This window comes from Peromyscus leucopus, chromosome 1 (genome assembly GCF_004664715.2).
Source record: "Peromyscus leucopus breed LL Stock chromosome 1, UCI_PerLeu_2.1, whole genome shotgun sequence".
Lineage (NCBI taxonomy): Eukaryota > Metazoa > Chordata > Mammalia > Rodentia > Cricetidae > Peromyscus > Peromyscus leucopus.
The window spans coordinates 77,982,770-78,115,380 of record NC_051063.1 but is presented as its reverse complement, the minus strand read 5'-3'; the positions used below and the strand labels follow the sequence as shown (position 1 = coordinate 78,115,380).

The window sequence follows — 132,611 nt, the reverse complement described above, 5'->3', positions numbered from 1 at the left end:
TTTCTAGGATCTCACAAGAAAACCCATTTACAGGAAAAGACATATTCCAACCCCTTTGTGGGACCTTTCTGTTCCATGTTTCCATGTTTTATCTTATATAATTACAATTTTGTCCAAGGCACCTCCACAACCACCCTGTAATCCCACTCACTGAAAAGGAGAAAAAAATACAGCAGAGAGGAGACTTTTAGAAACCTCCTGAGCAATGAAACTCCAAAAGCCTCCCAATTCCTATCCTTAGCTATCACTGACACACTTGGGATTCCCCCTTGAAAAGTCTCCACACACCCTGAGTGTGTCTTACTCTTTCTCTACAAGTCCTTGTAGCTAAGTTAAAAGTTCTTCCTATTCAGGAAGAGCCCTGGCTGGCCTGGAACTTACCCTTTAGATCAGGCTAGTCTCAACTCACAGAGATCTGTCTGCCTCTACCTCCCTAGTGCTGGGATTAAAGGCATGTGCCACCACCGACTTTCAAAAATATTCTTTTCTTTTTCTTTTTCTTCTTTCTTGAGACAGAGTTTCTCTGTGTAGTTTTGGTGCCTGTCCTGGATTTTGCTCTGTAGACCAGGCTGGCTTCAAACTCACAGAGATCCACCTGGATCTGCCTCCTGAGTGCTGGGATTGAAGGTATGCACCACCGCCATCCAGCCAAAAATACTCTTTTTAAAAAAAATTATTTGTTTACTTTTATTTTATGTGCATTGGTGTTTTGCCTGCATGCTTGTCCATGTGAGGGTATGAGATGCCTTGGAACTGGAGTTACAGACAGTTGTGAGCTGCTATGTGGGTGGTGGGAATTGAATCCAGGTCCTCTGGAAAAGCAGTTAAGTGCTCTTAACCACTGAGCCATCTCTCCAGCCCAGGCTACTCTTATTATTATTATTATATTTATTCATTTTATTTTGTGAGTGCACCATGTGAGTATTTGGTGTTCACAAAGGTTAGAAAAGGGCATTATACCACCTAGAACTGGAGTAATGGATGGCTTCAAGCCACCCTGTAGGTGCTGGGAAATGAAACTATGTCCTCTGCAAGAGCAGTAAGTGCTCTTGACCACTGAGCCATCTTTCCAGTTCCTATGTGGTCATTTTCTGTTTTGTTTTGTTTTGTTTTTCAGGACAGGGTTTCTCTGTGTAACAGCCCTGGCTGTCTTGGAATTTACTTTGTAGACCAGGCTGGCCTCCAACTCACAGAGATCTGCCTGCCTCTGCCTCCCAAGCACTGGGATTAAAGGCATGTTCTACCACTCCTGGCTCCTACATGATAATAATAAAAATTATTAAAAAAAAAAAACAAAACCTTGCAGGCATGCCTGTAATCTCAGCACTTAGGAGGCCATAGCACTAAAATTGGCATGAGTTTGAGGCCAGGCTGGGCTATGTAGCAAGATCCTGTCTCAAAAATACCAATAAACAAAGCAAGTATTTTTTAACAACATTGTCAGGTGTCCATTTCTGTATTATTCTGAAAATTCATGACCCTTACTCACCCTGTCCCTGCTCCAGGCCCAGCAGCGAGACCCACTCATGTTCTCTCATCACTGAAGATGTGGTTGTCATGACTGTGCTGGTCAGCAGAAGGCAGAGCATACGGGGGACTGAGAAGCACACTGTGAGCAAAGGAGACTGTGGAAGCCTGGAGTCTCCCAGTACCCGGGGACCCATACATTCTCCACCAGGACTCTCATAACCATCCCCTCTCAGTCTGCTACTACTCTTCTGGCCAAATGAAGACATAAATGCATTTCAAGCTTTGACAGGAAATACCAGTAACAATGGGATGAATGAGAGGGACCAGGCCATCGGGAAGGGAGCTACGTCAAGCTCCCCCCTGCACCTTCACACACACACACACACACACACACACACACACACACACACACACACACACTGGTCCAGGGTCACACTTGCTCTGCAGGTCTTGTGGATAGACTGGTTCTGTACCCCCAGGACTGATTAGTTAGGACTTCAGGGCTTCATGCCATCCCTGCTGGTCTGATTCCTGAAAACCACTTGTTACTGGAGGAGGAGGGAGGAGCAGGCCCTACCAACTCCTACAGAAGCCACAATGCAATTCTAATACAGATTTTTTCTTCATTCAAAAGGGAAGATGTGGACACGAAGCACCCTAATATAGGCCATGTCGAACAAAGAGGACACAGACCTGGAGTTCAGTGAGAAGACGGAGCCACTCAGAGGAGGAGGCACCCTGACCTCTGAGCCTTTGACCTCAGATGGGAGGAAAGAGCCCGGATGGCCTAAACTGGGGTCCAGATCTGTGTCCAAATTCTAGCCATACACCTCTGAGCTGTTTCTCCTCTAGAACCCAAACTTGTAAAGATTTGAGCAAACACTAAGTTTCTAACAGCTCAAGGTACCTCCAGGATCACCCCATCTCGACTTAGAGTACCTGCCCCAGAAAACTGAAGGCAGCCACAAGAATTTACTGCTGCTGAGCATGGAGGTACCCACCTGTGATGCTAGTACCCAGGAGGCTGGGGCAGGAGGATGCCTAGTTGTAGGTTCACTTTGGTTACATGAAAGACTTTGACTCAAAAAGTCAAATGTGTGTGCATGTTATATAGGTACCTATGTTTTATCTGTCTATATGCCTGTCTGTCTTGTTGGAGTCAAGTACATTCATCAGGTACGTATATGTATATTCCTATAAACCTAGCATGAGGATTACACATTTTAGGGTATCCTGAGCTACATAAGAAGACCTTGTCTGAACATGAGGACAATATTGTTTGTTCCAGCTACAATCTGAAGACAGAGCCCTGTCTCCTTGCCGTGAAGGAACCTCACTTTATAACCACCACTTAACAAAACCCCAATGGGTTTCACATGAACCAACACTTCCTTTCCAGTTTTTGAATTGGAGCTCACTTTGTACCTCTTCCTAGTTGCCTAGCTCTCCTCTGCAGAAACCAGAGTTGGATTCAGTTCGTCCTGGCCTGCTTTCTGTCTTGCAATAGTTCCTTATTGATTCAGATCTGTTCCTATCAGGACTGAGATGTGACAAACCATTTCCCTGGAATCTCTGAGGCTCTGGGTTTAGGCCCCAGTACTGTGGAAACAAACAAAATCTACCCTACTAGTCTAACTAGTGCTTGTTGTCTGTCTGTCTGTCTGTCTGTCTGTCTGTCTATCTATCTATCTATCTATCTACCTATCTACCTATCTATCTACCTATCTGTCGATCTCTGGGGGGACACATGTGGCCATCGAAGGACAAGTTACAGGGGTCAGTTTCCTCCTTACATCACATAGGTTCTGGGGATCAAACTCAGATCACTGGGCAGGACAGCAAGCACCTTTGCCCACTGAGTCATCCTGTCAGCCCTATATTCTCCCTAGGCCAGCAGCTTTCACAACGAATGTTGTTAATTGTGTTAGAACGTTTGATTTTCAGCTGGTGGGGGGCTTCAACCAGACTCTGGAGTGAGGCCCCTTTCCTTTCTATGATCCCACAGTTTCCCAGTCTCTGTCCTGCCTCAGAATGAAGAAACAGCTGCAGGATCAGTCTCTAAGTTTATAAGAAGTCTGTAAGTAGCGCTGGACCACCGTGTAGTTTGAGAGGCTGTGGACTGGCCTACTGCTGGAGAGTCCTGGGCTGGGCAGGTCTCCACTTCATGGGAATCCCTTAAATTAAATGGCCAGCTGCTATGGCAGCTCATTTATGGCAGGACTCAGGAGCAGAGGTAGGAGGAAAGCAGTATCTGGTTTTATCTATAATTACCCTAGTGCTCAGCCCAAACTAGGTTCCCTTTTCATGCCCAACAATTGGCACACTCTATTCTGAGTTGTCTGTGGATGTGAATTGAGGTCCACAGACTTTAGAAATGGCCAGAGCAGTGGAGAGGGGCCAAACAGCTGCTGTGTCCTGTGCTGGCCAGAAAGCCTCTCAAAGTCATTGTTCTTGTGTCACAGGCCACTTATTTCAGACTCATTCTTGTCCAGATAGTGGCATGTGGCTCCCTCTCTCTTTCCCCACCCCATTTAAGCACCAGTTGGCGGCACCTCAGAAGCCAGGCTCTTTGCATCCTTCGACCAGGGGTTATCCCTGTGAGTGTGGTAAGGGCCTTTATGTGGCCTGCACGGTCCACTGCGCATCCACGGTGCTGTGCTTTGCAGACAGTGACAGGGGCAGACTAGACTTGAGTGACTTACTTCTAAGAAACAGAATAAGGCAAAGGGTGGCGCTTTAGGAAGGGAAGACTCTCTTGCAAGGGTGATTGCTACATAATAGCAAGCCTGGCGGGTATGGTGGAGAGCAAGGCAGGAGTGTGACTTAGGAGGTCATGGGTAGCCTGGGCTGCCTAGTGAGATCTCGTCCTTAAAGAAGGAGGAAGAGGGAGCCTACACCTCATCCCTTGATTCCTCTCTGACCATGTGAGGGCTCTGCTTGCCCCACGTGAGGCCAGCCTTCATGTTGGGACACAGCCAGCAGCCATCCACCAGACATTGATCCCAGACTGTTGGATATCCCAGCCATTAATAATCACCGGCTACATCATCCCCTTTGCTTTTACTTGAAAAACAAAAAGGTCTTTTTGTTTGTTTTATATTTTGTTTTGTTTTTGAGGCAGGGTTTCTCTGTGTAGCCCTGGCTGTCCTAGAACTCACTCACTATGTAGACCAGGCTGGCCTTAAACTCTGAGATCTGTCTGTCTCTGTCTCCCTATTGCTTATAATATCATGCTGATAGAAAAGTTAAACAGACGTCTCAGCGAGTGGGGAACAGTTGTTTAAGCAGAAATGCTGCTGTAGGGTTCCCCTGGGGAATTTTTTCTGGGGAGGATGCTTCGAAAGCTTGCAGGCTGAACCCACATTCGACAAGTCCTTCAACTGTGGCAAGCTGGGAGGATGGCCCTCATGGAGGTTCAGGAGGTCCCCGAGAGCGTAGGTCAGTGGCTAGCACTGACGGCCCGGTGGCAGCACCGGAAGTTCAGTGGTCACTGCGTCCTGGGCCACACACAGAGTCTGAGTCCTCGAGGAGATGGGCATCAACACAGAGGTTAGAGAACCGTATCTGGGGAGCACAGCTGTGCAGTCCTAGAGACCATTCCCCAAATTGCAATTTTTTATTCTTTCACTGGGCAGTAAGTAGTGCTGTACTACCTGGGCTCACAGCACAGCTTGGGGCTGGTTCACTAGCATATCATTGCCACCTTGGGGGTAGTTCATTAGCATATCACGGTCTGTCCTGCTCTAGGTTGGTATTTGAGCTGCCTGGTGGCCTGTCAGGGGCTGGTTTCTGAGGCCTAGCTCTTATCCAAGCTGCCTGGTGGCAAGCTTCTATCTCACATGCATTATATTATCCCAAGTCACATAAAATGATTTTTGAATCTCACAAAATGATTTTTAAGTTATATTTCTTACATTCCATCCCCTTGATACACCTTGTGCTATGTAGTCTTGGTCAAGGCAAATATCAGAGCATTTGGACATGTAGAACGTGGTGGTACATGCCTTTAATCCCAGTACTTGGGAGGCAGAGGCCGGTGGATCTCTGTGAGTTAGAGGTCTACAGAGGGAGTTCCAGGACAGCCAAGGCTACACAGATGAAACCCTGTCTCAAAAACAAACAAACAAATGAACCAAAAAAGAGCACTTGGTGTTAAGTTTCAAACCCGGGACAAACAATTGAGATGTCTATTTAACACATCAAAGCAGACCTGGCCTCCAAGTTCTCCCAGCATCCCTCAGTCCCCAGCTGTTACAGGGTATGGTTGGCATACCCTGTCCTCTACCCTGAACTCTCCAGCCCAGGAGCTGGGCTGCCCTCCCCCAGAAGCTCTTTCCTATATAATCCATTTTGGTTACCAGACCTTTTTGTAGCTATGGCCTCCGGCTGCTGCCACCTAGTTCCCCATTTCCCCCATTCCCTTCTGTAGCGGTAACACCCACATTACCGATACCCGTTCACCATGTCCGAGCGAAGGGCTGCGGATTAAAAAATAGAGACAAGAGACAGCGAGTCATTCGTCACGATTGGATGTCGAATGCCGTTTATTGAAAGAGGGAAGAAACCTTAAATACGTACAGGCTTACAGCACAAATGGAGGAACCCCCGGAGGGCAGAAGTTCGCTATCAATGGTCTACATTCCAGACCCAATGTTCTACATTCTTGCATCTAAGTAGTTAACGCCCAAAATGCAGGATACACAAACAAGGAACTTCCCTTAAGCATTCAGAAGGGTGGATACCGGCAGGGAATCTGAATAGGGAGGACATCTGATCAAGGTCAGCAAGCAAGGCCGCAGCCACTCACAGTCGGGGGCCAGGGCCCATGGTGCCCACACCCTTCCCTCCCCCCTCTCCTCACATGGCTCAGGGACATGTCCACTCTGGACTCTCCCAAATGTCTCTGCCTCTGGCTATGCTCTCCCTTTTATCTATAATAAACTTTCTCTTCACCATACCTAGGAGCAGTCATGTCCTTTCCTTTCCTTTCTATTTTTTAAATTTTATTTATTTGATGTATGAGTGTGCTGCATGCATACCTGCATGCCAGAAGAGGGCATCAGATCTTATTTCAGATAGTTGTAAGCCACCAACCAGGTGGTTGCTGGGAACTGAACTCAGGACCTCTAGAAGAGCAGCAGTGCTCTCAGCCCCGGAGCCATCTCTCCAGCCCCCTTTCCTTCCCTTGTTATTTCTTTCTTTTTTTTTCTCATCCATTTAATACACCTTACAATCTGAGGTACCCAATATTTTTCTGCGATGTCCCTGGTTCCCAGAATACCTTTTTCTTAATAGTTAGGGGTTTTGGAATAATATCTCTTAATACCATTGCATATAAATAAAAGCAAACAATAACAGCAAAATTCAGAACAGAAGTTTTACAACACCACCAGTCACTCTGTTCCAAAGCCAGGACCAGCCTTGGATGAGATGTTCAAAGGCTGAGTCTTCACAAGATGCAAGTCCAGAGAATGTTAGAAGCCATGTAGTTAAGTGTCAGGGTTCACTAATGCCTTTAACATCTTGTTGAGTCTATTACCCTTATATCGAGGACATGTACCATAGTAGTGAAGTCATGTGCTTGTTCTGTATAAGAATTTAGGCTATCATTATGTTTTTCAGCTGCTTTATAAATAGCTCTTTAGTCATCTTCTAGGTAATTTGAAATTTGTTATAGGACTTTTTTGAGTGGTTTGGGAATGTCCTATTCTCTTAAAGTTTCAGAAGCACTGTTAAGTATTAAATGAAAAGAAGACATTTGATAAAAACTATTAGCCAGGCGGTGGTGGCACATGCCTTTAATCCCAGCACTGGGAGGCAGAGCCAGGAGGATCTCTGTGAGTTCGAGGCCAGCCTTGGTTACAGAGTGAATTCTAGGAAAGGTGCAAAGCTACACAGAGAAACCCTGTCTCGAAACTACCCCCCCCCCAAAAAAAAAATCAAACCAAACCAAACCAAACCACCATTACCACCAAAAAACTATTAATACATACTCCCAAGGCTCAATTAAGTGGGTACATTCTTGGTTAAGATGTGATCGTGTTTGGTCTTTGTCTTTATGTGACATAGTTTTATTATAAGGACATCGGAGTTGTTAACAAGCCATTCATATGGACCTGTTTGCTGTGTGGGTGGACTAAGAAGGTTTGAACTAAATTTGTATCAGAGATATAGGTTCTAGGCCAGCCTGATCTACAGAGCGAGTTCTAGGACAGCCAGGGCTATACAGGGAAACCCTACCTCAAAAAACAAAGAAAACCAGAAAACAAACAAACAAGTCTGCCCTCTTTAGACCAAAGGTCTTTTCCATTGATTGCAAATTTTTTTCCATTTTTTTTTTTAGACAAGATTGCAATACTATTTGCTAAGGCCCAGGAGTCAGCACGTACTTATATAATCTTGTGTCCTTCCTCTAAGAATCGCTGTATAGAATTGCTGCTTGGCCTTCTGCATGCTGTACAGACTTGGATGTGCCATCCTCTGTGACGGTCTTACCATCGGAAGGGCTGAAAGTGGCTGACTTCCAGACAACCACATTACTTGTCACGGAGGCAGAACCATCTCTGAACCAAGCATTTTGTAGGTCTGATCTATAGGGGGACCCCCAAGACCCTATGGGGACGAGTGTTCCTCCTTAGCCCACCTCGGGTGGGGAGACCGCTATGGCTGAAAGTTCTTCAGCCAGGTTGTATATTTCTCCACCCTGTCGGCGTTCCTTTGCCTGGATGTAGTTGGGTTTGTTTTTGTTTTTTTAACTCCTTGCTCTTTGGTGGGCCTGCCATCCAGTTCACAAATAAATACTCAGAGACTTATTCTTACTTATGAATGCCTGACGTTAGATTGGCTTATTTCTAGCCAGCTTTTCTTAACTTAAATTATCCTGCCTACCTTTTGCCTCTGACCTTTTTCCTTTCTCTGTTCTTTTGTTTTGGTTTTTCGAGACAGGGTTTCTCTGTGTAGCTTTGCGCCTTTCCTGGAACTCACTTCGTAGACCAGGTTGGCCTCGAACTCACAGAGATCCACCTGGCTCTGCCTCCCGAGTGCTGGGATTAAAGGCGTGCGCCACCACTGCCCGGCTGGGTGGACTCTTAGTTTTAGATTCATTAATAGTCCATGTCCTAGATCTAATTTCTCTTTCCTTGACTTCTAAGGTTTGTTCATCATTACCATAAGTAATTATATCATCTGTGTAGGACTGTGTAGTAGGCAGAAGAGTTCACAGATAAACATTGTAGAAATCAGGAATGTTAATCACACAGGGTGGCTGTGGTGGTTTGAAAGAAAGTGGCCCCCAAAGGGACTGGCACTATTAGGAGGTGTGGCCTTATCAGAGGAAGTGTGTCTCTGTGGGGCAGGCTTTGAGGTCTCTTTTGCTCAAGCTTCCCTAAGTGTGACAGTCATTCGACTTCCTGTTGCCTGCAAGATATAGCACTCTCAGCTCCAGCACCACGTCTGCCAGCATGCCACCATGCTTTCCGCCATGATGATAATGAACCGAACCTCTGAAACTGTAAGTGAGCCACCCCAATTAAATGTTTTCTTTAAGCCGGGCGTTGGTGGCGCACGCCTTTAATCCCAGCACTCGGGAGGCAGAGCCAGGTGGATCTCCGTGAGTTCGAGGCCAGCCTGGGCTACCAAGTGAGCTCCAGGAAAGGCGCAAAGCTACACAGAGAAACCCTGTCTCAAAAAACCAAAAAAAAAAAAAAAAAAAAAATGTTTTCTTTATAGGAGTTGCTGTGGTCATGGTGTCTCTTCACAGCAATAAAAACCATAACTAAGGCAGTTGTCTTCTCAATGAAGAAAATAAATACCTGTTTTCCACCCAGAAAGCTGGGGGTGGATGTTGTAAATGACCTGGTGACCTTTGCTATCTGTAGAGCCAGACCTCACCCAAATTCCCCAGAACGTTATCCCAGACTCTCCCTCCCTAGACATTTATCATTAGCTTTGTTTCTCAGTCACTAGAAACCATCCTTAGGGGAGATATCACAGGTACTTTATAGCTTGCTGACTTCTTTTCTTTTCTTTCCTTTTCTTTTCTTTTTGACAGGGTTTCTCTGTGTAGCTTTGCGCCTTTCCTGGAACTCATTCTGTAGCCCAGGCTGGCCTCGAACTCAGAGATCTGCCTGCCTCTGCCTCCCGAGTACTGGGATCAAAGGTATGCACCCCCACTGCCTGGCTTTAGCTTGCTAATTTCTATGATATCTTGATCAGAGACCACACCAGATCCTTAACCCTTAAACTATAGAACTCATCTTCATGGTCACATGTAAAAGAGTTTCAGCTGCGGTGGTGGCAGCGCGGCGGCGGCGGCGGCGGCGGCGGCGGCGGCGGTGGCGCACGCCTTTAATCCCAGCACTTGGGAGGCAGAGGCAGGCGGATCTCTGTGAGTTCGAGGCCAGTCTGGGCTACAGAGTGAGTTCCAGGACAGCCAGGACTGTTACATAGAGAAACCCTGTCTTGAAAAACCAAAAAAAAAAAAAAAAAAAAAAAAGAGTTCCAATGTGATTCTGACTCCTTGTGCACCAGGGAATGTCTTTCACCGGGAAACTTCTTTCCAAATTGTACTGTGTTTGGATATGCTTACAATAAACTGCCTGGCATCAGACTCCAGATGTTTGACTCAGTACCAATGAAGTCGGGCTGAACTGAGTTCTCACTGGGAGACAAGTGACGCCAGCTATGATGCTTCCAGGGACACCACCCCACCCCACCCTGCCCCCGCAGGATAGAATTTCATTCTGCGTTTTAATTTCTGATAGTTGTTCTGATAATAGACTATAAGCAATGTCTGGGCTAGTTTTATGTCTTTGTGGAAGTCTCTGGAAGGCCTATTGTCTTCCTCCCCAAGTGAAGGTACACTGTTACTGTGATCTTTCTGAAATAGGTTAGTGGCCAGGGATGTTTTTCTGTTTCCTATTTCATATACCATGTATAAGATTGCAAGCATTTTCTAAATTGTAATGCTTTGCTTAAGCGTTTCTCATTTATTTTGACTGCCTTTTAGCATTGGCGTCTAGCTGAGAAAGCACCGTACATTAACTCAAGGAAAGAGGTCAGTTGCCTCAATTCCTTCGCCTTTCTCATGGCCACAGTTCTGAGCAAAAGAGTGTTCTACAGTTGCTACTCATTGCAATGCTTCATCTCTATTAACTATTATAGTTTGTCCTTCTTGCTAAATTTTAAGTAACCAGTCCCCTTCAGTCATTCCTTGCTGTGGGACAATCTTTGTACACTGTGAATATGTATGACTCTCATTGGCTAATAAAGAGCTGACTGACCTATAGCTGAGCAGAAAAAGATTGGGTGGGAGAGCCAGACTAGGAGAATGCTGGGAAGAAGAAGGGCAGAGTCTGAGGAGTCGCCAGGAGACACAGAGGAAGCAGGACATGAACATTTCATTCTAAGATAAGGTGGTGAGCCACATGATAGACCATAGATAAAATACGAGTTAGTTTGAAATGTAAGAGTTAGCTAGTAACAAGCCTGAACTATTGGCCGAGCATTTATGATTAATATTAAGCCTCTGTGATTATTTGGGAGCAGCTGCTGAAACACAGAGAAACTTCGCCTACAATTCCTTTCTGGGAAAAGTCTTGTTTTAGCTTTTGGAGTTCTGATCTAGAGTAACCCTAATGTTGGACAATTATTTCTGAGGGTTTGTGTCTTCTATATCCAGAGACACTTCTCCTCTCCGCCCTGAAGAGTGCTGGGGGTAGGAATAGCACACTTAAAGATGGTAGTGGGGCATTCCTGGTTTAAGTCCGTGGTGGATCTGAAATTACTCTCGTAGATAACCCTTTGCCCCTGCACAGGTCCCTACTCATTAGAATTGTCCAGAATGAGAAGGGAGGGGAAGAAAGAAGGCTCCAGGAGAGGTGTGGTCTGAACGTTCTCATACACGAGCGTTCATCAGACTATGAAGCCATTTCCTGTTTTGTTTTGCCCTCTAGGGCCCCTTCCCCTTCTTTAACACGCTCACTATCATCTCTTGTCCCTTTCCCACACCCACTGATCTCCTCCAGCTTCCCAAATAGTGTCCCTTTGTTTTCATGCTTTTTTTCTGTGTGTTGCTGACAGGAACATGGACGCCTTATGCCAGTGGCTACACCACTGAAGAACATGTCCTTCCCACATCAGCAGCTAACTAAGGGTCTCAGGAGCCCCTCCTCCCTTCTTGGTCTTTTAAACAATCTTATAGCCAAGGCTGACCTTGAACTCCTGATTCTCCTGCTTCAACCTCCCAAGTCCTGGGATGACAGGCATGTGCCACTTTACCTAGGTGGGTAATTGATAATGAACTTTTTTGGGGTGGGTATTGAAGATGGTTGTGAGCCACCATGTGGGTGCTGGGAATTGAACTCAGAACCTCTAGAAGAGCAGCCAGTGCTCTTAACCTCTGAGCCATCTCGCCAGGCTGGAACAGCTACCCACTACGGGGTGGGGGTGGGGTGGGGGGAGGGGTTGTTTGTTTGTTTGTTTGTTTGATTGAGACAGGGTTTCTCTGTGTAGCCTGTCTGTCCTGGAATTCACTCTGTATACCAGGCTGCCTCTGTCCTGGACTCTCTCTCTCTCTCTGTAGACCAGGCTGGCCTCAAACTCACAGAGATCCTCTGCCTCCTGAGTGCAGAGATTAAAGGTGTGCACCACCACCACCCGGCTCTAGCTGTGTATATAAGGCACATATGAAAGAAGTAAATGTGTTTAGTCTTGGGTCCCTTTCCCAGGATGTCTCCTTATGTAGCATTTTCTGTTCCGCTGATTCCTTGGCTCCTCTGGAAAGGCAGCTGCTGCTTGCCGAGCCCCATTCTCCAAGGGAAGAAACAAAGACCAGAAGGTGACGTTCAAGGGTTTCCCAGCAAGTGAGAAGCTGGTCTGACTCTTATCTCAGATTAGCAAAATCTGGTATTTCTTGCTGTTTCCTGTGGGTCAGGCCTTGTAATACCCACACCCGCCAAGCTTTTTTCTTTTAAGTTACTGGAGGTTGAACCTGGGGCTTCCTGCTTGCTAAGCAAGTGCTCTACCACTAAGCTATTTTCCTAGCTGTGTGTATAGGAAGTGCAGATACCTGAACAGCCCAGAAGAGGCTGTCAGATCTTCTGGATCTGAAATTACAGGTTCTTGTGGGTCACATGATATGGGAACTAAACTAGGATGATGTGGGATGTCTTTCTGTATGCTATGAATATGTGTTATTCCCGTTGGTTAATAAGTAAAGCTGCTTTGGCCTATGGCAAGGCAGGCTGGAGCCAGGCAGGAATTCCAAGCAGAGATACAGGAGAAGGGCAAAGTCAGGGGCAGACGCCATCCAGCCGCCCAAGGAGCAACATGCCAGCAGACTGGTAATGCCACAGCCATGTGGCAATACTTAGATTAATAAAAATGGGTTAATTTAAGTTGTAAGAGCTAGTTAGTAATAAGCCTGAGCCATCGGCCAAAGGGTTTATAATTAATATTGAGCCTCTGAGTGATTATTTTATAAGCTGCCGCTGGACCAAGCGGGTCAGAGAAGAGGCTCTAGCTACACTCGGATCCTGTTCAAGATCAGTACCCATTTTTAACTCCTGAGCCATCTCGCTCCAGGGCCGCCACCACCTCCCGGCCCAAGACAGCTCTTATAAGGAAAACATTTCACTGGGGCTGGTTTACAGGGTCAGGGGTTTAGTCCATTATTGTCATTGCGAGAAACATGGCATCAGACATGGTGCTAGAGAAGGAGTTGAGAGTTCTACATCTGGATTTGCAGGCAGCAGGAAGAGAGACACTGGGCCTGGCTTGAACATTTGAAACCCCAGAGTCCACCCCCCCAATGATACACTTCCTCCAACAAGGCCACACCTCTTAATGCCACTCCCTAAGCATTCAAATATGAGTCTATGGGGGCCAATCTTCCTCACACCACCACAGGTCTACAGGGGAATTCAAACCTCGCAGTGTAAGACAGCATGTAAACATTTTATTACACTCTTTGTGGATCTTTGTGTCAAGAACTAGGCCTGGGACGTCTTGGGCCTTCTCTGAAGATTCAGTTGTTGGCAGTGACTGCCCAGCGGGGACTCAACTCACTTGCAGTCTCTGTTCAGTCACAAGTCTGGTGGGTGACAATGGTTCAGGAACTTTCAGCTGGGACTTCAGCTAGACTGTGGCCTTCCCATGTTGTCTCTGGGTGTGCCATGTTGAACTTTTTTTTTTTGTATCATAACAGCTAAGTTTCAAGGACTCTGGAGTGTAAGGTAATGCATGGGTTTCCCTCTCTCTCTCTCTCTCTCTCTCTCTCTCTCTCTCTCTCTCTAAGGAATCTTAAAAGTTCTTATTAATAAAATCAAACCCGAGGCCAGTTATTGGGGTCCATGCTGGTAGACCAGAGAGACAGAACAAGACACAGCTATCTCACCTCGCCAATTCCTCAGCTGGTCCTGTTTCCTCAGACTGGAGGCCTCTGAGTCCTCATCCGGAATGAATCTCAGTTGAACTGAACCAGCCAAATGCTGCTAGTTTCTCGTCCTCACGCCTTATATATCTTTTTGCTTTCTACCACCACTCCCTGGGATTAAAGGCTGGCTTTCTGGGATTAAAGCCTGTCACCATGCTTGGCTATTTCCAATGTGGCCTTGAACTCACAGAGATCCAGAGGGATTTCTATCTCTGGAATGCTAGGATTAAAGGTGTGTGTGCCACCATTTTCTGGCCTTTGTATCTAGTGGCTGTCTGTTCTCTGCCCCAGATAAATTTATTAGAGTACACAATATTTTGGGGAACATAATACCACCACATTTCCTCTCTTTTTGTCTAAAATTAAAAAGCTTATAACTAATACAAGAAAAACTATCTTCAATAAGTATATGCAATATACAGTCAAGATTACATTTACAACGTCTAGTCCATTAACATTTGACAGATCCAGACAAAAAACTCCATTATATATATTAACAATGTCCAGTCCAGTAACATCTGATAAACTCAGACCAAAAAATTTTCATTACTTATCTTATTTAAAACTAGTTCCTTTTTAAAAGTAGATTCCATAATCTCCCTTTTTATCTTATCATATCCATATTTCCTCTTTTTTCTTTTCATAATAGATTCATTAGTCTACCTTTTGTCATTTTTATATCTTCCCCTTTTTCTTCAGTGTAGATTCAGTGATCTACCTATTTATCCTATTATTTCTTTATCTTTTTTCTCAGAGTAGATTCAATGATCTATCTCATATCTATATTCTCTTTTTCTTTTTGCTTTCTAGGGGTGAAGATATCTTTAGGGAATCTTGAAAAGAAAATTTTTGGGTTAATCATCAAATCCTGTATCATTTGTCCAGTCTCTGCATAATAGGAAAGTTCAGGGCTTGTTTCAAGTCCTTGTTCGAGTAGTCTGTCAGGGTTTCTCTGTGTAGCTTTGCTTTCCTTCTCTTATTTTCTTCTCTGCAGTGCTGGGAAGCAAACTTGGGGACTTCTACAGTGTGGCACAGCACAGTCCTCTGAACAGCCCAGCTGCCCTCTCCCTAAGGCCGCTGGGTCTGCTTGGCAAAGACCTCACGGCCAGGCTTTATCTTGACTACTGCAGTCCCCTCACAGCAGGAGGGTGGGAATGGTCACCAGCCCCTCCTCCCAGCCAGCTGTATGGAATTCTTTCCTAGTTGTACACATCCCTGGGGTCTTGGGGAGGAGCTGGAGTCTATAGGCTGGGAAAGACTAGAGGAAAGGGGCTCCATCTATGTGACTCTGGAGAAACCATCATCCATGGACCTTCCAGACCTTCAGACCATCGTCAGACCATCATCAGACCTTCCAGACGCTCCTGCCCATAGCCCTTCTCACAGCACTCTATATAAACCTAATAAACTCACTGATTCCCCAGAAGGAGCTTTGGTGGGTGGATTGAATGCTGGTTTGTTACTGGGACATTAGAAGGGGGGTTATATTCTCTCTCCCCACCCTCATGGAGAAAACTCTCCCAACACATACTGGAGGAATGACCACTGAGCTACATCCCAACCCTTGGAGTTTCGTTGTTGTCCTGTGTGTATATGTTTGTGTATGTGCAGGTACACATACATGTTTGTGTGTGTGTTTGCATGGAGGTCAGAGGTTGATGTCTGGTATCTTCCTCAATTGTTCTCCACTTTAATAACACTATTCCTGTGATTTTGGGATATGGTTAGCCCTGACTGATCTGTAACTCACAGAGACCCACCTATTTCTGCCTCCTCAATGTTGGAATCAAAGGCATGTGTCGTCTTATCCAACCTTTTCTACCTTAATTTTTCTTTTATCAAGTCAAAGTTGTCTGTTCTGGAACTCTGTAGACCAGACTGGCCTTGAACTCACAGAGGTCCACCTGTCTCTGTCTCCCGAGTGCTGGGATCAAAGGTGTGCGCCACCACCGCCCGACTTCTCTACTTTAAACAAGGTCTGTGTAGCTCAGGCTGCCCTTGAATTCCTGAATCTCCTGCTTCTACCTCCTGTGTGCTGGGACTACATCCTGGTAAGAACTAGCATAGGCGTGTAGGGATGGAGCTATCGCTTAACTTTATTTTGGCAGGGTGTTACTTTTATGAGATTCTGCATAAATAAGGCCTCGAGATGGAAGTCCATCTTCTCCAATTTCAACTGTCTGCCTGTGTGCAACTTACCCGGGTGCTGGCTGGAGGCTGACTGGTGGCTGCCTGCCTGTCAACCTTCACCCAGAGTGAGTAAAACCTGTCTTACTTGCCTACAGTTCCTAGAAATCTCTTCAATGTCCCCAACTCCTGTAACCCTCCTCCTTTCCTGGAGTCAGGACCTCACAGGAGGCCCATTAGGAAAAGCTGTTTCTTCTGCCTGTGTGCAAATCTACCATTCCAAGCTACCAGTTGGGCAGGTCAGGGAGTGGATCCACCTTAAGCCATCCGAATGAGGTGGGAGGAATAATTAGCCCTCTAATGATACAATGTAGTTTCCTTCCCAGAATTCCTACAAAGCTAAGCAACTTCAGGAGTCTGCTGTTTTTTTAAATTTTTCAGAAAAACGTAACTTTTCCTTTTCTTCCTTCTATCTCTTTTCAGTTAAGTTTTTTTTTTAATTGTGTATGTGTGTGTGGGTTTTTTGGCCAGAAGACGGTGTGAGAGCCACTGGAGCTGGCTCTCTGCAAGAACGGTAAGCACCCTTAGGCCCAGCCATCTCCTCAGTCTGTCTGTCTCTGCCCTAAGCATGCTTTCCTATAACTGTGGGCTTCACTCACGCAGCTGCTTGTCTACCATACCTCACCTCCATGCGTAACTCAGAGAATACGGTTCTCTCTCTCCCTCTTCTCCGTCTCCCTCCCTTAAGCAGTTGGCCGAGAGATTTACACGGTTTGCCCTGGGGTTTTTCTCTTAAACTCTAATAAAATTGACCTAGAACTTCCTTCTGAGTCTGTTCTTAAAGTCTTTTATTAATGAGACTAGGAACTCCAAGTGGGAAACCCCGATTTCCCTGGTAATAAGTGGCAACACTGGTGGGACTCCCCAAAATTTCCAGTAACAATGGGAGTTGAAGGCCAGTCTGGACTACCTGAGGTTCTGTCCCAAACAAAACAAAACAGAAACAAAAAAAAAAAAAAAAAAATGACGGTTTATAAGCCTGGCTTGGTGGCACAAACCTGTAATCCCAGCAGAAAAATGGAGAGTTAGGGGCTAACCTGGGCTACATAGTAATACCCTGGAGAGAGGGGATGGTGGAGAAGACATAGAGAGAGAAGAAAGGAAAAGGAAAGAAGGAAGGAAGGAAGTCTTCTTCCCCGAGTGCTGGGCTCAGAGCTCCTGAAGCTCTTGCGTCTTCTGCCAGGCGAGAGGAACACGGGCTAGCATTCTTTTCCCACCCTTTTCAGTCATTAGCGCCATTTGTGCTCCTGAGGTGACTTCTGGAGAATGGGCTGGCAGCCAAACCAGCCTCACACTAGAGGGTTTGGCTCTCACCTCCCCACAGCCCCTGAGAGGGGAAGGGACCAGAAGTTGAGCTGAGCCTCAAAGGCAAATAAGCTGATCTGTGAGGTAGAACTGACATTAAAAACCTAAAAGAAGATTTGGAGGGTACACAGTGGGGGGGGGGCAGGAAGGTGGCATGTGGGGGGAAGGAAGGAGACATGTGGGGGAGGGTCCAGCAAGGTGACATTCAGGAGTGTCTTTACCTCCTCATCAGCTCCCCTGTGTTCGGGCTGTTTCTGCGTGGTAACCTTTGTCTACACCACTCCACAGAGGCAGACGTGTCCCTGAGTTTTGTGGGCCCTTTTGGCGAATGACTGAACCCAAGGAGAAGATTCTGGGAAGCCTGAATTTTTATAGCTGCTGTTGCTGCCGGGTGGCCGGCTCTGATGCCGTGGGGACTAAAAGTGAGGGCATGCCGTGTATACACAAGTGACAAGTGACAGGGCTCCCTGGAGTCGAAGGGAACTGGTGTAGACTAAAGGGGAGAACAAGCTGCTATTAGTAAACACAGGAGCAGACTTCAGTTTTCTGGATGAAACTAAAGTTGCCGCCCACTGGTCAGGGGCAAGGTTTTGAAAGGAAAGGCGTTTTTCCTTCCTCTGCACAATTATTCTGACCTTGGGGCAGGCTAGTGGCAGTAGCTTAACCCCAGAACTGTTCATCTCCTTCTGTTGTTGATGTCATCTTTTATTATTATTAATAATTTTGAGACAGGGCTTCATGTATTCCAGGCTGGCCTTGAACTCACTATGTAGCTAGATGACCCTGAACTTGTGACTCTCTGGTCTCCACCTCTGGTTTATGAGATGCTGAGAACATAGCACAGGCCCTTGAGCATACCAGGTCAACACTCTATCAGCCGAGCCACATCTCAGCTCCCTTCCTTGATTTTCTGAATAGAGTTTCCCTGTGTAGTCCTGGCTTGCCTTAAACTTACGGCAGTCTTTCCGCCACTGTCTCCCGAGTGTTGGGATTACAGGCATGCACCACCATGGCCAACAGTGGTCTCATGCTACTCAGGCTGGCCTTGGACTGGCTTTGAGTTCTTGGTCCTCCGGTCTCTCCCTCCCCAGGGCTGAGATCACAGGCCACCACACCTGGCTTGATGTCATCCTCTTCCATAAATGGTTTGTTCTCAGGGTTTGGTTTGGGCCTAAGGGTAAGGCTGAGGGACTGTACATTCTTCAGCTGCAGAGCTGCTGAGAAAGCCCAAGAGTGGGGAAGAAGAAATGATTTATGGGAAATGGGCCAGGTTTGCCTATGTCATCGTTGGTCTTGGACTAAACGTTTCTCCCGTAAGCAACATGTCTATCTGTAGAGCAGATTAGAATTTAATTTGAAGTGTGAGGTAGCAAAAGGGACAGAAACATTACAAGGAGAGAATTACCACACTTTTTAATCTCATTTTTATGGTCCATCCATAGGTTCAAGAGATCCCGATGCTACAAGCAAAAGCAGCCTTCAAGTTTCTGCAAAGAGGCCCAAACTACCGTCATCATAGCCTTCAGGCCAAAGATGTCCAAGCTGACGGGAGTGGGTAATGTGTTGCCCAGTGTGTGGCCTCCAAAGTCAGTCATTTTAAGGTCAACTAAGAGGAAACAAGGACTGGGAATATAGCTCAGTGGTGTGAGCCATAGTGTGTGCCAAAGATCTGGGTTCAATTCCCGGCACCATACACACACACACTCACACGTGTACACACACATGTGCACACACATACACTCACACACACATGTGCACACGCATACACTCACACACACACACTCACACACATGCACACACACATGTACACACACACAAAGGTTTTGTAGATTTTGCTCTGACAAATCCTTCAAAATCTGAGTTGATTTTGGGGGTTTACCAAGGGCATTTTATGGGACAAAGTTTTTCCTCAATAACAATTCCCCTCCGTCTTTGTCGTTTGTATAACCATCTCTAACCCTAATTTTAGCTTCGACCTATCCCAAGGGGCTTCTCTACTCTGTAAGAATTCTTCCCTGACGGCCCAATCTAATGTCTTATGACAAGGCTCCTGGAGAGTGTAGGAGGAAGGCAGATCACACATCGTGCTTTCGTTGCTGGGGCTCTGAGCTGACTTGCCTTTGTGCCCTCTTGTGGTCATCCCTGACCTGTCTCCATGGGTCACAAGTGCAGAAGGCCAAGGCTTTAGCTTGGTTTCTATGGTGATGGCAGTCTTGGACTCCTATCCTGTGGAGTCTGCACTAAATTCATATGATGACAACATCAGATTAAGTCCCAGGACCCACTGTAGGTGTCCACAGAGAAGTACAGAATCAGCTGGTGTCATACTCCAGTCCAAGGCTATCCTCCCAGACACACAACCGGGCAATACATTACTGACAATATAAAGAAAACCTGAGTGGCAGCAGGGGCACCCAACACTTCACCTAATGGGTGCAGGTGCTCCACAGTTTATGCTGGCTTCATGCCTTGATGAGTCAGGCCACTGCAAGTTGGAAATATAAATAGGAAATGCAAATGTTTATGTTGGGCATGGAATCACTCACCTGCAACATTAGCACTTGGGAGCTTGAAGCAGGGGATCCCGGGTTCCTGGCCAGCCTGGGCAACACTGTCAAACCTTGTGCATTGGTTAGTTCTTTTGTCAACTTGGCACAAACTAGAGTCACTTGGGAAGAGTGGCCTCAACTGAGGAATTGCCTAGAACAGACTGGCCTGCGGACACATCTGCGGGTCATTTTCTTGACTGCTAATTGGTGCGGAAGGGCCAGCTCACCGTGAGTGCATCCCTCGGCAGCTGGGTCCGGGCTGAAGGACTGTGCCCGATGGTTGAGAGCACACACTACTATTGCAGGTGACTCCACATCCAGCACCCACAGCAGGCAGCTCATGACTTTAACTCCAGCCGCAGGGGCTCCAGCTCCACCACCTGAGCTCATGTGCACACACTGCCATGTCCACATACCCAAACTTAAAAAATAACTCTATACAAAGAAGAAAGCAAGCTGGCTGGGCACGAGCCAGAGGGAGAAAGAAGTAAACAGTGCTCCTGCATGCTTCCTGCTTGCTCCTGCTTGGGTTCCCGAGCTGACTGACTTCCCTCAGGGGTGGACTGTGACCGGAAAGAGAAGATGAAAGAAATCCTCCCTATGTTGCTCATGGTCATAGTGTTCCTGACAACAGCAGAAGAAAACTAGGACTTCCGTTCTAGAAATCTAAGTAATTAATTCATTAATACTTTTAAAAGGACTGGAGAGATGGCTCAGTGGTTAAGAACACTTGCTGTCTCGTAAGTGGACACTAGATATAAAGCAAAGAACAAGCAGATGCAACCCACAGACCCAGGGAGACTTCTCTAGCAGGGGGGATGCTAGGATGACTGTGGCTTATAATAAGTTTTGGTTTTACTCAATTACTGGGCAAGCCTCAATGAAACAATTCACTATTAGGATAGGAATTTATACTGTATCAAGCTGATAATAGAAAAATAAATAAATAAAAATGAAAAAAAAAAAAAGCAAAAAACGCTTGCTGCTCTTCCAGCACCCACACGGCAGCTCACAGCCATCTGTGACTGCAGTTCCAGGGCATCCAGTGCCTTCTGGCCTCAGTGGACACTGCATACATGTGTCCCAGACACACATGTTAGGCAGAACATCCATACACACAAAAATAAAAACAAATATTTAAAAATATATAATAAAATAAGTCCAGTGAACTAGCTCCAAGGGTAAAAACACTTGCTGCCAAGTCTGAGGAGCTGAACTGAGTCGACTTCTAACTCCCACAAGTTGCTCTCTGACTTGCACATGTATTTTGTAGTATGTATAACCTCTCCACATATTAAATAAGTAAATAAATAAATGTAATGTTAAAAATGGAGTGAAAGTCGGGCATGGCGGTACACACCTTTAATCCCAGCATTCAGGAGGCTAAGGCAGGTGGAGCTCTGTGAGTTCCAGGACAGCCAGGGCTGTTACACAGAGAAACCCTGTCTGGAAAAACCAGTAAATCAATAAAATAAAAAAATGGGGAGAGGCAGGACAGCAAAATGGCTCAGCAGGTAAAGGTGCCTGCCACCAAGCCTGACAACCTGAGTTCAATCCCCGGGACCCACATGGTGGAAGGAGAGAACTGACTTCTGCAAGATGTCCTCTGACTTCTACACTTGTTTTATATACCATGCTACACACACACACACACACACACACACACACACACACACAATGTAAATAATAAATAAATGATGGATAAATGAGTAGAAGTAATTTTTGAAAGTTAAAATGCTGAGTTAGGGGTGCGGCTCAATTGGTAGAGAGCTTGCACAGAATACATGAAGCCCTGGGCTTGATCTCATCACCTAATAAAATGGGGAGCAGTGGTGTGCCTTTTGGAGTGGAAGGGAGACAGGGTCTCTCTACATAGCCCTGGCTGTCCTAGAACTTACTATATAGATCAGGCCAGCCTTGAACTCACAGAGATCTGCCTATCCCTGCTTCCCAGGCGTGCGGCCCCCATGCTGGGCCAGTGGTGTTCATTGTAATGGCAGCATTCAAAAGGAGGAGGCGAGAAGATCAGAAGCCCAAGTTCGTTCGGCACAGCAAGATGGCTCAGTGGACAAAAGGCATTCGCCAAGCAATCTTGGCAACTCTAGTTGGTCCCCAGAACCCCTGGAAGGAGAAAGAGAGAGTGACTCCGCAAAGTTGTCCTCTGACCTCACACACGTTGTGGCACCCAGGCCTCCCCTGACACTAATAACAAAGCAGTTCAAGGTCATTCTCAACTACATATCAAGTTCACAGCCTGGGCTACGAGAAACTGTCTCAAAACAAAGTACACTTTCTGTTGAGTGTGTATGGCTTTTGTACCACTGTAAAGTGGGTGAGAAATAAATCGAGGCCAGGCATAACTTTTTTTTTTTAAGACAGGGCCTTGCTGTGTAGCCCTGGCTAACCTGGAACTCACTCTGTAGATCAGGCTGGCCTTGAACTCAACTCACACAGATCTGCCTGCTTCTTCTTCCTGAATGCTGGGATTAAAATCAGGAGCCACCATGCCCGGCTTAGATGAAGTTCTTAAAGAAGTTAATCGTACAGTTAAGCTTTATTTATGTGTTCGTTTTGTGTTTGGGGACTGCAATCCTCTTTCCTCAGCCTCCCAAGGGCTGGGTTTGTAAGACACCATTCTAGGCCAGACTTAATTTCTGCTCGTGATACTTAGCTACGGCTTCCTATTTAGAATGGTCACACAGTTTCCTTTTTAAACGCATTTGAGTAAAAAGGGTAAAGGGGTGATTTTCCAAGGCTAAGTAAATACAGCGTGTCATGAGCGCCCCAGGGGCGGAACTGGAAGGAACAGTGTGGGAGAGATGAGGTTGGGGAAGCCCTGAGCACCCAACATAGCGGTGGCTACAGCTATGACTATTACTAGCATTATCTTTAAGGAGTGCTAGTTGAAAATTTACTTTGAGTCATCCTGAAATTTAAATGTATGTGTATATATGAATGTATGCACGTGTATATGTACTATGAGCTGGCTTTTGAGAAAGGGTTGGTTTTATAGAAAAATTAGAAGGGAGAAATAGTGAGTTTCTCAATTCTCTGCAAGGGGCTGGGAATCCTTTCAGTTGTGGAAATCTCAGAGAAGTTTCTGGAAGGCCCTGAAGGGAAAGAGGTCAGTGATTTCTCTAGTTCTAGTGAGGAATCCCCGAAATTGTGGTAATAGACGTTATACGCACCCAGAAGAAGAAGGGGGTAAAAAGAGGGGTGAAGAAGAGGGACATTCTCTCAGGGTCCTTCCTGATCTGAGATAGCTGAGCTTTCAAGAATTACTGTAACAGTTCCTAGAACAGCCTGGAAAGGCCTCCCAGGCAGAGGCTGGGAGCCGAGAGTAAGGGGGGCAGGGTGTCTCCTAAGAAGCAGGTGCTGAAGGGCCCAGCAGCTAGGGCTGGCTACAAAAGCTGGGACAGGGCATCCCTGACCTTCATTTTCTCTTTGACAGAGGGACGTTGCTCTCACCTTTCGATGGGGGAGAAAACCTATCCTTAGATCTACAATCTAGGGTCTCCTGTTGCCAGGACTCTGTGTTTCTTAAGCATACCATAAAAAGGAAAAAGGTCAGGGGTTAGAAATCGGATAGACCTGAGCTCATAGTCGGCTGCCCCACGGGTTGAAGCTGCATGACTCTTAAGTGAACTGGGAAGTACAATATAACTTACTCTATATAACGTAGTATGTACTTACAAGGCAAAGTTTAACTTCTCTGAGCCTTGGATTTCTGTTTGGAAAAACGGGAGCATTAGTAATCTGTCCCATTGGGTTACTGTAAGGATTAAAAGGAGGAACTCCTGTAAAGTCCTGGCACTGGGCAGACTACCTTCTTAGCCTGGAGCCCTACGTTTGATGGCCAGAAGACAAGAAACCCTACAAACAAATGAACAGAACCTGTCCCAGGGCAGCAGCCTGAAACATGGGCGCTGTTGCTATGGTTTCTGAAGCCCATACCCAGATAGATGTGTGCTGCCGCCAGCACACTCACTGCCCAGAGGTGCTGCTACCAACTGTGCTCCGGGTTCTAGAGCTGACGGCAGCACCATGTGTCACTCTTTGCAAAGTCTGGGCTTCAGGCCTGCCCTGGCAAAATAACAGGCAACTAGCAAATGGTAAAACAATGAGCTAAGCATGGTGGTACACGCTTTTAATCCCAGCACTTGAGAAAAGCAAAGGGAGATAGATCTCTATGAATTCAAGGCTTGACTGGTCTACACAGCCAAGACTATTTAAAAAAAAAAAAAAGTGTGGCGGCGGCGGTGGTGCAAGCCTTTAATCCCAGCACTTCGGAGGCAGAGACAGGTGGATCTCTGAGTTCCAGGCCAGCTTGGTCTACAGAGCGAGATCCAGGACAGGCACCAAAACTACACAGAGCCGGGCGGTGGTGGCACACGCCTTTAATCCCAGCACTTGGGAGGCAGAGGCAGGTGGATCTCTGTGAGTTTGAGGCCAGCCTGGTCTACAGAGTGAGATCCAGGAAAGGCGAAGAGCTACACAGGGAAAACCTGTCTTGAAAAACCAAAAAAAAAAAAAAAAAAAAAAGAAAAAAGAAAAAAAGGAAAAGAAAAACAAACTACACAGAGAAACCCTGTCTTGAAAAAAGCCAGGTTGTCACTATGGAGCCCTGACTGGCCTGGAACTCACTCTGTAGATCAGGCTGGCCTCAAACTCACAAAGCTCTGTCTTCTGAGTGCTGGGACTAAAGATGTGTGCCAGCATGCCCAGCCAGGCCAGCAGGGTTTTTTTTTTTTTTTTTATGCTCCTATTTGCAGAGTCCAGGAGAGACTCTGTTGTTGGTCTGAACTCAGAGGTGGCTGAATATGGCCCCTGAGAATTCCAGCTGGTCACAGCCTGCTGCAATGCCATTGAGTCAGCTGGTACCCTAGCCCCTGGCCCTACCAAAGTGCAGTGGGCTCCAAGCTCTACAGGCAGGGTTTGTGTGGAGAAGGAACCAAAGGCTCAGCCCAGGGCTGGAGCGTGGCCCCTTCCTCCCTCGTTGGCTGGGCCTGAGTTTAAGTGAGGCTTCCTGTCCATTTCTGCCAGTGCTCTTCCTCTCCTCCCTCTAATAAAACTCCACCTTCACCTTCACCCAAGCTTGGGTTAGCACACGGCTGAGCAGCTCAGGGTGGCCTTCCCAGCCTCTCTTCAAGGTGGGTGCAGCATGTGACTAAACCGTGAGCAAGCATTGTATGCTCTACTTTCAAAGGGTGGCCTTAAACGTGAGGGGGTAAGGGGCTGGAGAGATGGCTCAGAGGTTAAGAGCACTGGCTGCTCATCCAGAGGACCTGGGTTCAATTCCCAGCACACACAAGGCAGCTCACAACTGCCTACAACCCTGGTTCCATGGGAGCTGACTCACATATATCTACATGTAGGCAAAACACCAGTGCACATCAAATAAAAAATAAATTATTAAAAAAAAATGAAGATGTAAAGTGGGAGTCGTGGCATGTGCCTGGAATCCCAGCATGCTGGAGGACCACTTGAGTCCAGGAGTTTGAGAACAGCCTGAGAAACAGAGATCCTCTGTCTCAGGCAGGGGAAAACATTATGTGTGGCTTCTTCTAATCTCTCTCCTGCCTGACAGCCTGAGATGCTGATGTGATGGCAGGTACTAAAGCAGCTATTTGGGGCTTCAGAGTAGAAATGTATGGGGTGTGCCTGATACAACAGAATTGCCGTCTGTAATTTAAGAATCTTTACTCTTGAAGTTCTTGTGAAAGAAAGAACTTTCTACCTTGTTTTGTCTGAGTGTCATTACTGCAGCCCAAACTCAGACCTCAGTCAACTATACACTTAGCTTCAACCATCTTCTCATTTGCTCCTGGAACTCTGCCCAGCTGACCCAGCATCCTGTCCTAGAAGCCAGCCTGTTACTCCACGCTTGGATTTGAGCCCTGGGTCACTTAAAACAAATCTCCCCCCCCCCCTTTTTTTTTGTCTTTTATTTTGTTTTGGTGACAGGGTTTGTCTGTGTAGCCCTGCCTGTCCTGGAACTCTCTCTGTAGACAAGGCTGGCCTCGAACTGAGAGATCCACCTGCCTCTACCTCCAAAGTGTCAGGATTAAAGCAGGATTAAAGGCATGTGCCACCACTGCCCAGCCAGTCTTCCCCATGTTTTAAATTTCTGATTGCTTATTTATTTATTTATTTATTTAGTTAGTTAGTTTTTCGAGACAGGGTTTCTCTGCAGTTTTGATGCCTGTCCTGGATCTTGCTCTGTAGCCCAGGCTGTCCTCAAACTCACAGAGATCTGCCTGGCTCTGCCTCCCAAGTGCTGGGATTAAAGGCATGCGCCACCACCGCCCAGCTGTTTATTTTTTTTTTTCATTTTGCAAATAGTATTAATAGTAACATTCTCTTCAAAAAGCAGTTTTATATAAACATGACCTCATCCTGTTCAAGAATGTGTAGGGCTGGCTGCAGGTTGTCTCCGGGGCAGCACTGCAGAGAAACAAAGCCATCTCCCCAGGAGAGGCCGCGGAAACAGCCCCCCAAAGTATCTGCATACATTACGAAAAGGCAGCAACACCAGGAACATGCTCACTGGCTCCAGTCCTACATAACAAGGAAACTGCCGTTCCAATACATGCTCCCAAGACAGACACACCACCGACACAGCCAGACGCAACGACACACAAAGACAGCACAAAACACACCCGAAAGCTGTTGCTGCCATACTGTTTATTGTCACTGCCCTCCAGAGGCATCTGGTTTCGTGCACATTTCTTTTTGGGGGGTGCTAGCTCCCCCATCCTTCTCCTGCTCTTTGCTCCGATCTTGCCCTTTTGCTGGGTCTGGAAGGGCTTTTTTGGTGCCTCTCTCCAGAACCTCACTTGGGTGGGAAGGAGTCAAGCAGGCCTCGGTCCTGCCTGTATCTCCTAATTTCTCCAAGGTCCTGTATCCATTGCTGGGTGTGGTTGTCCTGTATCCATGGCTGGGTGTGATGTCTGTGGTCTGGCCTCATCTGTGGGGAGGGAAAGCAGGTGGTGAAACCAGGGTGGACACCTGGTTTGAATTCTGGCTTTCCTTCTCATTTTTTTCTGTAACCTGAGAAGCTGACTCTGTCCAGGTTCAGTTTCCCTTTCTGTAAGCCAAATTTCCTCCCGAAGGGAAGGGCTCTATAGGAAACTTTCCCCACCTCTGGTCACCAGGGAACCCAGAGTCAAATATGGGTCTCATTTTATTCTTGCTGTAGATGACACACTACTTTTTTTCATTTATTGGTATGTGAATATGCATGCACATGTGTGCACATGTGTATTCTCATGTCCTTGGGCCACTGTGAGCATGGGGAGGTCAGAGGACATTGAGGGCATGGTCCTTGTCCTCACAGAGAAGCACTATGAGAATCACAAATGTCAATCATGCAGGGGTGTCTCCTCAACGGAGAAGATAAAATACCTGCATTCCATCCAGAAAGCTGAGAGTGGATTTTGTTAATGACCTGGTGGTCCTTTTGTTGTCTGTGGAGGCAGACCTCACCCTAATTCCCCAGAATGATCAGCTCAGACTCTTCCCTCCCTAGACCATTACCCATCCTTAGGGGAGATGTCACATGTGCTTCATGGCCTGCTGACCTCTGTGCTATTGGTCAGACACCACACTAGATTCCAGGTCTTTTAACTATGGAACCCACCCTCATGGTCACATGTACTGTGTAAAAGAGTTCCTATGTAGCCACACCTTGAGCTTTATTGTGCCCTGGAATTGGACTGACTGTTGCCTGGAAACCTTTTCCCAAAGTATACAATGTTTTAAATCTGCTGCCAGATTTAAAGATAGATGAAGTCTGTCTGCACAGGGTTCTCATTCTCGTCTCTTCTCAGGTGCACTTCCCTGTGTGACACCTGCAGGGGCTCCCTAAGAGGACAACTTGCAGTTGACTCTCTCCCCTTTCATCATGTGGGTCCCAGATATCAAGCACAGGTGGCCAGGCTTGGCAGCGGGTGCCTTTACCTGCTGGGCCGTCCCACCAGCCCGGCACCCACTTTTGATTCCCCACTTCCTACTCAGCAGCACACTTAGGCCTGTCGCTTTACGCAAAGCCACCTTGACTGGCTCTCTGGCTCTTGGCTCCTCACCTCCTCACCTGGGTCTCAGCGCCAGGCCTTTTTCCTTTCGGAGTTCTGGAACTTGGTCAGCAGCTTCCTCTCGTGTCCACCAGGGCTAGGGCGGTTGGTATTGGCGGCAGCTTCTCTCTTGGTACGACCTTTCCGACCTCCCCCGACTGGTGGAGCAGGAGGTAGGTGGGACACAGGCAGAGGAGAGGTGTGAGGTTGAGAGGACAGACAAATGGGACCAGGAGCACAGGGGTGGGAAGGGCAGACGGGCCAGGGGGCTGTGGTCACCATGTAAGTTTGGGACACTCTACCCGAGCTAACTGTTTACTCATGCATAGAATGAAAGATGCTCAGATGTGAGTTCTCAGGGCTGAGGAAGACAGAATTCAGTAGATAAGGCTAGAATGGGGTTACTTTGGGGGTAGGGAACAGATTAGTTAGAGAAGGCAATCTGGGAGAGAAAATCTAAATCCAAGCAGGAAAACCAGCAGTCAAAGAGCTGCCATTACCAAGGTAAGGATGGGCCAGGCTGTACTGGTCGTACTCATCCAGGATGCCGTCTTCATCCTCTGGGTTTAGGGGTTGCTGGGAGGAACTGGTTGGTGGCGGCAAGGTGGTGGTCATGCCTGGTCTGCTTTCTGGTCTTGCCTGTGTCGTATTTTCCAACTGTCTGCCCTCTCCCAGCTCCCTCACCTCTACTTATACAGCTGTCTCCTCCTCAGACTCAGGCTGGCTCCCGCCCTCCATGTCCTGTCTGATGCAATCTGGCCTTTTCCCAGAGCTGGGCCCATAGACACCAGCCCTGAGCAGAGAGACGCACCCTCCCCCTTCCTCCTCCCCCACAGGGCTCACCCAGGCCCAAGTTGTGTTTTTCCACGTGGAAGGTTCCCGCCTCTGGGGGAGGAGGGAGCAGATAGGATCTGGGCACAAACCGTCTTTGGGATGTCGGCCAGGGAGAGCCGAGGGCCTCAGATGGGCCACTCCTTCCTCTCATTTCAACCTCTGCCACAGGCCCGGGTTTGGGTCATGGCCACACATTGCGCCCACACACTCTAGTCTGGTCCAGACTCATGACTTGGTGGCAGCATACAAACTGAAAGGGGACAGGAGGGGTCACAGGCACACTACACGCCAGGTCAGCAGTTCCTATCCCATCACACCCAAGGCTTCTATTTGTATGGAAAGTCCCCTTACTGTACTGCAATAGAGTCCCTAGGGACTTCCCCCTCATCCGAGGAGCTGGAGGCTAGCTGGCTGGTAGAGACAGCAAATACCCTGGGTTCAACACTCTGACCCCTGACCCACCTTCCTCTGCCCTCCTTTCTGGCAGAGCTGGCCCTCGAACTTGCAATTCTCCTGCCTCAGCATCCCAAACGCTGGGATGACAAACTCAACAAGTCAGCTGAGATCCGGCGTCTGCTGTGTGACCTTGGACATGTCACTTTCCCTCTCTGATTGCTCCAGTTTCCCCTTTAACAGAGGATCACCCTAGCAACCTTGGTTGGTGAGAGGCTTCAGTGGCAGAATGCCTGGAAAGGCCCTGGCAACAGATGCCAACGACGTAAAGGGTTAGTCACGATTTCCCATGATGTCCCGTACGGTGCCCTCACGGTGGCACAAAGGAGAGTGGAGAAAGAGGAAGTTAGAATAAAATAATATATTGTGGGCTGGCAAGATGGCTCAGTGGGTAAGGCACTTACCGCCAAGACTGACGACCTGAGTCAGGAGAGAACTCCCAAATGGTCCTCTGACCTTCACATGCCCGGACACACATATACATACTATATAAATGTGACTTTTATTTTAAATAAAATAATACATAGGTGTGGAAGGCATAATGAAATAAACAGGTACGTGTGCCCCCTCCCTTTATTTCAGGCATTCTCACTTTGTAGCTGTGGCTGGCTTACAACTCGCTGTGTAGAGCAGGCTGGTGTCGAGCTTGGAGTCCTGAGAACAAAGGTCCACATCACCACACCCAGCCAGCAGGAATTCAAGCTTGAGTTAAATATTAAAATTTTTCAGTTCACACCAGCCTCCCAGTGTTAGGATGACAGACAGGCATGTGCCACCATGCCAAGCTCAGGACTTTTTTTTTTTAAGACTAGATCTCATTAGGCTGCTCAAGTGGAAGTTAATGTTCTGGGTTGGAATCACCCTCTTGCCTCGGCCTCCTGAGCCCAGTGGCTGCTAGTGTACATACATCGTCATGCCAGGTCTTAGGTGTGAACTTGATAGGAATTAGTGTGAATTTTAAGTTCAAATAAGAAATATGAGAAGCCAGGCAGTGGTGGAGCACACCTTTAATCCCAGCACTCAAGGATAAAAGAGGCAGGCAGATCTCTGAGTTCAAGACTAGCCTGGTCTACAGAGCGAGTTCCAGGACAGCGAGAGATACACAGAAAAAGCTTGTCTCGAAAAACCAGAAAAGAAAAAAGAAACATGTGAAATGGAGTTTTCTACTCTTTTTTTTAAATTGAAAAAAAAAAAAGTTTTGGGGCTGGAGAGATGACTCAGGGGTTAAGAGTACTGGCTGCTCTTCCAGAGGACCTGGGTTCAATCCCCAGCTCCTACATGGCAGCTCACAACTGTCTGTAACTCCAGTTCCAGCGGCTCTGACATCTTCATACAGACATAACATGCAGGAAAACATCAATGCATATAAAAGTTTTTTTAAAGGGTTTTTATACAATGTATTCTCATCAAGGTTTCTCTTCCCCAACTGCTCCCAGGTCCTCCTCACTCACCCAACTCCTCACTCTTTCTCTATTTAGGAAACACACGGGTAAATAATAATACTTGTTATGATAATAATAATAATAATAAGAAGAAATATGAATGAAAAAGATTTAAAAGGAGGACATGACAGCTCCTAGGTATGGTAGAGAAGATTTATTGCAGACATGAGGGAAACACAGCCAGAGGCATCTGGAAGGGTCCATAGTGAACGTGCTGGCAGACTCAACAGGGCCTTGTGGGGGAGGGGGAGACCCAGGGAGGAAGTGAGGAGAGACAGGAGAGGAGGGCTTGAAAACGTGGCCACGAGGCAGGGAGTCCTGGGAATCTGGAGATCAAGAGGAAAAAGGGCAAAGGGACTGGTGTGGCCAAAAGGCTGGTTGTATAGGAATCCGAGAAGCCGGGGGTGGGGGGAGTGGGGGTTGGGGTGTGGGAGGGAAGCCCAGATGGAGCTGGAGAGTTTAGGGTAGGGCAGGGCTATGCCAGCCAGGTACTGGCAAGCCGAGAGAGGCTGGAGACAGCATCTGCTTTGATATGTTACTAGGTACCTCAGCCATTTGTACGTGTGTGGTAGTGGTGGTGATGGGCGGAGGGGTGCTGAGACCTAACAAAATACACACAAAAAAAAAATCATAAAACACAAAATCAGAAACTATAATATGCAAGCAAAAGACCAGTGAGACAGAAAAATGTCTAAACGAAACAATATGAGACAAAAAGTCTACAAAAATACCCTTGTGTTGGCTGTCTACTGCTGCACACGTGGCCTGCTCTTAACTGTGGTTAATATAACCAGTGAGACAATATTGGAGAAAACGAATTTTTCCTCTGTAAGCAGATGTCAGTTTGGTTAGGGGTGGGAGCCCATGTCCACTTTCTTCTCCCAGCGCTGGGACCCCATCGGGTTTGAACCTGGGCAGGCCCTGGGCATGCTGCCAGTCTGTGGGTTCATGTGTGCATCCGTCCTCCTGTGTCTGGAAGACACTGTTTCCTTCATGTCCCCCATGCCCTCCGGCTCTTACAAATCTTTCGGCCTCCTCTTCCGCATAGTTCCCGGATCCCTGAGGGGAGGGGAGTTTTCTACTCTTGATGGAAGGATCTGAACCCTGTGAGTCATGTTAGCCCAGAAAGGGTGCCCACATCAACTCCGTGTTCCTTGTCTCTAGGCAGGGAGTTAGACAGACAAAACATTCCACGTCTCAGAACAAAACAAAACTGGATTCCAGTGAAACCAAACCTCTCAACCCAGCCAGATGTTGCTCCCCGGCCGGATTCCACAGGCTGAGAGCCTCCTAGTTGCACTTCCGTCTCAGTATCACCTGAATTCGATCCTCCGCCAAGCCTGCTACAGGACCATGGTTACTCTGGGTAGGAAGAAGCCATGCTAATATTTATGTACATTTAATAAAATCATGAAATAATGTAAAAATTTAAAAGAAGGAGAAGAAGAAGCCATACTGCTGCTCCCTCCCCTGAACAACCAAACCAAGGCTCTGCTTTCCAGATTCCAGTGACCAGGATACTGCTGGAAAGATGGCGTGAGGGTGAGAGCGCTTGATTACGGCACAAGAAGACCTGAGCTAGGATCCCAGCACCCGGTGAAAAAGCCAGGCTTGGCTGTGTGTACACCTGTGACCGCAGCACTGTGGAGTCACGACAGAGACACAGAGACTGCTGGGGCTTCCTGCCTGCCAGCTCCAAGCTCAGTGACAGACTCTGTGTCAAGAGAATAAGGCGTTCTCTGTATGCGCACGAGCGTGAGACACACACACACACACACACACACACACACACAAAGGGGGCACGCGTGTTTACATCACAGTCATACATAAACATATATAATCATACAGATGGATGGATAGATGGAGAGATAGAGGATAGATAGAGAAAAAGAAAATGTAAACCTAGAATGTAAAAGTAAGAACAGGCTGGGTGGTGGTGCACACCATTAATCCCAGCTGTGAGTTTGAGTCCAGCCTGGTCTACAAAGCAAGTTCCAGGACAGCCAGGTCTGTTACACAGGGAAACCCTGTCTCGAAAAACAAAAAAAGTAAGAAGGTTGCTTGAGCCAGAGCAGCACTGGTCTGGTTACAGACCTCATGATGACAGGAAAGAGAGAATACCGTTATGGAGTCTGGCCCTGGTGGCTGATGAGAGATTTCAGTTACTCGGGAGACTGAGGCAGGAAGATGGCAAATTCAAGGCCTGTCTGGGCTACAGAGTGAGTTCAAGTCTAGCCTGGGAAACTTGGTGAGACTCTCAAAATAAAAAGTTAAAAGAAGACTAGGAATTGAACTCAGAGTAGAGAGTTTGCTTAGTTAGCGTGTTTGAGGCTCCGGGTCTGACCCGCAGTGTGGACATGAACAAAAGAAACACAAGTGAAGGAAACAGCGAACAGAGCTGCTGGGTGTGGTGGTGCAGGCTGGGAATCCCAGCATTTGGATGCTGGTGCAACAGGATTTCAAAGCCAAGGCTCTGAGAAACTTTTTTTTTTCTAAGGCAGCTAGCCTGCCAGGGGCCAATATTCCATAGATTCCCCAACACTAAATGTTTGTGAAAATCTTTAATCTCCCCTAGCCGATGTAACTCTTTTGATGCAAAGGCCCCGCTGATCTCAGAACAGACACAGAGCCTTCCTCCATTCTTTCCTTTCCTTTAGGCTTGATCCTAAATTAGCCAATAGTGTCAGATTCTGAGGTCACGCTCCTACCGGCGGGATGAGACTAAGTCACCACTTGTGTTAGAATAAAACTTAAGTGAACTTTGTGTCCCACCGTACCTGCTAGCCTGGGTCGGCTCATGACACACTCTTTCTACAAAAAGAAAGTGCCGGAGAGATGGCTCAGAGGTTAAGAGCACTGGCTGCTTTTCCAGAGGTCCTGAGTTCAATTCCCAGCGACCACATGGTGGCTCACAACCATCTGTAGTGAGATCTGGTGCCCTCTTCTGGCCTGCATGCATTATGCAGACAGAACATTGTATACATAATAAATCTTTAAAAAAAAAAAAAAAAAGCCGGTGGTAGCGCACGCCTTTAATCCCAGCACTAGGGAGGCAGAGCCAGGTGGATCTCTGTGAGTTCGAGGCCAGCCTGGGCTACCAAGTGAGTCCCAGGAAAGGTGCAAAGCTACACAGAGAAACCCTGTCTTGAAAAACCAAAAAAAAAAAAAAAAAAAAAAAAGAAGAAAGTGTCCTACTAGTTGGTGTTTGCTTTGCTTGTGTATTTCTTTGTGTGACACTGAGATTATTCTTTTCCCACAAGGCCAGCCTGTGTTATACGGTGATACTGTCTCCCCCAAATCACCATTAAAACAAGGCCTACAATAAGCAAAGAAACAAAAACTGGAGCTAATGCGTCAAGACAAAGGCACAAAAAACGGCTCCCTGGACCTGCAGGGCTTTATCACCGGGACAGCAAAATAATCCCTCTACTGTGACACGGTTGGAGTCAGGTTGTGGGGAAAGGGGCTGTAAATAAGCTTTTGTCCTGATGTCCATCAAGACAGCAGTACAGTCAGGATGTGGGACGCACAGACACACAACTGTCCTACTTTTCTTTTCCTCTTACTGAACCCCGAGCTTTGCACAGAGTTCTGCCGCTGAGACACACCCCTAGCCCTTTACTTTTCTCTTGTGTCTGCTCCCCCTCCTTATGACAAGCCACACCATCCCCCTAGGAAGCCCCCTGAGGGGCAGTCCTAGCCCTGCTGAGAGGTAGATGCTACATTCCTTGACTTCTGCCACCAGCCTCCTTGGGGACTTGCCAGGGGTCCTTGGGCTCCTGGGCAGCAGGACAAGGGATGTGTGTACAGCTACGCTGAAGATCCATCTCCCTACGGCGCAGAGCTTTCCAAAGACGCACCAAACTCTTCCTGCCTCCTCACCACACACCATGATAGCCGTCAGCTTCCTAGTTTCAGTCTGCTCCTGTGCAAATCCAGGACAAAGAGAACACCTGCCTGTGTATGACAGGGCTTAGCCCGGGGCCAGCATGTGACATCCTGTTATTTCCTTATTCCTCAGAGAAGGAAAACAGAGACTCTAGGAGTGTCTGTTTCAAGGTCACAGCGCTATGACTGATAAAGGACCCGTGGTCTGCGCAGACCCTCGCGGGGCACACAGTGGCAAGGGTTGGCATGGTGATGCGTGGTCAGTGCCAGGTGCCTCCCCCTGCACTCTCGTCCTCCCCAGGCATTTGTGCCCTCCCTGGACCAGGCCTTGTACCGAGCATGTGGAGAGCCTCACATGCCTTTGGAAAGCTCTGGGCTGTGGGGAGATAGCTCTTGAGCACAGTGGTACACATGCCTGTCCTAAGCACCAGACATACGCCAGCCATGATGACAGGCCTGTAACCAGCCACACAGAGAATGAAGTGGGAGGATCTCAAGTTCAAGACCAGCCTGAGGCACATAGCGAGGCCTGTCAAAAATAAATAATAAAAACCAAGCACATCAACAGCTACCGTTCATGCTTTCGCCCTGCTCTAGTTTACTGTCTTCCCAGCGTCCACTTGACAGTAGCAAAAGAATCTTGCCGGGCTCGGCATGGTGGCTCAGGCCTTTGATCCCAGCACTGGGTAGGCAGATCTTTGAGTTCAAGGCTAGCCTGGTCTAAAAAGCCAGTTCCTGGAGAGCCAGGGCTACACAGAGAAAATCAAGGTAAAGTATCTTTTCCACTTGTTTACTTTTTCATCATCTGTCTCTACTAGAATCAAATTATTGATTATTTAATCAGTGGTTAAAGCAAAAGGCTCTGGAACCCAGCTGCCTGGATCCAACATTTAGGCCGGATAGTAGTGGCATTAAGTCTTTAATCCCAGCACTCAGAGGCAGAGGCAGGTGGATCTCTGTGAATTCAAGGCCAGCCCGGTTTATAAAGAGAGTTCCAGGACAGCCGGATCAGTTATACAGAGAAGTCCAGTCTCGAAAAACCAAAAAGAAAATTTAGTTCCACCCCTTGTCGACTGTGTGCCATCAAGACCAATTATTTAACCCATGTCTTTGTTTCCTCATGTCTAGACCCTAGTGGGGTCTTTGTGAGCATTAAAAGGACAATTCTTGGGGCTTATGAAATGGTAAAAGCATTTGCTGTCAGACCTGAGGGCCTGAATTCCTAAGACCCACATGGTGGGAGGAAAACCCAACTCCCATAGATTGTCCTCTGACCTATATATAAGTTCTGTGGAGTACTTGTGAACCTCTCTCTCCCTCCCTCCCTCTCTCTCTCTCTCTCTTTCCGTCTCTGTCTCTCTCACAATACACACACTACACCCTTTCTTTCTTTCTTTCTTTCTTTCTTTCTTTCTTTCTTTCTTTCTTTCTTTCTATCTATCTATCTATCTATCTATCTATCTATCTATCTATCTATCCTTTCCAAGGGGCCAGAATTCTTAGCCTGGTGCTGTGGTGCACTGTAATCCTTCAGGCTGAGGAGCTGGTGAGGTAAGAGGTGGTGGCTGGGGCTTGCTCTGCTTCTTTGATCTTTCAGCTTTCACCCCAATATCAGGCTCTGGGTTTGTTTTGTTTTGTTTTTTATTAAAAGACCATTTTAAGATTCATGTTACAGTGCATGCCTGAAATCCCAGCTGTTTGGGAAGCTGAGGAAGGTAGGTCACAAGTTTGAGGCCAGTCTAAAAGACAGCAAGATCTTGTCTCCTCCTTTCCAAATTATCCTTTCTCTCCCTTTTGTGTTGAGACAGGGTTTCATTTTGCAGCCCTGGCTGGCCTGGAATTCACTGTGTAGACCAAGCTGGTGTCAGACCTGAGGCAAAAAACATCTCCACGACTGTCTGATTAAAGCAAGCTTTATTCAGAGGTACACATGGGACTGGCCAGATGGTTGCCTCACCCTGTCGGGTTTCAGAGAGCAGTCCCTCACTGACTTTTGGGGTTCCTTTTATGGGGAAGGGTTAGGGTTGATAGAAAACCGATGAGATAATTGGCTGTTAGCACCTGGATAGAAGGGGGCGGGGACTCATGGCTGAAGGCTGCTTGTGGGGTAGACAAGTGTGATAGCAAGCCGCGGGATAACTGGCTGTTAGAAAGGCGGCGATACAGATAAGCGCAAGGCTTCCTCCTCACGTGGAAGGGGAGCCAGCAGGTATCTGGGAAGAAAGTCAACAGCAGGTATTTACAACCTTGAGCTTGCAGGGAGCAGGGAGGCACAGAGGGAACTTTCCACCTCACAACCTCCCCTTTCGGCCCTATAATCCCTCCCTCCAGCCTCCTGAACTTTCAGGGCTCTTTCTCCTTGGAGCAACTGCCATCCTTCTTGGTCCTGATGAAGGACAGTCTGCCTCTATGAGGTCCGTCTCCCCTTCCTTTTAATTTTCACATCACCTCATCAATCCTGATCTAACACTGAGTACCGGCATTAAAGGGGTTCACCACGATGCCTAACTTTGCTTTTATGGGGGTGGAGGGTAAGACAGGTTCTCTCCTCTCTACATAGCCCTGGAACTCACTACAAAAATCGGGCTGGCCTTGAGCTCACAGAGATCTGTCTCTGCCTCCATAATGCTGGGTGCTGGGATCGAAGGCATGCACCACCACACCCAACTTGCTTTTTTTTTTAAACACAGACTAACCTAGAACTCACGATTCTGCTGCTCCCCCAGGGCTAGGATTACAGGTGTGTGCCACTGCACCCAGCTAAGACTCCATCTTAGAAGGAAAACTAGGAAGGCCCTTATTAGCACAGTGCCTTGAAGATAGTATTGTTATTCTCTAGGGCAGGCATCTTGCCTGTCCTCCATTCTTTCAACACCAACCGGCTCAGCAAATGACAACCCAAATACACAAACTTTGACAAGTTCGGTCAATACCATTGTGTGTAGCTTCTGAATGCTCTGCTCTGAAGCATAAAATAAAAGCTGCTCCAGCCTGGCCTCACAGATGACCACAAAGATCCTCTGTGATGGAGTAAGGGTAAATGTACCTGGCTGAGATCTTTCAGGAATGAAAAGAAACTTAAACACTTTGGAGAAAGCTGAGAGAAGAAATAGGAACCCGAGAAAGGGACTTACAGAAAAATCTAAAATTCCACTCACAGCAGTAGGACCTCAAAAGTGACTCTTTGGAAAATCAAGAGGTAAGTTTTCACATCCTGTGGCCTCCAGGTATGTATATAGTGAACCACAAGGAATTCTTGTGGGGTTTTATTTTGTTTGGGGGAATTGTTCTTTATCATTTTATTATGCCTTTATAACTTTCCAGGAGGTGGCCAGGAATACCCAGTAATTACAGCTTGTGCTTGGTCCACAGGACCCTCAACCCTAGGCTGCGCTGGGAACTTCTCTAGGTTCTGTGATCTCATTTTGAGCACAAATTCTGGCTTTAACAAGTGCTTGGGGAATACTAATAAGATGCTGAAATGTGCATACCTCCCTGACACTCTGGGATGACTTGCAGAAATTTCTCCTACAGCAAGTAAAGAAGTTAATAAAGAGGTGGGGGCAGGGCTGGGGGTGGGGTTGACTTGGCAGAGTGCTTTCCCAGCATTCCTGGAACTTTGGGTTCTATTCCCCACCGCCACCGCACCCCACCCGGCACTTCACAAACTGGATGTGGTGGTGCCCACCTGTAACCCCAGATTAGAAGTTTAAACTTACCCCAGCTACTTTTGCTAAAATTTCTTCGTAGGAGATAGAAACACAAAGCCTACTTCTCCTAAGTTCCCAACAACAAATGAAGGCATGACTCTGCCGAGGTTCACCCCAGGGAATCAGTGAGTTTTGAGGGCTTCCTTCCGGAGCAGAGGGAAGGAGGGTTACCTGCCTGGGTAGGTGCTCCTTGCCCTACAACCCCCAGCAGGGCCAGGCCCTCCCTTTACCATCCCCCAGCCTGTACACTGTAGCCTCTTCCCAGGCCATGTGCAATTAAGGCATACAACAGGTGGCAGGGTGTATCACCTGGATGCACAGGTGAGGGTCTCATGACCTCCTCACCCCTCCATGAGGAGGGGGAAAGAGTCAAGAAGCCCGGCCAGGATAAGTCTTTTACAAGGGGTGAGTGGGACGCCCCAAGATGGAGCAGTTGCCTGGCTGGGAGGACAGTCACTCACAACATAGCAAGTTCCAGGCCAGCCTGGGCTACAGGACAAACAAACCTGTCTCAAACAAACAAACAAAACAAAACAAAACAGGTAATACCGTTTGCATGAAATTTGTTGTAATGATGGCTATGAGTTATATATGTTTTTAGCTTGATAAAGGTGTCATACATTTTTCCTGGTAACTAAAAAGATAATGGACAAATAAAACAACAGAATAGAAGAATGTAGAATAAACATTTCAACTCCTGGATTTAACTCCAGAGACTAGCAATAACAACCCCCTTTTAATCTTGTTTTTAAAAGATTTATTTGTTGTACTTTATGTGTATGAATATTTTGTTTGAATGTATGTCTGCATCATGTGCATCCTGAAATTGTGGGCAGTTGTGAGCCACCAAGTGGGTACTGGAATCAAACCTGGGTCCTCTGGAAGAATAAGAGTTCTTAACCAAGCCGGGCGGTGATGGCACTCGCCTTTAATCCCAGCACTCGGGAGGCAGAGGCAGGCGGATCTCTGAGTTCGAGGTAGCCTGGTCTACAAACCGAGTTCCAGGAAAGGCGCAAAGCCACAGAGAAACCTTGTCTCGAAAAACCAAAAAAAAAAAAAAAAAAAAAAAGAGTTCTTAAAGGCTGAGCCATCTCTCCAGCCCTCAAGACCTCATTAACAGATAAAGAAATCAAATCCCATATAAAAGAAGAAGAGAACCAGGGCCGAGGGTAGAGTTCAGGGCTAGAGCATGTCCTTAGCCTCTGAGAAGACCAGGGGTCAATGCCTAGACCTGCAAGACAAGATGACAGCAGAAGAAGACGAGAAGAGGCAAGCATTCTCTATTGCATGAATGTTCAGGCACGGGTGCCCTTGCTTGGTGCTGAGGATACAAAAACAAAACAACAACAACCCAGAATGGAGAACACTCAGTACCTTGTACTCAAGGAGCTCCTAGACTGGACAGTGGAAAACAGTGTCCAGTGAGGAAATTATCGCACAGCATAGTAAGTAATGGAGAATAGGCTGCTTGGTGCCACTGTTCCCGAGAGGGCCACGGGAAAAGGACAGTTGGAAGTCAGCTGGACCAGGACATCCCAGAAGTGCCCCAGGAAGTAAAGGAGGTGGATTAGTCAAGGAAAGGAGTCTTGGTATAGGGAATTCTAGTCCTGGATTTAGAGGCAATAACCCAACCCCAGTTCAGGAATGCTCTAAAAACTCAGCCTGTCAAGCAGGGCAGTGGTGGCACAAACCTTTAATCCCAGCACTCAGAGGCAGAGCCAGGTGGATCTCTGTGAGTTCGAGGCCCACCTGGGCTACAGAGTGAGTTCCAGGACAGGCTCCAAAGCTATACAGAGAAACCCTGTCTCGAAAAACCAAACAAGCAAACAAAAAGTCAATTAAATAAAACAAAAACAGAAAGAGGCTGAGCATGGTGACACACACCTTTAATCCTTTAACTCAGGAGGTAGGGTCAGGTGGATCTCTGTGAGTCTGAGGTCAGCCAGGGTTATTTTGAAAAAAAAAAAAAAAAAGTAAAAACAAATAAACAAAAAAACAGGCCAGCAAGTTGACCCCGGGGGTAAGTGCTGGCTACCAAGCCCATGTTAGGTAGAGGGAAAGGACCAGCTTCTGAAAATTGTCCTCTGTCCTCCACATATGTGTGCTGTGACATGAGGGTTCCCCCTCTCCACAGACTCCCACAAAATAAATAAACCAACCACCACTACAATACAAAAGTGCTGTCTCTCTCCACCTGCAGACAAGGTGTGTGATCAGCACATCCATCAATGCTGTGTGGTCTGTACTAACTCAGGAGTAGATATGAAGATTGTCAGACCCTCTAATTTCAAATGTGATATACATATACATATACATATATATATATATACATATACATATATATATATATATATATAATTAGAGAAGCAGTTCTATCATAGTATAGACTTTTACTCGAGCTAAAAATTTTTGCATTCATTAGGTTTGTTAGCTCTGGAAGGGAACGCCGTGGCATGGCAGTGGGAACACTGGTTAGGAGGTGGAGACAGTCAGCCACCCTATTGCAGTCAATAAAGAGGCTGCTGTTTACAGAGAACTTAACCTTGTTTGATTTTGAAATGGTATTTCTAGGTTGCCCAGGTTGGCCTTGAATCTCGTGACTCTCCTGGCTCAGCCTCCAAGTAACTGGTGTTGCAGCCTGAGTCACCTCACACCTGGCAAGAGCTTCCTAAGTCTGATGTGAATCGATCTGCATCCACCCTCACTTCTCAGCGGTGTCCCTGTGAAACATGCTCTCTACCAGGGTACACTGCCCCCACAGGCCTTACTGGACGATTGCATTTTGTACATATCTGCATAGTCATAAAAGCAGAGCCCCAGGACTAGAGCAACGGTTAGGTTAATAAGTAAGAGTGCCAGTCTTCCAAGGAAGAGTTCGGTTCCCAGCACTCACTTTAGGCAGCTAACAAGTACCAGTAACTCTAGTTCCGGGGGATCTTTTGCCCCCTCTAGCCTCCCAGGGTACCTGCACACACACTTACTCTGATTCTGGTTCAAGAATGCACCCACAGCTGGGCAGTGGTGGCGCCTGCCTTTAATCTCAGCCCTCGGGAGGCAGAGGCAGGCGGATCTTTGTGAGTTCGAGGCCAGCCAAGATCTAGGAAAGGCACAAAGCTACAAAGAGAAACCCTGTCTTGAAAAAAAAAAAAAAAATGCACCCACAAGCCACCCCCCCATGAATGCACACATACACATAAATAAAAACACCTGGACATGGTAGTAAATGTAAACGGCTTGATTATCAAAATTATCCACCAGGGCAGAAAACAAACAAAAAACAAACCAAACACACCCTGCCAGGGGGTGGTGGCGCACGCCTTTAATCTCAGGACTAGGGAAGCAGAGGTAGGTGGATGTCTGAGTGTGAGGCCAGCCTGGTCTACAAAGCCAGTTTCAGGACAGCCATGGTTACACAGAGAAACTTTTTTTCAAAAAAACCAACCAAACAAACAAATAGATAAATTTCAAACATTTATTATTTCAAAAACAAAACCAAAAACCAAAATCCTAACAGCAAGTGTGGTGGTGTCCCTATGCAATCCCAACATTCGTTAGGGGTGGAGGCAGGAGGATGGAGAGTTTGAAGCCAGTACTGCATAGTGAGATCTTGTCTCAAAAAGCAGTTGAAGAGATGGCCCAGAAGTTCAGAGTACATACTGCTCTTGCAGAGAACCCAAGTTTGGTTCTCAGAACCCATCCTGGGCAGTTCACAATAGCCTGTAACTCCAGCTTTGTGAAGTGTGACATGTTTTAGCTCTTCTAGCCTCTGCACTCATTTGGTCTCTCTCTCTCTCTCTCTCTCTCTTTGGTCTCTCTCTCTCTCTCTCTCTCTCTCTCTCTCTCTCTCTCTCTCTCTCTCTCTCTCTCACACACACACACACACACACACACACACACACACACACACCTTTTAAAAAGATTTCCTGGCCAATCTGAGTGGCCTGCACTGTGACCTGGGGCAATGGTGACATGCAGACCTGGCTGTTGCTGAGGACCATGTCTGGGTCCGTGGTCCTACTGGAATCTGTTGAAGTCCAAGGCCCATGCTGCCACCAAAGGTTACATGGAAATCCAGGGTTGGGGCTGTGGCCTTGCTGGTGTCTGGGGGTCATGCCCCTGACAGAGCCATCCTGATCTGAGCGGCCAGTGCTTCTCCCCAGAGCCAGGATATCTTTCTGGCCTGAGCTGCTGCCAAGGGCCAGACATGGCCCAGCTGCAGCTGGGTCTGTGGCCTGTGTCACCTCAGGTGCCTGGGAACCATAGATGATGAAATCCCAGGGCCATGCTGAGTCAGCCCCGCCCCTCACTGGCCCTGGGAGAGCTGGCCCCGCCCCTCACTGGCCCTGGGAGAGCTGGCCCCGCCTCCTGCTGGACACCGCAGCAAGAGAGCTGGCCCCAACCCTCATAGGACAGCTGTCTTCCTTCCCTATTTTCCTCCCTTACCCCTCGAGCACTTGGAGAGATGGCCCCATCCCTCATCACAGGCGAGGGAGAACTGCCCCTGACCCTGATGGCAGAAGCACAGGGGAGGTGACTCCACCCCCTCGCCCAAGGAGGGCAGCCTCAGTGCCCGGACTGACCAACTCAGCTACTACCCAGGCCCACAGCTGGGCCTTGGGTTGGCCCATCCTAACATCTATCCCATCTAGGACCTGCTGGAGCTCGTGAAGGGACTGATCCTGCCGAACAATACCCAATACCCGCAGGATCTCCAAGACTCAGGGCAGCCCTGTGGAAAGATACCCAGAGCAGTTTTGGTGAAGATCCAGTGATGGTGGTGTACCAGAAGCCAGAGGCCTTGCACCAGATCAATGACTCATTGCAATGAACATTTGCTAGTAAAGTTGATTGGACAAAAGGGCATACTGTGTGACACAGCACTCCCAATGCCACCAGGATGAGTGGAGAGGTGTTGGAGAGGCAGGAAAGATGGATAATCGAAGACTTGTTTTGTTTTGTTCTTGTTTGTTTGCTTGCTTGCTTTGTTTTGATATTTTTATTTTTATTTTGGGGGGCACTGCAGGGCTAAGGGGAGGATAGGGGTGACTGGGAGGTGAGCAGAATTAGGCTGTATCATGTGACATTCCCAAAGAATCAATAAAGAAATTATGTTTTAAAAAGAAGATTTTCTGTATGTGTGCATGTGTACCCTGTGTGTGCCTGCTGACTGAGAAGGTCAGAAGGAGGCATTGGATTCGCTGGAACTGGAGTTACAGTGGTCGTGAGTTCTCACGTCGGTCCTGGGAACCGAACCTGGGTCCTCTGCAAGAGCAGTAAGTGGCCCAACTGCTGAGCCATCTCTCCAGCTCCCTCCCCACCACTTTCGTGTGAGGCAGGTTTCACTGTGCAGCCCTGGCTGACCTGGACTTCACTATGTAGATCATGCTAGCTCACAGAGATTCCCCTGCCTCTGCAGGGATTAAAGGTATATGCCACAATGCTCAACACCCACCCAGAAAAAAAAAAAAAGAAAGAAAGAAAGAACAAATAATGTTTATTTTCCTAAAATGCTATCTGGTTCCAATTTCATATCTACTTCCAGTGTAGCCAATGGCATCTAACGTCTATTGTGTTTGCCTCTTTGTTCCCAGGTTAACCAAGCACATTCCTGCCATTCCCTCCTAAGGGCAGAATTAAGCCTTCAAAGTGAGAAATCACTCCAAGCACCACAGAGATTGATAAGGAGAGTTCCTTAATAAAAGCATGAGTCTGTGGTTTGACTAATGACTATGGGATTTGAGCCATGAACAGAAATCTCCCACGGTTTATATAGGTTTGAGCTCTAACATCGTAATCTCACATCTGCAGGTTCGTTTTTGGGTTCCTACCCCAAGTTACATTTTCTGAGCAATTAGGTGGGTTTTATAGAGTCAGAAGTCACAGTCTCAGGTTATGTTTAGATTTTAGATTACACTTTCTGGGCTGAGAAACACAGCTCTCATGTAGGTGGAGTTTTCATTAGGTCTACCAGGTCCCCAATAAACAACATGGAGACTTATTATTAATTACGAATGCTCAACCAATAGCTTAGGCTTATTACTAAGTAGCTCTTACAACTTAAATTAGCCCATATTTCTTATCTACATTCTACCACATGACTCAGTACCTTCTTTAACATGGCATGTTCATCTTGCTTCTCTTGGAGTCTCCTCTAGACTCTGTTCTTTTTCCTCCCAGCATTCTCTGTCTGGCTCTACTGCCTAACCTCTTCCTGCCTATCTATTGGCCAGTTAGCTCTTTATTAAACCAATGAGAGCAACACATCTTCACAGTGTACAAAAGGATTATTCCACGCCCCCTCTCTCTGTCTCTCTGTCTCTCTGTCTCTGAGAAAAGATCTCTCCATTATGTAGTCCTGACTGTCCTGAAACTCCCTATGTAGACCAGGCTGGCCTCAAACTCACAGAGCCCTACCTGCCTTTGTCTGCAAAGTGCTAGGTTTAAATGCATGTGCCACCATGGTATAAATGCCTGTGCCACCATGCCCAGACTGAAGCTACCTTCTGAACAGCTCTCCTCCCCCTTGGCCTCCTGCATGCTGAAATTACAGACCTGTGCCACCCTGCCCCATCTTGGAGGGAATTTAAATGCTTAGTGCCGGGACAGGACGTATGTGGGTAGCATGGTACTGTAATTTTTGGCGAAGGCTTCTTGGAGAGGATAACAATGCAGGTTTAATTACTAACTCCCACATTAGCAAGGTGAGCCAGCAACATTGCCAGGCTGCATGTCTGGAGGCTAGGGATGCCCCAGGGCAGCACTGGGGAACCTGTCCCAGACACTGCCCCCACACCCAGGAGTCCAGCCACACTGCCGTCAGAGGGTGATCCTGAGCCCAGCATCACCCAGCACACCCAGCAGGCTTCCACAGCCTATCTGTCTGTCGGTTTCTTACAGTCTTGATTTGTAGCCCAGTCTGCCTCAAACTCTGATCCTCACCTTCCAGTGTACTGGGATTGATTATAGACTTGTGCCACCACACCTGGCTTTGTAATGTTTTGGTAGGAAAATTTGTTTTATTTACTGAGCATGAAAAGGGGAGACAGCAAAACAAATACCAAACTCGGCATAGTGGACATAGCTTGGACTGGGGTCATGGAGAAGCTCATTTTCTCCGTTTTATAGTGTGGACTTCAGACTTTGTCATAGTATGTCACGTCTAAGTAGACGTAGAGCAATTGCCAGGAGCCCCTCCCTGTGTTTCACGCTTTCCTTCTGTCCTTGGACTCCATGCGTGCTCTGCCACCTTCTGGTTATAATGCGGCTTTTGTGTGTACACCAGGATCAAGACTCACTCAATTAAAATCAGTCTCCTCTACCTGCCTGCCGAGGCAGGCCATATTTGGAGAGAAAGCCTTTTGCTTCCATCAAACGTGTTGAGTGGGCATGATCAGGGAGAAATTGAGAGAGACACCTGCAGCCTCCAAGCAAAAAGGCCTTCCCCACTTTGCGCTACCCTTCTGCAGTGGGAAGGGCTCTGTAAAGCGTGCCTTGGGAAGCTGTGCTCTGGAACTTCAGTGTCCTTCCGTGTAGATCTCTGTACCCCTCCTCCCCCAGTGCTAAGGACTGAACACAAGTCTTTGCATTCCCCCACAGAGCTACAACCCCAACCCTCTCGGAGTCAGAGTGTTGCTATGTAGCTCAGGCTGGCCTGGAATTCTCTGAGTAACCCAGATTGGTATCAAACTCACAGTCCTCCTGACTTTGGCTCCCAGGTGCTGAGACCACAGATGTGGGCTACCATGCCTGCCTTCTCTGAGGTGTTTCAAGATTCTTTGGAGAAGATGAAAAGTGAGAGCATGGAGACCCCGATTTCCTCACCTGCTGAGACTTTTCCAGGAAAGGAGAATATTCTGGCCAGCCCCACTGTCCTCCCCAAATGACTCCGTGGACTCAGTCTCTTGGAGGCTGCATCATTGGGAAGCTAACCTGAGAAATTGGTGATAGAACGCAATTCCTGGTCAGGCAAAGCTGTGGACCAAACACTGTAGCGGTCACCCCATCAAAATGCTGCCTGCCACAGCCTTCCCAAGCAAGAAATGGCACCTTCATTTGCTCTTTTATTTAAAAAAAATTTTTTTTTGAGACAGCATCTCAAGCTATAGACCAAGCTGGCCTCCAACTCACAGACTGGCCTGCCTCTGCCTCCTGAGTGCAGCACTGCCTGGCTTACTTAAGAACTACTTATATCCTCACTTCCTGTGGCTGCGGACCAGGATGCAGCTCCTCCACTCCCAGCTCCTTCTCCAGCACCACGTCCGCCTGCATGCTGCCATGTTCCACCACGATGATCATGGACTGAACCTCTGAAAGTATATGGTGTCACTGTATGCCAGGACAGCTAGTAAGTCCCAATGTCACCCAAGCTGGCCCTGAACTCATGGCAATCCACCTGCCTCGTCCTCCTCATCACTTGTCACTTCAGTTCCAGGGGATCCAACACTCTCTCCTGGCCTCCACAGGCACTGCACGCACCCATACACGTAATTAACAAATAAAAAGTGACATTCACCTAAAAGAGACAGTAGCTGACTGTGAGCAACGTTCCTCCACGGTCTCTGCCTCAGCTCCTGTCTCCGGGCTCTTCCCCGGCTCCCCTGGATCATAGACTGTAAACTGTAAGATGAAACAAACCTTTTTGTCCTGGTTAGTTTGTGTCAACTTGACACAAGCTGGAGTTCTCGGAGAGGAGGGAACCTCAATTGAGAAACTGCCTCCATAAGATCTGGCTGTAGGGCATTTTCTTAATGAGTGATTGACGGGGGAGGGCCCAGTCCACTATGGGTGGGACCATCCCTGGGCTGGTGGTCCTGGGTTCTATAAGAAAGCAGGCTGAGCAAAGCCATGAAAATCAAGCCAGTAAGCAGCTCCCCTCCATGGCCTCTGCATCAGCTCCTGCCTCCAGGTTCCTGCCTTGTTTGAGTTTCTGTCCCGACTTCCTTCAATGATGGGCTATGATGTGGATGTGTGATCCAAATAAACCCTTTTCTTTCCAGTTAAAAAAAAAAAAAGAAATACTTATATCAAATGCCAAGCTGAGAACACAGAAGAGAGCCTAGCCTTCATGGATTTTAACATCCAAGGAATAAAAGACGGGGCACACCTGAATCAAATGCCACACCTGTTGGGCTGAGGATGTAGCTTAGTGGTAGTGAACTTGCCCAGCATGCCCACGGCCCTGGGTTTGATTCCCAGAAGTACAAGCACACCACCACCACCACCACCACCACCACCACCACCACCACCACTTCCCCCATCACCTAAAATTGTGGCTTTTGGGTTACTGTCACAGTGACAGAGATCTACACAATATTGTGAGAGACTGGCAGAGAGGATGACCCAGTCAGGAAGATCCACAGTGAGTAAGAGCCATGGAGGTAAAGAAACAAGAGAAGGGGCTGGAGAGATGCCTCAGCAGTTAAGAGCACTGGCTGCTTCTCCAGAGGACCTGGGTTGGGTTCCCAGCACTCACACGGTGACTCATGACCATCTGTGATTCTAGTTCCAGAAGATCCAAAGCCCTCTTCTGACTTCTGTGGACGCTGCACACATATGTACATATGTACATACAAACACTCATGCACATAAAATTTAAAAAAAAAAATCCTAGAAGGGGAAAGGGAGGAGGGGAAGAAGAGGAACGCTCTCTGAGCATTTACAGAAGCTCTGAGGGGGAGAGCAATGGAGAAGACCCAAGCAGGAAATAGGTGTACCGGGGCATGAACACATTTGCGTTTTAGAGAGACCGGTCTGGTTAGAACAGACTCTCAGAGACTATATAAGATAGGTATTCTTCTCTCTAACTAGTGAATATACATTCTAGAGAAATCTTCACACCGGCCACAAGGGGGCAGGCATGAGGTGGTACGCCATGACAGTGTATGTGACTGCCAATGGTTGGGTGCACTTCAGAGATCCATCATCAGGGATCTTCTACACAACTTCAAAATGTTGGGTGTCTGACTAAAACTAAGCTCAGTGGCACAGGCCTGTAATAGCAGCGTTCAGGAGGCTGAGGCAGAATTAGCAAATTCAAAGCCAGCCTGGACTACATAGCTCATCTGTCTCAAACATAAGGAAAAAAAATTGATGGCACACTTGTTCTAAGTCACAGAGCAGACATGGGGGGGGGGCTGGAGAGATGGCTCAGTGGTTAAGGGTGCTGGCTGCTCTCCAGGCAGGTTTGGTGCTAGACCCCAGATGGTGGCTCACGGCCATATGTAACTCCAATTCCAGAGGATGTGACCCCTTCTTCTGGCCTCTGTAGGCACCAGGCATGACATACAAGAAGACAAAATACCCATACATATAAACATGAAGAAATGAGCTGGGCGGTGGTGGTGCACACCTTTAATCCCAGCACTTGGGAGGCAGAGGCAGGTGGATCTCTGTGAGTTCGAGGCCAGCCTGGGCTACATAGTGAGATCCAGGACAGGCACCAAAACTACACAAAGAAAACTTGTCTTGAAAACCCAAAAAAACAAAAAAACAAAAAAATGAAGAAATGTAAACAAAAGGACGGGTCTTAGAGACAAACCAATTGAAAAGACAAATAAGGAGGCCAGGCCTAATCCCAGCCCTTGGAGGCAGAGGAAAGTGGAACGCTGTGAATTGGAGGCCAGCCTAGTCTACAGATCTAACTCCAGGATAGCCTGGACTACATAGAGAGAGACCATGTCTCAAACAAACAAGCAAACAGGCTAATGCTATTCAGGAACCTGAAGCAGGAGGATGGCTCTAGCCCTGGGGTTCAAGGCCAGCCTTACTGAATCAAAAACAGAGAAGGGAATAGTGAGATGGAGCCGAAGGTAGAGGTACTTGTTGCCAAGCCTGCTGACCTAAATTCAACGCCAGCAGCCACATGGCAGTGAGGTTCTGCTCCCACAGGTTGTTCTGTGAACTCAGCACAGCTGCCTGGCTGTGGCTGATGCATGCCCACACAGGGCCCCAATAAAATACAATGTGGCTTAAAAATGCATGCCCACACAGGGCCCCAATAAAATACAATGTGGCTTAAAAATGCATAAGGAAAAAAAAACAGTAACTGGGATTAGAACAATAGGAAGCTTTTTTATTTTTGGACTGGGTCTCTTGGAGCCCAGACTGTCCTGGATTCCCTGTTGCTGAAGATGACCTTAAGCTTCTGATCTTCATACATTCCCCCACCTAAGCATCACACCCAGTTTATGCAGTTGGGAAGCTTTGCACCTGATGTGCAAGTACTCTGCAAACTGAACGACAGTCCCCCCCCCCCCACTCGCGCATTTTAGGGGACCTTTTTGAGACAAGGTTTCACTATGTAGCCCAGTTTGGTATAGAACTCTGGGACTCACTGTGTATCAAGGCTAGCCTCAAGCTGGGGATTTGTTGTTGCTGTTTTCAAGACAGGGTTTCTCTGTGTAGCCCTGGCTGTCCTGGAACTCACTCTGTGCACCAGGCTGGCCTTGAACTTGGCTCAGACTCCTGCGTGTTGGAATTAGAGGCTCGACCCACCACACCAGGCTAAAAACAATAGAATAACTCTCCGGTTGCAGCAGAGGAGGCCCCCGGACTTGAGTGGACATGGTAAGGGAAAGTTCATGAATTGTATTCTATAAATGAATATACATGCAGAACAATCCCAGCAGGGCTGGGTGCCCGACAGATGTGTCTTTATTTTGCAGGTATTTAGTGGCGGGTTGACTTGGAAGACTGGAAGGAAGTGGGGATCTTAAGGACCACCTTCAGGCTCTGGTTCTGAGGAGCACATCAAGTGAGAGGCAGTGAAACAAAACTGAAGACGGGATGATAGGTTGTTTTGTAAGAGGCTCTCTCTCTGGCCCTGGCTGTGCTGGAGCACAGAGATCCTTGTGCTTCTGCCTCCCAGATGCTGGGACTAAAGGTGTGTGCCACCATGCCCGGCTAATAGGTTTGGTTTTGTGTTTCTTTGTTTGTCTTGAGACATTTGGATGTGACAAGGAAGACAGAATTTTCACACACACACACACACACACACACACACACACACACACACACACACACACCCTGCTTCCTCCCTCTTCCTCGGACTCTCCTACTAGGCTGGCCTTTAATTCCTGGGCTCAAATGATCCTCCTGCCTCCTTCTTCATAGCAGTTGGGACTGCAGATGTGCAGTTAGACCTTGCCCGTTGTGTGCCATGAGGAAGGAGAGAGACAACATTCATGGGTTCCAAAGTTTTTAATAAATCATCACATAATCAGGGCTGCTGATTGATCAGGGCTGCAGGACAAGGACTTGGGAGCCTTGTTTTTCCTGGCATTCCTGAACAGGGGCAGAAGTGGGGTTTATACCCACAAAAATCACACTTGTTGCCAAGTTACAGTTAAATTTCTGCTAGTCAGAAGTTAAAAGTTAGGGACTTTCCTTATGAATTCCATCCTTGTCAGCCGGCACAGAGTGTGAGCTTTTTAGTCCAACCAATCAGATTCACTTGTTCTTTCTGTTGTTAGGAACAGCCATAATATTTCAGAGAACAGACTATTTCTATTGTTTAAGGAGGAGGTTGATCAGCCATTGGAAAGTTCTCAGCTCCCCTAAGGCTTGGCAACCTGAACTTTGTTTCACCCTACAGGTAAAATGGAGTCTGGGCCGGGCAGTGGTGGCGCATGCCTTTAATCCCAGCACTTGGGAGGCAGAGGCAGGCGGATCTCTGTGAGTTCGAGGCCAGCCTGGGCTACCAAGTGAGTTCCAGGAAAGGCGCAAAGCTACACAGAGAAACCCTGTCTCGAAAAACAAAAACAAACAAACAAACAAAAAAATGGAGTCTGAAGTCAAAATGGCAGTACTTAGGACAAGGTGCTTTTGTCCCTTCAGCACAGTAAGACTTATGTAAAACAAAAACCAAAAGACTAACATATATAGAAAAATCAGGAATTGAAGGCAAATTTTAAAAACAACTGTAATAGTTAATGCTAATTGTTAACCTGATAGGGTCTAGAATCACTTAAGAGATAGACCTCTGGGCACATCTATGGGAAGACCCACCTCAATCTTGGGCAGAACTGTGGGCAGGATCCTGGACTCCATAGTGAGTCCTGGGCAGGGATCCCAGACTGAGCACTAGCAAGATCCATCAGTACTCCATTGTTTCTTTTTTCTTTTCTTTTCTTTTTTTTTTTTTTAAGGTTTATTTATTATGTATACAGTGTTCTGCCTGCAGGCCAGAAGGGGGCACCAGATCTCATTACAGATGATTGTGAGCCACCATGTGGTTGCTGGGAATTGAACTCAGGACCTCTGGGAGAGCAGCCAGTGCCCTTAACCACTGAGCAATTTCTTCAGTCCTGTTTTTGTTTTTCTAGACATGGTTTCACTGTGTAGCCCTGACTGTCCTGGACCTCATTATGTAGTATGAACCAGGCTGGCCTCGAAATCAGAGATCCACCTGCCTCTGCCTCCTGAGGAGCTGGCATTAAAGGCATGTGCCACCATGCCCAGCTGCATCTCTGCTTCTGCTTCTCCTCCTCCTCCTCCTCCTTTCTTTTTTTTTAAATGGGCATCAGTGTTTTGCCTGAGCTGCCATGCGGGTGCTGGGATTTGAACCTGGGTTCCCTGGGAGAGCAATCAGTGCTCTTAATTGCTGAGCCATCTCTCCAGTCCCGGTGGTGGTGGTCGTGGTGGTGGTGGTGGTGGTGGTGGTGGTGGTGGTGGTGGTGGTGCAGCATGATGGTGGGATTTGCTGAAGGAGGCAGAGGCAGGAGGATCACCAGTTTGAGGCCAGCCTGGGCATCTCTGCTTCTTAACTGTAGGTTTCTGTGACTCTGTTCCTGCTGTTGTGACTCGATGGACTGTATCTTGAATTGTAAGTGTGGATTAATGACTTAAAAGCCTCAGGGAAGCTGAGAAACCCCTGACTGGAAAGTTGTCAGGCTAATAACATCTGCAAACAGTTGGGAGCCAGTAAACTCCTGAGAAGGTTGTTTGACTTTGAGACTTTGTGGGCGGTCAGACGGGTGTGTGTGTGTGTGTGTGTGTGTGTGTGTGTGTGTGTGTGTGTGTGTGTGTGTGTCTGCATATGAAATTTTCTACTACAAAAATTCCAAACACCACCAACCCCTGTACTTCTGCAAAGTCTCCACTTCTAAGACAGGCGGCTGCCCTTCATTGTTCTCATTAAAGACAACCTTCTGTTGAGGTAGGTGTCTTTCTTTATTTTCATATCACCTTGATCAGTCCTGACCAAACACTAAACCCAAATAAAACTTTCTGTTGTGGAATAATCTTTTTGTACACTGTGAAGATGTGTCTTTGCCAAGGTGCTTTCTGACTGGTCTTAATAAAGAGCTGAATGACCAATAGCTAGGCAGGAAGAGGTTAGGTGGGACTTCCGGGCAGAAAGAAAAGAAGAGGAGATGAATCTAGTTGGGAGAGACCCCAGAGGAGATGAAGAGGAAGCAGGACATTCAGAAGGAGAGGTAACAGCCAGGAGCCACATGGCAGCATGTAGATGAATAAAAATGGGTTAATTTAAGTTATAAGAACTAGTTAGAAACAAGCCCAAGTTAAGGCCAAGCTTTCATAATTAATAATGTCTCTATGTCACTTTTTTGTGAGTTGGCAGTCCAAAGAAAAATCTGTCTAGATCTGTCTTTCTTGCTTATATTGCCCTTTTAAGGGTATTTTTACTCATAGCAACAGGAAAAGTAATGAAGACCACAATTGTGAAACCTAAATGTCTTATAATGAGCAACTATGTCCATATTTGACTTTCAGGAGAGATAGTTTCTGTGACCTTTAAAAATGGAAATTTTGTAGCAGGGCCTGGTGGGTAAATGTGTAATCCCAGCATCTAGGAGGCAGCTGCAGTGAGATCAGGAGTACAAACCCCACCGGTCTCTAAAAACAAAACCGGGAGGTGGCACAGGAGGTCGGATCTCTGATCTTGAGGCCAGCCTGGTCTGCAGATCAAGTTCTAGGCCAATCAAGGCTACAGTGAAATATTGTCTAAGACAACAACAACAACAACAACAAAAACTAAGCAGTAAAAATTATAGAATTCTTTTGTTTATTTGAGACAATATATCTGTTTTTCTATGTAGTCCCACATATCCCGGAGATACCCATAGAGGAGGTTAGCCTCAAACTCAGAGATTCTCCTGCTTCTGCCTCCCAAATTCGAGGGGACACACTACCACACCTGGCTGTGAAATTCTTCATGATATAATTTTCCAAAATGGGACAGGACAGGTGGTAGTGCCATTCATTGAGTGATGATAAGAAATGCAAGGTTGGTGCTGGAGAGATGGCTCAGCAGTTAGGAATACTTGTTGCTCTTGCAGAGGACCCCAGTTCAGTTCCCAGCACCCATGAGGTGGCTGACAACTGTCTGTAGGTCTAATTTTAGAGGATCTGATACCCTCTTCTGGCCTCCTTAAATACTAGGCATACGCATAGTGTACATACATGTATGCAGACAAAGCAATCATATATGTAAAATAAAAAACAAGTGCTCGCTTCGGCAGCACGTATACTAAAATTGGAACGATACAGAGGAGATTAGCATGGCCCCTGCACAAGGATGACACGCAAATTCGTGAAGCGTTCCATATTTTTTCTTCTGGCCTGCCTGCATACATGCAGGTAGAACACTTGTATACATAATAAATAAATCTTAAAAAAAACCACAAATCTTTAAAAAATGAAATGGGTTAAGTAGTGGTGGCACATGCCTTTAATCCTAGCACTTGGGAGGCAGAGGCAGGTGAATCTCTGTGAGTTGGAGGCCAGCCTGGGCTACAAAGTGAGTTCCAGGACAGTCAGAACTGTTACACAGAGAAACTCTGTCTTGGAAAAAAAAAAGAATATGTCTCTGTGTGGGTATGAGCACATGAATGCAGGTACCAGAGAAGAACAGAAGCATCAGATACCCTTGGGGCTGGAATCATAGGCCATTGTAAGTCACCAATGTGGACACTGGGAGTTGAACTTGGGTTCTTTGCAAAAGCAGTATGTGTTCTTAATTGCTGGACATCTCTCCAGCTGTGGGGCTCTGTGGGCATCCAGCTCCGACCTGCTCCCACCCTTTGAAGGGTTCTTGGGTGGAGGAAAGAGGAATGAAGAAATATTAGGTAGAAAGATATGTGATGATATATTGTGTACCCTAATAAAATTTGCCTTAAGATCAGAGAACAGAACAAACCACTAGATTAAATAGAGGCCAGGAAGTGGTGGCACACACCTTTAATCCCAGCACTTGAAATCTCATGCCTTTGCTTGGGAAGCACACATGCTTTTAATCCTAGCACCAAGAAGGAAGTGATATGGCTGGGCAGAGAAATGTATATAAGGTGTGAGGAGACAGAAACTAAAGCCTTTACAGACTGAGGAGTCCTAGAGGTGAGACGTGGCTGTGGCTTGTTCCTTTGTTTCTCTGATCTTTCAGCAGTTACCCCAATATCAGGCTCTGGGATTTTTTTGTTTGTTTTTGGGTTTTTTGTTTTGTTTTGTTTTGTTTTGTTTTGTTTTGTTTTTTCCAGACAGGGTTTCTCTGTGTAGTTTTGGTGGCTGTCCTGGATCTCACTTCGTAGACCAGGCTGGCCTCAAAGTCACAGAGATCTGCCAGGCTCTGCCTCCTGAGTGCTGGGATTAAAGGTGTGCGCCACTACCGCCTGGCAGGCTCTGGGATTTTTATCAAAAGACCATTTTAGAATTGGAGCAACAAAGACAGAACTATGCAACGAGGAGAAAGAGATACAGGATAGCTTCAGGAGGGCTCTGGGTCAATACCCAGCTGCTCTAGGCATTTATTCAAAAGGGCTTTAAAAATAAATCGTACCTTGTGAAGTCAAAGTGGAAAGACCCTCCTATAAAGTCTGTGGGCCATCCTTTTACACTGACACCCCATTTCCTTGATCCCACTTCACCCTACACTCCCTCATTTCAAAGAAAGTTAGGGCTACACGGATGGACAGAAGACAACGTTCAACAGGTTTGAGCGTAGGTTTTATAGGGCCAACAGCTGGATCGGTGTATCAGATTGGCCTGTAGTCATGTCTGAGAGGAATTAACTTGATTGATGACTGATCTGGGAGGGCCAGGCCCTCTGTGAGCCTGGGTTGTATAAGAAAGCTAGCTGAAGATGGGCACTGTGGCCCATGTCTTTTTGTTTGTTTGTTTTTGTTTTTACAATGAATTTTTTATTTCAATTATGTCCTTGTATAAACAGCCACGTTTCCATGGGAATGGTTTCTATTACAGCCTTGTTAGTCTCTGGTTATTCTCCCCAGTCTAAGAATCATCTAATATGATGACTCAGAAGCTCAAAGGACTCCAAGCTGTGTGATGCTCTTCTGCTCTCTAGGTGACTCTGGATTGTGGCCCATGTCTTAATCCCAGCACTCGTGAGGCAGAGGCAGGTGGATCTCTTGAGTTCAAGACCAGCCTGGTCTACAGAGCGAGATCCAGGACAGGCTCCAAAACTACAGAGAAACCCTGTCTCAAAAAACCAAAAAAAAAAAAAAAAAAAAGGAAAGAAAAAAAGAAAAAGGAAGATAGCCAGCTGAGCATGAGACAGAGAACAAAGCCTGTAAGCAAGCAAAGATCGTCGACGGTTTCTGCTTCAGTTCCTGCCCTGATTTCCTTCAATAGTGGCCCATGACCTGGAAGTATAAAATGAATTAAACCGTTTCCTCTTCTAAATTGAAAATAAATGGGGGCACTTTTTATACAAATGCCAAGGGGAGTGGCAAAAGACCCTCCCACCTTGCAAGATCAAAGCACACCATGCAGCCAAGTGTAGACCCTTCAAAACATCTGGTAACCATGCCCATGGTCAAATCATGCCCTTATGCAGCCCTGCTGGATAAAGCAAGCCCAGATTCTCTGACCCTGTGTAAGTTCTCACTAGGAAACCTCTGTGGGTCACCACACGTAGCCTCATCATTTTTCTTAATTTTCTTTGTTAGTCTGGGGACTGAAATAGTTCCAGTGTTGAAATTTAATGTTCCCTAATAGAAAAATATCTGATGGGGCTGGAGAGATGGCTCAGTGGTTAAGAGCACTGGCTGTTCTTCCAGAGGACTCAGGTTCAATTCCCAGCACCCGCATGGCAGCTCACAATTGTCTGTAAGTCCAAGATCTGACACCCTCACACAAAAATACACAGGCAAACACCAATGCACATAAAATAAAAAATGAATAAAAATTAAAAAAATAGAATAATATCTGATAGCTTACTGTGTGCTGGGCACAGTGCTGCATGCTAGGGATGCCTAAATGAATGAAACTTATGATCTTGACCTTATAGAATCTGAAATTCTATCAGATAATAACAGTATGTAATTATCGACTTTAAAAGACTTATTTTCAGCTGGGCGGTGGTGGCACACGCCTTTAATCCCAGCACTTGGGAGGCAGAGGCAGGCGGATCTAGGTTCAATTTCCAGCACCCACATGGCAGCTCACAACTGTCTGTAACTCCAGTTCCAGGGGATCTGACACCCTCACACAGACATACATGCAGGCAAAACAACAATGAACATTTAAAAAAAAATCATAGAAAGCAAGAAGGTGCTGAAAAGTTATGATTTCCAATATCAAAATGCTGGAATTTTGTCAAGCAACAAAATAAACAAGACTTATTTTCACTGGGTGCTGGTGGCACACACCTTTAATCCCAGCACTTAGGAGACAGAGGCAGGCTGGTCTACAGAGGGAGTTCCAGGACAGCCAGGGCGATAAAGAGAAACATTGCCAAAAACAAAACAAAACAAAAACAACCCAAACCAAACCAACCAAACAAAAAACCAGATTTATTTCCTGTGTGTGTGTGTGTGTGTGTGTGTGTGTGTGTGTGTGTGTGTGTGTTCTTGGAGGTCAGAAGAGGGCATCAGATCCTTGGAACTGGAGTTACAGGCAGTTGTGAGCCACCTGAAGTGGGTGCTGGAATCCTAATTCTGGTCCTCGTGACTGAGCAGCAAGTGCTCCTAACCACCGAACCATCTTGACCCTTTAGGGGTTATGTATGAAATACTAGTACAGATACTTGGGAGTGGGTGCAGTCCTGAGGATTGAAACAAGGACCAGGCTAAGGCCACAAGGTAGGCTTCCAAGGAATATGTTTATAGCTTAACGTTTGCATGTCTACATCTTTTATTTCTTGGGAAGATTCTCTAAAAATGTTACTTCTGAGCTCAAAACTGCTTATTTATAATTTAAAAATATTTTTGGGGCCGGGCGGTGGTGGCGCACGCCTTTAATCCCAGCACTAGGGAGGCAGAGGCAGGCGGATCTCTGTGAGTTCAAGGCCAGCCTGGTCGACAAAGCGAGTTCCAGGAAAGGTGCAAAGCTACACAGAGAAACCCTGTCTCGAAAAACCATATTTTAATTTTAGATTCCCAACAAAATGTAGCTTAAAGTTCGGAGTTCTCATATGCCTCCTGGAGGGCTTCTTTCCCTCTCCTCAACAATCCGATGTTGTTGTTTTTTTTTTTCTGGTGCTGAGGATGCGGTCCCATTACCTCCCACATGCTAGGCAAGGCTCCATATATGCCTTTCGGTTCACTTGATTTCTATGAAAGTTTTCGCGGGAGTATGCAAAGCCGCAGAAAACAAACAAGCACTCTGATCGATTAAGTCATGGTTAAATAGATTAGGGCACAGGTGTCAAAGTAAAAACTACATTTCCCAGGGTGCAATGCAGCACGTCACAGAGAAGAATCGGGCATGCGCAAAGGAGTCCTCCGCGCTCGACCGCGCTCATAAGAGAAACAGCGTGTGTGGTTCTTGACGTGCCGCGAACCTTCGAACACCAGCGCTGTACCACCCTGTGAGGAAGCGTTCCAGCGACTCTCCTGTTCCCACCACCTGAGTTACCAGCGCGACGTGCTGTTTCGCCCCAGACTCGGTAGGTGGGACGGGACCATGGCAAGGTACTTCCAAGCAGCGCGGGAACGAAGGGCCAGCGTTCCTGCCCGGCGCCCGGCTCGCTAAGGCGGCTTCGGAGGAGACGCGCAAGCGCCCTGGACGGGGAAGGGGGCGGGGCTGCGGGTGCCTGCGCCCCTGGGTCTGCGCGTGCGCCCTACGTCCCCGGCGCGGTGGGAAGCGGCTGGCGCTGGCTTAGCTCGGGGCGGGCACCTGGGCAGGTACTCGGCCTGAGCTTGGGCCCCGGACACCTGCGCTTTTTCCTACTTGCTCAAAAGCTTATTGGATTTTGAGACGGTCTCGCTCCGCCTGGCCTTGAGCTCGCTGCAGTCCCTGCCCCAGCCCCGAGTGCTGAGCTTACAGACTCATTCCCCAGAGGTGTCCATTGACACAACAGTATAACTTCATCCACCCTCCAGCCCACTCATCTGTCAGTTTACACGGCAGCCTAGGGCGTCGGCTTCTACTCCTTAGCATCTTCCCCCACCATTCTCTACTCAGCTCTCTCCAGGGAAGCCCTGTCTCGTGTCATTCCAGAGAAACAGCTCCACCAAAGCCTCCTTGACTTCCGAGTTGCCAAGTTAAGCGATGAAGGCTTGTAACATCCTCTTTCATCACCTAAAACTCTTGCTCCATTTCTTTATCTTTTTTTTTGTTGTTGTTTTTTGTTTTTGTTTTTGTTTTTCGAGACAGGGTTTCTCTGTGTAGCTTTGCGCCTTTCCTGGAACTCACTTGGTAGCCCAGGCTGGCCTTGAACTCACAGAGATCCGCCTGCCTCTGCCTCCCAAGTGCTGGGATTAAAGGCGTGTGCCACCACCGCCCGGCCCATTTCTTTATCTTTAATGGTTGTACCATCGAAATACATAAACATCTTGCCTTCCTTTCTTCTCACTTCCTGGAACACTTTCAATATAAATAACATTTATATTGGTGCTAACTCATTTCTCTCTTTGTTGTTGTTTTTTGCTTGTTTTTCCATATAGGGTTTCTCTATATAACAGCCCTGGCTGTCCTGGGACTTACTATGTAGACCAGGCTGGCCTTGAACTCAGAGAGATCCGCCTGCTTCTACCTACCTTTTAAAAGTTGTGTGTGTGTGTGTGTGTGTGTGAAGGCGGTCGTGTTCATGCCATGGCACTTGTGTAGAGGTCCAAGGACAGCTTTCAGGAGTTGGTTTTCTCCGTTGTGGGCTTCTAGGATTGAACTCAGGTCATCAGGCTTGGTGTAGGCACTTACCTCTGCTGGGCTTTCTCACTGGCCCCTCACATTTATATTTTTAGCTCAGTATTCTGTTGTGGCATTTGAATCCACTGGGACTTACGGCTCAATTCAAATTTAGATTAAATGAGTTTATTCTTTTTTTTTTTTTTTTTTTTTTCAGAGCTGAGGACCGAACCCAGGGCCTTGCATTTGCTAGGCAAGCGCCCTACCACTGAGCTAAATCCCCAACCCCGAGTTTATTCTTACTATTAGCAGAAGGACAGCAACCTTAGAACCAAACAGCATGCCTGCTGAAGGGGCTAAAGGAAGGGTTTCTAAAGAAAATTTACAACCCTCAATTGTTTCTCTCTCTCATTGTATAGTAATAAAAAGACCACTTCATCTCAGTCCACAGCATAAACAAGTTTACAAAAGCAGAAAGCAGGAACACCACTATCTTATTCTTATCTCACCTGCAGGCCACTAGGATATCACAGGCATGGCTGGGCAAAGGTAAAGGGCCCCTAAGGGATGCCTGGTACCATATTAGGTTTCTTTGGCTCTCACAGGAGAGTTATGTATAGATTATTACACAGATCTGAGCACTCTGGGGGAAGTGTCACTAATTGATCGGGATAGAGCAGGCCATAATATAATGCCATCAGGTTAGTGCTGGCTGTCACATCTCCAACAATTCTACCTTCAACTCAAGATTTGTTTTTATTTTTTATTTTTTATTTATTTATTTATTTTGGTTTTTCGAGACAGGGTTTCTTTGCGTAGCTTTGTGCCTTTCCTGGAGCTCACTTGGTAGCCCAGACTGGCCTTGAACTCACAGAGATCCTCCTGGCTCTGCCTCCCGAGTGCTGGGATTAAAGGCGTGTGCCACCACTGCCCGGCTCTGTTTTTATTTTTATTTAGGTTTATTTGTGTATTTTTATTATTAATTTAAAAATATTTTGCAACTTTAAATTTTTTTTTTTTTTGCGACTGGTCTCCCCATGTAGCTGTACCTGTCCTTGAAGTCACTCTGTAGATCAGGCTGACCTGTAACTCAAGATCCGCCTGCCTCTGCCTCCTCAGTGCTGGGATTGAAGGCATGGGCTTCTATGCCCAGCAACATTTTGTTTCTTAAAGATTATTTATTTTTATTTTGTGAATATGAATATTTTGTCTGATGTTTATACACCACATGCAGAGACCATAGAGGTTATCAGATTTCCTGAAACTGGAACAAATGGTTATTAGCCACCATATGGGTGCTAGGAATTGAACCTGGGTCCTCTGGAAGAATAGCCAGTGCTCTTGATCACTGAGCCATTGCTTTAGCTCATTATTATTATTATTATTATTTTGCGATAGGGTTTTACTCTGTAGCCCAGACTGACTTTGAACTCATGGTGATCCTCCTGTCTTGGTCCTGTGAGTGCTGCAGATTTTTAGATTCAGCTCTAGTATATGTCTAATAGACATTTCAGATGTGAGCCAAACTGAAATCTTTGGTTTTCTCCTCACATGCTCATACTTTCACTAGTGTTCCCATCCTCCAGACACTCAGGCTAGGAACTTGAGAGTTATTTGTGGGGATCCCCCACTCTTCTTCATCAGTGTTAGAACAGGATTATTCTTGAGCCTCAGTGCCGAATTGCGTATTGTCCTTTTGTATTCTGATTTATCCATTTATATATTGTACTGGTTTCCTTTCTGCTGCTGTGATAAACACCCTGACAAAAAGGCAACTGGAAGAGAAAGGTTTGTGCGGCTGGCCATTCTGGGTTATAGTCCATCACTGTGGGGAGGCCAAGGCAGGAATGAAGCAGCGGGTCACAACTGCAGTCAGGAGCGGAAAGAGATGAATGCACGAATGTCCGCTTGTGTTCAGTCCCCTCTCTACACTTACACAGTCCAGGACCTAAACCCAGGCAATCATGCCATCAAGGATGGGTGGTTTTCCCATCCCAGTTAGCATAATCAAGATAATCTCTCACAGGCCAACTTGATCTAGACATTGAGAATCTTTTCCCAAGTGATTTAGATGTCAAGTTCAAACTAATCATCACATGTCTTTATCTTTTTTAGTGCTTATTTCACCCTAATAATAAGTATATGGAACATATGCATCACATAATGATGGGAATGCAATCTAAGAAATGCTCTGTTAGGTGATTTTGTCATATGAATGTTCTTATATATCCTAGATTGTGTAGCCTACTACATACCTGTTATTCTTGGGCTATACCCATATACAGCATATTACTATAACAAATACTATAGGTAGTCTTCATAAAATGAAAAGTATTTGTGTCTACACAGAAAAGGTTCAATAAAAATACTAGGTGAGGGCCAGGGAAATGCCTCAGAGAGTAAAGACACTTGTCACTAAGTCTGACAGCCTGAGTGTGACCCACGTGGTAGGAAGAAAATCAGTAAGCCTGTGGAACATGTGTTCCTACACGCAATAAATAAAATATTTAATAGAAGTAATGAGGTGATGGAAGTTTTGAGCTTATAATATTTTTTGAGCATTATAATCTTTGTTTTGTTTTTTGAAACAGAGTTTCTATGTGTAACAGCCTTGGCTGTCCTGGATCTCACTTTGTAGACCAGGCTGGCCTCGAACTCACAGAGATCCGCCTGTGTCTCTGCCTCGTGAGTGCTGGGGTTAAAGGCAAGTGCCACCACGCCTGGCAATTATAATAAGTATTATAATATTGTAGTAAGATTTATATGAATATTAGACATTCAAGAGGAGATATAATGCTAGAGCTGAATATAAAAATCTGGACTATAATCTTATGGGACCACTGTCGTGTGTTTGGTCTGTTGTTGGGTGTTGGCATTGTTTGGCATGTGACTATATTTGTTTAATGTCCATTCTGCAATGTTTTTCTTTCACTACTGCACATCCTTCATGTCTTAGATAATTAGCAAATACTACTGAGTGGAATTATGAATGGGCAACACCTCTTCTACATATGTGGGAAATAGATAAATCTCTCTTGGAAGATGTTGGTGTTTACCAGCTTTTTCTGGAGACAGGAGAACTTGAATAGCTTAGATTAAAAACTGTTGCAGTGATCTAAGCTGGAAGACTGCTCCAAGGGGTGTTCAGGACTCAGCTCTCTCTATTCAGCAATCTGATTGAAAGCACTGTGTGCTAAGGCCTGTGCAGATCAGGAAGGTGACTAGAGAAAGCAGCACCTGTATTCAGAGCTGTCAGTGAGACAGCTCATCATATGCACGAATGCCAAGTACAATAACAGAAGTTTACTCTGAAGGCCGAGGCTGGAGAAATGGGAGTTCAGTGCCAACCTGGACTACAGGGAGACCCTACCTCAAAAGCAAGAAAATAAGCTGGCCATTGTGGGAGGCCAGCTCCCACCTTTCCCAGGGATCCAATGAGGAGGAGAGTGGGATAAGAAAATATTAGATAGAAAGATAGCAAAGGGGAGAAAGACAGAAACACAGGATAGCTTCGGGAGAACCTGGTTCAAAACCCAACAGCCTTTTCCATCTATTCAAAAAGGCTTTTTATAACAATGCCAAGGATCAGAGCAAAAGACCTCCCTCTTGCTAGATCAAAGCACACAGCCTAGCCAAGTGTAGACCCTTCCAAACACCTGTTAACCATGCCCATGGCCAAATTATCCCCTTATGCAGCCCTGCTGGGTAAAGCAAGGTCAGATTCTCGGACCCTGAGTAGTTTGGGCCTCCACAGGGCATGATGTCACACACCTTCAAACCCAGCACTGGGGAGGCAGAGGCAGGTGAATCTCTGGGAGTTCCAGGCTAGCCAGCTCTACATAGCAAGTTTCTGGACAATCAGAGTTGCATACCAAGACTCCAGTTTCAAAACAACAGCAATAAAAACATAACAAGAATAAAGTTCATATGCAGGCGTTAGGAATTTTCCAATTTTGATTGGCTTTGTGTTAAGTGGAGGAGCCTGTGTCTGTCTGTGAGCAGGGTTGTTCTTCCCCTACTTTCTTATATAAACATGTTCTTGGTGCGAAAGTAATTGATAGGCTCTACTTTTAGAAGTTCTTTTTTGTTGTTGTTTGTTTTTGGTCTTTCAAAACAGGTTTTTCTCTGTGTAGCACTGGTTGTCCCAGAACTTACTCTGTAGACCAGGCCAGGCTTGAACTCAGATCCACCTGCCTCTGCCTCCTGAGCACTAGGATTAAAGGCATTCACCACCACTGCCCTACTAAAAGTTTATTTTAACAACTGTAATTAAATCCTGAAAGTTGAATAAATTAGAGTGACCTAAAAAGAAGAAAAGAAGGGTACTTCAGAGGTACTTGAGGCAGAGAGAATAGAGGAAAGTGTGTGCTTGTTTGGTGCAGAGTGCCTAGATTCATTATGGTTGTTCTAGGATAGTGTGGGGCCAGTAGGAAAGGTCAAAAGAATCTATAGTTTTAGTACCAACTTTCTGAAGCTAGAAGTGGGAACAGAGACACCCCCTCCCATTTCTAAATGTGTGTGTATTAAAATTCTTACAAAGTTTTTTTTTTTTTTTTTTTTTGGTTTTTTTCAAGACAAGGTTTCTCTGTGTAGCTTTGCGCCTTTCCTGGAACTCACTCTGTAGACCAGGCTGGCCTCGAATTCACAGAAATCCACCTGGCTCTGCCTCCTGAGTGCTGGGATTAAAGGCATGTGCCACCACTGCCCGGCTAAGATTCTTACAAAGGTTTTTAAATTGGATCATCTGTGTTAAAAAAAATACCAAATAGGGCCGGGCGGTGGTGGCACACACCTTTAAATCCCAGCACTCGGGAGGCATAGGCAGGCGGATCTCTGTGAGTTTGAGGCCAGCCTGGGCTCCAGAGTGAGTTCCAGGAAAGGCGCAAAGCTACACAGAGAAACCCTGTCTTGAAAAAAAAAAAAAGGAGCCGGGCGTTGGTGGCGCACGCCTTTAATCCCAGCACTCGGGAGGCAGAGCCAGGCGGATCTCTGTGAGTTCGAGGCCAGCCTGGGCTACCAAGTGAGCTCCAGGAAAGGCGCAAAGCTGCACAGAGAAACCCTGTCTCGAAAAACCAAAAAAAGGAAAAAAAAAAAAAAAAGTACCAAATTGGTATCGATAAAATTTGTGGCCACAGTCTATCAAGTAGAAGATAATAGATTTCTGCCCTAACTTGGTAAACCAGATCAAGCCAAATTGAAAAAAAAAAAAAAAAAAAAAAAAAAAAAAAAAGAACAGGTTTATTTGAGCAGAGCAGCTCCAGGGTGAGTTCTCCAGTCCCAAAGATCCAGCCAGGAGAAGTCACCCGCCCAAATTAAAGTAGGAAAGTTATATAACCTGTAGGTGAGGGGTGCTGATGTGTCCATCATAAGCTGGGTTTGTGCCCAAGTATGATCAAAAACTGAGTGCTTTAGGTGGGGGGTCTTGGGCAGCTGGCAACTTCAGTGGAGGAGCTGCTGTAGCCTCCAAAAATGCAGAACTGGGCTTTTTGGTGCCTTCCCTTTGTTCAGAGACTCTGAGTGGGCGGGGCTTGGAGAGACAGGAATGGATCTTTCTGGATCGTGCAGGAGGGAGCTGGAGGTCCCAACCAAACAGAAGGTAGTTTGGTGAACTACCACCATTATGAGTGGATGTGGATGATCTTAAGGGTTGCTTGAACGTTCAGGCTTAGGTTGTAGTCACAAAAATCTGAATTTGAACCCCATCTTTACCACTTACTGCTTGTGGGCCTTGGTAATTTATTTCTCTAGATTCAGTTTCCCACAAGTACTAAATGAGCAATCCTTTGTGGGGTTATTAGGAAAATGACCTGAACAAAAGCAGTTGGCATGTGGTAGTGCTTAGTAAGGAACAGCAGTTCTCTCCCTGTTAGGTTTTCTGGAGAACGAGAACCAGTAGGATGCAGCACAGAGGTACATGAGAGAGAGTGTTAGCATGGGTTGGGTCACGGGGAATGGAGCTGAGAAGTCTGATGGGCTACCATCTACAAGCTGCAGGCCCAAGAAAGCCAAAGTAGGTCCAGTCTAAACCCAAAAGCCTGAGAACTGCAGTTTGGATGATAAGCATTTCTGGAAACATCCTCACAAATTCCCAAAAATAATGTTTTAGTAACTATAGGACAGCCAGCTTGACACATAAAATTAGCCATTATATTTTATCTGGGACTCAAACCCCAGGCCTTGGGTAGGCTAAGCTGTGTTCACTGTCCAGCAGGACCCATGTGTCCTTTTTTTTTTTTTCCCCCTTCAAAACAGGGTTTCTCTGTGTAGCCCTGGCCTTCCTGTAACTTTGTAGACCAGGCTGACCTCAGGCTCACAGAGATCTGCCTGCCTCTGACTCCCAGATGCTGGGTTAAAGGCACCTGCTGCCACCACCTGGCAGCTCTGTGTTCTTTTCAATTGCTACATTGACCATGGGCATGCTGGTGATGGCTTCTGTGTAACCATAGTGACAGGCTGGTCAAGTAGCAGCTTACAGGAGACAAAATGTTTCTTCCATGATGTCCTTTCCTATGGAAAATGCTGAGTTTGCAACAAAACTTGAGTTTAGAGGAAGAGCTGGAATGTGATTTACTGGTGTTCCTGAGTTACTGCCCTAACTTCTCACTTTGAGCAGCAGAGAACCATGCTTTCCCAGGGTCTTCCCCCTGCTCACCTGTCCACCCTGAACCTTCTCTTTGGTAGCTCAGTGGGGCCTTATCCTCTCTCTGGTTTTCTCACTCAGCAGGTAGCCTCTTTCCCACTCGTTCCTAAGGCTTTAGCAAAGCCTGGATGTTGATTGTTCCTAAATAATGCAAGATTTCTTTCTTTTTTTTTTTTTTTTTTGAACCAGAGTCTTATCAACCATTTTCAGAACCTACACTCTTGAGAGTGACCTTGAACTTGCTTTGTAGACCAGGCTGGATACAGAAACCTGCCTTCCTCTTCCTCCAGAGTTCTGGAATTAAAGGAACATGCCACCATGCCTAGCATTACTAGACTTTTATCTCTCTCAAGATTTACTTATAAGTATTTTACCTTCATGTATGTATGTGCATCATGTGCATGTCTGGGCCCCTCAGAGGCCAGAAGAGGATGTCTGATTTCTTGGAACTGGTGTTACAGCTGTGAGCCCTCTTGTGGGGACTGGAACTGAACCCAGGTCCTCTGCAAAAGCAGCAAATGCTCTTAACTGCTGAGCATCTCTCCAGCCCCATAACTAGACCTTTTGTACTTTTTGACATTTCAGTTTTGAGGATAATCAGATTTGGAGAGTCTCACTATTTAATAGCCCCAGCTAACCTTGAATTCAAGTTACTCCTGCCCCTGTCTCCAATATGTTGGGATTACAGGCATGCCATCATGGCTCTTTATACTTTTTTTTTTTTTTGATACAGGGTCCACTATGTAGCTCTGGCTGTCCTGTAACACAGTCTATAGACCAGTGTGAGAACTCACAGAAATCTGCCTGCCTCTGCCTCCCACGTCCTGGGATTGAAGGTATTTGCCCCTACACCTAGCTTTTCTTTTCTGGCACATAATTCTTCTTCATGTGAAAATAAATAATCCTGTGGTGCTGAAAATACTGTTTAGAGGCTGGAGAGGTGGCTCAGCAGTTAAAAATACTTGTTCTTTTTTTTTTTTTTTCTGAAAGTAAATGTGGTGAACTTTATTTTACTAACATATTCCACTTAATTCAAAATATTTAAATATGCAATCAGTTTCAGAGTATGGAGAGGTGGCCCAGCAGCCAAGAGCACTCTCTTCTTGCTCTTACCTGATCAGTTTGCCATTTCCTACCCTGTAGTAAACTTTTTAATTTGGCTTCCTCAGTGCTTCTAGCCTCACTTTTTAACCCTAACATTCCTTTTAATGCTAAGGTCTGTTTTTACCATGCCAATAGCAAAACTGTAATTTTTATCATGAATTTTCATAGGTACATTATTTACAGTAGCCAAAAAGTTAGCACAAATCAAATATCCATCAGTTGACAAATTGATGGAATGTTGTATATCAAAATAATGGAATATTATTCAGCAGTAGGAAGAAATTAAGTGTAATGTAGGCAAATCTTAAAAACCAAAGAAAACAGAGTAGATGAGTGTTTGCCCAGGACTAGGGTGATTGGCATTATACACCCAGGTCAGTGTTATTTGTATATTGGGTTATACTTTTTTTTAATGGTTTTTCAAGACAGAGTTTCTCTGTGTAGCTTTGGCAACTTTCCTGGAACTCACTCTGTAGCCCAGGTTTGCCTGGAACTCAAAGAGATCCTCCTGCCTTTGCCTACCGAGTGCTGGGATTAAAGGCGTGGGCGACCAACACCCAGTGACTATGCATCTTTTTAGCACAATTTCTCACCCAACAGAAAAAGCCATGTACCCTTTTAATAGTCTCTTTCTGTTCTCACTATTCATTCCCTACTCAGATTTGCATATTCTGGATATTTCTTATAAATGGAAACAAACAGCCAGACATGGTATACATGCCTGTAATCTTAGAACCCTGGAGCTTAAGGCAGAAGGATCATGAGAGTGAAGCTACATGAGAAGACTTTGTCTCAAAATAATAATAATAATAATAATAATACAAAATAAAATAAATCTGTTGTGACTGCTTTTTTTTTTTTTTTCTTCGAGTCAGAGTTTCTTTGTGTAGCTTTGCACTTTTCCTGGAACTCGCTTTGGAGACCAGGCTAGTCTCGAACTCACAGAGATCCGCCTGCCTCTGCCTCCCTAGTGCTGGGATTAAAGGTGTGTGCCACCACCGCCGCCCAGCTCCCTAAGTTGTTTCTTTGTTTTTGTTTTTCTTCCTCTTTCTTTTTTCTTATTTTGAGACAGGGTTTCTCTGTGTAGCCTTGGAGCCTGTCTTAGAACTCACTTTGTAGACCAGAGCTCCACCTGCCTCTACCTCCGAGTGCTGTGATTAAAAGTGTGCATTACCACCGCCTGGCCCCTTAGTTGTTTTTGATGAGGGTGTTTTTAATCCTAGCAATTGAAACTCTAACTAATGGGGCTGGAGAAAGGGCAAGGCAGTTAAGAGAACCTGCTGCTCTCCCAGAGGTCCTGAGTGCAATTCCCAGCAACCACATGGTGCCATCTGATGCCCTCTTCTGGTATGCAGGCTTACATGCAGGTAGAGCACTCGTATACATAAAATATATGAATAAACAAATAAATAAAAAGAAAAAAATAAAAGGAACCCTAACTAAGAGAGATTGGTATTAGGAGTGGAATATTGCTGTGACAGACCTACATATATGTTTTCAGGAGAATTATGGACTTAGGAACTTTGGGGCTGGAAAAGCAGTTGGGTGCTTATTGCTTCATGGGCTGTTTGTTCTGTGGAGCTTGGGAGATAAGGCATTCTGGAGAGATGCCAATGATGGAGGCCTGGCTTGTAAAGTTTGAGAGTCCCTCAAAGCCTTTCTGGACAGTTTGTATAATATATTTGAATTAAGAATCTACGGTGTCAGCTGGAGCTGAAGAATCAGAGACCAATCCACTAAAGTGGGACAATCAGTGCTGGTTAGCTGGAGTTGAGAAATAAGCAGTGGTTGATAAGAGACCAGCTTCAGAAACTGTGATCCAGAGAGAGCCAAGGCTGCATCTCCAGCTGGCAACCGAACTTGATACTATGTAAGAACCTCCCTGCATCACTGGTTGTGGTGGCATGAGAGCTTCAGGATTTGAAGGGATCCTGGAGAGCAGCCGAGGCCTGGCATTGTGAGAAGCCATTGGTTAAGTGCAGCCTCAGCTGCAGTGGAAACTCTGGGATGGAAGGGGTCTTGGAGGGCGGCTGAGGCTTGGCACCGTGTGGCAGGGGCCCTGAAGAGAGCCCCGGAGAGGCTATTGGTGCGGTGCCACCCAGTTGTAGTAGAGACACCAGCTTATTTGGAGGTGCCATGATCATGGGATGATTGCTAAGGACAGCAGCAGCTCTGGAATGGGGCTGGCCTGAGCCTTTGCACCAAGCTGTGTTCTGTGAAGGACAGGACTGGAGAGACAGCTGTGAATGGAAATGAGGACATGGCACTCCAGTGTAGTGCTGAGGAGAAGAATTGTAGTGTAGATAGGAGAGAGAATACGCCAGGGTCATCCGGAAGAATCCACATTGAACTAGATCATGAGAGGAGATGGGTGGGTGGTGGGGGGAGAGGGCCAAGAGGATTAAGAGAGAACCAAAAGAGCACGTGACCAAAATGGCATGGTTATATAGGTACAAGAAGCTGGGAGAGGGAAGAGAAGTCCCCTGGGCTAGAGAGGTTTAAGGAGGGCCAAAGTGAGAAGTGCTGAGAAGCCACAGGTGCTGAGTGAGCCTGGAGTCCAGGCAGACACTTTGTGTGCTAATAGGCAACACAGTTAGCCATTTGTCCTTAGTTTCTTTGGGACCTAACCTTGCAGCCTTTTTGTTGATAATAAAAGGTGACATAATCTCTGTGTACCTGATTCTTAGCTGAAATTGGGGTGTGGTAGTAGGGGCCCAGGGAGGTTGGAGTGCTGGTCAAGGCCCAGAAGGGAGAGAGAAGTGCATGCTGGGGTCACATCTGTTTCCATCACTGCCCAGGTCCTGAGGGACCACCTGGGGCTAGTGAAGTGCAGGCCCCTTTGGAGCAGTCTGGGATGCAGGTTCTGAATGAACGCTTGGACAGCTGGAGCATTGCAGGCAGTCTGGGAACAGTTTGTACTTTCCAGGTGATGGAAACAGATGGGACAGATACAGAGTAGGGACAGAAGTTAAGTGTAGGGGAAAGTGTTTTATCTCAGGTGTGCTTTTGAAACTTTCAGGCCCATAGTCCTGGTAGTTGGGGATGTGGAAGTAGTCCCAAGGCAGGCATTGGGTGTGTGTAGGGTGAGGGAAGAGATAGATATCCCACCCTTAGGAATAGGCAGTAGGCAGGGAGGCTTAGGCTGTTGGTTGACAGGAGTACTCACCTGGAGTCCATTTGACCTGTGACAGGTAGGTACAAGTCATAGCTCACTGAAGTTTACATGAGCTTTTTTTTTAATGTTTACAAAAAGGGGTACAAGTTTTTGATGTATTAGCATTACCACTGTTGGTAATCTGTACTGAGATCCTCGTTGTGTTTGTAAAGAGTTGAGTCATAGCAAAAGCTGTGGTTTTGGGTTTAAAGCGAGAACACTCTTTCCTCTCTCCAGAGGGCTGGATGTGTAGATTGGACAGAGATGTTTTCAGCATAATGGGAAGCACTTTTAAATCTCTACTTAGAAGACAACCAAGGACATTTACAGTTTTGAGCTTGTGACTTGGTAACAGTCATTGCTTTACCAGGGCTGGATAAATAGCCTATCAGAACTCCACTGATTAATATTAAAACTCTGAACTTTAGAAATCTTAGCATAACAGTAGCAAAGAGGAGAAGAAATCTGACCTTTCTCATTTTCACATACCTTAAATCAGTTCCTCAGACCTTTATAGCTTGCATTTACATGCTTTACGTCACTTTCTTATACCCTCAGAACTTAAACGTTCACATCCTTAGACCTTTACAACTCTCATTTACTTTCTCAGATTCTCACAACTTACATAAATTTCACACCTTTTTTTCCCATCTAATCAAATACTATGAAACACAGGTGGTGGATTATTGAGAGCATTGTAAATAAAGCAAGTTCATTAAATAAAGGAATAATAAAAGTTTACACTGAAACCTGTTTTGTGAGTTTCTCTCTTTTAGTGTGAAGCAAGGTAAACTGTCTGCCTTTCTTAGCAGGGGACCTAGCAGCTCTAGAAAAGGGAGGCCTGATTTTTACTGATATGAACTGAACTCAACTGTCTTAGTTAGGGTTTCTGTTACTGTGAAGAGACACCATGACCATGGCAATGGCAACCCTTAGGAAAATGGCAACCCTTTAGGAAAACATTTAATTGGGGTGACGGCTTACAGTTTCAGAGGTTTAGTCCATTATCATCATGGTGGGAGCAACGGGGGCTGTGAGTGTGGTGGCATGTAGGCAGACATGGTGCTGGAGAATTCTGTATCTTGATCCAAAGGCAACAGGAAGTAAACTGTCTCATGGGCATGACTTGAGCATATGAGTGGAGTCCTCAAAGCCTGCCTCCACAGTGACACCCTTCCTCCAACAAAACCACACTTACTCCAACAAGGCCACACCTCCTAATAGTGCCACTCCCTTTGGGGGTCATTTTCTTTCAAACCACAACATGGACTGACCAAGAAACTGTAGCCTTGGGAGGAGGAACTGGTTTGCTTGCATCTGTTAAACTGATAAAGCCACAGTTAGTCATCAGCATCATCACATCTGAGAAGGATAAGTTAGAGCAGGAAGTATAATCCAAATGGCCTCAATATCAATTAATGACAGAGACTTAACAGCTACTGGATGATTAACCTATGCTCCTGTGGTGATCTTAGTGGCTTTGTTGGGAGCAGAAGTTGGTATTCGGCTGTCACACAGGACTGTGTTAAATCTTCAGCTGCCAGACCCAGAAGGTCTCAGTTTTTCCTGTGGAGGAGGAACTTTGAAACACTGACCTACTTTGGCAAGGCAGAGTAGAACAGTCAGCCCAACAGTGTTCACGGTTTGGGCAGGACCTGGCAGTGGATGAGGCATGGGCAGTTCTTTTTCTAGTGATTAGCATTAATACAATCTGTGTAGAGTCATCTGTGCCCCATCATCTCCTTTGGAGACCTCAGGGTCATTGCTAGGAGCTGACATTTTTGTCTATTACAGAAATAGCTTAATAGTTATTTATAATTAAAAAAGAAGCTTTTTTTTTAAATTAAACACTTTAAATGCCATATTCAGCAGATCTCTGAAGAGTTTGAGGACCATTATCTATTAACACATTTCATATGGCTCATGAGTTTTCTGTGTTTTGTGCACCATCTTTTAAGGACTACTCATGAGTTTTCTCGTTTTTCACATACTGTCTGTGATAGACCTAAGATGTCAACACTAGATGTCAACACACTGTCTTGTCCTCTTCAAATGAAGCAATTTCATTGAAAGAAACCATGCAGGTTAATCTACAAAAACTATATAATTGCACGAACCCATAAAGCATTGCAGTTACATTGTATTTTGGTCATTGGAGTAGTCTTTGTCTTCATGTTACTGGTGCTTTTAGAAATGACCTCTCTTGGAAAAAGGAGGAAACCCAATGAAACCAGTGAAACTGATGTACTTCCAGAAGTATTCAACGGCAATCTATCAGATATTCCTAGTGAGGTTGAAGATGTGGATGACTGCTTTTGACAATGCTGGAGATAATTCTACAGATTCTACTGACAGTAAAATTAATAACTTGGAAGGAAACCCAAGGCAGCAGTGCTTTCAAGAGATTCCTACACTGACGAAGCTACTGATAATTTTTTGTCTTAATTGGTACACCACCAACTTACAAACATTTGAAGGTCATGCCGGGGTCACTACATTCCCTTCTCAGCGTGACTCTGTACCCTCTGTGACCAATCTCTTTTTGGTGATGAATTTAATGTCTCATTTGGTGTTGAGTTGTTTGAGATTTTGTACAAAGAGCTGTCCAACCATCATGATCAAATTGCAGTGAAACTCAAAACACCATCTAGAACTCTGAAGTGGCCTCCAGATACATAGAAGGACATCAAGAAATTCCTTGACTTAATTATTCTGATGCGCCAAACAAGAAAATATAGCTTGGGAGACTATTGGTCAACAGATCCTTTGATATGCACCCCTATATTTCCACAGACAATGAGTCGCCCTAGATTTCGGGAGACTTTTCAAGCTCCAACAGGATTTTTTCCAGCATAAATTTCAAACAATATACAAACCAAAGCAACAGTTGTCTTTGGATAAGGGAGTGATTCCAGGGAGAGGGTGTTTATAATTTCCCACACACAACCTAATGAAAATAACAAAATATAATACGTAAAAGATGTATTATGTATACAGCATTATGTCTGCATGTTGGCCTACACACCAGAAGAGGGCACCAGATCTCATTATAGATGCCTATGAGCCACCATTAGGTTGCAGGGAATTGAACCTAGAACCTCTGGAAGAGCAGTCAATGCTCTAAACCTCTAAGCCATCTCTCCAGCCCCACAAGACATTTTTTTTTTTTTTTTTTTTTTTTTTTTTTTTTTTTTGGTTTTTCGAGACAGGGTTTCTCTGTGTAGCTTTGTGCCTTTCCTGGAGCTCACTTGGTAGCCCAGGCTGGCCTCGAACTCACGGAGATCCGCCTGCCTCTGCCTCCCGAGTGCTGGGATTAAAGGCGTGCGCCACCACCGCCGGGCTAGACATTTTTGTTTAATTTTTTTAACCCTACATGCACGCACCCATGCACTCACATGCACCCACACACTCACACGCACACCCCTTTTGCATAGTGTTTTTCTATAGAGCCCAGTCGGCAGTAATATACCTGTATTATTCTTTGAGCTCAACATCTTGTTTTTCAAGAGGCTGCTTGTCACCTCAGCGGGTTGTTCCCCAGCTCTCTCTGTTTCTTTGTTACACCCTCAATGCCTAGGAAGATGTTCTTCAGTGTGCATTTCACACACACTCAGAAGGGGGCTCTTCTGGTACCAGATCATTTCTCATGATAAACCTTGTCTCTTGTCTTCATCCCACATGGTCTTCTACCTCTCTGAGCCCTTCTTAGAAAACGCTGAGCTTCTGCTTATATTCCTCTGGGTGAGGTTATACAAAGAGTGGGCATGAGCCCATGTGTCCCTTCCCTCCTTAGGATCCCCGTTGTGCACCCTCAGCATCCTGTCCCATGAAAGCCTTTTCCTCCCTTTTCTTCCCTGTCCCAGTGCTAGGATGGAACCTAGGCGTGTGCACACTAGGCAAACACTACCACTGAGCTACACACCCAGTATTTGTTTTCTTTCCTCTTTTGAAATAAGTTTTCATGTAGCTTAGTCTGGCCTGGAATGTGGAATTTCCCCCTGTGCTTCCTGAGTAGGTGGAATTTCAGGTGTCTACCACCATCCCTGGCACCAGATCAACCCTTCTAAGAGGCGCCTATTATACAAAATTCCAGCACCCCCCAAAAAGAATTTTCCTCATCCCACGTAAACCTGTATTTTAGATGTATCTGTCTTCAACTAGTCATCACTTTCTCTTTTTACCTTTTATTGTCATTTTTCTAATTTTTGTTATGCAAAAACATTTTATTATAATGAATTTACTTTATCTTGAAAAAGGTTTTTTTTTTTTTTTTTTTTTTTTTTTCTTTCAGTGATTTCTCTTCCTTCTCTAGTGAGAAAATAATTATCTCTTTGACCTGGAAATCATCTTCATGTAAAGTCTTATTTGAAGCAGAGTGGTAGTGCTTGGCTATCATTCTGGCCATTCTGCAGGCAAAGGCAAAAGCTTTCAAGTGTAAGGCCAACTGTCACTTGCTTGCTGCATCCCTCCATGTCTGCCTCTCTGGTTATCTTTCCTTTGTGTAAGTTTGTCTCTTCTTATAAGGACACAGCCGCTCCAGGTGACCGTCTCGTCTTACTTTTGACTTACGTCTGCAAAGACCCTGTTTCCAAATACATTATCTACATGCACCAAGGAGTAGGTCTCCGTGAGTCAGAAATAGTTCAACCCACAGCAGACAATGACAGCTTTCCCGCCTTTCTTTCCTCTCACCAGATGCCCGTCACAGGCTCGTCCCATGGCCCTCGTTTCTGCTGATTCCCGAATTGCAGAGCTTCTCACAGAGCTCCATCAGCTGATCAAGCAAACCCAGGTAAGAGCGAAGTGAAGCATGGGCTGTGGTGTTACGCTGTGAGGAGAAGGGGCTTATGTTTAGAGAGACCTCCATAGAAGAGGCGGGAGGAGGAGACTCGTGTCTGACTGCCATTCCTGTGGGGTTTCTGTCCAGTACAAGATCTCACCTTTGTTTAACAGCGCTTTGAAGACAGATCACATACCACACAAGGTCCTATTGAAAGTGCACAATTCAGTGATTTTTAGAAATTTAGTTGTATAACTGTCACCACAGTCAGTTTTAGAGCCCTACTCAAGGTGATCACTCCTCCTCCTCCACCCCACCTCCTCCTCCACCCCAACTCCTCCTCCTCCACCCCAAACTCCTCCTCCTCCCCAACTCCTCCTCCTCCACCCCACCTCCTCCTGCTCCACCCCTACTCCTCCTCCTCCACCCCAACTCCTCCTCCTCTACCCCAAACTCCTCTTCCTCCACCCCAAACTCTTCCTCCTCCACCCCACCTCCTCCTCCACCACCCCAACTCCTCCTCCACCCCCATAGTCCTCTTCCTCTATTCCCAAACTCCAAGCAAACACAGATGTTTTTATGAGGTAGGACAGTCGAGGATTTAGAGTTAACTTCCAGGATCTGGTCAAAGGCCAAAGCACTTTAGAATGTGTGATGTTTAGACAACCCAGGTCTACTGAGTTAACCCTGTTCACCTTCTGCTGCCCAGATTACTACCGTGGCCCATGACCACATATTTCTGGGCTGCAGCTCAGCTGAAAACAAAGCCAGTCACCTTGCCTCGGTCCAGACAGATTACCACGGCATTATGTATTAGAGTCTACCACCTTCTTCTGAGATAGACACAGGTGGTATTTAGCATAATTCTTACTGGTATTGACAGTGCTTCAGGACACAGCTTAGGTTGCTCTGTTACTGCATAGTCATGATACGTCACTGTGTTCCAAGTGCCCTGGAGATGTCCATAGGCTACAGGAGTGAGGGCGGAAGGCCTTTGTCTCGTGGCTTCTCTGGCCTCTGTCTGTTCACAGTAGCAAACCTGCTCTGTTGGTTCAGTGAATAACCCCTTCTTTCCCCACGATGGATGGTTTTGGAGTTGCCTAGCATTTGTGCTGGTCCTGCCTGACTCTAGAGTCCCTCACCATTTCTAATTGACTTCCATTCTTGGCTTTTTTCCTATAAGAGAACTCACGTTGATCATCTTATCCTAATTAACAAATACTTTTCCTCTGAATGCGGCTCCTCATTCATCATGTATTTGTCTTGTCCCACAAGGCTTAGGCTGTCACCTGCCTCTTCCAAAGCCCTTTTCTGTCTGTGGGTCAGTGTTGACTCTGCCACTCACGTTGCAGATGTATACTGATGACCTATGTATAGTCAGGGTACATGTTTCATTCCAGAATATGTACAGTGGCCGTTCTAGGACTAAACCGGTCACAGTCACATGACATTTATTTGTCCTGAGTGTAGTACCAAGGAACTGCATCTGCCAGGTGATATCTACTACTCTAATCTTTTTGTTTTCAGACTTATTTTTACTTTAAGATTATGGGTGAGTACCCTCATGTATGTTTGTTTACTACATGCATACATGGTGTTCCTGGAGGCCTAAAGAGGTCATCAGATCCCCTGGAACTGTAGTTATAGACAATTGTGAGCTGCCACATGGGTGCGAGGGCTAGAACCTGGGTCCTCTGGAAGAGCAGCACTTAACTACTGAGCCATCTCTCCAGCCCCATGGTGCTCGAAATATCATTTCCTCCTGTATATTCAAATCGCTTTTCTCTCATTCACAAATAAAGAGTCGTACGTGTTTGTTCCTGTAGCATACTCGTAGCATATTGAGCATGCCATTGCTCTGTTTGTCCACTATTGACTTCCCAAGTATTTGCTCACTGAAGATTGTGTGTGTGTGTGTGTGTGGTTGTTTTGTTTTTCTGAGACAGGATCTCTCTGTGTAGTCCTGGCTGGCCTGGAACTTGCTCTCTAAACCAGGCTGGCCTAGAACTCAGAGACCTATCTGCCTCTGCCTCCCGAGTGCTGGTATTAAAGTCATGTGCCACCACATATGGCTTATTGATGTTTATAGCTACACACTAGTTGTTCTGGACCACATGGTCCAGTGAGCCAGTAGGGAGCAATTCCAAGAAATTCCTCTTCAGAACATACCCTTAGTTGGTGTACCCTGAAAAATAAGAATCATAAAATACTGGTGCATGTTTGCTAAGTGAAAGATCCCAGTATGTTACATACTATATGCGTCATTCAAACTGTGTGACAAATTCCAGAAAAGACACACTAGAGAAAGTAAAGAGATGTGAATGGCAGAGCCTTGGGAGAACTGGGGTGAGATGAAAGGCTAGGAGTGCCGTGGAGGATGTTTAGGGAGGTAGGACTCTTATGTAGGATGCTGTAATGAGAGGTCTACAACTGCAGTGGCTGTTCAACCCATAGGGCAGCACAACGCAGAGGGAGCCGTAATGTAAACAGTGGGCCGTCCTTAGGGTAAAGGGTCAACCTCATGGCCTCTTGACCTCAACTTTACAGGAAGAGCGTTCGAGGAGCGAGCACAACTTGGTGAACATCCAGAAAACCCATGAGCGAATGCAGACTGAGAACAAGAGTGAGTAAATGAGGCAGGAGAGAAAGGAGGTGGGAAGGGCTGAGACCAGGAGCATGGCCTTACTGTGTCTTCCAAGGGACTTTTGCTTGTATCTGCATAGTCCAAAGTTGCTCTTCAGGGTCCTTGTTCCTTTGGCTGAAGGACCTAAAGTGACAGGGACTGATGACTGAGTGCCTTGCACCAAAGGACCTCAGAGTCTCTCAGCTCAGGACTGGAAAGGCAGCCTTGTGTGCAGGAAAACTCACCCTTACCTTAGAGCTCATGGGCACAGGGCTTTTCTGGAGCAGAGTTCCCCCATGGCCTCTGCATGTGCAGGAAAGCAGCTCACCCCACCCTATGCTTGGTGCTTTCTAACTCAGAGTAACTTTGGACAGTACTAGCTTCTCCTTGGTTCTCTGTACCTGTCTTGGTATGGACAGGTGTCAGGTTAGAAGTGCTTTCTAAGAATGGCGGGTGCTAAAGAGGTGACTCAATGATTAAGAGCACTGGATGCTCTTCCAGGACCCAGGTTCAATTCCCAACACCCACATGCCACATGGTAGCTCACAAGTATCTGCAACTCCAGTTCCTGGGCGTCTGACATACTCATACACAATGCATCTAAAGCAGGAATAAATTATTATTTAAAAAGACAAAAAAAGAATGGTGGTGGTGTCTTTACCATATGGAAATGTGACCCTGATGATCAGGGAACACCTTTTTAATGTATGTTGTGAGGGGGCATATATGCACATGTCCATGTGTGCAGAGGCCAACCTCATGTTTCATTCCTCAGGCACCTTTCACTTTTTTGTTGTTTTTGTTTTTGTTTTTGAAATGGCCCACCAGATATCCCTGGCTGGCCTAGAATTCAGTGTGTCGGCCAGACTGGCCTTCAGGTTGCTGATATTGACCTTCCTCTGCAAGTGCTGATTAAAGCAAATGCTGCCACATCTGAGGTGCCTGGCTTTTCTTTTCTTGGGTTCTGGTGATTGAGCTTGGTTCCTGGTCCTTGCAAGGCAAGTACTTTCCATCCTGAGCCTTCTTACTAACCTCCTGGGAGCATGTTTGAACTCCTAAAGCTTAGAATCCAGGCCCTGGCCTTTGAGCCTCTTCAAGCTGATTCTGATGTCCTGGGTCGGGGTCCCACACTGCCGCCTCCTTTTGCTCATGCCTCCTCCTCCTGTGTTTGTAGTCTCTCCTTATTACCGGACAAAGCTGCGTGGTCTCTACACAACTGCCAAGGCCGATGCGGAGGCTGAGTGCAAGTGAGTACCCCCACAGGACTGCCGTTCCATCCCTGACCTCTGTTCTGGACCACACGTGACTGGAGGCCACAGCCCCCAGCCTGCCTTCTGTCTGTGAAGAGGGTCCTCCTGCTCTGCCTCTCCCATTGCTTGAACCTTCCCAAGCCCTACCTTTATTACCCATTCTCCCCCTTTAGTTCACTGCTTTATAGATGCAGTAATCAGTGTCATGTCCCTGCATACCATTTCCTAGTCATGTGACCCTGCAGTCAATTCAGTTGAAACTCTGTTGCCTTGCCATTAAAATCCGGGCGGTAACTCCTACTGGATTGTGAACAGACTGTGGCATAATGTGGAGAGAATGCGGGATTCTATAAACTATTCTTCCCCCGATGGGAATATGCTGACTGTTGCAGCCTGTATCGTAACCAGGACCACTGTATGGCGCTGCTGTGCCTGTGATGGTAACAACCACTATATGGTACTGCTGTGGTCATGTTGCCATTCCAAGTTGTTTTTTTTTTTTTTTTAATATTTTTTATTTTTGAAACAGAGTCACACAATGTAGCTCTTGTCCTGGATTTCACTATGTAGAGCGGGCTGGCCTCCAACTCCCAGAGATTGGCCTGCCCATGCCTCCCTAGTACTAGGAATAAAGACGTGCTGCACCATACCTGGTCCAAATACTTTATATATTTCTTTACTCCACTTGATCCTCAAAGCATTCCTTTGATGTAGTTTTTAGTATTGTACCAATTTACTGTAAAGGAAGCTGAATCATAGAGGGATAATGAATCTTCAGAACTCATAGAGCTAGTAGGTGGAGAAGTCTGGTTTCTAAGGCAGAAGTCCACAGTTAGTACTCTGCTAGGTTGCTGAACAGGGCCTTTTTACAGCTCACCTTATTTTAAATGAACACATCTCACAGGATTCTGACAGAAGTTGCAGTTAATGTGTTCTTATGTGTAGCCAATTCTCTTCAGTTTTTTTGTTTGTTTGTATTTTCTTTATTCGAGACAGGGTTTCTCTGTGCAGTTTTGGTGCCTGTCCTGGATCTCTCTCTGTAGACCAGGCTGGCCTCGAACTCACAGAGATCCACCTGGCTCTGGCTCCCAAGTGCTGGGATTAAAGATGTGTGTTACCACTGCCCAGCCTCTCCACTTTTTAATGCAAGTTGTAGGCAGATAATCTTAAGCCTTCCTAATAAGTCTTACTCTGCTGTTTTTAATAGTGGCTGTATGTTGAGGGACCCTCAGAATGCCAGCTGTGGGATAAGGACCAGAGAAGCCTACATGGCTCAGAAGCAGGAGAGGTGGTTCATAAGGGCCTCGAGTGCCACAGGCCTCACTCCAGAGGCCTGGGGTAACAATAAGACTTAAAGTTGCAAAGCCAGTTAGAGACCAAGTCCATGGTGGTGATGGAGGTCAGTGGAATGTGGTAGAAGGGTAGAGAGCAAAAGCCAGTTCAATAGAGCAGTTTTTGAGATCTATTTAGGGTGGTAGTTGTCAGAAGGGAGGTTCAAGGTGGCGAAGTTTCTAGTTTGGACAGAAGCGTCTGGTGTGGCTCCCCACGTGAGGCTGGAGCACAGAACAGAAAGAGGAGTGGGCTCTGCTCCTACAGAAGAAACACACGAGTTCTTCTGAGAGCCGAGCCCGCCCACTCCTCTGGACTGGAGTGGCTCGTGTAGGCCAGAGGGCTGCTCGAGTCTGTTTTTCTGGTTTGTGGGTTTTTCCTTTTGTAGTGCTGGGGATGGGACCCAGCGCCTTTGCACACTCCAAATCTTCATTGGGAGTAAAAAGTCAACTGCCCTTTCTGTCCTAACTGCTGACAGAGTGAAGACTCAAACGAGTTTGGTATGGAATGACTCTGGCACAACTTACCCAGCATTCAACACTTAGGAGCCTGTTTGGTAAACATGGGCTTGCATTGAAATGCTTTTGCTAATTCAGATTTTCATCACCCTACAAATACCCAACCAGACCTTCCCAACTCAGTAGCTGGGAGAGAGAAAGCAAGCAAGAGAGATGAAGCTACTCTCCATCTAGGTCAGACAAACCCATGCCACCGGGGTTACTGAATTCATCTGGGTGATTAGTAATAAACACCATAGTGTTTTTATAGAGCATTTAAATTAGGATATCAGTGCAGATATAAAACTGTGACCCAGAGGGCTTATTCCTGTTTCCTCATGAAAGAGGCCTGTTCTAGTGCAGATCTCCATTGCTCAAGTCTCCAGGCTTTGGTCTGGATCACTTTTCAATCTCTTAGCCATTTATGACTTGACCCTTTGAAGGTTATAGGTTAGTTATTCTGTGGCATGTCCCTCCCATGGGAGTGTTTAGTACTTCCTGGCTTCTAGACTCAGGCTTGGCACCTCAGGCATTGGTAACACAGTAGTAGCCTTCTATTAGAAGGCCCAAGATGCTATGTCTCCTTACTCGATGTGGGATCTCCCAGGTGTGTTTCCCACTGTGTCATCTGCAAGGTCTTGTGACTGTTTGAATATCCCACTTCACATCGACGATTAGTATCCCTTTCTGTTTGTTCCTGAAGCATTGGGCTGGTTCTTGGTGGGTTTTGCTCTTGCTGTTCCTTTGATGTCATGTAGACTGCAACTTTGAATGTAGGACAGAAAACTATGTTCTCCAAACAGGCCCAGCAGCAATATCAGCCTTTCACAGTATCTCGGGCCTCCTGACCATCATTCTTTGTCTGCTTTCTGGGTTCCTCACTGTCTGAGTCAAAACACTCCCAAGCTACAGCTTTGCTAAGGATTTGCTGTGGAGACAGAAAAAAATGGCCCACAATCGAGTTGTTCCTGTTGATTAAGGTTGAAGCCTTCTCTGGAAGATGTCACAAGATCTGAGAGAAGAGGCTTCTGGAGAACCTGTACAGTGATGTCCACTGCTGGCCTGCCTGCCAGCCCGGGACCCCTGTCCACTGACTTCTGGAGGCTCAGGGTACAGGCCTACCCAGGCTTCAGTCCTGGAGGAATGAGTCCCTGCCACTGGGGCTGCCCTGACCTTGCCTGGCCTCTCTAGGCCCCCGCCTACCCCCACCCCCACTTCTGGGGTTCTGATTCCCCCTCTGCTACCTGGCCCAGCCCCTGGAGCTTCCCTGTTATTGCTCCTTACTGTCATGAAACTCCCACAAGAAAGCAGCTTAAGGGAAGAGGGGTTCCTTTGGCTTCATGGTGAGAAGGTTGTCTGTCATGGAAGGGAAGGCACAGCACCAGGAGCTCCAGGCTGCTGGTTGCCCTGCGTTGTCCTGAGGAAGCAGAGAGCTCAGTCAGGACACTAAATTAGGTCTGCACCTCACCAGCCCACTTCCTTTAGCCAGGCCCCCTCCTAAAGGATCCACAACCCTGCAAAAAGCTCCACCAACTAAGGACCACCTGCTCAAACACATGAGCCTATTAGGGACGTGTCATACTCAGATCCGAGCTTCCGTTCCTGTCATCTCAGGACGGGGTCAGAGCTTTGGCAGGATCTCACAGAACTGGCCAAAGCAGTATCAGGGACCTCATGCAGCTGCTTTCTCAGGGGCTTGTCCTGCCACTCTCTCCTGCATTGTCCTTATGCTTTCACAGTGGAAAACAGCCTTGGAGCAGTTGCCAGGCTTTCACGTGGCACTTGGCTCCATCCTGAGCACTGAATAAAATTTATAATCATTGGTTAGTTAACATTCTGAGCCCTGTCGTTGATGAATCCCACCGTGAATATCACAGAGCATTGACACAAACTTGGAGTATTGACCTCTCACTGTGGCCTCTTACACAATAAAGACATTCTCTGAACATGAAATGTGTGATGTAGCCACCAGTGTTTCATGTGTTTTCTCAAAAGTATAATTTAGTAAATGTTTGTTTTGTTTGCTTTGGTTTTTCAAGACTGGGTTTCTCTGTGTAACCTTGACTGTCCTGGAACTTGCTCTGTGGTCCAGGCTGACCTAGAACTCAAGAGATCTGCCTGCCTCTACCTTCCGAATGCTGGGATTAAAGCCCTGCGCCATCACTATCCAGATAAATACTTGGTTTTTTGTTTGTTTATTTTGTGTATGTGGGTGTTCTATCTGCATATACACCTGCATGCTAGAAGAGGGCATCGAATCCCATTATAGGTGTTTGTGAGCCACCATCTGGGTGCTGGGAATTGAACTTGAGACCTCTGGAAGAGCCTCCAGCCTCAGTATATTTCTAAATCAGTGGCATAGTCATTACTATAATCAAGTGTTATTGAGTGTATATGATTGTATGTGCCCTGCTTGTGTGTGACTGTCACTGAAGAGAATGTAATATGTGCATTACCACATTAAGCTGGCAGTGGTGCCTTAGGGCAATAAAATTTGTTCAAGTCCATTATAATCCTGTGGGGCCACTGTCCCAGGATTGTGACATATACAGACTTGTTGACTGAGATATCTGGGGTAATACCTATTTCTACTTAGAGTCTATAGTTTCTTGTATTTTCTTTGTTTTTTATTAATATTTTGTGTATATATGTGGTATATATGTTTATGCAGTATGTATATATGTTTGTGTAGGTTCCCAGGCATGTGAGTGTGCATGTACATGGAAGAGAGTGCATGTGGAGGCCAGTGGTTGATATTCGTTGTCTTCCTTGATTGTCCACCTTAGTTTTTGAGACAGGGTCTCTCACTGAACCTGGAACTGATTGACTTGGCTAGGGTGTTTGGCCAATGAGCTCTGAGGATCCAGCTTTCTCCACGTTAACCCGGTGACGGGATTGCAGGCACATGCCACCATGTCTGACTCTCAGATGGGTGTTGGTAATCTAACTCAGATCCTCAAGCTTGTGCAACAGGTACTTAATTCACTGAGCCATATCCATAGCTTCTCCTTTTTTGTTTGAAGCAAGGTCTCTCTCTAGCCTAGGCAGACCTGGAGCTCATTGTGTAGCTAAGGTGGCATCAAACTCACTACAGGATTGCTGCAGCCTCCTAAGTGGCAGGATTAGAGGTGCCAGCCACCACATACAACAGGACTGTAGTCTGCAGCATAGACTTGGTCTGGGGAGCCCAGTGGCCAAGAACCTATGCTGGCTCCTCACCGAGCACTCCTTTCTCCCTTCCCTGCCTAGCATCCTCCGCAAAGCGCTGGATAAGATAGCTGAGATCAAGTCTCTGTTGGAAGAGAGGCGGATCGGTGAGTGGGAGAAATGCAGGGCATTTCTTGACCAGACATGGTGGGGGCCTGGGGAAGCAGTCACGGCCCAGCAGGGAGCATGGCACATGATCTGGTGGGGTCACCCAACAGTTGTCGGAGACAGACTCAGAGGCCAAGAGTGTGCCTAGTTCTCTGCCCAGACCCAGTCATTTTGCCCCAGCCTTCCCACTGCCCTTGCTCACTCTATCCAGGGCTGGTCATCCCTCTCCTTCCTACCGCTGCTCCCTGTATGGCGTGCCTTGGTGACAATCTGTCACTCTTTGTGCCCCAAAGCCAGCCACACATGTGAAGCTGCCTTAGCTCCCTGCCTTGTGGGTCCCCTCAGGTGCCCCCTCCTTGGCTTCCTGACTTCTGTCTTGCCCCAGATGCACCTCTTCACCCTTTAGCGTCATCACGGGACCATTTTTGTTTGTTTTCAGTTGAAGAGTGTGGTGAGCCATGGCTGGTGGGTCCAGTGATCCCCACGAGATAATTTGTGCCCCTTTCACTGAAATTACATACACTAGTAGAAAGGAGATCAACCTAAGCACCTCATTCCAGGAATTTTCATTGACCCAGCACATTCACATATCCAGCACCCTGATCAGGAAATGGAATGTAGCCTGCTTCCTGGAAACCCTCCTTTTTAGTTCTTCTCCATGATGGTGGCCACTGTCCTGACATCTCACCCGTTTGAGAGTTAGGCCTGTCAGTTCCCACCCTTAGATGTCTGTTCAGAAGGGGCGTGGATGGTGTTGGGATGCTGGTATCAAGTGCTCCAGCTCAGAGCAGTTGCTGGGGTGTGACTGGGTCAGGTACCATCCACGTGGCCTCAGGGGTTCACTTGCTTCCCACAGCGGCCAAGATCGCAGGTCTCTACAATGACTCGGAGCCCCACGGAAGACCATGCGCAGAGGGGTGCTGATGACGCTGCTGCAGCAGTCAGCCATGACCCTGCCCCTCTGGATCGGGAAGCCTGGTGACAAGTGAGGGCAGGAACTAGCCAGAGAGGGCTGGTGTCAGGGGGCCAGACTAACAGGCTTTCTCTCCTAGGCCCCCACCGCTCTGTGGAGCCATTCCAGCCTCAGGGGACTATGTGGCCAAACCTGGAGACAAGGTGGCTGCTAGAGTGAAGGCTGTGGATGGGGATGAGCAGTGGATCCTAGCTGAAGTAGTCAGTTACAGCCATGCTACCAACAAGTGAGTGTGTGCCTGACTTTGCCTTCTCACTGCTCCGGCTTCTGCCGCCTGGGGGAGGACTCCCCCCCCCAAAGGCTGTGGGGGGTGCTCCCTCAAGCTGCTTCAGGCTCTTTTCATCCTCTCATCCTTCCTCCTGGATGCAGACTGTGCCCTTTGTCCCAGCACTGTCTCCCTTTTGTTTGCCCGCAGGTATGAGGTAGACGACATCGATGAAGAAGGGAAAGAGTGAGTGTCCAGACGGGGAGCAGTGGGGTCACCAAGCTTGGGGGAGAAGAAGCCTCCATTGGTCACGGCCTATATTGTTCCCCCAGGAGACACACCCTGAGCCGGCGGCGCATCATCCCACTGCCCAGTGGAAAGCTAACCCTGAGACAGACCCCGAGGCCTTGTTTCAGAAGGAGCAGCTGGTGCTGGCCCTGTATCCCCAGACCACCTGCTTCTACCGTGCCCTGATCCACACCCCCCCACAGCGGGTAAGGAGCCGCCATAGAAAGCCTTTGATGGCACCAGAACCTGAAGGGTTGGTCCCATTAATCATTCTTCAGGATTCCTTCTTGCTATCTTCTTGTTCTTCTTCTCCTAAACACAGGCTCTCCTGGTAGCACCAGATCCCTTGTCTCCAGAGTAGAGAGGGAAGCAGGATAGACAAGGAGATCAGCTGGGACTCTGGGCCAGGAGAGGCTGCCCTGGCCTAGAAATGTCTTGACCAGCCCTTCCTGTGTGTCCTACAGCCTCAGGATGACTACTCAGTCCTGTTTGAAGACACCTCCTATGCAGATGGCTACTCCCCTCCTCTCAACGTGGCCCAGAGGTACGTGGTGGCTTGTAAGGAGCCCAAGAAAAAGTGAAGCTGGGGGCAGGCTAGAGTCTGCCCTGCCGACCTCACGGGAGAAGGCAACAAAGGAGTTCCTGAAATCAAATAAATACTCTTCCCTCTCACCACGTCTCCTGGGCCTCAATGCTTCAGACCTTCTTGCCCTCCTCCATCAGACACGTGGGATTGATGGCCGCAGAAGGGAGAAGGCCCAGTCAGCTCCCAGGGCATTTATTCTTTCAGGTAAAATACAGTTTGTCTTCTGTTCTTGAATGTTTGGTTCCTCTTCAGTGCTCGGATCCATTGCTTTCCTGACACACGTTGATAAAACCATCTTCGTTCAGACACGTCCTCAGTCCTGTTCATTCCCCTAGCTCAGATTTCCTGTAGGAATACAGCAGGATGCGTCATGTTTTAGTCTTGAGGCCATAATGGGTTCTGTCAGTTTGCCTTCATTCCCAATATAGCCACCCCCACTTACAGATGCAACGGAACTTGAGGTTGCAGTCTTTCATCATCTTAGCATAATGGGCATCAAAGCGTTCATTCTGGGCTACAGTGAAGGTGTTTTTCCAGTCCCCAGTGGTACCTGCAGAGGGAGAGAGAAAGAGAGAGACTATTGAGTCACAGCCACAGGACCCACATGACTACAGTAATGTTGGTGCACCAACCTCCCTTCCCCAAATACTCCAAATGACCATCCAGGCCGCTACCTACCTTTCCTCATGAAGGGAGAAACATCATGGTCCATGATTTCAGAGGGGAGGGTAGTGTAGTTTGTCATCGGGTTCTCCTTCATTTTCTTGAAGGATGTGTGATGAACAATGAGATCCACAGTCTCCTCATGTAGAGAGTGCCCCAAAAACTCTAGGACCTTCTTGATCTCCCGTTTGGGGTTCTGGAGTGTAGAGAGGATCTCTGATTGTTCACTGGGATGAGTCTGGGGTGTGACCCACAGGGAGCCGGCCACTTCCTCCAAGGAACTCTCAGAACTAATGCCTTGACTCAGCCCCTTGCCCTGATGCAAAGTAGGTAGTTTCCTATCCTGCCATCTTGGCATGATCTCTGGGTTCATTCTGGAGAGGACAGGGACAGACTTTGATCACTGGTGCCCAGACTTGGCACCTCTGGAACAGGGAAAAGCAAGATCAGCAAGCCACCACGTCAACCCTGGCACATGACTGACACCTACTCAAAGATAAGGGCTGAGCATGCTCTCTGCTGAGCTGTGCTGGGGTCCTACGCCAGGAGGTAAGATGGGAGGTGCTGTCTGTGGTGGGGCTGGGATAGGGATGGGGCTCTCAGGGCCAGGACAGGGCCAGGTTCCTGAGGGTCCTGCCTGTGGGACCCAGAAGGAGGTGGTAGCAGGCAGCCTCACCTCCGTCATGTCTTCATAGAAGAGATAGAGAACAGGGTGGGTGTGTGTCAGCTCCCACCACTCCTTCACGTGCTGGAACCACGACCCATAGGACACTGGGGACAAGACGGCACAGACACAGGCTTGTTAGCTCCAGCTCTGCCCCTGGGTCCAGCCCTCTCCTTACTACAGACTCAGATTCACCTTTCCCGTCCATGAAGTTCTCCAGGAAGCTCTCCCAGGTGCCTGGATCAGGGTGCACCTTGGCCATATTGTAGAAATGATAATAGGAGACAGCCACATCCTTTGGATTTCGAGCAAAGTAAATCACCTGCAAGGGCAGAGGATCCCTAGTTCTGGTTCCTTCTGCTGTCCTGTCACCCTTCACAGGACCCAGTGAGGTGCCATACTTTCTAGCACTGGGGATTCTCAGCACTTCTTTTGGGGAAGGCAGAAGAGAACACAGGACTAGAAGTTGACTTGTTGAGATTTCATGGTATGGGCACCACTGACCTAACATTTCACCTTTGATGCCAGAGTCCTGACTATTCCATGAACTATATTTTATCTGACTCCTTTATTGTTAACACATCCACGTGGTAGGTCAGAGTTCCACCCGCCCTCCATCTCTGTCCTGTGAGCTTCTGTAGCTTACACTGAAGAATTCATTTTCCTTGTTACCTGAGCCCTGCCACAGTGACAGCCAGAGATCGTCCATCCAAGATGAAACAGGGCTTGAGTAGTCCCACAATTCCCAGCAGAACAGATCAAAACTCAGATGATCCCAGGGGCCCCTTGGATCCTCTCACTTTAGCCCTTCTTTCCTCCACTTCTTTCACATTTTCCCTACCTTTCTCCTTTCCTTTACTTTTTCCTTTCTTTTTTTTTTTTTGTCTTTTTTTTTTTTTTTTTTTCTTTTTTTTTTTTTTTTTTTTTTTTTTTTTTTTTTACAAGACTGATTTTCTCTGTGCAACTGTCGACCCTGTCTTGGAACTTTGTAAATCAGGCTGGCCACAAACTTACAGAGATTCACCTGCCTCTGCCTCCTAAGTCCTGGGATCAAAGGTGTGTGCGACCACTGCCCAGCTTCCCTGTTTTCTTGAAATAGGGCCAAATACAGCTCAGACTATTCTTGAATTTATTGTGTAGCAAAGACTGGCCCTAAACTGATCCTTCTGCCTCTACTTCTCAAATGCTGGAAGGTACCCCCATAACTGGGGTTTCTTGTTTTTCGTTTTTACCTTGATCTTCTGATCCAGCAGACTCTGAGGAAGCAAGGACAGGGGCAGATGCGTCTTAATGAGCCGTGGGGCTGGTGTCTCTTCCAAAGATTCAAGACCTACAATTGAACAGAGAACTTTGTTAAGAGGTCCTACCTTTCTCCACTTGTGTCTCGCACTCTGGTGATCATACCTGAGGGAACTCCTGGGCAACTGAACTCAAGGAAGGGCACCCGGGCATAGATGGGGGCCCGGCGACACTTTTCTAGCTTGCCATCCTGGTAGATCATGTCCAGGATCTCACTTACCCATGTAGTACCTGGAAAGAAGGGAACAAGAGGTGAGGAGGAGCTGGTTGGTCTTGTTCCGTGCACACCTTAATCCTAGCACTTGGGAGGCAGAGGCAGGTGGATCTCTGAATTTGAGGCCAGACTGGTCTACAGAGTGAGTTCCATTACAGGCTCCAAAGCCACACAGAGAAAGTCTGTCTCAAAAAAACAAACAGAAGTTGTGGAGGTCCCAGAGTCTGGACCTGCTTGCCAAAGTAAGGTCTTCAAGACTTTAGGGGAACCACTGCTCACCAGACTTTGGGTATGTGCTGATAAGCAAGTCATCAGGCCACACTGTCATGTTCTGCAATGGCCCAATAGCCTCTGCAAAGTATTTGATGAGTGGGATGCCCTTCACAGGCACCAGTGGTGGACGGAAGAAATCCTCAATCAATTCCATGTTGCTGCATTGAGAACAGAATATAAGACTCACTTTTCCAACAAGTTCACAATTCTGTGCTGAACTCTTGCTTTAAGATTGGGATCCTGAGGCTCTGGCAGCTCACTGAGGTGGCAGGTAGACCTGGGATCAGAGGCAAGTCTAACTCCAGCAAAGGTCACTACTGTGGCTACATCACTGCTCGCCTGCAGAACTTTGCATGTCCCTGGTGCCCAAGCATAGTCCAGACATTAAAGCACTCTGAGGTAGAATCAATACAGGGTTTGACATTTTGGAGGAAGATTCCAGCACCTCAGGAAACTTTGAGTACTGGCCATGTGTCTCTTATACCTCCCTGGTGCAGCTGGAAGGTCGGCCCATGGCACATGGGAGCCTCTCTTCAATTTTCCTCAAGCCCCACACATCCAGACCTGATGCCTTTCTCGCTCCGAGTCAAGCATAACCAGTTTGGTTACTAAGCGTGTTTTAGGCCGGGGAGAGATTTTCTAATAAAAAGGATTCTAAAACCACCAAGGAAAGAGGGGTGGGGTGGAGGGATTCAGACAAGTTCTTCTGAAGTGGAGTGTGTGTGGGGAAAGAACAGAGAGGCTAGAGGCCCAGGCAGGGGTCAGATAGACTAATCAAGGTGTAGGAAGTAGCTGGCCCTGGAAGAATATTGGAACCTGTAGCCGGGCAGGGCAACAGTGGCCACCCCACTCTGCCACTCACCTGATTCTGAGATTCTGAGCCTCTCCTCCCCGGTGCACAGTGGTGGGGTCTTTGTGTGGGTGTTGCAATGTGGGGAATGCAGAATTGGACTTGAGCTGAAGATTTTGTAGGTCCCAAGTGGGAGGGAGTGGCATCAGTCCTAGGACTGACTGTTCTCCAAAAACAAGGGGAGTGGAAGGGGGTGGTGATGGGGCGGAACTCTGTGGTGATGTATTGTGTATCAAATAAAGCTTGCCTGAGGAGCAGAGGACAGAGCCTGCCACTAGATTAAACACAGGCCAGGCAGTGGTGGCACACACCTTTAATCCCAGCACTGAGGAGTCATACACCTTTAATCCCAGCACTTGAGATCTCATGCCTTTCCTACCAGTATTTGGGATCACAGACACCATTAATCCCAGTATAGAAAGGAAGTGAAATGGTTGGGCAGAGCAAGGCAGTGAGGCGGGAGGAGACAGGAGCTAGACGCTTTTTCAGCTGAGGACTGGGAGGCTTTCAATCAGAGATTCCTCAAGATAGAATCTCAACTTCTATTCAGCTTGATGATTCGGTAGTAGTGAGAAGTTTCTCTAGGCAAGCTATAGAGCATTTCTCAGTTTTGAAGAAAACTATAAATTCATTTCTCCATGAATTATGTCTTTTTTTTCTTATGGGTGGGCATTAGGATCCAATGCCAGGCCTTAGAGACATGAGATCTAACAGGAACGTATGGAGATTGGGATCCACTCACAGAACTTGGCATCTATGGAGAGGGGATCCACTCACAGAAGTTGGCATCTATGGAGAGGGGGTCCACTCACAGAAGTTGGCATCTATGGAGAGGTGATCCACTCACAGAAGTTGGCTTCTATAGAGGGGGGATCCACTCCCTGAACTTGGCGTCTATATAGAGAGGATCCATCTCAGAACTCGTCACCTGTGGAAAGGGTCACAAACAGAGCAGCATCTCTGGAGGGACAGTGACTAGTTGCAACTCAGAGCTGTAGCAGTCTCAACAGTGTGCTTACAGGTCACTGCAGTCTCAACAGTGTGCTTACAGGTCACTGCCTCTGGAAAGTCTCTGCCAGCGCACCTGTAGCCAGTGAACAGGAAGAAAGAAGACTGGAGACCCAAAGGGTAGTTTGGGCCAGCAACATGGCTCAGAGGAAAAAGACACTTGCTGCCAAAGCTTTATAATCTGAGTTCAATCCCCAGGACCCTTACAGTGAGAAGAGAGAAATGACTCCTACAGGTTGTATTCTGACCCCTGCACAGCATGAATGCACATGTGTATACACAGGTACACACAACATATGTGTGTTGTGTATGTATTTTTTTTTTATTTGAAGGTAGTCTCTCCTAGCCCCAGAACAAGTTTAAACCTCAAAACCAGCTGTAGCATTTTGTGTGGGAGAACTCCTGTGTGACAAGGCAAAACTGAGAAGTCCATCCTGGCAGGTGCTGTCTTGGAAGGGGCATATTGCTTGGGACTAAGATACTTTGGGGGCCTGGAAACAGGAAATGATCACAGTCAATTGTCCCCGGATTTCCCCAGCCTCAGCTCCTGGAACAGGGTGGCTGTATCAGGAGTTGTGGCTTAGGGGAAGGCTGGACAGATTCCATGAGAAGCTTGGCAGTGGTGGCCCCACCCTCCTTAGAGTAAGGTAACTCAACACTGGCAGCTCTGAGACAGGTCAGGGACATCACCCACCTTTTTCTTCACATGCAGTTTTGTAGGAAAGGGGGCTGGGTACTTCTGAGGGCAGAAGCTCCAGGACAGAGGCAGCAGGTGGTGTGAACTCCAGGACGGCCTCAGCCTTGCAGGTTTCTAGGTCACTCCATGGAGTCCCTCCTTCCTGCAGGAGTGTTTCATGCTCAGCGAGAGTAGAGGGGGCTAAGACGGGCCCTCTGATAATGTTTCAGTCACTGGGGAACACACTTGGGCTTAGACCCCAGCAACCCTGAAGTATACAAATGGGGGATCTGGGATGGGATGAGACTCCAGTCTCTCCTAGTACACAAAGAAGGGAGGTCTCTGAGGAGCATTAGCTCTGCTGAGCAGTTGACCTTTGCATAGTCTGGGCTCAGCACCAGTTTAAACAGGATAAAACAGGAAATCTCCAAGTAACTGCCTGCTCTCCTGTCTAGTGGGCGCCATTCCAAACCCAGGACATTTTCTTTCCCTCGGCCTTGTGTTCCCCTCTTTCTGTACTCCGGGTAAGTTTATTTTATTTTATTTTATGTTTGGTTTTTCGAGACAGGGTTTCTCTGTGTAGCTTTGTGCCTTTCCTGGAACTCACTTGGTAGCCCAGGCTGGCCTCAAACTCACAGAGATCCTCCTGGCTCTGCCTCCCGAGTGCTGGGATTAAAGGCGTGCGCCACCACCGCCTGGCTTATTTTATTTTTGAGAGGTGTTGTGTAGCATGGGTCGAGGATGGTCCTGAGTTCTTGATCCTTCTGCCACTACCAAGTGCTGGGATCGAGGCATGTGATACCACCCCCAGTTTGATCTTGTTTTTTAAAGTATAGGGATTTTGTTGTCGTTCCTTATGATTCTAATTCTGCTCATGTACTCTTCTTTATTGTGCATTTATTTTATAGTTTGCTGTCTCCTCTCCTGCTCCCTAACAAGCTTCTCTTGTTTCTTTGTTTAACTATAGAATCTAATTTCTTTTTTCTGAGCCTCCTTCCTTTATTTCACTCAATTCTTGTTTCAACCTTTACCCATTTATTTTATGGTGTTTTGAGACAATCTCTCTATTATGTGTTCCTGGCTGTCCTGGAACTAGATATGCAGTGCAGGTCGGTCTCAAACTGAGAGCTGCCCACCTCAGCCTCCTGAGTGCTGGGATTAAAGCAAATAACACCACGCTCAGTTACACATTTTTGGCAGGTTATTTTCTCTACTTATTGTTGGTATCATAGTTGACTTCAGTAGATTTAAAGTGCTTTCTCTTTTCCCCAGAGACAGGGTTTGTCTTTGTATCAGCCCTAGATGTCCTGGAACTCTCTCTGTAGACCAGACTGACCTCAAATTCTTAGAGATCCACCTGCTTCTGCCTCCTGGGTGCTGGGATTAAAGGCATAGGCTACAAGGCCTGGCTAAAATGTGTTGGTATATCTGGTTTGACTTCCTACTGTTGTTGATTGGGTGTTCAACTGTTTATTATTTTTCTGTGGAATACTGGAAATTGAGTCTTCAGATGGACGTCACATCTGTCCCAACAGACTCACAGATCATAACAAAGGAACTTCAAAAACTATGTAGCATGGTCCCTGAAAGGAATATAACACCTTAACTGCCAAATCCAAGATACTGAAACTGGTAAAGAGCTGGAGGAAGAATTCAGAATTGAGTATAGCAATAGCTGAGTGGATAACAGCACTTGATTTTTTTCTGGAGGATCTGAGTTCAATTCCCAGCACTTACAATTAGCTCAGGAGGTGTGATGTTTTGCTCTCTGTGGACACTTGCACTCATGAAGACACACATTCCTACTCATAATTGTTTTTAATCTTTAAATATATATATATATATATACATATACATATATATGTGTGTGTATATATATATATGTGTGTGTGTGTGTGTGTGCGTGAATTGAAAAGTTAAGTTGGGAGTGGTGGCTATATGGTGTATTTAATTAAAGAATTAAGTTTACTTGTAAAATTAATGACTTCAAAGAGAACACAAAGAGACAAATTAAGAAAATAATTAAAAATGGACGAAGTTAGTGGGACCAGCTGTATCAGCCCCTTTTATGTGGAGGAGCTCTGAGGAAACTAAGGGACTTGGCTTTTCCTGCCTCCCTTCCAGCCATTGGTGTTAGTACACTTGGATGGATTCATCTCCCCACCTAGGTCTTCCAGGTCCCAATTTAAAAAAAAAAAAAAGAAAGAAAAGAAAAGAAAGTCCTGTCCCAAGTCCCTGCTAAGGCTGCTTCCAAGCCTTCTCCATCTGGTCTTGGTCTGGGCTGCCACCACCCATGGAGCCCCCAGACCACAGGGTGGCCCGCTGCCAGCCCTCTAGGAGGGTGATAGTGCTCAGGGTTTCAGTTCCCGAGCAGTTGGACACACCTCTCCTCCTTCTAAGCACCCCAGATTTCAAAGACATAAACTTCTGGCAGGCTCTACGTGCCTCCCGGGAAGCCGTGTTGAGTCTTGCTCCAAACCTAGAATGCTGTTTGCTGGCCCATGGAAGCCAACCCAGTGGAGTTCGGATCTCCTTATCCTTAGGTTTGATGTGACCACACTTGCCCCTGGGTAGGGCTGCTCAGTCACAGGTAATGGGAACATTTGGGTGTCTTCTTCAGGGAAGATATTGCCAAACAGTTGTTCAGCGCAAAAAGGGTGCCAAGGCCAGAGTAAAGGAACAGGTCCACCTGTTCCGCCTTAGGGAACTAGGGAGCTATGGGGAAGGGGACTTACAGGAGCCTAGGTGACAAGGCAGCACAGGTGTCTCCAGCTGCTGGTCCCTTGCCCCAGCAGTAGGTACTGTGGATAGCCTCATGGAGGCCTGGTGCCATTAGGGGTTTGAGCCTCCTGCCCCTGTTAAGCTTCACTAATGTTCTGAGTCTTAGGAGCTTCAATCTTCCCTTGAGAAGGGAATTTCAAGACACAGTTTCATTTAGCCCAGACTGGCCTCACATGGCTCTGCAGTTGAGAATGACTTTGAACATGGATCCTCCTGCCCTGATATCCCAAGTGCTAAGATTACAGGTATGGACCCCCATGCCCAGCTTCATTGATTTATGACTGGTATACAGCCATAAGTTTCCTCCTGCGTTGTCACAGTGATGTCGTTAAACATTTTTCTCACATGGTTCTCTCTCATATTCCCCTCCTGTGTCTCCCCCACAACCAGTTCCCTTCCTTCCCCCAGTTGATCCCAACCTGGCTTTTCCTTATCTTTTGTTATTGTTTGCTTTTCTAGACAGGGTTTCTCTGTGTAGCCCTGGCTGTCCCGGAACTTGCTCTGTAGATCAGGCTGGCCTCAAACTCACAGAGATCTGCCTGCCTCTGCCTCCTGAGTGCTGGGATTATAGGCATGTGCCAACACCTCAGGGTTAGAAACAATGACGTTTCAAGGAATAATTCCAACAAAACACCCCCCTTCTCTATTATGCCGAAGGTGTGGCAAAGGCAGACATTGGACTAATGAATGGAGATCAGCAATGGACAGACAGACAAGGTAATCCCTTGCCTTTGCTGTAGGGAAACTCTCCAAGGTCCTCTTGCAGGCCCCCATGTCAAATTCTGTTCAGTCCTTTCCTGCCATCATGGAAGAAACTCATTCCCAGAGCAATTAAAGGACCTAATACCTATTATGAAAAACCATACTGCTATGGATAATAGAACAGCTATAGAAGAGAGTACAGAAAATCAGGAGAAACCATGAATCAAAATTGATAAAGATTTGATTTAGTAACTCCCCAGAGTTAGGGTTGGGGAAGGATTTTTTTTTTCATCTTTTCAGGAAAAATAAAAACAACCATATTAAAGAATTTGAAGACATTAGGACAAATAAGCATCCAAAGAAGAAGGGAGAACTACCTCAAAAAAATCAGCAAGAAAAGGGATAATCTGACCTAATGAGATCTCTGAAGTCTCCAAAAAGATCATGAGATCCAATGACGAAGATTCCACATGGACTATGATAAAGACATCCAACTGACAAACACTGCCTAAAGATTGGCTCTGGACTATAAACTGCTCAGGACAATTTTCAGACATCTAGCTGAAATGATCAACGCTCACACACTACTATAGCCAGGACTTGAGACAAGCCCTGCACTTCCCCATTATGCAGAGACTGGACAACAAATGATACAGCTACCTCTCCTGTGATTTGACGATTAACCCCAAATTTTTCTTTTCAGGATCCCTCAAAGATGCCTTCGCCCTCACATGGCAGGAAGTAAATTGAAGAACAGGACCTACACATTGCAGAGAGGAGGGGTGGGTGGTTGTTGGTTGTTTGATGAGTTGTGGATATTTGTCATTGTTTTGGTGGTTGATTAAGTGGTTATTGGTAATGGTCAGGAAAAAAGCTAAACTAAGGAGGTTAGATACAGGATTCTTGTTTGGAAAAAAAAAAAGGAAAAGAAAGAAAATGAAGGTATAGATATGAGAAGACAAAAATGTAGATTACTGCATCTACTTTTAGAAAGCAACTACTAGTTTTAAATACTTTACATTGGGTTAGATTTTTGTATATTGTATACAAATTTTGTATATTGATACAAATTTGAGATTAATTTTGTTAAAAAAATACAGTATGTATACTTCTAATCTCATTCAAGGTACTGTACCTTTACAGCTCATTTAACAGTGTAATGCAAATTGCTATTCCTTGAAAGTTATTACTAACTAATTAGGATATAAAAGAACGCAAGTTAGTATTTAGTCACCTATTACAATTGAACATGTAGTTAGGTTAGGTAAGTGTTTAAGGTCAAAAAGAGTTATATTGTAGATAAACAGGTCATCTTCAAACACTTCAGAGATCTACAGAATATGGATTTTAAGATGGTTTAATAACCTAGATTCTTTTTTTTTTTATATATATATATATGACTTTGAGACTTGTCTGCTCTCGGCAGTACCAATCCACTTCAGGGAAGATGATGGGCATCAAAGAAACTCCATATGGAGTTTATTTTCTTTATGGCAAAAGTTACCACTGGCAAGAAAGTGCCCTTGCCTTACCTGCTGACAGTATGCTGTCCAAAATAGGACAGAAAAGAGAGGATGCCGAACCTTGCCAAGACAAGGTAGGGAAGCCCTTTAGAAAATCCTGCTTCACAGATGAGTCTGTCAGATATGTTAGGCCTGTAGACAAAGATGGATGCCCAACGTTGCAAAGAAATCTTGGGTGAGTGTCCAGGCAGCCAGTTGTTTCTGTCATTTCTCACAGTTTTTGGAAGTCAAAACTTGTTTGAACTTCTTGCTTACTTAGGTAATATTATTTCCTTCTCGGGTCTCTGAGGGAGTTGAAGATTAGATAGTTATAGTTATTGTTTTCCTTGTTATCAAATCCAGAAAAGAACCTCACTGAAGATGTGTAAAGTGTATAACTTTGGAGACATCAAGAGATAGTTTTCGGTTGGAATACAAGTTAGGACAGAAAGTGAATGAAGTGCAGCATTTTGGACTCATGGAAATAGGATAAATGATGGAGTATCTTCTCCGAATCTGTGAAATGTTAAAGGGCGGGTGAATGAGTGCCCAGCTGAAGAGCTCCCGCACATCCACGCCTTTGAGCAGAAAACTCTGACCCCAGAGCAGTGGACCCCAGAGTGGCAGAAATGAGCGGCCCAGACACGAACAGCCATTAAGTTGTAAATCGGGACCAGCTGTATCAGCCCGTTTTATGTGGAGGAGCTCTGAGGAAACTAAGGGACTTGACTTTTCCTGCCTCCCCTCCAGCCATTGGAACTAGGACAATTGGATGGATTCCTCTCCCCACCTAGGTCTTTCAGGTCCCAACTTAAAAATAAAATAAAATAAAAATAAAGAAAGTCCTGTCCCAAGTCCCTGCTAAGGCTGCTTCCAAGCCTTCTCCATCTGGTCTTGGTCTGGGCTGCCACCACCCATGGAGCCCCCAGACCACAGGGTGGCCCGCTGCCAGCCCTCTAGGAGGGTGATAGTGCTCAGGGTTTCAGTTCCCGAGCAGTTGGACACACCTCTCCTCCTTCTAAGCACCCCAGATTTCAGAGAAGACATAAACTTCTGGCAGGCTCTACGTGCCTCCCGGGAAGCTGTGTTGAGTCTTGCTCCAAACCTAGAATGCTGTTTGCTGGCCCATGGAAGCCAACCCAGTGGAGTTCAGATCTCCTTATCCTTAGGTTTGATGTGACCACACTTGCCCCTGCGTAGGACTGCTCAGTCACAGGTAATGGGAACATTTGGGTGTCTTCTTCAGGGAAGATATTGCCAAACAGTTGTTCAGCGCAAAAAGGGTGCCAAGGCTAGAGTAAAGGAACAGGTCCACCTGTTCCGCCTTAGGGAACTAGGGAGCTATGGGGAAGGGGACTTACAGGAGCCTAGGTGACAAGGCAGCACAGGTGTCTCCAGCTGCTGGTCCCTTGCCCCAGCAGTAGGTACTGTGGATAGCCTCATGGAGGCCTTGTGCCATTAGGGGTTTGAGCCTCCTGCCCCTGTTAAGCTTCATGAACCTTCTGAGTCTTAGGAGCTTCAATCTTCCCTTGAGAGGGAATTTCAAGACACAGTTTCATTTAGTCCAGACTGGCCTCACATGGCTCTGCAGTTGAGGATGACTTTGAACATGGATCCTCCTGCCCTGATATCCCAAGTGCTAAGATTACAGGTATGGACCCCCATGCCCAGCTTCATTGATTTATGACTGGTATACAGCCATAAGTTTCCTCCTGTGTTGTCACAGTGATGACGTTAAACATTTTTCTCACATGGTTCTCTCTCATATTCCCCTCCTGTGTCTCCCCCACAACCAGTTCCCTTCCTTCCCCCAGTTGATCCCAACCTGACTTTTCTTATCTTTTGTTATTGTTTGCTTTTCCAGACAGGGTTTCTCTGTGTAACCCTGGCTGTCCTGGAACTTGCTCTGTGGACCAGGCTGGCCTCGAACTCACAGAGTTCTCCCTGCCTCTTCCTCCTGAGTGCTGGTATTATAGGCATGTGCCAATACCTAAGGGTTAGAAACAATGTTTTTTCAAGGAATAATTCCAACAGAACAGCCCTCCCTTCTGGATTATGCAGGAGGTTTGGCAAATCAGACATTGGACTAATGAATGGAGATCAGCAATGGACAGACAAGGTAATCCCTTGCCTTTGCTGTCAGCAATCACCCAGAGGGGCCTTTCACATGCCCCCATGTCAAATTTGGTTCAGTCCTTTCCTTCCATCATGGAAGAGACTTCTTCCCAGAGCAATTAAAGAACCTAATGCCTTTTATGATAAATCACACTGCTATGGATGATAGAACAGCTATAGAAGAGAGAAAAAATCAGGAGAATCCATAAATCAAGATTGATAAAGATTCGATTTAGAAACTCTCCAGAGTTAGGGTTGGGGAAGGACTTTTTTTCGTCTTTTCAGGACAAATAAAAACAACCATATTAAAGGTTTTAAAGACATTAGGACAAATAAGCACCCAAAAAAGGGATAACTAGCCCCCCCAAAAAAAATCCAAGAAAAGGGATAATCTGACCTAATGAGATCTCTGAAGACTCCAAAAAGATCATGAGATCCTATGTCTTTGATTCCACACGGACTATAATAACGCCATTAAGCTGACAAACACTGCCTAAGGACTGGCTCTGGACTACATACTGCTCAGGACAATTTTGAGATGGATATCTGAATGATCAAGCCTCACACATTACTATAGCCAGGACTTGAGACAAGGCCTGCATTATGCAGAGACTGAACAACAAATAATACAGCTACCTCTCCCATGATTTGACAGTTAACCCAGCATAGGACTGACACCTACTGTAGATGTAACCATCTTATTAAATAAGAAACACAGAGCCAAATGCAGAGTTAAAAGCCCAAGAGGTCAGAGCAGTAGCTGAGAGCTGAGACCAAGACCGCCTTACCACCCACTGCCGATGCCGTCCTTCCCCTGAGCAAGAGACCTACTTCCTGTATGTCTGTCTTTTTATTGACTTTCTGTTCTGCCTTCTCATTGGTAGTAAACCCAACCACATGACCTCATCACTGCCTGTCTATACAGACCTCCAGGTCTCTATGGTTGGTATTGAGATTAAAGGCGTGTGTCTCCATGCTGGCTGTATCCTTGAACATACAGAGATCTGTCTGTCATGTGATTTGGATTAAGGGCGTGTGCTACCACTGCCAGACTTCTGCTATGGCTTGCTATTAGCTCTGACCCTCAGGCACTTTTATTTATTAACATACAAATCACATTTGAAAACACATTTCAGCACAAATAAAATATTACCATGTGTACTCCAAGATAAGGGCAGATCTTGCTCTCTGCTGAGCTGTGCTGAGGTCCTGAGCCAGGAGGTAAGATGGGAGGTGCTGTCTGGGGTGGGGCTGGGATAGGAATGGGATCAGGGTCAGGACAGGACCAGGTTCCTGAGGGTCCTGCCTGTGGGACCCAGGAGGTGGTAGCAGGCAGCCTCACCTCCTTCATGTCTTCATAGAAGAGATAGAGAACAGGGTGGGTGTGTGCCAGCTCCCACCACTCCTTCACGTGCTGGAACCACGACCCATAGGACACTGGGGACAAGACGGCACAGACACAGGCCTGTTAGCTCCAGCTCTGCCCCTGGGTCCAGCCCCCTCCTGACTACAGACTCAGATTCACCTTTCCCATCCATGAAGTTCTCCAGGAAGCTCTCCCAGGTGCCTGGATCAGGGTGCACCTTGGCCATGTTGTAGAAATGATAATAGGAGACAGCCACATCCTTTGGATTTCGAGCAAAATAAATCACCTGCAAGGGCAGAGGATCCCTAGTTCTGGTTCCTTCTGCTGTCCTGTCACCCTTCACAGGACCCAGTGAGGTGCCATACTTTCTAGCACTGGGGATTCTCAGCACTTCTTTTGGGGAAGGCAGAAGAGAACACAGGACTAGAAGTTGACTTGTTGAGATTTCATGGTATGTGCACCACTGACCTAAGATTTCACCTTTGATGCCAGAGTCCTGACTATTCCATGAACTATATTTTATCTGACTCCTTTATTGTCAACACAGCCACGTGGTAGGTCAGAGTTCCACCATCCCCTCTATCTCTGTCCTGTGAGCTTCTGTAGCTCACACTGAAGAATTCATTTTCCTTGTTACCTGAGCCCTGCCACAGTGACAGCCAGAGATCGTCCATCCAAGATGAAACCGGGCCGGGCGGTGGTGGCGCAGGCCTTTAATCACAGCACTTGGGAGGCAGAGCCAGGCAGATCTCTGTGAGTTCAAGGCCAGCCAGGGCTACCAAGTGAGTTCCGGGAAAGGCGCAAAGCTACACAGAGAAGCCCTGTCTGGAAAAACCAAAAAAAAAAAAAAGGGGGGGGGGGCTTGAGTAGTCCCACAATTCTCAGCAGAACAAACCAAAGCTAGAATGACCCCAGGAATCCTTGCATCCTCTCCCCTTTTCCCCCCTTTCGTCCCCCTCTCCCCCTCTTTCCCTTCCTCCCTCCTTTCCTTTATTTTTTTGTGTCTTTTTTTTGTTTTGTTTTTATTTTGTTTTTTTTTTTCAAGACAAGGTTTCTCTGTGTAGCTTTGGAGCCTGTCCTGGAACTCACTTTGTAGACCAGGCTGGCCTGGAACTGATAGAGATCCACCTGCCTATGCCTGCTGAGTGCTGGGATTAAAGGCATGTGCCACCACTACCTGGCTTCCCTGGCTTCTTGAAACAGGGTCAAAAACATCTCAGACTGGTCTTGAACTTATTGTGATCCCTTTGCCTCTACTTCCCATGTGCTGGAAGGTACCATCATAACTGGTGTTTCTTGTTTTTTGTTTTTACCTTGATCTTCTGATCCAGCAGACTCTAGGAAGCAAGGACAGGGGCAGATGCGTCTTAAGAAGCGGTGGGGCTGGTGTCTCTTCCAAAGATTCAAGACCTACAGTTGAACAGAGAACTTTGTTAAGAGGTCCTACCTCTCTCCACTTGTGTCTAGCACCCTAGTGCTCATACCTGAGGGAACTCCTGGGCATCTGAACTCAAGGAAGGGCACCCGGTCATAGATGGGGGCCCGGTGACACTTTTCTAGCTGGCCGTCCTGGTAGATCATGTCCAGGATCTCACTCATCCAGGTAGTACCAGGATGAAGGTAAGGAAGGCCCAGAGTCTGGACCTGCTTGCCAAAGTGAGGTCTATAAGACATTAGGGAAACCCTTGTGATAGTATTCTGAACCTCCTCTAGGAGAGACAACCCTTGGAAACAAGCCAGTGTCCTGACATCTTACTAAAGACTCCTTTAAGAAAAAACTCCCCTCCTTTGTTCTCTCTCTCTCTCTTCCCTCTTGCCAGAGGTAGAGCTCTCCTCCCTTCCCCCTCTCTCTCCCTCTCTTCTTCCTATCTCTGTTTAATAATAAACTTTCCTTGTGGACAATTGTCCTGCCCCACACTGCAGCCACAGTGTGGTCAAAACTGAGTGCTTTAGGTGGGGGGTCTTGGACAGGTGGCAACTTCAGCAGAGGAACTGCTGTAGCCTCCAAAAATGCAGAACTGGGCTTTTTGGTGCCTTCCCTTTGTTCAGAGACTCTGAGTGGGCGGGGCTTGGAGAAACAGGAATGGATATTTCTGGATCTTGCAGGAGGGAGCTGGAGGTCCCAACCAAACAGAAGGTAGTTGGGTGAACTAACACCATTATGAGTGGATGTGGATGATCCTAAGGGTTGCTTGAACGTTCAGGCTTAGGTTGTAGTCACAAAAATCTGAATTTGAACCCCATCTTTGCCACTTACTGCTTGTGGGCCTTGGTGATTTATTTCTCTAGATTCAGTTTCCCACAAGTACTAAATGAACAGTCCTTTGTGGGGTTATTAGGAAAATGACCTGAACAAAAGCAGTTGGCATGTGGTAGTGCTTAGTAAGGAACAGCTGTTCTCTCCCTGTTAGGTTTTCTGGAGAACGAGAACCAGTAGGATGCAGCACAGAGGTACATGAGAGAGAGTGTTAGCATGGGTTGGGTCACGGGGAATGGAGCTGAGAAGTCTGATGGGCTACCATCTACAAGCTGCAGGCCCAAGAAAGCCAAAGTAGGTCCAGTCTAAACCCAAAAGCCTGAGAACTGCAGTTTGGATGATAAGCATTTCTGGAAACACCCTCACAAACTCCCAGAAATAATGTTTTAATAACTGTAGGACAGCCAGCTTGACACATACAATTAGCCATTATATTTTATCTGGGACTCAAACCCCAGGCCTTGGGTAGGCTAAGCTGTGTTCACTGTCCAGCAGGACCCATGTGTTCTTTTTTTTTTTTCCCCTTTCAAGACAGGGTTTCTCTGTGTAGCCCTGGCTGTCCTGTAACTTTGTAGACCATGCTGACCTCAGGCTCACAGAGATCTGCCTGCCTCTGACTCCCAGATGCTGGGTTAAAGGCACCTGCTGCCACCACCTGGCAGCTCTGTGTTCTTTTCAATTGCTACATTGACCATGGGCATGCTGGTGATGGCTTCTGTGTAACCATAGTGATAGGCTGGTCAGTCAAGTAGCAGCTTACAGGAGACAAAATGTTTCTTCCATGATGTCCTTTCCTATGGAAAATGCTGAGTTTGCAACAAAACTTGAGTTTAGAGGAAGAGCTGGAATGTGATTTACTGGTGTTCCTGAGTTACTTACTTCTCACTTTGAGCAGCAGAGAACCATGCTTTCGCAGGGTCTTCCCCCTGCTCACCTGTCCACCCTGAACCTTCTCTCTGGTAGCTCAGTGGGGCCTTATCCTCTCTCTGGTTTTCTCACTCAGCAGGTAGCCTCTTTCCCACTAGTTCCTAAGGCTTTAGCAAAGCCTGGAGGTTGATTGTTCTTATATTTGTCCCAGTCATCTCTAATCCAAGCTCCTCCTGATTCACTGCATCCTATTATTCTAAATAATGCAAGATTTCTTTTTTTTTTTTCTGAACCAGAGTCTTATCAACCATTTTCAGAACCTACACTTTTGTGAGTGACCTTGAACTTGCTTTGTAGACCAGGCTGGCCTCAAACACAGAAACCTGCCTTCCTCTTCCTCCAGAGTGCTGGAATTAAAGGAACATGCCACCATGCCTAGCATTACTAGACTTTTATCTCTCTCAAGATTTACTTATAAGTATTTTAACTTCATGTATGTATGTGCATCATGTGCATGTCTGGGCCCCTCAGAGGTCAGTAGAGGATGTCTGATTTCTTGGAACTGGTGTTACAGTTGTGAGCCTTCTTGTGGGTACTGGAACTGAACCCAGGTCCTCTGCAAAAGCAGCAAATGCTCTTAACTGCTGAGCATCTCTCCAGCCCCATAATTAGACCTTTTGTACTTTTTGACATTTCAATTTTGAGGATAATCAGATTTGGAGAGTCTCACTATTTAATAGCCCCAGCTAACCTTGAATTCAAGTTACTCCTGCCCTGTCTCCAATATGTTGGGATTACAGGCATGCCATCATGGCTCTTTATACTTTTTTTTTGTACAGGGTCCACTATGTAGCTCTGGCTGTCCTGTAACTCAGTCTGTAGACCAGTGTGAGAACTCACAGAAATCTGCCTGCCTCTGCCTCCCACGTCCTGGGATTGAAGGTATTTGCCCCTACACCTGGCTTTTCTTTTCTGGCACATAATTCTTCTTCATGTGAAAATAAATAATCCTGTGGTGCTGAAAATACTGTTTAGAGGCTGGAGAGGTGGCTCAGCAGTTAAAAATACTTGTTCTTTTTTTTTTTTTCTGAAAGTAAATGTGGTGAACTTTATTTTACTAACATATTCCACTTAATTCAAAATATTTAAATATGCAATCAGTTTCCGAGTATGGAGAGGTGGCCCAGCAGCCAAGAGCACTCTCTTCTTGCTCTTACCTGATCAGTTTGCCATTTCCTACCCTGTAGTAAACCTTTTAATTTGGCTTCCTCAGTGCTTCTAGCCTCACTTTTTAACCCTAACATTCCTTTTAACGCTAAGGTCTGTTTTTACCATGCCAATAGCAAAACTGTAATTTTTATCATGAATTTTCATAGGTACATTATTTACAGTAGCCAAAAAGTTAGCACAAATCAAATATCCACCAGTTGACAAATTGATGGAATGTTGTATATCAAAATAATGGAATATTATTCAGCAGTAGGAAGAAATTAAGTGTAATGTAGGCAAATCTTAAAAACAAAAGAAAACAGAGTAGATGAGTGTTTGCCCAGGACTAGGGTGATTGGCATTATACACCCAAGTCAGTGTGGTTTTATATTCAGGGTTATACTTTTTTAAAATGGTTTTTCAAGACAGAGTTTCTCTGTGTAGCTTTGGCAACTTTCCTGGAACTCACTCTGTAGCCCAGGTTTGCCTGAAACTCAAAGAAATCCTCCTGCCTTTGCCTACCTAGTGCTGGGATTAAAGGCATGAGCGACCAACACCCAGTGATTATGCATGTTTTTAGCACAATTTCTCACCTGACAGAAAAAGCCATGTGCCCTTTTAATAGTCTCTTTCTGTTCTCACTATTCATTCCCTACTCAGATTTGCTTATTCTGGATATTTCTTATAAATGGAAACAAACAGCCGGACATGGTATACATGCCTGTAATCTTAGAACCCTGGAGCTTAAGGCAGAAGGATCATGAAAGTGAAGCTAGTCTGGGCTACATGAGAAGACTTTGTCTCAAAAAAATAATAATAATAATACAAAATAAAATAAATCTGTTGTGACTGCTTTTTTTTTGTTTTTTTTTTTTTGTTGTTTTTTTTTGTTTTTGTTTTTCGAGACAGAGTTTCTTTGTGTAGCTTTGTGCTTTTCCTGGAACTCGCGTTGGAGACCAGGCTAGTCTCGAACTCACAGAGATCCGCCTGCCTCTGCCTCCTGAGTGCTGGGCTTAAAAGTGTGTGCCACCACCACCCTGGCTCCCTAAGTTGTTTCTTTGTTTTTTTCTTTCTTTCTTTCTTTCTTTCTTTCTTTCTTTCTTTCTTTCTTTCTTTCTTTCTTTCTTTCTTTCTTTCTTTCTTTCTTTCTTTCTCTCTTTCTTTCTTTTTCTTTTTTTCTTTCTCTTGTTTCTCTCTCTTTTTTTCTCTCTCTCTCTTTCTTTCTTTCCTTTCTTTCTTCTTTCTCTTTTTTGAGACAGGGTTTCTCTGTGTAGCCTTGGAGCCTGTCTTAGAACTCACTTTGTAGACCAGAGCTCCACCTGCCTCTGCCTCCGAGTGCTGTGATTAAAAGTGTGCATTACCACCGCCTGGCCCCTTAGTTGTTTTTGATGAGGGTGTTTTTAATCCTAGCAATTGAAACTCTAACTAATGGGGCTGGAGAAAGGGCAAGGCAGTTAAGAGAACCTGCTGCTCTCCCAGAGGTCCTGAGTGCAATTCCCAGCAACCACATGGTGCCATCTGATGCCCTCTTCTGGTATGCAGGCTTACATGCAGGTAGAGCACTCGTATACATAAAATATATGAATAAACAAATAAATAAAAAGAAAAAAAATAAAAGGAACCCTAACTAAGAGAGATTGGTATTAGGAGTGGAATATTGCTGTGACAGACCTACATATATTGTTTTCAGGAGAATTATGGACTTAGGAACTTTGGGGCTGGAAAAGCAGTTGGGTGCTTATTGCTTCATGGGCTGTTTGTTCTGTGGAGCTTGGGAGATAAGGCATTCTGGAGAGATGCCAATGATGGAGGCCTGACTTGTAAAATTTGAGAGTCCCTCAAAGCCTTTCAGGACAGTTTGTGTAATATATTTGAATTAAGAATCTACGGTGTCTGGTCAGCTGAAGCTGAAGAATCAGAGACCAACCCACTAAAGTGGGACAATCAGTGCTGGTTAGCTGGAGTTGAGAAATAAGCAGTGGTTGATAAGAGACCAGCTTCAGAAACTGTGATCCAGAGAGAGCCAAGGCTGCATCTCCAGCTGGCAACCGAACTTGATACTATGTAAGAACCTCCCTGCATCACTGGTTGTGGTGGCATGAGAGCTTCAGAATTTGAAGGGATCCTGGAGAGCAGCCGAGGCCTGGCATGTGAGAAGCCATTGGTTAAGTGCAGCCTCAGCTGCAGTGGAAACTCTGGGATGGAAGGGGTCTTGGAGGGCGGCTGAGGCTTGGCACCGCGTGGCAGGGGCCCTGAAGAGAACCCCGGAGAGGCTATTGGTGCGGTGCCACCCAGTTGTAGTAGAGACACCAGCTTATTTGGAGGTGCCATGATCATGGGATGATTGCTAAGGACAGCAGCAGCTCTGGAATGGGGCTGGCCTGAGCCTTTGCACCAAGCTGTGTTCTGTGAAGGACAGGACTGGAGAGACAGCTGTGAATGGAAATGAGGACATGGCACTCCAGTGTAGTGCTGAGGAGAAGGATTGTAGTGTAGATAGGAGAGAGAATACGCCAGGGGCATCCGGAAGAATTCACATTGAACTAGATCATGAGAGGAGATGGGTGGGTGGTGGGGGGAGGGGGCCAAGAGGATTAAGAGAGAACCAAAAGAGCACGTGACCAAAATGGTGTGGTTATATAGGTACAAGAAGCTGGGAAAGGGAAGAGAAGTCCCCTGGGCTAGAGAGGTTTAAGGAGGGCCAAAGTGAGAAGTGCTGAGAAGCCACAGGTGCTGAGTGAGCCTGGAGTCCAGGCAGACACTTTGTGTGCTAATAGGCAACACAGTTAGCCATTTGTCCTGAGTTTCTTTGGGACCTAACCTTGCAGCCTTTTTGTTGATAATAAAAGGTGACATAATCTCCTGTGTACCTGATTCTTAGCTGAAATTGGGGTGTGGTAGTAGGGGCCCAGGGAGGTTGGAGTCAAGGCCCAGAAGGGAGAGAGAAGTGCATGCTGGGGTCACATCTGTTTCCATCACTGCCCAGGTCCTGAGGGACCACCTGGGGCTAGTGAAGTGCATGCCCCCTTTGGAGCAGCCTGGGATGCAGGTTCTGAATGAACGCTTGGACAGCTGGAGCATTGCAGGCAGTCTGGGAACAGTTTGCACTCTCCAGATGATGGAAACAGATGGGACAGATACAGAGTAGGGACAGAAGCTAAGTGTAGGGGAAAGTGTTTTATCTCAGGTGTACTTTTGAAACTTTCAGGCCCATAGTCCTGGTAGTTGGGGATGTGGAGGTAGTCCCAAGGCAGGCATTGGGTGTGTGTAGGGTGAGGGAAGAGATAGATATCCCACCCTTAGGAATAGGCAGTAGGCAGGGAGGCTTAGGCTGTTGGTTGACAGGAGTACTCACCTGGAGTCCGTTTGACCTGTGACAGGTAGGTACAAGTCATAGCTCACTGAAGTTTACATGAGCTTTTTTTTTAAAATTTACAAAAAGGGGTACAAGTTTTTGATGTATTAGCATTATCACTGTTGGTAATCTGTACTGAGATCCTCATTGTGTTTGTAAAGAGTTGAGTCATAGCAAAAGCTGTGGTTTGGGGTTTAAAGCGAGAACACTCTTTCTCCAGAGGGCTGGATGTGTAGATTGGACAGAGATGTTTTCAGCATAGTGAGAAGCACTTTTAAATCTCTACTTAGAAGACAACCAAGGACATTTACAGTTTTGAACTTGTGACTTGGTAACAGTCATTGCTTTACCAGGGCTGGATAAATAGCCTATCAGAACTCCACTGATTAATATTAAAACTCTGAACTTTAGAAATCTTAGTATAACAATAGCAAAGAAGAGAAGAAATCTGAAACCTTCCTCATTTTCGCATACCTTAAATCAGTTCCTCAGACCTTTATAGCTTGCATTTACACGCTTTACGTCACTTTGTTATACCCTCAGAACTTAAACGTTCACATCCTTAGACCTCTACAACTCTCACTTCTTTCTTAGATTCTCACAACTTACATAAATTTCAAACCTTTTTTTCCATCTAATCAAATACCATGAAACACAGGTGGTGGATTATTGAGAGCATTGTAAATAAAGCAAGTTCATTAAATAAAGGAATAATAAAAGTTTACACTGAAACCTGTTTTGTGAGTTTCTCTCTTTTAGTGTGAAGCAAGGTAAACTGTCTGCCTTTCTTAGCAGGGGACCTAGCAGCTCTAGAAAAGGGAGGCCTGATTTTTACTGATATGAACTGAACTCAACTGTCTTAGTTAGGGTTTCTGTTGCTGTGAAGAGACACCATGACCATGGCAATGGCAACCCTTATAAAGGAAAACATTTAATTGGGGTGACGGCTTACAGTTTCAGAGGTTTAGTCCATTATCATCATGGTGGGAGCAACGGGGGCTGGGAGTGTGGTGGCATGTAGGCAGACATGGTGCTGGAGAATTCTGTATCTTGATCCAAAGGCAACAGGAAGTGAACTGTCTCATGGGCATGACTTGAGCATATGAGTGGAGTCCTCAAAGCCTGCCTCCACAGTGACACCCTTCCTCCAACAAAACCACACTTACTCCAACAAGGCCACACCTCCTAATAGTGCCACTCCCTTTGGGGGTCATTTTCTTTCAAACCACAACATGGACTGACCAAGAAACTGTAGCCTTGGGAGGAGGAACTGGTTTGCTTGCATCTGTTAAACTGATAAAGCCACAGTTAGTCATCAGCATCATCACATCTGAGAAGGATAAGTTAGAGCAGGAAGTATAATCCAAATGGCCTCAATATCAATTAATGACAGAGACTTAACAGCTACTGGATGATTAACCTATGCTCCTGTGGTGATCTCAGTGGCTTTGTTGGGAGCAGAAGAAGTTGGTATTCGGCTGTCACACAGGACTGTGTTAAATCTTCAGCTGCCAGACCCAGAAGGTCTCAGTTTTTCCTGTGGAGGAGGAACTTGGAAACACTGACCTACTTTGGCAAGGCAGAGTAGAACAGTCAGCCCAACAGTGTTCACGGTTTGGGCAGGACCTGGCAGTGGATGAGGCATGGGCAGTTCTTTTTGTAGTGATTAGCATTAATACAATCTGTGTAGAGTCATCTGTGCCCCATCATCTCCTTTGGAGACCTCAGGGTCATTGCTAGGAGCTGGCATTTCTGTCTATTACAGGAAGCTTTTTTTTTTTTTTTTAAATTAAACACTTTAAATGCCATATTCAGCAGATCTCTGAAGAGTTTGAGGACCATTATCTATTAACACATTTCATATGGCTCATGAGTTTTCTGTGTTTCGTACACCATCTTTTAAGGACTACTCATGAGTTTTCTCATTTTTCACATACTGTCTGTGATAGACCTAAGATGTCAACACTAGATGTCAACACTCTGTCTTGTCCACTTCAAATGAAGTGATTTCATTGGCAGAAACCATGCAGGTTAATCTACAAAAACTGTATAATTGCACGAACCCATAAAGCATTGCAGTTACATAGTATTTTGGTCATTCGAATAGTCTTTTCTTCATGTTACTGGTGCTTTTAGAAATGACCTCTCTTGGAAAAAGGAGGAAACCCAATGAAACCAGTGAAACTGATGTACTTCCAGAAGTATTCAACGACAATCTATCAGATATTCCTAGTGAGGTTGAAGATGTGGATGACTGCTTTTGACAATGCTGGAGATAATTCTACAGATTCTACTGACAGTAAAATTAATAACTTGGAAGGAAACCCAAGGCAGCGGTGCTTTCAAGAGATTCCTACATTGACGAAGCTACTGATAATTTTTGGTCTTAATTGGCACACCACCAACTTACAAACATTTGAAGGTCATGCCGGGGTCACTATATTCCCTTCTCAGCGTGACTCTGTACCCTCTGTGACCAATCTCTTTTTTGGTGATGAATTTAATGTCTCATTTGGTGTTGAGTTGTTTGAGATGTTGTACAAAGAGCTGTCCAACCATCATGATCAAATTGCAGTGAAACTCAAAACACCATCTAGAACTCTGAAGTGGCCTCCAGATACACAGAAGGACATCAAGAAATTCCTTGACTTAATTATTCTGATGGGCCAAACAAGAAAATATAGCTTGGGAGACTATTGGTCAACAGATCCTTTGATATGCACCCCTATATTTCCACAGACAATGGGTCGCTATAGATTTGAGCAAATATAGACATTCTGGCATTTCAATGAGAATGCCAAAAAGGACAGTCTCTTGGGGAGACTTTTCAAGCTCCAACAGGATTATTTCCTGCATAAATTTCAAACAATATACAAACCAAAGCAACAGTTGTCTTTGGATAAGGGAGTGATTCCAGGGAGAGTGCATTTATAATTTCCCACGCACAACTTAATGGAAATAACAAAATATAATATATAAAAGATGTATTATGTATACAGCATTATGTCTGCATGTTGGTCTACACACCAGAAGAGGGCACCAGATCTCATTATAGATGCCTCTGAGCCACCATTAGGTTGCAGGGAATTGAACCCAGAACCTCTGGAAGAGCAGTCAATACTCTAAACCTCTAAGCCATCTCTCCAGCCCCACAAGACATTTTTGTTTAATTTTTTTAACCCTACATGCACGCACCCACACACTCACACGCACACCCCTTTTGCATAGTGTTTTTCTATAGAGCCCAGTCGGCAGTAATATACCTGTATTATTCTTTGAGCTCAACATCTTGTTTTTCAAGAGGCTGCTTGTCACCTCAGCGGGTTGTTCCCCAGCTCTCTCTGTTTCTTTGTTACACCCCCAATGCCTAGGAAGATGTTCTTCGGTGTGCATTTCACACACACTAAGAAGGGATCTCCTCTGGTACCAGATCATTTCTCATGATAAACCTTGTCTCTTGTCTTCATCCCACATGGTCTTCTACCTCTCTGAGCCCTTCTTAGAAAACGCTGAGCTTCTACTTATATTCCTCTGGGTGAGGTTATACAAAGAGTGGGCATGAGCCCATGTGTCCCTTCCCTCCTTAGGATCCCCGTTGTGCACCCTCAGCATCCTGTCCCATGAAAGCCTTTTCCTCCCTTTTCTTCCCTGTCCCAGTGCTAGGATGGAACCTAGGCCTGTGCACACTAGGCAAACACTACCACTGAGCTACACACCCAGTATTTGTTTTCTTTCCTCTTTTGAAATAAGTTTTCATGTAGCTTAGTCTGGCCTGGAATGTGGAGTTTTCCCCTGTGCTTCCTGAGTAGGTGGAATTGCAGGTGTCTACCACCATCCCTGGCACCAGATCAACCCTTCTAAGAGGCGCCTATTATACAAAATTCCAGCACCCTCCAAAAATAATTTTCCTCATCCCAAGTAAACCTGTATTTTAGATGTATCTGTCTTCAACTAGTCATCACTTTCTCTTTTTACCTTTTATTGTCATTTTTTAAATTTTTGTTAAGCAAAAACATTTTATTTTTATCATAATGCATTTACTTTACCTTGATAAAGTATTTTTTTAAAGTGATTTCTCTTTCTTCTCTAGTGAGAAAATAATGTCTCTGACTTGGAAATCATCTTCATGTAAAGTCTTATTTGAAGCAGAGTGGTAGTGCTTGGCTATCATTCTGGCCATTCTGCAGGCAAAGGCAAAGCTTTCAAGTGTAAGGCCAACTGTCACTTGCTTGCTGCATCCCTCCATCTCTGCCTCTCTGGTTATCTTTCCTTTGTGTACGTTTGTCTCTTCTTATAAGGACACAGTCGCTCCAGGTGACCGTCTCGTCTTACTTTTGACTTACGTCTGCAAAGACCGTTTCCAAATACATCATCTACATGCACCAAGGATTAGGTCTCCGTGAGTCAGAAATAGTTCAACCCACAGCAGACAATGACAGCTTTCCCGCATTTCTTTCCTCTCACCAGATGCCCGTCACAGGCTCGTCCCATGGCCCTCGTTTCTGCTGATTCCCGAATTGCAGAGCTTCTCACAGAGCTCCATCAGCTGATCAAGCAAACCCAGGTAAGAGCGAAGTGAAGCATGGGCTGTGGTGTTACGCTGTGAGGAGGATGGGCTTATGTTTAGAGAGACCTCCATGAGCTAAGATACCATAGAAGAGGCAGGAGGAGGAGACTCGACTGTCATTCCTGTGGGGTTTCTGTCCAGTACAAGATCTCACCTTTGTTTAACAGCGCTTTGAAGACAGATCACATACCACACAAGGCTGCTATTGAAAGTGCACAATTCAGTGATTTTTAGAAATTTAGTTGTATAACTGTCACCACAGTCAGTTTTAGAGCCCTACTCAAGGTAATCACTCCTCCTCCTCCACCCCAACTCCTCCTCCACCCCCAAACTCCTCTTCCTCCACCCCCAAACTCCTCCTCCACCCCCAAAGTTCTCTTCCTCTATCCCCAAACTCCAAGCAAACACAGATGTTCTTACGAGGTAGGACAGTCGAGGATTTAGAGTTAACTTCCAGGATCTGGTCAAAGGCCAAAGCACTTTAGAATGTGTGGGGTTTAGACAAGCCAGGTCTACTGAGTTAACCCTGTTCACCTTCTGCTGCCCAGATTACTACCCTGGCCCATGACCACATATTTCTGGGCTGCAGCTCAGCTGAAAACAAAGCCAGTCACCTTGCCTCGGTCCAGACAGATTACCATGCATTATGTATTAGAGTCTACCACCTTCTTCTGAGATAGACACAGGTGGTATTTAGCATAATTCTTACTGGTATTGACAGTGCTTCAGGACACAGCTTAGGTTGCTCTGTTACTGTGTAGTCATGATACGTCACTGTGTTACAAGTACCCTGGAGATGTCCATAGGCTACAGGAGTGAGGGTGGGAGGCTTTTGTCTCATGGCTTCTCTGGCCTCTGTCTGTTCACAATACCTAAGCTGCTCTGTTGGTTCAGTGTATAACCCCTTCTTTCCCCACGATGGATGGTTTTAGAGTTGCCTAGCATTTGTGCTGGTCCTGCCTGACTCTAGAGTCCCTCCCCATTTCTAATTGACTTCCATTCTTGGCGTTTTTCCTATAAGAGAACTCACGTTGATCATCTTATCCTAATTAACAAATACTTTTCCTCTGAATGCGGCTCCTCATTCATCATGTATTTGTCTTGTCCCACAAGGCATAGGCTGTCACCTGCCTCTTCCAAAGCCCTTTTCTGTCTGTGGGTCAATGTTGACTCTGCCACTCACGTTGCAGATGTATACTGATGACCTAGGTGTAGTCAGGGTACATGTTTCATTCCAGAATATGTACAGTGGCCGTTCTAGGACTAAAAAGGTGACAGTCACATGCACATTTATTTGTCCTGAGTGTAGTACCAAGGAACTGCATCTGCCAGGTGATATCTACTACTCTAATCTTTTTGTTTTCAGACTATTTTTCCTTTAAGATTATGGGTGAGTACCTGCATGTATGTTTGTTTACTACATGCATACATGGTGTCACGTGGCACTTGGCTCCATCCTGAGCACTGAATAAAATTTATAATCATTGGTTAGTTAACATTCTGAGCCCTGTCGTTGATGAATCCCACCGTGAACATCACAGAGCATTGACACAAACTTGGAGTATTGACCACTCACTGTGGCCTCTTACACAATAAAGACATTCTCTGAACATGACATGTGTGATGTAGCCACCAGTGTTTCATGTGTTTTCTCAAAAGTATAATTTAGTAAATGTTTGTTTTGTTTGCTTTGGTTTTTCAAGACTGGGTTTCTCTGTGTAACCTTGACTGTCCTGGAACTTGCTCTGTGGTCCAGGCTGACCTAGAACTCAAGAGATCTGCCTGCCTCTACCTTCCGAATGCTGGGATTAAAGCCCTGCGCCATCACTATCCAGATAAATACTTGGTTTTTTGTTTGTTTATTTTGTGTATGTGGGTGTTCTATCTGCATATACACCTACATGCTAGAAGAGGGCATCGAATCCCATTATAGGTGTTTGTGAGCCACCATGTGGGTGCTGGGAATTGAATTTTAGACCTCTGGAAGAGCAGCCAGTGCTGTTAACTACTTAGCCATCCCTCCAGCCTCAGTATATTTCTAAATCAGTAGCATAGTCAATACTATAATCAAGTGTTATTGAGTGTATATGATTGTATGTGCCCTGCTTGTATGTGACTGTCACTGAAGAGAATGTAATATGTGCATTACGACATTAAGTTGGCAGTGGTGCCTTGAGGCAGTAAAATTTGTTCAAATACTGTCCCAGGATTGTGACATATACAGACTTGTTGACTGAGATATCTGGGGTAATACCTATTTCTACTTAGAGTCTATAGTTTCTTGTATTTTCTTTGTTTTTTATTAATATTTGTGTATATATATATGGTATATATGTTTATGCAGTATGAATATATGTTTGTGTAGGTTCCTAGGCATGTGAGTGTGCATGTACATGGGAGAGAGTGAATATGTAGGCTAGTGGTTGATATTGGTTGTCTTCCTTGATTGTCCACCTTAGTTTTTGAGACAGGGTCTCTCACTGAACCTCGAACTTGACTTGGCTAGGCTGTTTGGCCAATGAGCTCCGAGGATCCAGCTGTCTCCCCGTTAACCTGGTGCCGGATTGCAGGCACATGCCACCATGTCTGACTCTCAGATGGGTGTTGGTAATCTAACTCAGATCCTCAAGCTTGGGCAACAGGTACTTAATTCACTGAACCATATCCATAGCTTCTCCTTTTTTGTTTGAAGCGAGGTCTCTCTCTAGCCTAGGCAGACCTGGAGCTCATTGTGTAGCTAAGGTGGCATCAAACTCACTACAGGATTGCTGCAGCCTCCTAAGTGGCAGGATTAGAGGTGCCAGCCACCACATACAACAGGACTGTGGTCTGCAGCATAGACTTGGTCTGGGGAGCCCAGTGGCCAAGAACCTATGCTGGCTCCTCACCGAGCACTCCTTTCTCCCTTCCCTGCCTAGCATCCTCCGCAAAGCGCTGGATAAGATAGCTGAGATCAAGTCTCTGTTGGAAGAGAGGCGGATCGGTGAGTGGGAGAAATGCAGGGCATTTCTTGACCAGACATGGTGGGGGCCTGGGGAAGCAGTCACGGCCCAGCAGGGAGCATGGCATATGATCTGGTGGGGTCACCCAACAGTTGTCGGAGACAGATTCAGAGCCAAGAGTGTGCCTAGTTCTCTGCCCAGACCCAGTCATTTTGCCCCAGCCTTCCCACTGCCCTTGCTCACTCTATCCAGGGCTGGTCATCTCTCTCCTTCCTACCGCTGCTCCCTGTATGGCGTGCCTTGGTGACAATCTGTCACTCTTTGTGCTCCAAAGCCAGCCACACATGTGAAGCTGCCTTAGCTCCCTGCCTTGTGGGTCCCCTCAGGTGCCCCCTCCTTGGCTTCCTGACTTCTGTCTTGCCCCAGATGCACCTCTTCACCCTTTAGCGTCATCACGGGACCATTTTTGTTTGTTTTCAGTTGAAGAGTGTGGTGAGCCATGGCTGGTGGGTCCAGTGATCCCCACAAGATAATTTGTGCCCCTTTCACTGAAATTACATACACTAGTAGAAAGGAGATCAACCTAAGCACCTCATTCCAGGAATTTTCATTGACCCAGCACATTCACATATCCAGCACCCTGATCAGGAAATGGAATGTAGCCTGCTTCCTGGAAACCCTCCTTTTTAGTTCTTCTCCATGATGGTGGCCACTGTCCTGACATCTCACCCGTTTGAGAGTTAGGCCTGTCAGTTCCCACCCTTAGATGTCTGTTCAGAAGGGGCGTGGATGGTGTTGGGATGCTGGTATCAAGTGCTCCAGCTCAGAGCAGTTGCTGGGGTGTGACTGGGTCAGGTACCATCCACGTGGCCTCAGGGGTTCACTTGCTTCCCACAGCGGCCAAGATCGCAGGTCTCTACAATGACTCGGAGCCCCCACGGAAGACCATGCGCAGAGGGGTGCTGATGACGCTGCTGCAGCAGTCAGCCATGACCCTGCCCCTCTGGATCGGGAAGCCTGGTGACAAGTGAGGGCAGGAACTAGCCAGAGAGGGCTGGTGTCAGGGGGCCAGACTAACAGGCTTTCTCTCCTAGGCCCCCACCGCTCTGTGGAGCCATTCCAGCCTCAGGGGACTATGTGGCCAAACCTGGAGACAAGGTGGCTGCTAGAGTGAAGGCTGTGGATGGGGATGAGCAGTGGATCCTAGCTGAAGTAGTCAGTTACAGCCATGCTACCAACAAGTGAGTGTGTGCCTGACTTTGCCTTCTCACCGCTCCGGCCTCTGCCGCCTGGGGGAGGACTCCCCCCCCCAAAGGCTGTGGGGGGTGCTCCCTCAAGCTGCTTCAGGCTCTTTTCATCCTCTCATCCTTCCTCCTGGATGCAGACTGTGCCCTTTGTCCCAGCACTGTCTCCCTTTTGTTTGCCCGCAGGTATGAGGTAGACGACATCGATGAAGAAGGGAAAGAGTGAGTGTCCAGACGGGGAGCAGTGGGGTCACCAAGCTTGGGGGAGAAGAAGCCTCCATTGGTCACGGCCTATATTGTTCCCCCAGGAGACACACCCTGAGCCGGCGGCGCATCATCCCACTGCCCCAGTGGAAAGCTAACCCTGAGACAGACCCCGAGGCCTTGTTTCAGAAGGAGCAGCTGGTGCTGGCCCTGTATCCCCAGACCACCTGCTTCTACCGTGCCCTGATCCACACGCCCCCACAGCGGGTAAGGAGCCGCCATAGAAAGCCTTTGATGGCACCAGAACCTGAAGGGTTGGTCCCATTAATCATTCTTCAGGATTCCTTCTTGCTATCTTCTTGTTCTTCTTCTCCTAAACACAGGCTCTCCTGGTAGCACCAGATCCCTTGTCTCCAGAGTAGAGAGGGAAGCAGGATAGACAAGGAGATCAGCTGGGACTCTGGGCCAGGAGAGGCTGCCCTGGCCTAGAAATGTCTTGACCAGCCCTTCCTGTGTGTCCTACAGCCTCAGGATGACTACTCAGTCCTGTTTGAAGACACCTCCTATGCAGATGGCTACTCCCCTCCTCTCAACGTGGCCCAGAGGTACGTGGTGGCTTGTAAGGAGCCCAAGAAAAAGTGAAGCTGGGGGCAGGCTAGAGTCTGCCCCTGCCGACCTCACGGGAGAAGGCAACAAAGGAGTTCCTGAAATCAAATAAATACTCTTCCCTCTCACCACGTCTCCTGGGCCTCAATGCTTCAGACCTTCTTGCCCTCCTCCATCAGACACGTGGGATTGATGGCCGCAGAAGGGAGAAGGCCCAGTCAGCTCCCAGGGCATTTATTCTTTCAGGTAAAATACAGTTTGTCTTCTGTTCTTGAATGTTTGGTTCCTCTTCAGTGCTCGGATCCATTGCTTTCCTGACACACGTTGATAAAACCATCTTCGTTCAGACACGTCCTCAGTCCTGTTCATTCCCCTAGCTCAGATTTCCTGTAGGAATACAGCAGGATGCGTCATGTTTTAGTCTTGAGGCCATAATGGGTTCTGTCAGTTTGCCTTCATTCCCAATATAGCCACCCCCACTTACAGATGCAACGGAACTTGAGGTTGCAGTCTTTCATCATCTTAGCGTAATGGGCATCAAAGCGTTCATTCTGGGCTACAGTGAAGGTGTTTTTCCAGTCCCCAGTGGTACCTGCAGAGGGAGAGAGAAAGAGAGAGACTGTTGAGTCACAGCCACAGGACCCACGTGACTACAGTAATGTTGGTGCACCAATCTCCCTTCCCCAAATACTCCAAATGACCATCCAGGCCGCTACCTACCTTTCCTCATGAAGGGAGAAACATCATGGTCCATGATTTCAGAGGGGAGGGTAGTGTAGTTAGCCATGGGGTTCTCCTTCATTTTCTTGAATGATGTGTGGTGAACAATGAGATCCACAGTCTCTTCAGGCAGAGAGCGCCCCAAAAACTCTAGGACCTTCTTGATCTCCCGTTTGGGGTTCTGGAGTGTAGAGAGGATCTCTGATTGTTCACTGTGATGAGTTTGGGGTGTGACCCACAGGGAGCTGGCCACTTCTACCAAGGAACTCTCAGAACTAATGCCTTGACTCAGCCTCTTGCCCTGGGGCAAAGTAGGTAGCTTCCTATCCTGCCATCTTGGCATGATCTCTGGGTTCATTCTGGAGAGGACAGGGACAGACTTTGATCACTGGTGCCCAGACTTGGCACCTCTGGAGCAGGGAGAAGCAAGATCAGCAAGCCACCAGGTCAATCCTGGCACATGACTGACACCTACTCCAAGATAAGGGCAGATCGTGCTCTCTGCTGAGCTGTGCTGAGGTCCTGAGTCAGGAGGTAAGATGGGAGGTGCTGTCTGGGGTGGGGCTGGGATAGGGATGGAGCTCTCAGGGCCAGGACAGGACCAGGTTCCTGAGGGTCCTGCCTGTGAGACCCAGGAGGTGGTAGCAGGCAGCCTCACCTCCTTCATGTCTTCATAGAAGAGATAGAGAACAGGGTGGGTGTGTGTCAGCTCCCACCACTCCTTCACGTGCTGGAACCACGACCCATAGGACACTGGGGACAAGACGGCACAGACACAGGCCTGTTAGCTCCAGCTCTGCCCCTGGGTCCAGCCCCCTCCTGACTACAGACTCAGATTCACCTTTCCCATCCATGAAGTTCTCCAGGAAGCTCTCCCAGGTGCCTGGATCAGGGTGCAGCTTGGCCATGCTGTAGAAATTATAATAGGAGACAACCACATCCTTTGGATTTCGAGCAATGTAGATCACCTGCAGGGACAGAGGATTCCCTAGTTCTGGTTCCTTCTGCTGTCCTGTTACCCTTCACAGGACCCAGTGAGGTGCCATACATTCTAGCACTGGGGATTCTCAGCACTTCTTTTGGGGAAGGCAGAAGAGAACACAGGACTAGAAGTTGACTTGTTGAGATTTCATGGTATGGGCACCACTGACCTAAGATTTCACCTTTGATGCCAGAGTCCTGACTATTCCATGAACTATATTTTATCTGACTCCTTTATTGTCAACACATCCACATGTTAGGTCAGAGTTCCACCCGCCCTCCATCTCTGTCCTGTGAGCTTCTGTAGCTCACACTGAAGAATTCATTTTCCTTGTTACCTGAGCCCTGCCAGAGTGACAGCCAGAGATCGTCCATCCAAGATGAAACCGGGCTTGAGTAGTCCCACAATTCCCAGCAGAACACATCAAAGCTCAGATGATCCCAGGAGCCCTTGAATACTCTCCCCTTAGCCCCCCTTCTCTCCCTGTGTCCACCTCTTTCCCTTCCTCCCTCCTTTCCTTACTTTTCCTCTGTCTTCCTGAAACAGGGTGAGATACAGCTCAGACTGGTCTTGAACTTACTGTGATCCTTCTGCCTCTACTTCCCAAATGCTGGAAGGATCCATCATAACTGGTCTTTCTTGTTTTAGTTTTTACCTTGATCTTCTGATTCAGCAGACTCGGAGGAAGCAAGGACAGGGGCAGATGCGTCTTGAGGAGCCGTGGGGCTGGTGTCTCTTCCAAAGATTCAAGACCTACAGTTGAACAGAGAACTTTGTTAAGAGGTCCTACCTCTCTCCACTTGTGTCTAGCACCCTAGTGCTCATACCTGAGGGAACTCCTGGGCATTTGAACTCAAGGAAGGGCACTCTGGCATAGATGGGGGCCCGGCCACACTTTTCTAGCTGGCCGTCCTGGTAGATCATGTCCAGGATCTCACTCATCCAGGTAGTACCTGGAAAGAAGGGAACAAGAGGTGAGGAGGAGCCAGGAGGTGATGGTGCACATTTTTATTCCCAGCACTTGGGAGGCAGAGACAAGCAGATCTCTGATTTTGTGGCCAGCCTGGTTTACAGACCAAGTTCCAGGACAGCCCAGGCTACACACAGAAACCGTATCTCGAAAAACAACAACAATAAGAAGGTGTGGAGGTCCCAGAGTCTGGCCCTGCTTACCAAAGTAAGGTCTATAGGACATTAGGGGAACCACTGCTCACCAGACTTTGGGTATGTGCTGATAAGCAAGTCATCAGGCCACACTGTCAAGTTCTGCAATGGCCCAATAGCCTCTGCAAAGTATTTGATGAGTGGGATGCCCTTCACAGGCACCAGTGGTGGACGGAAGAAATCCTCAATCAATTCCATGTTGCTGCATTGAGAACAGAATATAAGACTCACTTTTCCAACAAGTTCACAATTCTGTGCTGAATTCTTGCTTTAAGATTGGGATCCTGAGGCTCTGGCAGCTCACTGAGGTGGCAGGTAGACCTGGGATCAGAGGCAAGTCTAACTCCAGCAAAGGTCACTACCGTGGCTACATCACTGCTCGCCTGCAGAACTTTGCATGTCCCGGGTGCCCAAGCATAGTCCAGACATTAAAGCACTCTGAGGTAGAATCAATACAGGGTTTGACATTTTGGAGGAAGATTCCAGCATGTACTCAGGAAACTTTGAGCACCGGCCATGTGTCTCTTATACCTCCCTGGTGCAGCTGGAAGGTCGGCCCCTGCGGCATGGGTGTCTCTCCTCACTTTTCCTCCTTGAGCTTTCTGTTACCTTCAGAAATGCCCCACACCATCCAGACCTGATGCCTTTCTTGCTCTGAGACGAGCATAACCAGTTTAGTTACTAAGAGTGTTTTAGGCCAGGGAGAGATTTTCTACTAAGGATTCTAAAACCACCCAGGAAAGAGGGGTGGGGTGGGGGGGATTCAGACAAGTTCTTCTGAAGTGGAGTGTGTGGGGGGAAAGAACAGAGAGGCTAGAGGCCCAGGCAGGGGTCAGATAGACTAATCAAGGTGTAGGAAGTAGCTGGCCCTGGAAGAATATTGGAACCTGTAGCTGGGCAGGGCAACGGTGGCCACCCCACTCTGCCACTCACCTGATTCTGAGATTCTCAGCCTCTCCTCCCCGGTGCACAGTGGTGGGGTCTTTGTGTGGGTGTTGCAATGTGGGGAATGCAGAATTGGACTTTGAGCTGAAGATTTTGTAGGTCCCAAGTGGGAGGGAGTGGCATCAGTCCTAGGACTGACTGTTCTCCAAAAACAAGGGGAGTGAAAGGGGGTGGAGATGGGGCGGAACTCTGTGGTGATGTATTGTGTATCAAATAAAGCTTGCCTGAGGAGCAGAGGCCAGAGCCTGCCACTAGATTAAACACAGGCCAGGCAGTGGTGGCACACACCTTTATTCCTAGCACTGAGAAGTCATACACCTTTAATCCCAGCACTTGAGATCTCATGCCTTTCCTACCAGTATTTGGGATCACAGACACCATTAATCCCCGTATAGAAAGGAAGTGAAATGGTTGGGCAGAGAAAGGCAATGAGGCGGGAGGAGACAGGAGCTAGACGCTTTTTCAGCTGAGGACTCGGAGGCTTTCGGTCAGGATTGGGGAGACAGGATCTCACTTTCCATTCAGCTTGAGGACTCGGTAGTGGTGAGAAGTGTCTCTAGTGGTTTGTTTCTTTGTCTTCTGATCTTTCAGCATTTACCCAATATCTGGCACCAGGGTTTTTATTATTATTATTATTATTATTATTATTATTATTATTATTATTATAGCATTTAGAATTCTTGCAACAGAACTCTATTACTACCCCCCCCCCCACACACACACACACTGTGGACTGTGGGTTTAGCCTGTAGAAAACAAGGGTAGATCAATGGACAGTTGACAGCATTAGCAAAGGGAGGGGCGTGGCCAGATGGGGACAAAGCTGTTCATGTTCCTGCTGGCTCCCAGCCAGTCCTGAGGACATCTGGGTTTGGATGAGAGCAACCACAGCAGTGCCCGGAACTTCTTGCTGAGCTCAGGGAAAATACAGAGCAATGAGAGGGAGCAAGGTCAGCGAACTGGAGCTGCGGCAGAGTAGATAAGGCTGTTCCGGGGAGAGACCTGGAGTCTAGCGGCCCTGGAAGGTGCCCCTGCCTCATGGCTGCTGGGCTACCTCAGCCAGAGCCACACAGTCCCTAGAAGGGTGTTTACCCTCTGGACGTGCAAGCAGCTCCACAAAGACAGGAAAGGCTGCAGCTGGGTGCATCATAGGGCCCCAGGAAGGAGAAGAACCCCACCCTCTAGAACGTTGTCTTCTGCATCAAGCTGCTCTGGAGCTGCAGAGTCTCTGAGTCATAGGTGTGCATCTGCTGACTTTTACAGAGTTGGTATCTCAGGGGAGAGCTGTGGAATGGCAGGCAACAGGACCCTCCAGGAAAGATTTAAGAATTTCTGTTTCTCTAGGGGAAAGCTTGTTTGTTTGAGACTGTACAAACTGATGACATGTCTGCTCCCTGGTACGATTGAGGGGAAGGTTTGTATTGTAGATATGAGGAAGAGTACAGGCAGAGGCAGGTGGGAGAGTCCAGAGAGAAAGAAGACTGAACATGGCCAGCAGAATGGACTTGGCCATGAGGGGTGGGGTGGGGGTCGGGCAGCAAGAGAGGAAGAGAGAAGAGGATACAGAGGAAGACAGAGCATGTGTACAGCAGAAATAGCAGGGTTGTGAGGACAATGAGAAGCTGAGGGAAGGCAAGCTCCTGAGCTGGGTAAGATTAGGGTAGGGTTGGGATGAGAAGAATTGGGATGCCAGCATGGACCGAATGTGTAACAGGTACTTAGGATACTGAGGAAGCCTGGAGGCCAGCATTTACTGTAGTAAGCTGTTAGGTACCACAGATGGCCATTTGTCCTTTCTGCCAATGATAAGGAAATGGCTCCTTTGGTAGAGGGGAACCGCTTTATAGGTTCCTGAGGAGTTCTGGGTTTGGAACAGAATTTGGACCTGACAGAAACAAGGTCTCACACTGTAGCCTATGAAGCATGATCCTAATTAGTCTTAACAATAAAAACCTGGAGTCAGATATCAAGGGTGAAATGTGAAAGGTCAGAGAAGCACAGCAGCAGCCACTAGAGACTTCTTATCTCTACAAAGTCTCAGACCGAATGGGGGACATATGTCTCTAGGAATCCTCAGACTGAATGGAGGTGATCCTGTCACCAACTCCCTATTGTGCTGGCATTAAAGGTATGAGCATCCTATGTGCTGAGATCAAAGGCATTAGATCCCAAATGCTAGGATCAAATGCCTGAGATCCCAAGTGCTGGGATCAAAGGTGTGAGCCACCACTGCCCTGCTCTGTTTCTCTTTTAGACTGGATCAATCTTGCGAAGCCCACGGTGGCCTTGCCTGATTTTCCTGTTTCCTGCTCTCAAGTTCTGGGATTAAAGATGTGTGCCCCCATGGCCTGGCCTCTATAGTTAAAGAGTGGCTAGCTCTGCCCTCCGATCTCCAGGCAAGCTTTATTTGGCAGAACACGAAATATCATACAGCAAGCCTGTGCTGACCAGTAATTCACAATGTAATTCAAGGTGGCCTTGCATTTGTGGCAATCCTCCTGCTCCAGACTCCCCAAGTGCAAGGATTACAGCTGTGAATCACCACACCCAGTCTCATTAGGAGAGTTCTGTGCTTGGAATGAAGATGGGTCCTTGCAGGAGCTCTGACAACACAAGGGAGACCAGTGTCCCAGGAGAGACCACTACACTATATGTCCTCCTAGCTTCTGGCTCCTCCAGTCTATAGACAAGCTATAGAGCATTTCTCAGTTTTGAAGAAAACTATAAATTCATTTCTCCATGTATTATGTCTTTTTTTCCTTATGGGTGGGCATTAGGGATCCAATGCCAGGCATCAGAGGCATGAGATCCACTAACAGAGGGGATCCACTCCCTGAACTTGGCGTCTATATAGAGAGGATCCATCTCAGAACTCGGCACCTGTGGAAAGGGTCACAAACAGAGCAGCATCTCTGGAGGGACAGTGACTAGTTGCAACTCAGAGCTGTAGTCCCAACAGTGTGCTTACAGGTCACTGCCTCTGGAAAGTCTCTTTGCCAGCGCACCTGCAGCCAGTGAACGGGGAGAAAGAGAAGACAGAAGACCCAAAGGGTAGTTCGGGCCAGCAATATTGTTGGTTTTACTTTATTGCGGCACTTTTACTCTGTGAGGAAGGGTCACAAGGCACGACAAAACCCACTATCAGAGCTTCATTAGGAGAGGAGAGGGGACAGAAGAGAGTGACCAGGCCTGTGAAAGACACGTGGGAGGTGGGGGAGAGTCTGTGACCGGCTTTTTAAGGATTTCCCTGCACATGCGCATGTGGGCTTACAGAGCTACGCCATGCATGCACAGAGCGTTGGGACATAAGATGTAAGGCCTCTTACTTGGCTACTGAACTGCTACTGAACTGTGCAGTTGTGCAGCTGAGGGAGTGAACAGTAATTCTAACAAAATGGCTCAGGGGAAAAAGGCACTTGCTGCCAGAGCTGGATGACCTGAGTTCAATCCCCAGGACCCTTACAGTGAGAAGAGAGAAATGACTCCTACAGGTTGTATTCTGACCCCTGCACAGCATGAATGCACATGTGTATACACAGGTACACACAACATATGTGTGTTGTGTATGTATTTTTTTTTATTTGAAGGTAGTCTCTCCTAGCCCCAGAACAAGTTTAAACCTTAAATCCAGCTGTAGCATTTTGTGTGGGAGAACTCCTGTGTGACAAGGCAAAACTGAGAAGTCCATCCTGGCAGGTGCTGTCTTGGAAGGGGCATATTGCTTGGGACTAAGATACTTTGGGGGCCTGGAAACAGGAAATGATCACAGTCAATTGTCCCCGGATTTCCCCAGCCTCAGCTCCTGGAACAGGGTGGCTGTATCAGGAGTTGTGGCTTAGGGGAAGGCTGGACAGATTCCATGAGAAGCTTGGCAGTGGTGGCCCCACCCTCCTTAGAGTAAGGTAACTCAACACTGGCAGCTCTGAGACAGGTCAGGGACATCACCCACCTTTTTCTTCACATGCAGTTTTGTAGGAAAGGGGGCTGGGTACTTCTGAGGGCAGAAGCTCCAGGACAGAGGCAGCAGGTGGTGTGAACTCCAGGACGGCCTCAGCCTTGCAGGTTTCTAGGTCACTCCATGGAGTCCCTCCTTCCTGCAGGAGTGTTTCATGCTCAGCGAGAGTAGAGAGGGCTAAGACGGGCCCTCTGATAATGTTTCAGTCACTGGGGAACACACTTGGGCTTAGACCCCAGCAACCCTGAAGTATACAAATGGGGGATCTGGGATGGGATGAGACTCCAGTCTCTCCTAGTACACAAAGAAGGGAGGTCTCTGAGGAGTATTAGCTCTGCTGAGCAGTTGACCTTTGCATAGTCTGGGCTCAGCACCAGTTTAAACAGGATAAAACAGGAAATCTCCAAGTAACTGCCTGCTCTCCTGTCTAGTGGGCGCCATTCCAAACCCAGGACATTTTCTTTCCCTCGGCCTTGTGTTCCCTCTTTCTGTACTCCGGGTAAGTTTATTTTATTTTTGAGAGGTGTTGTGTAGCATGGGTCGAGGATGGTCCTGAGTTCTTGATCCTTCTGCCACTACCAAGTGCTGGGATCGAGGCATGTGATACCATGACCCGTCCAGCAGGCCAGGTTATTCGCGGGTCTCGAGGAGGGGACACCTAGAATCAATGGGTGCGAGAGGGAAAGGAGACCAAGCGCGTGAAGAAAGACAGAGTCAGTCTGAGTTGCGTCAAGGTCTCGTTTATTGTTTGGGGCTTGAGGCTTAAATGCAGGGCTTCAGGCAGGGAGGGGGAGCAGGGGCTTCAGGCAGGGAGGGGGAGCAGGGGTAGAGAGGGGAGGAGAATGGAAAATTCTTGAGGTCGCTTTGGTCCCTGGCCTTGCAGGTAGCCGATAAGCACCCGTCCAGGAAGTTTATCTAAAGCACGTCTCATGGTTTTGGCTAGAGCATCTTGTCTTTTTCAAGGCCTGCTGGAGCAAGAGAAAACTTATACAAAGTTCAAGACACAGTTTGCCCAGTTGCCCAAGGTTGGTCTCCAACAAATCCCCCTCTTTCTTAAAATAAAATGGACGAAATCCATACAGTCGGTGTTCGGGGGTGGTCCGAGAGGGCCCCTGTCTTAGGCTATACAGGGGGACTCCCACGTGGGCCCTGTACTATTCCCGTCATTGAGTATCCTCTAGCAAGACCGTGGGGACGTTAGGGCCTTAGGACACTGAATCTGAGTCCTTGATGGGGCTCCTGGCTGGCCTCCTCGGAATCTATCCTGTGATAATGAATTGAGACGTGTCGTGGTAAAGCCGAATCAATCTGATTTTTGATAAACCTAGTCAACCGCTGAAAGGCCCAGGGACCAAAGGTAATGAGAAGGAGAAAAACAATCAAGGGGGCTAGAATGTTAGGTAGCAAGGTGGAGAGCCCGGGGGACCCTTGCAGCCAACTTTCAAACCACCCGTGCTGATCTTCAAACTCCCTTTTTCTTTGAGCCAGCCTTTCCCTTAATTTTTCCATCGATTCCCTGACAATACCAGTATGGTCTGCATAAAAGCAGCATTCTTCCTTCAAGGCGGCACATAGGCCCCCTTCCTTCAGGAACAACAGATCCAGGCCCCTTCTATTTTGCAGCACTACTTCTGACAGTGAGGTAAGTGATGATTTCTCAAGGGCAGAAATAGATCTTTCTATTGCCTCCAGATCGGTGGTCATGGCCATCTGTAACTGCATCAAGTGATTATTTTGTACAAGGGCGGTGGTTCCTGTACCAATTCCTGCTGCAATGCCTCCAACACCCAACCAGAGGTCTATAGTCAATGACACAGGTTCTCGAGCGTATCTACTCCTTTGCTCGAAGAATTCCATAATCGAGCTCTCTTCATGATAGGGGACACAAGGCCACAGCTGAACCAGTACACAGAATTCATGGGAACCACTAAATATCTGAGCAGACACGCAGGGGGTTAACCCGGTGTTGCAGGCCCAGTAGGACCCATTAGGTGCCTCAAGATAATATCCTCCTTTATAGGGTGTCGAGGTGTCGTTACAGAAATGCCTGTGGGTCGGTGGGACTTCGCCTAAACAGGAGCCTTGTCCAGAAACCTCAGAGAGTGTTAGTTTATGAGGCTTAGTCTGACACCTACTGCTCGGGGAAGTGAGGCTGCTGGCTGCAGACTGAAAGGCAATTCCCTCATAGTAAGGAGGGCTGGATGTAAGGCAAAGCCAGCAATTCAAGGTCTTATCTGGGCTTGTGGCATTTAGAGCCGTATATGCTCTCTGTACTAAACTGAACAAGCTGTTGCCCGTATTTTGCGTGATAACAGGGGACGTGCTACGCACGGGGGGAATGGAAGTGCTACTAGGTGTGGGTTCCGGTGTGATTGCTCCTTTGGCTGGGACTGGGATTCTGCCCGAGAATTCGGGGAGGACCCGACTGGGTCCAATGGGTGTGGCGTGGGTATTTTCTATTTTTAATTGTATTTTGAATGTAACCCCTGCATCCCAGCCATCTAAATACCAGCAAAGGCCCCATGTCCTTCCCGCGGGCCAGCCTGTGAAGTCCTTGCCTTTTGGAGTGAATAAAATATTTAATGGCAAGGACTTGCCATACTGTGGTTGTAGTTCCTTTTGAGTAGCATGGCATTGGCCCCTTTTTACATAGCCCAGGGAAACCGTTATAAGGTCCCATGAGGAGGAAGGCTTCCAGTAAGCTGCCCCAGTAGTCTCGCAGGACCAGGCTTTGCAAAAAAATTCTTCATATCCCCCACATCTTGCCTCGAGGGCACGACTTCTGCTGTCTTTAGGGCAAACATAAAAGTCATACAAGGACAGTAAACAGCGAGCGGCAATGGTGGCACACCCGGGTCCTCGAGTAGGGGGGGTTCCAAAAGCGGGTTTAGGGGCTGGGCCAACAAGAGTATGTTCGGCCTCAGGTATATCCCAGGTGTCAAGTCCAGCTGCAAGCTGGCAAAAATCAGGGGTAAGGGATGGCCACCATGAAAAGGGGGCATGATTGGCAGTCGTCTGCCAGACCGTTTCCCCACTTTGTGAGATGACCTGCCAAGTGAGTTTCTTAACAGCATGGGGGCTGGCTCGGGTCATAGGAATAGTGAACAAGATCACAAAAATGGGCACGGGGCAAAGGTGAATCCTCCGGATGGTGAGGGCACTCATGATCCCTTCTCCTCTGCTTGGGTCACGGGGTACCTGTAAAAGAAAAGATTCATGTCTCAGGGCGATTTCCTGGACCCAAGATTATTATTAACTGTTATGGGGCATTTCTTGCAGAGTAGGGTTTAATTAATCTTGCTGGTAACCAGCGGGCTCCATTTTCCTTGGAGTTATAAATACATGCGGACCCTTTTCCCCAGATTAATACTGGGTCCGGGCCGCCCCATTTCCCAGTGATGGGATCTTTCCAAAGGGCCTGGGCATATCCCGGGCTAGTCTCTGGATGCCAGTGTCGTTCGGCTGCAGATTTTCCCAAGCCATCCAAAGTTAAGAAATTTAGCACAAAGAGGGCATGTGCAAGCAACATCTTTTGATTCCCCTTGATAGGGAACAAGGTTTCCTGTGAGCTGAGTTTATTAATGGCATTTTTTTAGGGTTTGGTGAGCCCGTTCCACAGTGCCTTGTCCTTGTGGATTATAGGGTATTCCAGTGACATGCTTTATCCCCAATTGTAAGCAGAATTGTTTAAACCTATTGCTGGTGTACCCCGGGTCATTGTCAGTCTTTATGCATTTTGGCTGTCCCAGCACAGTGAAGACATGTAGCATATGATTGATGACATCTTTAGTGGCCTCCCCGCTGTGAGCGGAGGCGCTGATAAACCCGCTGAAAGTATCTATGGTGACATGCACATATTTCAACTTGCCAAAGGAAGGGACATGGGTGACATCCATCTGCCAAATCTGTCCTGGGACAAGCCCTCTAGGATTTACCCCATGCTGGAGCTCTGGTAACTATACCAGGCAGTTCTTACAGCTTTTGACAATTTCCCTAGCCTGTTCTCTAGTAAGTGGAAATCTTAGCCTCAAGGTTTGGGCATTGAGGTGGTGTAATCGGTGGGCTTCACGGGCAGCCGTGACTTGGTCACATTCTAGAAGCAAAATCAGGGGGGTCCGTGTAGCAGCGTCCGCGAGTTCATTCCCCAGTGCTAGGGGTCCGGGCAGGCTAGTGTGGGCACGAATGTGGCCAATAAAAAAGGGGAGCGATCTCTGGCGGATCAGTTTTTGTATTTTTGAGAACATTTCAAAGGTTGGAGTGTGGGGCTGGATCACCGGCACCATTTCTAGAACTTGCAAAGCTCCCACCACATATCGGCTGTCCGAATACAAGTTAAGGGGACATGCCTCAAATGCTTCAAACACTGCCAGGGCCGCATCAAGTTCCACCAGCTGGGCCGAGTTAAAGGGTGTTTTTATGACTCTTTTGATCCTTTGAGGCCTATTTATAAAATGACATAAAAGTTTTAGATACATTAGTGTTACCAGTCTGTACTGAAATCCATATTGTAGACAAAGCAGGTAATGGGTATCTGTGAAACAGCAGAAGTGGACTCATACCTTTGAGTCCCAACAAGAACTACAGATTTGGGCATTTTTCTTCTGTCCAGAAAGCCAGGTATAAGTTGGACAGAGATTTTAGCCCTGGTGAGAAGCACTTTTAGGTTCACATTTAGACATATCTAGATGACATCTAAAACAAATCTAAAATGTTGAGCTTGTGACTGAACAGTAAGTAGTCATTGTTCTACCAGCTTATTAGGACTCCAAAATGTTAAGCTCTGAACCATAGAACAGGAGCATAATCTGAAACATATCTTATTTTAGACTCATATCTGAACCTTTATGATTTATTTAAATTTTTATATCTTAGAACATTTTTTTAAGTGAGCTAACAAGCTAGCTATGGCCTTGCAGAAAAATCTGGTTGTCTGATGCTGCCATGCTGACAAAGTTAGAGCTAGCCTAGCCATCAGTACTGTCAGAGATCTGAAAAGGATAAACTATGTCTGAGTGCAGACCAAGAAGCATCCAATCCTATAAATAACAGTGATCAATCCCTACCCAGGTCTCCATAGCGTTGGAGGTACCAGTCAGAACAGCATCAATCTTTTACCACCATCAGGCCCATAGGGCAGAGTACTTTTTTTTTTTTTTTTTTTTTTTTTGTGGAATAGGCACACGGAAGACTGACAGTGTCCTACTGCTTGTCCACAGTCTGGGCTGGGTCCTGGCGGCAGGTGTTGCACTGGGGCATCTTGCTCTGTGGTCAGCATTGTCATAATCCAGGTGGCGTCTTTTTGTTATTTCATATCTTCTTTGGAGACCTGGGAATCGTTGCTAGGAGCTGGGGAGCTGGGAGTCTCTGTTTCCGATAGTAAGTTTTTAATCAAATAATTTAAATGCCATATTCATCAGATCTTTGACAGGTTTGAGGACCATTATCTATTAAAGTACCTGAGCAAAACAAATCTAGGCCTAATCTTAAAAACATCTCTAAATTTGATAACAATAACCAGGCTAATTTGTTCTCCTATAGATATATTAGTCAAATATACCTTTCAGTGTTTTTTAATTTAAATAGAACCGTTTATGCTTTAAACTAGTATCTGGATAGCCAGATGACTAGTATTAACTTGTATTTCTTAACACAAAGGACATGCAAACTCAGACATTCAAAACCAAACATACATGTGGCCACATTTTCATTCATACCTGCAGAGTAGACAGACATTTTTAAAACTATGACCCTTTGGAGTCTCCATGTAACAGCAGAATAGCAAGAGAAAGAAATCTGAAACATGTTTCATTTTTTATATACCTCATATATACCTTTATATCTTATATCCTAAACCTTATAACTTACTAAAACTTTAAAGTTAGACTTTAAAGTTTCATTATTTTTTTTTACCTCAAACTATTTATTTATATCTAAAATATCACATACTCAAACCCTCATGACATGCTTAAGCCTTTAAATTTTTACATCTTAAACTGCTTCCTTAAATCAAAAAATCATTTATTTAAACTTTTATCTTAACCAACAATAATTTGTACCCAATTCTCTTAAATGATGGCAAGTATTTGTAACTCATTAAACTCAAATGACCAAAACCCATGTAAATTTTTATTTTTCCTGTGGAAAAAAAAGCATAATTTTCCCAGTATCTTCAACTGGTAATTTAACATTTCTTTTTAAGCAATATCAGGACAGAGAAAGGTTAACAAGAGAAGTTGCTGGCTGGCAGAAGAGACCTTGAAGTTATCACAGTAAAGGAAAGGGGAGGGGGGAGCAGTGGGCATAGAGTGTGTCCTTGGCTGCCAGTGTTCCTGAAAAAAAGTTTTTGTTAACTCCTCTGACTAAAGTCAGATTCTCTGTTCAGTGTTCATACAGTTTTTGTCAATTGTAGGCAGTCCCCATCACCCTGTCCAGAGCTCTCATCTTAGCCTGCCTGTACCGAGAGCATGCACCCCCACCCTCATGAGAGCAGCCAGCTGGCTGCAGTCCTGAGAGCAAGAGAGCTAGGGAGGGAGGGAGGTGGCCCTCGCTGTGTCTCTCTCTCCTTTTCCCCAGGAAAATAAGGGATGTGAGTAGCAGAAACAGATGACATTTACACAGACAATCCAAGAACCGGCACATCAGCACTGAGATGATGATGGCCTCACTCACAGCTAGTAAGCCCCTCGATTGTGGCTCGCACATCCTTCCAGTGGGCTAGGCAAAGGTCTAATGGAGAAGAAGGGGACTGTCCCATAGCGTCCATCACAGTCAAGTCAACAATGAGAACAGTTAACACATTACACACAAGACCAAGGGCACACGAAAAAACTTTGCCCCAACAAGACAACCAACAAAGCTCCAAGAACAATGACAGCCTGATGTGCTCTGGGGGGAGTGACCCTCCAGGCTCAATCACACCAAAAACAATCCAGACTCAAGGATCTCTGTCCTTGATCAAACAGACATCAGGGGGCTTTCACATTCCTGTCAGTCAGACATGCACCTTATTTCTTGGAAGAGAAACAGAGTGTAAAGTAACAATGACCACAATAAAACATACAAAAAACCCCACAAAATGGCTCTGACAATTTCCTGGGACAAAATACAAAGTGGCACTTCCTCCCACCATGGGGGAAGGTACCCAAAGATGCTCCTTTCCTGAGCACTCCCTGGAGGAGACTCCTAAAACCAAATGGTCACCTCTGAGGTGGCCCCAAATGGCTCGGGACTAGGGAGTCCCTTGCCCAAATCAGGGAATGAGACGTCTCTCTTTCCCTCCCAGGATCACTGTCCGGACACGTCTGTCCCAGTGAGAGCCTGCAAAGTACAAATCGAGCCTGCAAAGTACA

General features: G+C 46.6%; 5 protein-coding genes and 1 non-coding gene across 7 annotated transcripts; 3 read left to right on the top strand and 3 right to left on the bottom strand.

Annotated features, from left to right (window-relative positions):
• Positions 1 to 26,611: 26,611 nt before the first annotated feature.
• On the bottom strand, positions 26,612 to 28,819 carry Nupr1 (nuclear protein 1, transcriptional regulator). Of its 2 annotated transcripts, none has more exons than XM_028861328.2 (3): positions 28,517 to 28,819; positions 28,029 to 28,174; positions 26,612 to 26,911 (listed from the first exon to the last, which is right to left on the bottom strand). In XM_028861328.2, exons 1-2 carry the CDS (start codon positions 28,629 to 28,631, stop codon positions 28,044 to 28,046), a joined length of 246 nt encoding a protein of 81 aa, XP_028717161.1. In that variant the 5' UTR covers positions 28,632 to 28,819; the 3' UTR covers positions 26,612 to 26,911; positions 28,029 to 28,043. The 2 variants fall into 2 exon arrangements, with proteins under 2 accessions (XP_028717161.1, XP_037066556.1); XM_037210661.1 differs by having other exon boundaries at positions 28,037 to 28,174; positions 28,517 to 28,818.
• Positions 28,820 to 53,809: 24,990 nt separating this feature from the next.
• Positions 53,810 to 53,916, top strand: LOC114686679. The gene has a single exon (XR_003733598.1). It is a non-coding gene; the product is annotated as a U6 spliceosomal RNA (small nuclear RNA).
• A 4,100-nt stretch (positions 53,917 to 58,016) lies between these two features.
• Positions 58,017 to 86,147, top strand: LOC114686666 (SAGA-associated factor 29-like). Its single transcript, XM_028861304.2, is given in 12 exon segments — positions 58,017 to 58,207; positions 74,982 to 75,078; positions 77,614 to 77,689; positions 78,864 to 78,936; positions 84,015 to 84,079; positions 84,937 to 84,969; positions 84,972 to 85,065; positions 85,133 to 85,279; positions 85,469 to 85,504; positions 85,591 to 85,628; positions 85,631 to 85,752; positions 86,011 to 86,147. Coding segments are annotated over 11 exon segments (876 nt in total). The 5' UTR covers positions 58,017 to 58,207; positions 74,982 to 75,003; the 3' UTR covers positions 86,128 to 86,147.
• A 161-nt stretch (positions 86,148 to 86,308) lies between these two features.
• On the bottom strand, positions 86,309 to 90,269 carry LOC114686667 (sulfotransferase 1A1-like). Its single transcript, XM_028861306.2, has 9 exons — positions 90,108 to 90,269; positions 89,252 to 89,403; positions 88,864 to 88,989; positions 88,692 to 88,789; positions 87,655 to 87,781; positions 87,472 to 87,566; positions 86,811 to 86,991; positions 86,575 to 86,682; positions 86,309 to 86,477 (listed from the first exon to the last, which is right to left on the bottom strand). Coding segments are annotated over exons 1-9 (1,023 nt in total). The 5' UTR covers positions 90,242 to 90,269; the 3' UTR covers positions 86,309 to 86,475.
• Positions 90,270 to 92,169: 1,900 nt separating this feature from the next.
• On the top strand, positions 92,170 to 117,624 carry LOC114686663 (SAGA-associated factor 29-like). The gene is made up of 9 exons (XM_028861301.2): positions 92,170 to 92,303; positions 112,401 to 112,497; positions 115,071 to 115,142; positions 115,336 to 115,483; positions 116,340 to 116,469; positions 116,537 to 116,683; positions 116,873 to 116,908; positions 116,995 to 117,157; positions 117,416 to 117,624. The coding sequence occupies exons 2-9, from the start codon at positions 112,423 to 112,425 to the stop codon at positions 117,530 to 117,532; spliced, it is 888 nt and encodes a 295-aa protein (XP_028717134.1). The 5' UTR covers positions 92,170 to 92,303; positions 112,401 to 112,422; the 3' UTR covers positions 117,533 to 117,624.
• A 90-nt stretch (positions 117,625 to 117,714) lies between these two features.
• Positions 117,715 to 121,454, bottom strand: LOC114686675 (sulfotransferase 1A1). The gene is made up of 9 exons (XM_028861330.2): positions 121,296 to 121,454; positions 120,413 to 120,564; positions 120,026 to 120,151; positions 119,854 to 119,951; positions 119,058 to 119,184; positions 118,875 to 118,969; positions 118,217 to 118,397; positions 117,981 to 118,088; positions 117,715 to 117,883 (listed from the first exon to the last, which is right to left on the bottom strand). Coding segments are annotated over exons 2-9 (885 nt in total). The 5' UTR covers positions 120,561 to 120,564; positions 121,296 to 121,454; the 3' UTR covers positions 117,715 to 117,881.
• Between the last annotated feature and the right edge of the window lie 11,157 nt (positions 121,455 to 132,611).

What these genes read in the sequence shown, in the direction of transcription:
- LOC114686667 (XM_028861306.2), bottom strand. Translation starts at nt 90,241, where the DNA reads ATGCCACTCCCTCCCACTTGGGACCTACAAAATCTTCAGCTCAAGTCC. An exon ending in CAGCACATACCCAAAGTCTG is followed by an intron (nt 88,990 to 89,251) that starts GTGAGCAGTGGT and finishes CCTTCTTTCCAG; the next exon opens with GTACTACATGGGTAAGTGAG. An exon ending in TTCTCCCTTCATGAGGAAAG is followed by an intron (nt 86,683 to 86,810) that starts GTAGGTAGCGGC and finishes CTCCCTCTGCAG; the next exon opens with GTACCACTGGGGACTGGAAA.
- LOC114686663 (XM_028861301.2), top strand. Translation starts at nt 112,423, where the DNA reads ATGGCCCTCGTTTCTGCTGATTCCCGAATTGCAGAGCTTCTCACAGAG. An exon ending in TCCTCAAGCTTGGGCAACAG is followed by an intron (nt 115,143 to 115,335) that starts GTACTTAATTCA and finishes TGTGGTCTGCAG; the next exon opens with CATAGACTTGGTCTGGGGAG. An exon ending in GTTGGAAGAGAGGCGGATCG is followed by an intron (nt 115,484 to 116,339) that starts GTGAGTGGGAGA and finishes TGCTTCCCACAG; the next exon opens with CGGCCAAGATCGCAGGTCTC.
- LOC114686675 (XM_028861330.2), bottom strand. Translation starts at nt 120,560, where the DNA reads ATGGAATTGATTGAGGATTTCTTCCGTCCACCACTGGTGCCTGTGAAG. An exon ending in TCTATGAAGACATGAAGGAG is followed by an intron (nt 118,398 to 118,874) that starts GTGAGGCTGCCT and finishes TCTACACTCCAG; the next exon opens with AACCCCAAACGGGAGATCAA. An exon ending in TTCTCCCTTCATGAGGAAAG is followed by an intron (nt 118,089 to 118,216) that starts GTAGGTAGCGGC and finishes CTCCCTCTGCAG; the next exon opens with GTACCACTGGGGACTGGAAA.
- Nupr1 (XM_028861328.2), bottom strand. Translation starts at nt 28,631, where the DNA reads ATGACCACCACCTTGCCGCCACCAACCAGTTCCTCCCAGCAACCCCTA. An exon ending in CCTGGCCCATCCTTACCTTG is followed by an intron (nt 28,175 to 28,516) that starts GTAATGGCAGCT and finishes CTGCTCCACCAG; the next exon opens with TCGGGGGAGGTCGGAAAGGT.